The sequence below is a fragment of the Melanerpes formicivorus genome, unplaced genomic scaffold (assembly GCF_026170545.1).
Source record: "Melanerpes formicivorus ecotype bairdi unplaced genomic scaffold, bMelFor1.0.p_v2 SCAF_14, whole genome shotgun sequence".
In the NCBI taxonomy this organism is placed as follows: Eukaryota; Metazoa; Chordata; class Aves; order Piciformes; family Picidae; genus Melanerpes; species Melanerpes formicivorus.
This window is the reverse complement of record NW_027142366.1, coordinates 6,563,300-6,707,478: the sequence shown is the minus strand read 5'-3', so window position 1 is coordinate 6,707,478 and position 144,179 is coordinate 6,563,300.

Here is a 144,179-nt window from a genome sequence, read left to right as displayed (position 1 = left end):
ACATCTTTCCTAAACTGAGTGGCCCAGAACTGGACACAGTCCTCAAGGTGTGACCTAAGCAGTGCTGAGAACAGGGGCAGAATAACCTCCCTGCTCCTGCTGGCCACACTGTTCCTGATCCAGGCCAGGATGCCATTGGCCTTCTTGGCCAACTGGGCACCCTGCTGGCTCATATTCAGCCTAGTATCAACCAGTACCCCCAGGTCCCTTTCTGCCTGGCTGCTCTCCAGCCTCTCTGACCCCAGCCTGTAACACTGCATGGGATTGTCGTGGCCAAGAACTTGTGGTGTGGGAGATTATAGTTTTTTTTTACAGAGGTCTTATTTCACCCTTAAACACAGGGCAGTGATCACAGCTGCTGAGTTTGGGACTTTTCTCTCAATAAAATAGCAATAATTTGTTTTTTTATCTGTGTGGGAAGTACTGTGCACAAACAACACTGTAAAAACAGTAAATGTCACCATTCCTAATAATTAGCCCTGTTGCTAATGCTAGGAACTTATCTCAAGAAGAAGAAGAAGGATAAGTAGAAGAAAGCTTTTGCAAGATGACTTGAGCTCATTTAATCTCAATAATTTATCTCCCCTATAAGGGAAGATATATTAGAAGCAGAAACAGGGGTGGGGGGAAAGCATAAATGATTTATTAATGCAGGTAACAGAGGTAGGAAGGTGAGGGTGCTCTTTGACTTTACAGCAGCCGTGAGCTAGCTGGCTGGTTGCACAGGAGGCTGCAACACTCTGAACAGCTGCAAGGTTATGTGCCTGTGAGTTTGGGCAAGAGACAAGTTTTCAGTTCAGCAACAGCATCCCACACTGTGCTGCAGAGTCTCCAAAGCTTGCAGAAACCAATTTACTGGTGAGAAGTTTTTGACGGTTGGAGGTGCCCCAAATTTCAAGCCTAGCTAAAACCCTCTAGGACTGGTACAGCCCTTTGCATCAGTGGCAGGTCTCTCTTCCCACACTCAGTCTGAAGCTGCCTCACATTTCTCCTGCTCACACAGGTCATTTAGAGAGATCTCTGCTTCTAAAGCACAGAAAGACAGCTGAGAACACAAGTTAGCAAAAGGAAATGAAGGAACAGCAACTACCCGATGATTAATGCTACCAACATGAACCTTGCTGACAGCTCAGAGCCTGGGCACCTTTGCTAGAACAGATTGACTTCATCTCTTGAAACATGGAAACTGAAAAAAAAAGGAAGCTGCCCACTGGGAAATGTCTAAATCCACAGAAGAGTGATGAGCATGTTTGGGCTGGAGAAAATTTCTGGCAATGTTTGCCACTCTTCAGCTGGGTGCTTAACAACCACTCAGCTCAGCATGCAGACTTTGGGCTACCAGTGTCATGTCTATTGCCTGAAAAGTCAAAGGCAGCAGCACGTGAATTGATCTCAATCTTTTTCCCAGGTAGTTTGGAACCATTTACCAAGTTGTATTTTTCCACCCTGACCTATATTTCTGGTGATGATTCATTTTTTCCTGCTTTTTCTCTCTCTCAAAGGACGGCAGACTGCTAGAGCTTTGTCTAGGCTGCATTTCCCTGACTATTGCCACATGGCAAAAAGGCAGCGCCATGTGCCATGATTACATCCAGGGAGCAAAATGCTCCTGGACCACCCAAGCAGAGAGCCAGAAAATCAGTTTCATTGCTTATCAATAGTTCTTTTCCATGTTCCACTCCCATCTCACTCTCCTGAAGAAGTTACAGAACTTTAGTATTGTCTCAAAACACTGGAGATCAGCAGGATTTCAAGTCCTGATTCATAGCTCATAAGAACTTCAAAGGAGAAATCCCAGTTTCTCAAGATTCTGTTTCTCATCTTTACATTTGGGGGCTGGCCACAACTGACTTTCTGATAAGGAAAAATAAGCACAGCCCAAGGAGCCTGACTTTGGGAGCATCCTATTGGGCTGCAGCAGAGAGAAGGCTTGCACAACATCTTCTAATGATTTATCTTTTGGGGCGGAGGAACATCACCTCTAGGAATTCAGCTTTATTGGATACTCTAATCTGGAAGAGATAAAAGCACTTACTAATTACTGCTGGGTTTTGTTTCTTTGAAGAATTGGGTTAAATCTCTTTTGAAAGCAGATGTCTGTGTGTGCTCGTTAGATGCATAATTGAATTTGTTTAGGACTTTCCCCTCTTTTAGGGTTTTGTTCTAATGATATCTGTGCTTTTTGTTGTCTTCTTTCCCCACAGATATGAACTCTTGATTCACTCTAGACTTCTTAATTTAGGATAGGATTGGATAGGATAGGGTAGGATAGGGTAGGGTAGGGTAGGGTAGGGTAGGGTGGGGTAGGGTAGGGTAGGGTAGGGTAGGGTAGGGTAGGGTAGGGTAGGGTGGGGTAGGGTGGGGTGGGGTGGGGTAGGATAGGATACAATAGACTAGAATAGAATAGAATTAACCAGGTTGGAAAAAACCTTCAAGATCATCAAGTCCAACCTATCACCCAACACTAGGATAGGATAGGATAGGATAGGATAGGATAGGAGAGGAGAGGAGAGGAGAGGAGAGGAGAGGAGAGGAGAGGAGAGGAGAGGAGAGGAGAGGATAGGATAGGATAGGATAGGATAGGATAGGATAGGATAGGATAGGATAGGATAGGATAGGATAGGATAGACCAGGTTGGAAAAGACCTTCAAGATCATTGAGTCCAATCTATCACCCAACACTAGGATAGGATAGGATAGGATAGGATAGGATAGGATAGGATAGGATAGGATAGACCAGAGCAGGTTGGAAAAGACCTTCAAGATCATCAAGTCCAACCTATCACCCAACACTAGGATAGGATAGGATAGGATAGGATAGGATAGGATAGGATAGGATAGGATAGGATAGGATAGGATAGGATAGGATAGGATAGGATAGGATAGGATAGACCAGGTTGGGAAAGACCTTCAAGATCATTGAGTCCAACCTATCACCCAACACTTATCAACTAAACCATGGCACCAAGCACCCCATCCAGTCTCTTCTTAAACACCTCCAGTGATGGTGAGTACCCCAGGAAATGAATATCAGTACAGAAGAAAACCACCTGACTTCTGAATCCAGTTCCATTGTATAGTAAATACACTATCATTTAAATAGTGAATGATTATTGGATGGCTTTTAAAGAAACACCTTTTGAAAGCAAGCACTTAACAATTTTTCTCATGCCATCAACAAAATAGTATGTGACAAATAGTTTCTGAGTCCTTTCATGCTATGAATGACATAAACAATGAGGGTTACTTCATGCAGCAACACAGAACCACCATCACAAGTCTGGATACATTTATTTCTGCATTCTGGAGTTTGCCCCAATGAACATCCCCAGGTTGAAGCATCTTCTTTGGGAGCCTTATTTCTAACTCTTTTTGGTTTTCCCCTCTTGAAAATTCACTCCCCTAAAAAAAGCCCCAAACCCCACAACAAACCCCAGGTGCTCCTCTTGCTTTCCTGTTTAATAATGATGAGATTCTTTTTGGGTTTACTCATGGACATTTCCTGACTGAAAGCTCTATTCATGCTACATGGGTGAGAGAACTCAAAACATCTACTTTGACAATAAACTATCATCCTTTACTTGCCAAGCACAACCATACACCTTTGCAGAAGCAGAGGAAATTGGACTGAAAGGGAACTTGGGAGGTCGTTCATTTCATACTTCTTTTCCAAGTCAGGACCAACTCTGCCTACATCATTCCTGACATCTGTTTTTCTAACCTCCAGTGACACTAGGTGCACAACCTCCCATGGCAATTTCTATTAATATTCAACAGTTCTCACTTGTAGAAAATGTTTTCTTAATGCTTAACCTACATTTCCTGAGAGGCAGTTTCAGCCCTGTGACTTCTCCTCCCGTTCACATGTATTTGATCTCGTTAAGTCTATCCAGCTGAACTGCCAAGAGCTTTCTGCACTTGTGTCCCTCGAGTTCCTCTGCAAGTACAGACCAGTTCTGAAAAACCCACCCACTGAGAGCTAGGCCTAAAAGTCAAACAGAGATCAGCTCTTTGTCCTGCCCATGCCTGGCATCTACTGAGGTTTTGCTATGTCCAAGGCAGGGGCACAAGATACACTTAAAAGTGCCACACACTGCACTTAACTGCACAACTCCCTTCCACCTCACCATGCAGCACAACAATGTTCTTTTCTTCTGCTCTAGGTTACACATTGATGTATTTCAGTACTGGCTATTTACTTCTGCACTAAGCAGGATAATATGTGGGTGATGTACTACAGATGGACTCTTCCCTCTGCTGCACCCTGAAAATACCACCCCCAAATAAGCAATACCTCTAGTTTGCTGTACAAACAAAGAAAAACTTTGAGTGACTGACCTGTTTCTTATCTAGAGGATGAGGATATATACATTGCTATTGACTCATACATGCTACCATGAAATGAAGACTAATAGCACCCTGGCAGCTGGCCTGGCAGGTTTATTCGAGTCCCTATGCTAAAGACAATGATTAAAAAATAAAGGAGAACGATATTTTTGCAAAGTGCTCTGAGATGCATGTCTGAGGTGTGCTCTGTTTTAGCATTCTCAGGTCTAGGCATCATCTTGTGAGTCTATAAAAACACTGCATGAGTGGAAGCAGCTCAAGTCTTCATGGCCAAGTAGCCCAAAGAGTTTCTTACCTCCCTAAGGCAAGGGGGTAAAAGATCACACTTCTGGCATCCGCTCAGATGCCACTTCTGGCTCAGCTTCTGCTCTACCTCTCTGAAGTAGCAGCCACAGCAGCATTGGCTTTCCAGGGCTCTTCCACAGGCAAAGCAGCCATCTGTGAAGCAGAGCAGAAAACAGCTGGGTCACAGCTATTTTGATGCTCCCAGCAGTTGCAGTCATTTTGCACGCCCCTAGCACTGGCCCTGCCTGGTTATTAATATCTGTTTTCAGCCTTGTTATTACCACTACAAATATTCTACATAACAAAGGAACTAGTGCCTTCTCAGAAGTGATTTTTTTATTTATTATTATTTTCATTTTCTACAGCTACTACATCCTGCTGTGATGAAAAGACAAATATTCTTAGCGTATTAATGGGTGAGATTTCTTCGTGCTGGGTGATGTGGGTATGAGGAGCTATGGTCAGAACAAATTGGGTGTTGCAGTCAGCACAGGGAATCACTGCCTGAGGCAGTAGGCTGAACATGAGCAGGCAGTGTGCCCAGGTGGCCAAGAAGGCCAATGGCATCCTAGCCTGTATCAGGAATGATGTGGCCAGCAACGAGGAAGTCATTCTGCCCTGTACTCAGCACTGGTTAGGTCACACCTTGAGTACTGTGTCCAGTTCTGGGCCCTCAATTTAAGAGGGATATTGAGACACTTGAACATGTCCAGAGAAGGACAATGAGGCTGGGGAGAGATCTGGAGCACAAGCCCTATGAGGAGAGGCTGAGGGAGCTGGGGTTGCTTAGCCTGGAGAAGAGGAGGTTCAGGGGAGACCTTGCTCTCTACAACTACCTGAAGGGAGGTTGTAGCCAGGTGGGGGTTGGTCTCTTCTCCCAGGCAACCAGCACCAGAACAAGAGGACAGAGTCTGAAGCTGCACCAGATCAGGTTTAGGCTGGATGTTAGGAAGAAGTTCTTCACAGAAATAGAGATTGCCCATTGGAATGTGCTGCCCAGGGAGGTGGTGGAGTCATCACCACTGGAGGTGTTTAAGACGAGACTGGGTGAGGCATTTGGTGCCATGGTTTGGTTGATTAGATGGTGTTGGGTGATAGGTTGGACTTGATAATCTCCAAGGTATGTTCCAACATGGCTAACTCCTATTCTATTCTATTCTATTCTATTCTATTCTATTCTATTCTATTCTATTCTATTCTATTCTATTCTATTCTATTCTATTCTATTCTATTCTATTCTATTCTATTCTATTCTATTCTATTCTACTCTACTCTACTCTACTCTACTCTACTCTACTCTGTTCTACCCTACCCTACACTACCCTACCCTACCCTAATCTACCTACCCTATCCAATCCAATCCAATCCATCTAGAAATGCTGGCTTCTCTAATCCTAAAGCAGTTGTAGCCTTGAAGGCACAAGCCCTGAAAGTGTGGAGGTCCCACAGTGTGACAGAATAAACTGGGAGGAAAGCAGGGAGGATCTATCAGACCACAAATGAGGAAAGGATTGGAAGCTTGCCATTTTTTTTTTTAATTGATTCCAAGTGATTCTGTTTCTGGCCTCAGGCAAATGAAACACTGAACAACAAAACATCATCGTTTGGGGCCACAAAAAGATTTCTTCCTCAGCCCCAAGCTGAAACACTTTTGCTTTCTTTGATCCTCTGGCAGGAAAATAAATAACAATGTTATGGACACATTTGGCTATTTTGAACTGGGGGAAAAAAGATAATAAAAGGCCTAGAATAAGTTGTTTTGTTGTTCCAGGTTCTGACCAACTTTCTTGTGAAATTGTTTCACAAATTTGCCTCAAATTGTAATTATTGATTAGTTTTTTAACTTGGACAACTCCTATCACAACATCTCACCTCAAACTTTTGGTTTTCTTTGGCAGCACCCCAGAAATACATCATAAAGACTGTGTTTCCATCAGACACTTCACTTTTGGTGAAGCAGGCGCTGAGATTGAAAAGTTTCCAAGGTCAGCTTAGCACTCCCTGCACTTGGGACTGGAGTGTTATGACCCTTTAAGGAGGGAACCATCAGGCCTTCTGTTGGAAGATGTTTCTGAGGACAGATAGCAGAAACAACAGTTAAGAGCAGAGCAGACAGAGCTGAGCAGGCATTTGGCATGACTCCATTGACCTCTGGATGAGTCTTGCAGCCCCATGATCCCCTAGTTATTGAGGTGACTCATCAGGTCCCCCAGTGCAGACCAAGGTGTTGCCACTCTAAGTCACAGATAAGTAACAAAATAAATCTTGTTCCTAAGGAGCTCACCTTTTGTTTTCACTGCCAGCTGAAAGGAGCTAATGAATATTGACCTGGGAACCCTGAAACTTTTCTCCAAAAAGATGGTCAGCTTTCACCTTTCTGCAGGAGATGTGACTGCAGCACTCTCAGCCATGCTGAGGTGAGAGAGACAGAAAGATCTTGACTAGTAAGAACAAAAGCTTATCCCTGCTCTCCATGGGGAGTAACCAATAAAAGCTCTTCAAAATTAAGACCTGTAAGTCATATTGCATCAACTCTGTAAGCACAGTCATAACACTCAGTCTCACAAGGTTGGACAATGGCCCCAACGCCACAACACAAAACCTCAGACACAGAGGGCCAAGGGAAAGCAACACAGAACTAGGGAATGCACAGTAATTACCACAGAATTTCATTTTTTATATATAATTATCATTTCTTGTTTTGTTCCTTAGCTTATTTTCCAGCAACATAAATATACTGGCACTGTCTCTCTGACTTACGAATCATCACACTTCGCAGCTTCCACCACCACTCCATTTGTAGCACACCCCTGAAGAAGGAACGTGATGGAACATCTGATTTACAGGTGAAAAACAAAGCCACAGTTTCCAGAAGGCACCAGGTCCTTATCCTTGTCCTGCACTGTCAACAAGTACTCTTCCCCAGGCTGGCTGACAGAGGCAGAGTACAGTGGCAGGGTAAAGGGCAGCTTCAGAAACAAGATACCTTTGCAAACAGAGGACCTCAGGCAGCTGTCCTTGAGTTTTGAATGTGTCAGAGGCCACCTGAACACATTCCAGAGCCTGATTAACTCCCCTGAAGATGGCTAAGAAAATACACACCTGAGTTGGGCTCCTCTCTTCTGCTCATATGGCTGTGCCCTACTCATGGCATCACCCCGAGCGAGCTGGCTCTCCTGGCTCGCTTGAAATTGAAGTGTTTAGCAATTGCTTGTAAATACTGAAACAGATCTAATGATTCACATAATCAGGGAAAAGAATCCCCCCTGCTGCTTCCCAAAGAGCAGGCAAAATGGCCCTTTGCAGCAATGCCAGAGAGAAAGGCATGTGCCACCCCAATCCCATACGGACAACATGCAAAGTCTCTCACTTGCTCTGCAGTCTGTTGCCAGCCCCACACCTCATTGCAGAAAAATCACTGGGTTTAGAGCTGCTCAATAAAACACACAGGCCCAAATCACTGAATTCTCTGAATCCAAATGCTACTCACGCAGAACAACTCAGCCATGACCTCTTCCATCAGCTGCCTTAAAGGAGGGTAAATCACAGCAGTGATGAGGTGTCCTGGAAGCCAGGCTCCCCTGTCTTCTCCCTGTGTTGCTTCACTCCTCTGGAGCTCATGGAGCTGAAAATAGGAGTGATGGCAGCATGAGTGGCATTGCTTTGTGGCTTCCCAGCATCTCACTTACACGGTAATGAATGGGAAGTGAAAGCTTCTTGGGCTGACAACCCCCAAAGAGATCTGGGGAGCTGCAGGTTTCTCAAATACCTATTAGAGGAGAGAGTACAAAAAAAAAAAAGCTCTTAACCACTCTGTGCATCATCAGATCCCATCTAAGGTGCACAAGAAAGATAGTTGTCTTTAGGCTGCCAGCTCCTGAAAGCACTACCTTTTCTCAATTTTTCTATACTTCAGTTTCTTTTCTCCCTGCTGCCATTCTTACCCCAGAGTGTCCTCACCTCCTGCCCCACCAGCATGCAGCAGCACAGGCTCTTTGCTCCCTAGAGGACAGCCCTTTCCCAAGGAAGCAGCATGTCCATGCTCCTAGACAATCCCTTCCAGCCTGCTGGGGGGATTAGGAAAGGCAATTTAGTGATTTTTTTTCTTTACTCTATCCTTCATGAATTCACTTTTCCAGCCCTTGGGTGGTTCAGGCAATTGAACACCCCTTTGCCATTCCCCATTGGGGTTTTCCTTTGTCCATCCTCATGGGTGGCTGAGTGCCATCTCCTCATCGGTGCCTTCATGCCCTCAGGTGCCCCCACACCATGTCTCTGGACCCTGGGCTGCTCCCTGGGTCAGGCAGAGCAAGGAGAGAAGAAAGCACAAAGCCCAAAACATGCCACCTGCCGGGATCACAAGGCAAAAAGGGATTCCCCAAGCAGCTTATGGTGCTGTGCACCAACAGTTAAACCAAGGTGGGAGGCAATCAAGATGTGAAACTCTTTCTTTCCATATAGAGCATGAGTCAGCTTGCTTATACCCAGGAACATGGAACAGTTCCAGCAGCACAAAGCACAGACAATGGATTTGCCTCTCTAGCAATTGCACTGACTCTTTTATAGTTTGTTTTCAAGCCCAGAAATAATCAATAGAAGCCCCAGAATGTACTAAATTACATCTTGCTTATTTGTCTATGTACAACTTTATGACCTCATTGCCAACACCAACTGCCAGAAAGGCAAACTACCCGAGCCGGGAACCTCTGCTTCAAGAATTTGACCATCCCCAAATTCCTTTCAAAGTCATGAAATGTTTGAGATTAACACAGCATGTGGCTCCTTTAATTTGATTCTTTTTAATTAGTATCTCTCAGTTCCTCAGCCACCCACATGGCTCAGTGTCACATTTTCAGACTCTTCTCTGAAACCGCAAGGGTTTGCTCTCGGAAACAGGAGCCTGTTAATTGCACTTTTTATTGCATGTTCCAAGAAATGGGTGCTGTCAGTCAATGTTGGAAGGCTCACTACAGGTTTGTGAGGGAGCAATCCTGCCTCACTTACAATTTGTGCAGGAATTCAGACTGTGTCGAGTTTGCACCCGTGCAGCAAACCCCATGTTGTTATGCCTGTGACCAACCAAAGTCACAGCTGACATGTGAGCCTCTGCATCAATATTTCATAGACTCATAGAATCAATAAGGTTGGAAAAGACCTCAAAGATCATCAAGTCCAACCTAGCACCTAATACCTCATGACTACTAAACCATAGCTTCAAGTGCCACATCCAATCCCTTTTTGAACACCTCCAGGGATGGTGACTCCACCACCTCCCTGGGCAGCACATTCCAATGGCCAACAACTCTTCCTGGGAAGAACTTTCTCCTAACCTCCAGCCTAAACCTTCCCCTGGTGCAGCTTGAGACTGTGTCCTCTTGTTCTGGTGCTGGTTGCCTGAGAGAAGAGACCAACTCCCACCTGGCTACAACGTCCCTTCAAGTAGTTGTAGAGAGCAATAAGGTCTCCCCTGAGCCTCCTGTTCTCCAGGCTAAACAACCCCAGCTCCCTCAGCCTCTCCTCATAGGGCTGTGCTCCAGTCCTCTCCCCAGGCTCATTGCCCTTCCCCAGACATGTTCAAGAGTCTCAATATCCTTCTTAAATTGAGGGGCCCAGAACTGGACACAGGACTCAAGGTGTGATCTAACCAGTGCTGAGTACAGGGGTACAATGACCTCCCTGCTCCTGCTGGCCACACTATTTCTGATGCAGGCCAGGATGCCGTTGGCCTTCTTGGCCACCTGGGCACACTGTTGGCTCATGTTCAGCTGGCTGTCAACCAGGGCTTGACATCTTGCTAGTATTATGGGACCACCCTGAGATCAGCTCCATGCTGTTGCAGTTCCCAGATGTACATATGTCTGTCACCGGTCAGATCAGATTCAAATCTCAGCCAACAGCACTTGCAGGGGAGGCCAAAACCATTTCCTATTGCACAAGGGAACATGCACAGAGAGAGAAGCTGCTGCTGTGGCCCAGACATAAATCAGTGCTGGGAACTTGAAATTAAGTCTTTGCTTTGGGAATGAGTAATCTCTCTGCATAATTCCCTTCTGGATGTTTTGAAGAGAGCAACATGTTTCTCCTGTAGAGAAGCAGATTTTGGAGGGCCTTTCTTTACTAATTCATGTCAGGTCTGGTTGGGCTGCAAGTCTGTCTCAGTAAAATGAAGAAAAAAGATAATTGTTCATGTTTGGAGACTTTCACAAACATAGAAATGTTTGTAGAGGAGTGAGTCTCCCACTTTAAAACATATGTGCTTCCTCCTTTGTATCTGTTTTGTCTTTGTTGTTTGGTTTTTTGTGGGCTTTTGTGTGTGTTTTTTGGGGGTGTGTGTGTGTGTTGCAAACATCTTAGCAAATGTGTTGGCATGAACAATATGTTTCAAGCAAAGAGAGCAAATACTTTCAGAGAACAGTTTTGAAAAGTCATGATGGCTGATTCATCATGGTAAACATCTGATTGGTGTGTTTACTGTCCCTCGAGTGACGGCATCTCAGTATTGCCCAAGCCTGAAGAGCCCAATAAAAACACTTGAACCACAAATGCTGTAAACTGATCTGCACACTCCAGCTACAGCCCTAAACCTGTTAGTAGGAGGGTTTGCTAGATGACTTATTTCCAGGGAAGTTATCATCTGCTCAGTGGACTTTCAGGGGCCAGAGAGGAGAAAAGGTGCTGTCTACAACTAGCTGAAGGGAGGTTGTAGCCAGGTGGGGATTGGTCTCTTCTCCCGGGCAGCCAGCAACAGAACAAGAGGACACAGTCTCAAACTGCACCATGGGAGGTTTAGGCTGGATGTTAGGAAGAAGTTCTTCATAGAAAGAGAGATTTCCCATTGGAATGTGTTGCCCAGGGAGGTGGTGGAGTCACCATTACTGGAGGTAGAACAGAACAGAACAAACCAGGTTGGAAGAGACCTTCAAGATCATCATATCCAACCCATCAACCAATCCAACCCACACTGGATGGGGTGCTTGGTGCCATGGTTTAGTTGATTAGATAGTGTTGGATGATAGGTTGGACTCGATGATCTCAAAGGTCTTTTCCAACCTGGTTAATCCTATCCTATCCTATCCAAACAAACACCTTCTGACATCCACAGAGGTGAACCAGTTGGCTGGATTCAACTCACTTATCCCCTACAGCAAGAAAGAAGACAGGCAAAAGAAGAATAAGGCTTCTCTGTTCCTTCAGAGTAACATTTAGTCATACTTCCTCAAACCATCCACCTGCCAACAGGGTATTAGCATAGGCCACTTATATCCAACCCTTCCCAGCTAAAAGCAAATCCACTTCAGGAAATGGAGACTGAGCAGAGCTGCTCGTTACTACAGGACTGAACAGGAATTTCTCAACCTGCTCAGCACTGAACACGGCTGTACTCCACAGAATCACAGAATGGTTGAGGTTGGAAGGGACCTCAGGGGTCACCCAGTCCATACTTTCTTCTGAAGCAGAGCCATCTAGAGCCAGTTTTCCAGGGCTGTGTTCAGATGACTTCTGGATATCTCCAAGGATGAAGGGTTCACAATCTGCCTGAGCCACCCATGTCTGTGCCCAGTTACCCTCACTGCCTTTAGTTAGCGTTTGAACCAGCTATGAGAAAATGGTGACAGTGACAGAGAAATTAAATTCCTGCCTTCAGAGCCTACAGGAGGGGCTGAAACAGTCTGTGGGCTATGGTCAGTAAATAAGCAATCATGAATTAAGTGATTTCAGTCAACTCCCTTTCTGTAGATTCAAACCCTCTTGAGAGAGTTGTAATTATCCAGGACACGTCTCTGGGAATCCTCTCTTAAAAATCCTTAAAGATTATATCTGACACAGTTTAACAGGCCAACACAGGGCCTCTGCTGTCACAATCCAACAAAACCACTGAACAATAAGGCTCATGCTGTGTCTCAGCCTAAAGTGATCTTTTATATGGGAGGAAATTTCCCTCAAAAGCTGCTTGTGCAAGGCACACCTCAAGGCATAGAATCTTTGCCAGGGAATCCCCCCCACTTCTCCATGCTCTGGGTTGCAGGGCTGGTTGTGGGTTTGGTGAGTCACAGAAATATTCTGCATACATCTTTCCTTTCCTAAGAACACCTCCCATAAGAGTGGTAAGGCACTGGAACAGGATGCCCAGGGAGGAGGTGGAAGCCCCATCCCTGGAGGTTTTTAAGGCCAGGCTGGATGTGGCTCTGGGCAACAACCTGATGTAGTGGAAAGTGTCCCTGCCTATGCCAGGGGGGTTGAAAACAGATGATCTTTGAGGTTCCTTCCAACCCTGACAATTCTGTGACCTCAGTTCCATTAGAAACAACTCTAGCATCATTTGTTTTATCTCCAGTAGCTGTCTGCTCCTGAGCACCTTTATCAGAGACTTTGAGTTAGGAGTGAAGAGTTAATTAATCTGACAGTGCTGCCTTGCTGCAATTCATTGCGGAACAATTGAACTTTCAATGGTCTAATTTCTTGGAATTGCAACCAGGCAGTGCTGGTGAGAGAGGGAGATCTGTAAAACACAGTCATGGGTCAGTGGAGCTACTTCCCCTTGGTATAACCACATGCAAAATGCTGATCACATCAGTAGGCAGGCATGGTGTAGCAGTGCTGGTGAGGGCTGGATGACAGGCAGCACAGGTATGCCTGAGGGTCTGGGATGACTTACAAGTGCAGCACCACTGTGCTACATCAGCACCATGTACATCAGCAAAGGGTCAGGAAAGGTGACGAGAGATAAATGGGGGAATTCACTTGAGACAGAAACACTGACCCAGGAAAATCCTGTTCAAGAGAGCTGTTTGAGCTCTTAATTGGAATCAGGAAGAAAAGCCAGTTTGGCTGTTCACAAGTTGGTTGTGTTGGTTTGGTTTTTAACCAAGTGCTTAGACTCACAGAACTCAACAGTCCTATTTCATGGTTTTTTTTGCTCATGAAAAACAATTAATTCCTTAAATTACATAGCAAGGCATCTGAAAGAGTGACACAGATCCCATGTTCAGGAATGATCCAGTTCCCACAAGCATGGCTATGCTGTTGCTGTTGTAAAAATCACAGGCTGGCTGAGTACTGTGGGCTCACTGCTTACCTCACAGTGTTCATGGCTGTGGCTCTGTGCAGCTTTCTTCTGCAGTGAGCTGGTGTTTAGACTCAGTGGCGAGGCAAGGTGAGCTGACACTTGTTTCTCAAAAGAATGACATGAAAACCTTATCATCATATTGAGATAATAGCCAGGTTCAGGCAGGAGAGAGTTTTGTTGTCAAAGTCATGATGCAATTGTATAATATCAACTCACTTTTGCAAATAAGAAAGCAAATCTGAAAGCAAAACCAAACAAAAGAAACTCTTGGTCCATATTTATCAGGAAATCTGCAGCATAAAATGGTGCTCAATTTGAATTAAATGTGACAAACCCCAACCAAACCAAACCAAAACCCCCAAACCAATGAAAAAAAAATCACTGCCCCTTTCATGCATCTAAAACTTTCTTCAGAAAAAGTTCAAAAGAGAGGAGAGCTTCTCAGGTGGAGAGGTTCAGCAGAGAGCAGCTCACTTTCTCAACACCAAAGGGGCAAGGCAATAAAGTCCTCACAACTACAAGTAATTTCTAACACCAAAAGGATTTTAAAGCCCCAACTACCAGAGTGATGAAACCACAGCTCAAGCAGAGTCTTAGGAAACAATTCTTTGCTCTTTTTGTTAAGCAAAGCACTAGCAACAATCATAGTTCTTATAGAATCATAGAATCGTACGATCAATAAGGTAGGAAGAGACCTCAGAGATCATCAAGTCCAACCTAGCACCCAGCACCTCATGACTAACTAAACCATGGCTTCAAGTGCCACATCCAATCCCTTCTTGAACACCTCCAGGGATGGTGACTCCACCACCTCCCTGGGCAGCACATTTCAATGGCCAATCACTCGTTCAGTGAAGAACTTCCTCCTCACCTTGAGTCTAAACCTCCCCTGGCACAGCTTGAGACTGTGTCCTCTTGTTCTGGTGCTGATTGCCTGGCAGAAGAGACCAACCCCCACCTGGCTACAACCTCCTTTCAGGTAGTTGTAGAGAGCAAGAAGATCTCCCCTGAGCCTCTTCTTCTCCAGGCTAAACAACCCCAGATCCCTCAGCCTCTTCTCATAGGGCTTGTGCTCAAGACCTCTCAGCAGCCTCGTTGTCCTTCTCTGGACTCCATTCTCTTAACTCCATTGAATGAATAGCTGCCCTCCTTCTCCCAGGCCTGGCTACTAACAACACAAACCTTTGCACAGGAAGAGGTGGAGGTTTTTATAGGCACCTGTTAAAATCAGATGTGCCTCAGTTCTTACCAATTAGCTTTTGGATTTCTACCTGCCTTCAGCTGAGAGACTTCAGCCACCAGAGCCTTGTGTCATTTACCATAGCTGCATGGGGTCCACCTTACACTGTCATCTTTGAAACTCAGAGGAGTAACCTACACTGTATTAATCTGTCCACACTTTTTAATGTTGTTTAACATCTTTTGGTCCTAAACACTTGAATAGCCTTTGCTTGTAACAGCTCTCACCACACATTACAGACACATATTCATTCCGCATATATGGAAGCAACCCTAGCGCTATCCTCCCTGTTCCCATGCACTCTGAGATGCTATTTAAGGGTCTTGAGGGAAGGTCTTTCACTTGTTCCATTCCTGAGCAATTTTGGCCATGGCAGCACTTCAGATCAAGGGCTGCAATCTATTCTTCCAATCTTGTAGCAGCTTTAAAACCAAACTATTACAGAGTGCTTAATGCTTTCAACTTCTGTTTTGTTAAGGTCACATTTTTTCCCTAGAGTTTGTTCATGAGAACTTTCCACTGTGCTGTTCAACACTTCTTCTGACTGATTAACATTTTTCCATAGCTAAAGATGAGAGGGGCCAAAAAACCCCACTAAAGTCTGCCTTAGTCTATTGATATAAGATAGCTTAAACAGATAAAGCTCTATTTTTACTCTGCACTGGATCCAAGCCTAATAATCCATAAATGTAGAGGTAAGCTTTATAACTACATTTACTAATACACACAGTTACTAAACAAATAGCTGGAGTCTAAAAAACAGGTGCATAAATAATGACTGGCAAGGCAATAATATCAAGGAATGGTACTCTTCTATCTTTACATTACCATTTCTACCTGACTAGCTCCTCCAATATTATAAATGCTATGCCAGTGTCTTACTGCAAATGGATTTTCAACCATATTGCTCTGTAAACTACATGATTATTTTCTCCCCTTAATATAGCATTCAAGCTGAGTAAACCACCTGTACAATCACTTCAGTAACAGATCACTGCAATGGCAAATTATCAGGTTATAAACAGAGGATTTAGGAAACAAACCAAAGGTTTCAACCTAAACTCTAGACCGTTACATTAAAGGCTCTCCCATGGTTATAATGCTGTAACACAGCCACGTCTCTGAGAGGATGACTCTTAAACCACGTTGCTGTTTGGGTGGAGGGTGCCTCCTCCCTCAGAAATTCTCCAGGTAAAAAGCCCTTTCTTTTTAGAATAGAATAGAATAGAATAGAATAGAATAGAATAGAATAGAATAGACCAGACCAGACCAGACCAGGTTGGAAGAGACCTTCAAGATCACCGTGTCCAACCCATCATCCAACACTATTTAATCAAATAAACCATGGCAACAAGTACCTCATCCAATCTCCTCTTAAACACCTCCAGTGATGATGACTCCACCACCTCCCTGGGCAGCACATTCCAATGGGCAATCACTATTTCTGTGAAGAACTTCTTCCTAACATCCAGCCTAAACCTCCCCTGGTGCAGCTTGAGACTGTGTCCTCTTGTTCTGGTGCTGGTTGTCTGGGAGTAGAGACCAACCCCCACCTGGCTACAACCTCCCTTCAGGTAGTTGTAGACAACAATAAGGTCTCCCCTGAACTTTCTCTTCTCCAGGCTAAGCAACCCCAGCTCCCTCAGCCTCTCCTCATAGGGCTTGTGCTCCAAACCAATTTTGTTTCATCATGACAGCGAATGGAGGCATGTGCCAGAGCTGTGCTCTCGAGATGCCTGTGCTGTAATGGGGATGGGGAAGCTGTCTGGAAGAGGATGATTTCAGCTTTGTTGCTTTGCTGTCTGACTGGTGAAAGTAAGCAATTTGAAAAGCTCATTTTGTATTTCTGCTGACTGGCACAACCCTCTTCCTGATTAATATGGAAACTCATGAGCTGGGGGTGTCTTTCCACCTCTATCTTAAAACCGACAGGGATGGCAATTCTTGTTTAGGAAAGGTGTTGTCTTGCTGGAACATGTCCAGAGGAAGGCAACAAAGCTGGGGAGAGGTCTGGAGCACAAGCCCTGTGAGGAGAGGCTGAGGGAGCTGGGGTTGCTTAGCCTGGAGAAGAGGAGGCTCAGAGGAGACCTTATTGCTGTCTACAACTACCTGAAGGGAGGTTGTAGACAGGTGGGGGTTGGTTTCTTCTTCCAGGCAACCAACACCAGAACAAGAGTACACAGTCTCAAGCTGTGCCATGGGAGGTTTAGGCTGGATGTTAGGAAGGAATTCTTCATAGAGAGAGTGATTGCCCATTGGAATGGGCTGCCCAGGGAGGTGGTGGAGTCGCCATCACTGGAGGTGTTTAGCAGGAGACTTGATGGGGTGCTTGGTGCCATTGTTTAGTTGATTAGATGGTGCTGGATGATAGATTGGACATGATCTTGAAGGTCTCTTCCAACCTGGTTTATTCTACTCTATTCTACTCTCTATGAGCCAGTGGCACTGATTAAGATAATTTTCCACACCCTTTTATACTTCCTCACACAGATTTTCCCTACAAGTGACCTTTTGGAGATGGAAACTCTGAAAGTTGTGGAGAGAACATAATTTCCTGCTTGCTACTGTAAATGAGCCTTGAAATAGCAGTTCTGCACAATAGCCCAGCAAATAAAACACGTGAATAGTAAGATCAAATAAAGGATTACAGTGAAACAAATAAACAGTGATCACAGTAAGCTGCAGAGTCTGATCCTACAGGACAGGAGGGACAGGTGTTCTTTTTCTAACTTAATTTTTACCTTCTGCTGTTGGAAGCAGAATTTCAAGCACCTTGAAGTCGTGAAGCTTAGTAAAAATGAGGAGACATTCTGTCCCAGGCAAGGGAAAAAAAAGTGAAGCTGTGGAAGTATTTACCATTGCAGTAGAAGAGAGAACTTGCAATGTGCAAGATGTATCTTGATAGTTCTCACAAAGCACTCAGGTCCAGATGAGGGAGATCCCAGCATTTTATGAACTACTTATACAGAATAAATGGAGAAACAGGGAGGTCTGTGGGGAAAAGGTTTAATATTTCATTTCAAGGAGGTAAAAAACACTGGAAGGAAGTGTGCCACTTAGAGCAACAGTGAGACTCAGCTGCAAGCATGGATAGAGAAAGCACAGGGAAGGGAAGGAACTGCTACAAAGGATAGGGTCAGGATACAGAGGACAGGATGATTTCATTTCAGGCCACTTCTGACCCAGATGTGTGAAAATATCTGTAGCAGAGAGTAAAAACCTAGGACATTCTCCAGTACATCATCTCCTGCCCAGGGCTCAGGTGTACACCCTCACTTCTGGGCACAAGGGCTGGGATGAAAGTGTGAGCAGAAAGACCGTGCTGCTTTCTTAGTGTGCCACAGCCCAAATGGTCTTTCTCTTGGTCTTTGAGAATGGGGATGGCATAAGAATACAGGAGGCTGAGCTAAAAAGCTTTGAAAAACAAAAGTGGTAAAGGGGGGTCACTAAATCTTTCTTTGTATTAATGGCTTTCTGCCACTGTACTAAAGGAAAAGTAGTCTGTCTTCACAAGAGTGATTAGAGCAACAGTGCAGCCATGGGCACTGCATGAAGGAGGAGGAAATGCTGATGTCTACTGAGATGTCTAGCTGCAGTGGCAGGGTTTTTGCTCCCTCTGCCTTGAAGCCTCTGTCTTTGAGCACCACACAGGGACTTCTCCCCTTTCAAAGACTGCTTTGAAGAGCCATACCTGAGAACAAGGATATCAGCTATGTACCACAGAGAACTGGCTACAAATACATGTTTTCAAAAAGTCTAGGTACCTCCTCTCCTCTCCTCTCCTCTCCTCTCCTCTCCTCTCCTCTCCTCTCCTCTCCTCTCCTCTCCTCTCCTCTCCTCTCCTCTCCTCTCCTCTCCTCTCCTCTCCTCTCCTCTCCTCTCCTCTCCTCTCCTCTCCTCTCCTCTCCTCTCCTCTCCTCTCCTCTCCTCTCCTCTCCTCTCCTCTCCTCTCCTCTCCTCTCCTCTCCTCTCCTCTCCTCTCCTCTCCTCTCCTCTCCTCTCCTCTCCTCTCCTCTCCTCTCCTCTCCTCTCCTCTCCTCTCCTCTCCTCTCCTCTCCTCTCCTCTCCTCTCCTCTCCTCTCCTCTCCTCTCCTCTCCTCTCCCCTCCCCTCCCCTCCCCTCCCCTCCCCTCTCCTCGAGTCTCCTCTCCTCTCCTCGAGTCTCCTCTCCTCTCCTCGAGTCTCCTCTCCTCGAGTCTCCTCTCCTCTCCTCTCCTCGAGTCTCCTCTCCTCTCCTCGAGTCTCCTCTCCTCTCCTCGAGTCTCCTCTCCTCGAGTCTCCTCTCCTCTCCTCGAGTCTCCTCTCCTCTCCTCTCCTCGAGTCTCCTCTCCTCTCCTCGAGTCTCCTCTCCTCTCCTCGAGTCTCCTCTCCTCGAGTCTCCTCTCCTCTCCTCTCCTCGAGTCTCCTCTCCTCGAGTCTCCTCTCCTCTCCTCTCCTCGAGTCTCCTCTCCTCTCCTCGAGTCTCCTCTCCTCGAGTCTCCTCTCCTCGAGTCTCCTCTCCTCGAGTCTCCTCTCCTCTCCTCTCCTCTCCTCGAGTCTCCTCGAGTCTCCTCTCCTCTCCTCGAGTCTCCTCTCCTCTCCTCTCCTCGAGTCTCCTCTCCTCGAGTCTCCTCTCCTCTCCTCTCCTCTCCTCGAGTCTCCTCTCCTCGAGTCTCCCCTCCCCTCCCCTCCCCTCCCCTCCCCTTCTTCTCTCCTACCCTATCCTACCCTATCTCAGCTAAAAAGAATTAATAAATAAGAACTGAAATTGTATTGGTCAGAGGAAAATAAACAAATAACAAAGAATCCTGACTAAGACTACTTAAAAATGTGGAGCTGCTCTAGGAAACGCGAGAAGAAGTGGGGGCTGATGGAGACGAAAGAACTAAGCTTCGAATTTAGTAAACGATGCTTACTTGATTACACCCATGTGCAGTCACTGATGAGCTCTTGAGCAGAACTGATGAAAAATTGGATTGTTTACATGTATTAAGCTAAGCAAATGGGAATCTGAGCTTGATGTGCCAAAAAAAACCCCACCCCACTGCCACCCCAACCTTGAGAATAAAACCGCTAGCAATAATTGCTACGTTTCCTGTGTCGACGGCACGCCGGCAAGGTTTCTGCATCAAATTCTGACCAGTGGAAAAAAGGTTGGGTATGTGAAGCTGTAATATCACTTATCTACCAAGCAGGCCACCTGATGACTGACAACTTTAATTTTAGCGTGAAATTGGCTGACTAGCTGTTGAAACATCCATCCCTTTTGACAGGGAGAGGAGTCTCCGGATATTTACCACTCAAAACTTCCCAAGTCAGCCTCCCTCTCTACTTGTCTTTGTTTCAAGCAGTGAAGAGAGCAGACTTAGCTGAAATTACAGCTCTCCTTTGATGAGCAGGGCAGTACTTTTCTCCTGGTCTCATCAGCACATAATGTTCCTGCCTCTATGGAAATGTCTATACGTTCATGGGAAAAATGTCAGTATCAGAGGGTTGCATAATCAAGGATAAAGTGGGGTCTGTGAGGCAGAGGTGTGACTTACAGAATCACAGAAGCAACTAGGTTAGCAAAGACCTCAGAGATCATCAAGTCCTACCTATTCCCTCTCACCCAACACCTCATGACAACTAAGCCATGGCTTCAAATGCCACATCCAATATTTTTTTGAACACCACCAGGGATGGGGACTCCACCACCCCCCTGGGCAGCACATTCCAATGGTCAGCTACTCTTTCTGGGAAGAACTTTCTCCTCACCTTGAGCCTAAACTTCCCCTGGTGCAGCTTGAGACTATGTCCTCTTGTTCTGGTGCTGGTTGCCTGAGAGAAGAAACCGATCCCCACCTGGCTACAACTTCCCTTCAGGTAGCTGTAGACAGCAATAAGTTCTCCCCTGAGCCTCCTCTTCTCCAGGCTAAGCAACCCCAGCTCCCTCAGCCTCTCCTCATAGGGCTTGTGCTCCAGACCCCTCCCCAGCCTTGTTACCCTTCTCTGGAGAAGTTCAAGAGTCTCAATATCCTTCTTAAAACTGAGGAGCCCAGAACTGGACACAACACTCCAGTGCTGAGTACAGGGACAGAATGATTTCCCTGCTCTTGCTGGCCCCACTATTTCTGATGCAGGCCAGGATGCCATTATGGCCTTCTTGGTCACCTGGGCACACTGCTGGCTCATGTTCAGCTGGCTGTCAACCAGTACCCCCAGGTCACTTTATGCCTGGCTGCTCTCCAGCCACTCTGACCCCAGCCTATAGCTCTGCATGGGGTTGTTGTGGCCAATGTGCAGAACGCGGCACTTGGACTTGTTAAATGTCATCATGTTTGAGTTATCATGGGATGAGGTTGAGATGGTTGCTAGACAGCAAGACTTTAGTTTATATGAAACTAAGATGTGGAACAAGAAGTCAAATTTTTTAACCAGAGGCCTTTCTGTGTGCTTCCCAGCCAAAAGTAGGCCCACCAAAAGAAAAGAGATCAGATTTATTCTTGAGTTGTGTCTATGTGATTTTGCATGAGAAAGCTATCAGTACAATCCAGCAGCGGGGTTATAGCACACACTACCTTATGGCACCTGCATGGAAAGCTCCTATCTGTCTTTTCAAAATAAATATTAAGTGGTAAGCAGAACAGTCAGAACAACCATGACCACTGCACACTTACTGTATTACTAAATGCCCTGAGTATCACAGTGCTGGCCTGCCTGATCACAAGAGGTATCTTAGTCTGAAAGTAGCTGTGCTTTGCTGAGATAGAAAAACAAAACAGTATCTTATTTTTAGCTACAATATCATAGGCCTTCAAACCACATCAGGTTTTCACATCTATTGCATTTGAATGCCTTTACTCATTTAGGAACTTCATTAGTACTCGCAATCATTTCATTATGATTTCAGTCTCTGCCATCCATTCAGGGCTGAAGGAGCATTTACAGCTAAACAACAATTAAAACAGAAGCCAGGCAGCAAATTCTCACATCTTCCAAATCAGCCTTGAACTGGGAGTTGCCTTCCTCCAGGAGTGTTTTCTACCAGAGGATCCACCATAAACTCCAGGGACTTTGCCACAGCACCATGTGCAGATTTTACTTTCCTTCTAATGCTATATTTGTTGTACAAAGAGTGTTCCGGATCAGTCCAACCAGTTCTAAAATCTTTGGCTTCACAAGGAAAAAGGTCCACAGAGAAGATTCCCAGATTCCTTCTATTCACTGCAACAAAGGACTTTCCATCAGGCTATGGCTGAGACCAAGACAGCCATTCTATAGAGAAAGAGATGACATTAAAAACCAACCAACGAAACAAAACCAAACAAAGAACCCAGACCTGAAAAAGTATCTGCCAACAACAACAACAATCTTTCTTATGAATTTTTGGCTATTAAAATCCTATCTGCCATTGTGCTTCTGTTGTTTTGGCTGCCTGGTGCCCCTAGGTAGTTGCAAACTCTACCCACAGCAGCTCTGGAGTGACTTGGCTGTGCCAAAGAAGGGCACAGGGTACTAATGGTGTTTAACTTTCCTTAAAATGCCATCTAAGCAATGGCCTAAGGGAATGGTAAAGTACATAGGAAGCCTGAATGCTGCATTGACTTTTGGATTGCAACAGAAGGTTCCCTCAGAACTGAAGGATTACTGCTAATTTCTATTCAAAAAGGGAAAAACTAGAACTGATGACTTAAACTCTGGACACATGGAGTATGCTGAATGATGCATCAGCCCAGAGACTATTAGCACATAATTAATTAAAATGGCTTGGCACTTAAGCTTATGCTACTGACACAGTGAGAGCTGATGCTGGCCCACTTTCTGCTCTCCTTACAATCCACCTCAGTAGGATGGGCACCTTTGAAACAATTTCCTGCTCTCAGGTACAGTATTTGCCAACAGCAGGAAAAATTGTGGCTGTAAAGGTAAGAAAGCATCTCTAGCATTGCACTGGAGGAACAAACTGCTCTCCAGTGCAGGTTATGATGGCAGTGTAGTTTGGTGAGAAAAAAAAATTGACTACTATTACTTCTGAGATGGCAAAGGGAATTGTTTTGTGCAGCTATGGACCAATGCTTTGATTTGTGGCTTAAGCAATGAAGGACTCCCATGAACACCCTTAGCTATCATAAAGGAATGCTTGGGTAAGCTTGAGCTGCTCCTCAGCCCAAGTTAATGAGTTTACAAGCTTGCTTGTCCTAGGACAGGCACTCAGTGAAGTCATCTTTCAGCAGGACACTGAAAGGGGGGGAAGGAAGAAAGAAAGGAAAGATGTGCAGTGAGCCTCCAAGTGCCGGTTCAACAGCAGAGTGACCACTCACGCAGATCAGTGCCCCAGGCAACTGCCAGAACTTCTTGCCAAAGCATCCCACCAGCCCTGCTCAGAGCCAGGAGCTTTGGGAAACAAAGGTAGATGTGCATAATAATGAAAGAGCTACTGAAATAAAAAATAGTCAGATTTTGTGAATTTCAAGGGGAAAAGGCTCGTCTTGGGAGTTGGGTTTTTGTGTGTGTGTGGGGGGGGGTTGTTCTTGTTTTGGTTTTGGGGATTTTCTGGGGGATGATTTAGCTCCTTTAAAAATCCACTGCTCTGGAATGGGCTATCTTTGCCAGAAATTCTTTTCTTCCTAACTACTGCAGTCAAAGTCTGTAGGAAACCCAAAGGGCTCTTGCTTTCTCAGCTTTAAGGACAAGGACTTGCTCTGACATTGCACACCACGGCTGATCATCAGTGTAGGTAAATCCTCCAAGCCCCTTTGACCTCAGGAGGGTTGTGGTGTTACCCCAGCTCAGGCTCAGGCTCAGGCTCAGTCTGCAGCACAACTGTCACGACAACACAGAAATCTGCATATCTGCACAACGCAATCAAGGCAGCTCTTGAGGATTTATTAATGTTGCAGTGTCACCAAGACCTGATTAATTATCAAGCTTTTCTGCATAGCAGCTAAAGGCAGAGAAATGTGCTTTGAAGAACAGCACCATCCATGCCAGTTGTGTAGCAGAGAGCTAATTATTTCTGCCTGTGTCATTGTTGTTGCCATCAGAGGAGAGAAGCTGGCATTTCTCCAGCTTCTGGTACTTTAAGGTAATAATGAAGAGTGTCTCAGCAAGCCGTGTGTTACAGAAGGAGAGTTAATGTGCTTGCTGAATATTGTATTGAGTTCTTGATTTGTGTCACCAAGACCTGCTACTTCATAAGAAAAAGTGCCATCAGAACTTATTTTATATGCATTTAGGCATGGCTAAATTACACCACAGAAGGTCTGACTGTAGCCATTAGTGCTCACTGCAAATCTTGATTGACTTGGAAAGTTGCTAGGGAATCCAAGGTACAGCTAGAATAGAATAGGAATGGAAATAGAATAGGAATGGGAATAGGAATGGAAATAGGAATGGGATAGAAATAGGAATAGAATAGAAATAGGGATAGAATAGAAGTAGGAATAGAATAGAAATAGGAATAGAAATAGAAAAGAAATAGGAATAGAAATAGAAAATAAATAGGAATAGAATAGAAAATAAATAGGAATAGAATAGGAATAGAATAGGAATAGGAATAGAATAGGAATAGAAATAGTAACAGAATAGGAATAGAAATAGAATAAACCAGGTTGAAAAAGACCTTTGAAATCATCAAGCTAGACCTTGGTGTGCAGCAGCTTGCTCAAACACAACCCTCTAGGATACCCGCTGGTTGTCCCTCAGAAATGCTTGTGTGATTTATTCCTGCTGCTCCTCTCTTTGCAGAGAAATCTCCCAAGACTCCATCCCTGCCAGTCTGTGCTTTACATTTCTGCAGTTTCTTTCCAGGCTCCTGCTCTTCCAGCATCCCATGGACTCTCCAGTGGCTTTGCCGCTCCCCTGGTGTCTCTGAATGAGCTGTCTCAAATGGCTTTGCAACTCCCTTGCCTCTCCTGCTGTGTATATAAACCAAGCCCCACATCTGCCATCTAAAAATTGCTGTCAAAATGCTCAGGAACTCCACTGATGCAAAATGTTCTTTTCCCATTTACCACCGGAAAGAAAAACTACTGCAACCTGATGCGAGGTGGATCAGTGGTTGGGTTCCTTGGGCAACAGAGTGCTTGCTCCTTCACTGGGTGAGCTGGTCTGGCAAAGTTAACGTTGGGGGGAAATCTCAATCCATCACATTGCAACATTTGAAAGGCATAGCCTAAAACTACCACACTGGGGCATGAGGAACCTCTCTCCTCTCCACTGCAACCACGAGGGGCACTGCAGGTCAGACAGAGGGGAGCAAGTGGCTCATACTGGAGTCTCCAAGGCTGGAACATGTATTTTGATACCACGAAATCCCAGAACCTCTCATAAAATATTCATCGCTTTTTTTTTTCATGCTGCATCTCCTAATTTTAAATTTCAGCCCCTAAATAATTTAACAGATTTATGAGGGGGAAAGAAAAAAAAAAGAAAGAAAGGAAAAAAAACAAAACAAAAAACCCAACCAAATCTCCAACAAAGAAAACCCCCAGTGAGGTTTTGGCATAGTTACTAAATTACACTTGTCAAAGATTCCCAACACGTTACTTATTTCTCATGAGAGATTTATAGCTGGGCCCAGCACCTTCAGGCACTGAGCCTTTTTGCCATCTGAAAGCCAGCAGTTAATACCAATGGCCTGATCCTGCCCAGGGCAAGGTGGTGCTTATGGGATATGAAACAGCGCATTTGCAGGTTTAGTGAAAAACCAGCTGGTGGGATGCTGCTGCTGTTTTGCCATCATGCTTTATACTCAAACCCTGCTTCTCAAGCTGCCCCAAGGAGGAGGAATAGGAATAGAATAAACCAGGTTGAAAAAGACCTTTGAGATCATCAAGCTAGACCTTGGTGTGCAGCAGCTTGCTCAAACACAACCCTCTAGGATGCCTGCTGGTTGTCCCTCAGAAATGCTTGTGTGATTTATTCCTGCTGCTCCTCTCTTTGCAGAGAAATCTCCCAAGACTCCATCCCTGCCAGTCTATGCTTTACATTTCTGCAGTTGTAGCCAGGAAGGGGTTGGTCTCAGTTCTCTCTAGCAACCAGCACCAGAACAAGGGGACGCAGTCTCAAGCTGCAACAGGGGAAGTTGAGGCTCGAGGTGAGGAGAAAGTTCTTCACTGAGAGAGTTGTTAGCCATTGGAATGTGCTGCCCAGGGAGGTGGTGGAGTCACCATCCCTGGAGGTGTTCAAGAAGGGATTGGATGTGGCACTTGGTGCCATGGTCTAGTCGTGAGGTCTGTGGTGACAGGTTGGACTCGATGATCTTTGAGGTCTCTTCCAACCTTGGTGATAGTATGTTACTGTGACTATAGCTTTGCACCATGAATCTTAAAATAGTCTTCCTCTCTGGATGCCCCACATCCCTCCCACCCCACACATGTCGTGGTCAACTTCTCTGTAGTCCTGACCACCCAGTCTGGACTCCTGTGTTACAGACATGAAGATACTTGGAGAGTTCAGACCTTTCCTCAGCACTTGGTTGCATAATTAAAGCATTCAATTTGGGGTGCTTGGTGCCATGATTTAGTTGATTAGATAGTCTTGGATGATAGGTTAGACACAATGATCTCAAAGGTCTTTTCCAACCTGGTTAATTCTATGCTATGCTATGCTATCTGGTGTGAGTTTGTGTACTTTCAGCTTACAGTTCTTCAAACTCCTTACAGATTTTCTCTACTAAGCACTCAGTCACCATACCCCAAACTTTCTCTGTTACCTTGTACATAAAAAGCTATCCCACAGAAACTATCCCAAGTGGCCTTCTCATAGCTATTTATCACTATACAAAAAGACTGAGTAGTCTTAAAGACAATAGTAAAATCTAAACCTTTCCAGCCAGTTATCTGTCTTTTTAGGGTGTCAAGTAATGGTAGGACTAGGGGGAATGGAGCAAAAATAGAAATGGATAGATTCAGATTGGATGTTAGAAAGAAGTTCTTCCCCATGAGGGTGGTGAGACACTGGAACAGCTTGCCCAGGGAGGTGGTGGAAGCCTCATCCCTAGAGGTTTTGAAGGCCAGCCTGGATGTGGCTCTGAGCAACCTGATTTAATGTGAGGTCTCCCTGCACATGGCAGGGGAGCTAGAACTAGATGATCCTTGAGGTCCCTTCCAACCCTAACAACTCTATGATTCTATCTATTATTCAGCAACTAATTTTTGCCTCTGTGGTTTGCTGCTGCTCAGGGCTGACGTTGCATAGGTTACTCTTCTGAATGCAAACTCGAGTTACCTCTCACTGCAAAAATACAGTATTGCCCCATGAGATGGTAAATATGCCAGCTAGCTTTCCCACTTTAATTACCTTTTCCCCAGTGGCCTTGCTTAAATAGACCTGAAAGTTCAAAAGACAAAAAAACCCAAACCAAACCAACAACAAAACCAAAAAGAGAAGGAGAAAAGAAAAAAGGGGGGTGGGTGGGGAACAATTATTTCATTTTAATAATGCACTTGGCACAAATGGGGAGAAGAGGAGTGTTCATTATTCAGTGCTGAAGTCATGGGAACTCCTGTGCCTAGCAGCTGTTTTGCCTTTTACAACATCAATAATTTAAAGCTTAATTGTTGTGCATTATTTGGTTAAAGAAGATTATGACTCCAACATTTGCATTTATTTATCAGTAATGGGGAGGTAGCTCTTCCTCAGCAAGAATATGTTTGGAAATTCATTTGCCCTGCAAACAAAAAAAATCACAGAGCAGCTCATCTCTAATGCTACTATTTAACCACTGAGAAATTGAAAGTCTCTGCTGGGGTGTACGATGAGAAATGTCTGTTTATTACCCAGCCACTCTGGTGACTTCTCTGCAGTAGGCTTTCAAACCATTTAAAAAGGCATATTTTGAAGGTAATCTCTGGGAATAAAAATCCCATTATATTGTGCTTAAGCTAAATTACATTTCTTGGTTGCATCTTCAAAGGACAGGAGGCATTTCCTGATGCCTTTCATTTATCAGAAGAAATTAAACCTCCCTGGAGCAGTCTGGGCGCAAAGGACAGCACTGTCAACCTTCAGGACAACAATGCCCACAGTTGTATGCTGTCACTTGTCACATCTTAAAGGACTTTGCTGGCTGCAAGGTTGAGGTATTGCTTTCCCTTTGAATTAAAGACCATGCAGATCCCACAGGCTTCATTTGAGCCTGATGGAGGGCAAGGTAAAAAAAGAGCTACTGAGTACCTTGAGATTGTCTCAAGACTAATACAACTTCCTTCATAACTCTGCAAACCCCAGGGGAAGCTTTTCTTTGCTTCCTGTTTCCCCTGGGACAGGCAGTTTGCTCTGGGGACTTCTATTTTCTCCTCTCCCTTCACACAGGCATGCCTCATGCCAGCCCTTGCAAGAAAGGCAGTATGCAACCAATGAGTAGTCCTGCACCAGGAAAGTCCTCCCTGATCCTCTCAGCTTTTAAGATTATAGATGAAAATCCCATCTACCATTAATTATGGAGCATTTTGATGTATTCAGCTCAGCAAAATAAAGACTACACTTATCTTTCCCAAAAACCCCCACCACTCACAGTCCTGCAAAGCCCCAGTAGTTCCCACCTGATGTTTAGTTCACCATCACAGCAACAGGAACACCACCAGAGATTCAGGAGGCAGAAGGGCTCTTTCAGGATTAGAAAGCAAAATGTGAGCTCAGCTGGCATTAAATGGCAGAGAAAAATCCATGTGTTGTTTTAAATCCAGCAATCTTGTAAAAGAGAGCACTCTTGAGAGCTTAATCAGAGCAAATGACTTTCAACTGTTGATTTCAAAAAGCCCGACAAAATGGACAAGCGCAAAAGGGCCTGTTATGCCTCCTCTCTTCTTCTAAGACACAGAGAAATAAACCCAGAGGTGGTGAGAGGTAGAAGTATCAAAGAAAGTAATTTCATAGAATCAGAGAATAAGTAAGGTTGGAAAAGACCTCAAAGATCATCAAGTCCAACCTGTCACCCAACACCTCATGACTACTAAACCATGGCACCAAGTGCCACATCCAATCCCTTCTTGAACACCTCCAGGGATGGTGACTCCACCACCTCCCTGGGCAGCACATTCCAATGGCTAACAACTCTCTCTGTGAAGAACTTTCTAGTCAGCTTGAGCCTGAACTTCCCCTGGTGCAGCTTGAGACTGTGTCCTCTTGTTCTGGTGCCGGTTGCCTGAGAGAAGAGACCAACACCCTCCTGGCTACAGCCTCCCTTCAGGTAGTTGTAGAGAGCAGTAAGGTCTACCCCTGAGCCTCCTCTTCTCCAGGCTAAACCACCCCAGCTCCCTCAGCCTCTCCTCATAGGGTTCATGCAGGAGGCCTCTCCCCAGCCTTGTTGCCCTTCTCTGGACATGTTCAAGAGTCTTAATGTCGTTCTTAAATTGAGGGGCCCAGAACTGGACACAGTACTCAAGGTGTGGCCTAACCAGTCCTGAGTATAGGGGCAGAATGACTTCCCTGCTCCTGCTGGCCGCACTATTTCTGTTGCAGACCTGGATGCCATTGGCCTTCTTGGCCACCTGGGCACACTGCTGGCTCATGTTCAGTGCACAAATCCTATGGAGCACTCCTATAATTACACCCTTTTGAACACAGCACTGATGCAGCGAGGTGAGCACTAGGGACCATGACCTCGGTGTAAAGATATGTGCCTGTGGAAAAAAAATTAATAGCTCAGAGAAGTTTCCAGGCTCAAGAGGATGACCATTCCTGTGGCACATTTGTTGAGACTTGAATCTGCAAGCATCTCCACGCAGAGTGTAACATTTGCTACCGCTGCACGACACACAAATCTGTGTTCTGCAGGGCTCTGATGAAGTCAGCTCTGACAGCAATTAGTCTCACCACCTTATCGTGCGCCACAAAAAGTCAAGGCACACCAAGTACAAAACTAAAGGTTGGATTTCCTCAGCTTCCTAAATGCCTGTGCAGGCATCTGTGCAGGTTTTCAAAATGTGCATTAATGAGACTCCACGGAACACTGAAGATACTGCAAGGCAGGGGGAGAAAAAGATGACTTCCTGAGCTGCAGGTTATGATCCTCCAGGGAATGAGTTGTTTGTGTGTTTGGGGTGGCAGCTACACTGTCTGCTTTCTGAAAATAGGCAGCCTGAGCAAACTCTGCTAGTTACTGAGCTAGGAGATAGCAGGCAGGTTGATTACAAGCATCCATAATAAAAGCTAGCGGTCCTCAAGAACAATAAATGCCTGCAATAAAGCTCCAATCCCCTTCCTGGAAAAGAATAAGCGATGACCTTCTAAACACCTCCTGTTAGAAATACGTGAAAGGTGGCAATCAGTCTGCATGCAGATGGGTGAACTGTGATTAATAACAGGGACTCTCTGTCAGGCTGCAAACTCCATTTTGAATGAGAATCTCTCCTGCTGTCTTTTACCTCTGCATAGCATTAATACCTTCAGAGGTGTCAGGGGACAATCTTGCCCCTGGCGCAGAGCTAACAAGGATCATTAAACACTGATGAACATCCATTTAAATTGATCTTTCTTAGTCAAAAAGTTGGCTACTGTCCAAGGCAACTGTTTCTGAACGCTTGACCTGCTGCACTGGTCAGAGGAGGCTGGGCAGACAAGGCAAGACAAGCTATAAACAGACTGTATGCAAAACGAAAAAGGGGACCTGTGTCTAAGAGGTATTGAGGATAAAAGGCAGTGCCACCATCACTGCAACCAGCACAGGCCCAATGGTCCCCCGGCACAGCATGGCAGGACCAAAACTCAGCCATCTGGATATTCCTCCCCTAGGAAAAGGCTCCTGCTGTGTAACACTCAGAGGGGATAAACTGGTGAGTAGAGATACAGACTATTAAGAGAAGCTGTTGTGTTAGAAACAGAGGAATTGGCAGACATCCACAGCTTTGACCTCAGACTAAGGCAGAAGCACAGAGAGTGTGATTCCATCTGTAAAAGTCCATAGAAGGTGTTTCTGAGGGCCTCGTGGAGTGCAAAACCACATTTCCCTCAACCCTTGCTAGGTTTTTTCACACGCCTGCTTGGTAGCAGCGCTGTGGGTCATGAGCGTTAGCATTCAGCAGATCTCAAGGAAGTGCAACAAAGCAGCTCTGTTAAGACACTTCAACCCAGAAGCCAGGAAATACTAAATAAAAATCCACTAAGTCAGGTGGCATTCCCCTGAATATTTAGCCTCTCTAAAAGTACTTGCATGTGTTTGGCAAAGCATTTAATTAAGTGGAGCTGGGTGGTAATATTTACTCAGTTAATGTGTCTTTATTGGCAATTGCTTTCACTTGTGCAATGCTCCTGTCCTTTGTTTTTTTGATGCCTGTAGCTTTTTATCACCACAAGAAGGAAGAAAGGATCCAAAGTTAGCAGAAACTGACTGATATTCCAAAAGCTGGGGGGTGGAAATGACCTCCTTTCTAGATAACCAGTATCGTACTCCTGCTTGTAAAGAATATAGGCTGCCCTAAAATCATAGCCAGTCTGTAATCAGCTGTGCTTCATCGTGTATTTAGATGCTGTATTTTCACTTCAGCAGATATGTCATCAGTCTCATTTGGTCATTCACAGAGGGACACTTCACCATTCATTACCTACCATCACAAATTACAATTGCAAGTGAAGCATTACCTGGTTATTGTTTTAGGGACAGCAAACCAGTAAAAAAACAACCACGACACCTTTAAATCCCCAAAGGTTATTTGGAGGCAAATTTAAAGGGAGAACATGCTTCAAGGTGTCTATTATTTGTGCTCAGCTATGCTGACCTTTGAAAAATAATCTTAAGTCACATCCAAAGAGCATAGAAAGACCTGAACCAAACATCACTGAAAAAGCTTACACTGCGTTTTAATGGGATCTACATCACACTCAGCACTAATTTCTGGGCTGTTATATTCTTTATCCTTGACTATCTTTCGTGTTGTACCATATGGTTATGAAAATGTATTGCATTTTCATGTAGCTACATTAACTCTCAAAACAGAACCTTCATTATGAGGAGAATGAACTGTTTGTAATGGCTGACATGGTCTAAAGGTACAGCTCCACCATGTAGCAGTGCTACAAGCTGGCATATGTTTTATAAATGGGTGTGCTGCTTGATTTTTCTTCTTGTTTTAGTTCTTGTCTAGTACTGCTGCATAATGTTTACTCTGTGCCACTTTACAAGCCTGTGAAACAGAGGGATAGTTCAGCTGGCAGAAAAAGAAACAAAACCCCAAACTGTCACACACCCCCACCACCCCAAAGCACCCTCCTGTTCCTATCGCTTGCACTGAAAGCGTTTGGCTGCAGGTTGCAGAGCTAATGGAGGGGATTAGCATTTCTCCCTCAACAGGTACTAATTTGGGAGGCACTTCTTTCCCTTTTGCAGAGTTTCCTGTGCCAATGACACCCTCTGTTCAGAGGGAAGATCTAAGCTACAAGAAAGGTCTTGTTATGCTCTGGCTTCATAAACAGGAGCTTCAAAAAAATCAACAGAGCCTTATTATATATGGAATAAACAGAAACACCATGAAGGAAGCCACTGTCTGTTGTAGATTCATGAAGTGAGAATGGGCACGATTTTCCAGCAGATAGGAGGTCATTCACTGCCTTCAAAGTCTCTGGCTCCATAAAAATCAGAGTTCCAGATGCCCAGTGCTATTGCCTGCAAGTACAGCCCGGGAATTGTAGAACTGGAAGAAATCTCTTCACGCAGGAGTCAAGAGTCCTCCCTCTGTCAACCCCTGGAGCACACAGTCCTCAGTGCTTTAGATTTTTCTGACTAGAGGGTTGGAAGAGAAGAGAGAGAGCCTACAATGTGCAATAAATTACATTTATTTATAATTCTGCCTTAGCTTAGAATCCACTCCATTTATACCAAAAGCCCTTGGCTCAGAAACCACTGTGTGTTTTGCATAACACACAAGTACTCAAAGAAAATGTAATATAGGCGAAGCAGCCAAGGTTTTTTTAAGTGACTAATGATTTTTGAGTGTTTAAATATAAATAACTTTAGAGGGAACAAAGTTTTCATAACCCTCAAATAAACCTTTTTTGGCTCTTCTCAGAGTAGATGCTGCACTGCAGGGTAGAAGGACCCTTAGCAATCTGGGCCAGCTTCTCAGTTTTCAACTCCACCTTTCAAAATGAAGAGCATTTTTTGTCTTCTCCACGAGGCCTGTCAAGCTACTGTCCTCTACAATGTAAGTCCCTTTGAGATTTCTCCAAGCATCCTTACAAGGGCATGGTATTTTCTTAACATAATGTCCCAAGCATTCTGTTAAGCAGCCATGAGATTTTAAACATTGGTGGATTTTTTTTTCCCCATTTTACTTTGTTTTTCTCAAAAATGCGTTCTGTGGTGAGCTCCTTGCCCCTTTTACCAAGTGCATCTTCTATTGATAAAAATCTTCTCTTGTTAGATGCTTCAAGCTTCAGCCTACATTTTCTACCATCCACATTTTAGAATAGAATAGACCAGACCTTCGAGATCATCAAGTCCAACCTATCACCCAACACCATCTAATCAACTAAACCATGGCACCAAGCGCTCCATCCAGCCTCTTTTTAAACACCTCCAGTGATGGTGACTCCACCACCAACTTGGGCAGCACATTCCAACAGACAATGTCTCTTACCGTGAAGAACTTCTTCCTAACATCCAGCCCAAACTTGCCCTGGCACAGCTTGACACTGTGTCTTTTTCTGGTGCTGGATGCCTGGGAGAAGAGACTTCAGGGAGTTGTAGACAGCAACAGGTCTCCCCTGAGCCTCCTCCTCTCCAGGCTAAGCAATCCCAGCTCCCTCAGCCTCTCCTCACAGGGCTTGTGCTCCAAACCCCTCCCCAGCTTTGTTGCCCTTCTCTGGACATGTTCCAGCAAATCAACATCTTTCCTAAACTGAGGGTCCCAGAACTGGACACAGTTTTCAGACCAGTTCACACACTTACCATTTTTCCTTCTTCCATCTATAATTGTTTCATCCATTACTGTTGTGGTTCTTTTCCCCAAATACTTTTTTTTGTCTTGGTTGTCTAACTGTGCTGATCCCATACCTCTGATACCTTCTTCTTACAACACCTCCTGGCATTTTTTCTCCCTTCCCAACCCTATTAATTCAATTTATGCATCTATTGCTCAGGCAGGTTCTGACACTCAGTATCTTCCACCCCAATTTCTCCTTTTCTCCAGCCCTCTCTAATCAATTATTCCCCCATAGTCTATCATCTTCCCTCACGATTTCCCATAATAATACATTGACTGATAAATATTTCCACGCTCTATCCATCTTGTGTTTGTGACAACCCCAAAATGAGCTGTCTTGCTCAGCCATTAATCCAATTTCTCAATGGCCTTCTATTATCACTTTGCTCTGTGCCATTCTCTTTGATGTCAATCAGGTTTTCTGGATGTAAGCAGCCTGAATTTCCTCTTCAGCTTCCTTTGCACCACTATCTTCACTCAGCTACTTCAACATCTCCTTGCTTCTCACTGCTTCCCCCCCCCCCCCCCAGACAAGCTCCCAACCCACCTTTCCCCCTCAACATTCCCAACATACAGTGCAGCTCATGCTGTTATCACTCTGTTTCAATATTCATATGAGGGGTAGGGAGTAACCAACCCAAGACATACCGAGAACATAAATTTAAGGGATGGCTTGTGAAGCGTGCAGCTTTTAGCAATCATGGGCAATGACATTTTGAGGCTGCTCTGCTCAACCAAAAGGCTGGAGGCATCTCCCCTGGGATGGTAATTGAGGAACTGATGCTGTCTTGCCAACAGACTCTCTTTCTTGGTCTCTGCCCAACAGACATGACTTGGATGTTATCCTTCCTCAGCGGCTTGAAATCTGGACATACTAAGCAGTCATTTTCCCTGTTGTTCAGGTTTTAATTCAACCTCCCTGACCACAACAGGTGGTGATGTTGGAATCACATACTGAAGAGGTGCACATTGCTGTTCTCCCAGGACATTGTATTTATAATAGAGGAGCAGCTGTTTAGTAATACTTATATTTTTCCCCCACTTGTTTTAAATTCCTCTTTAGCATGAGGGCTGGCTCCCCTTTCAGTCTGCCCTTTTGCATTTGTTCATTTTAAAACCTGCTTAATCCTGCACTGCTGCATTTGCCATTCCTCTCTGTCCTACCCAACTCATACCTCCATTCACACATGCCTATGCCTTATTACCCCTCCAACCACTGACCCTTGCATAAAGACAACACTGATGTGAGAGAAGCATGGGGAGAGCACAGGGACAAGGAAAAAAATAAGGAGAAAGTTTCTCTGTCTCATTTATCTTTTGCTTTTAAGCAAGCAGGTGGTGATGGGTCACAGGTTCAGTTGCATTGCTGAAGTTATTGGCTGGATGCATAAAGAGTGAATGAGGAGAGGAACAAAAATAAATTGGAATGGTGCCTGATGGCAAATCTGTGTAATGGGAAATCTTTCCAAATCAATTTCTACAGCCATATTTCACCAAGGGATCTTCAAATACTTACTCCAGGAATAATCAGTTTATTTCTTGCTTAAAAGGCTGGAGCTCTCTCTTCCCCATCTCCCTCTCTGTAACAGCTTCCCAGGGCTGCAGCTCTACTAAGAATCATAGAACCAATAAGGTTGGAAAATACCTCAAAGATCATCAAGTCCAACCTATCACCTAACACCTCATGACTCCTAAACCATGGCACCAAGTGCCACATCCAATCCCTTTTTGAACACCTCCAGGGATGTTGACTCCACCACCTCCCTGGGCAGCACATTCCAATGCCTAACAACTCTCTCTGTGAAGAACTTTCTCCTCACCTCCAACCTAAACTTCCCCTGGTGCAGCTTGAGACTGTGTCCTCTTGTTCTGTAGGAGCTGCCCCTGCAAATCCCATGCACAGTAGGAATCAGAGGACTGGACTGGAGTGTCTGCACAGGCCAGGAGAGTTGATATGGCTGATAACAAGAGGGTTCAAACCCATGCTGTGGTTGTGTGGAGTATCCATCCCACACTGCCATTTGTGGGAGACAGGCACCTCTTAAAACAGAGAATAGCAGCTGCCTCTTCTGAAGTGTGATTAAGGCCATGAAAAAGGTGTAACAGTGCTCCTCTCTTACTTTGTAGATCTGTTCCTTGAGCAGTTGGTTTTTTTCTGACACTGGCTTATCTATTCAAACTTAACGAATGGAACTCTTGTGTTTAGTTGTTCCTCTTGCATTTTTGTAGTGTATTTATCATTTCCTAGGCTGGTTTTTGCAGCGAGCAGAGAAACAATGTGAGGCAATTCAATCATTTTTCTTCCAGAGTAACTGGAAAATTGGATTTGTTCTTTCTTTACTGATGTGGAATTCTGAGGTCTTGACTGTATATATACACATGTATGCTGTGTGCTTCCAGAGTGTAAGACTGGAACAGAATTATCTGATATTCCTGGCAGGAGGAAGATTTTTACGTCTTTCACCTTTGCCAGGTCAACCTAGTAGAAGGAGAGGGATTTTGCTGTGCCTTTCTCAGCCATGAGTACCAATGTCAGGTCCATTAGCTTGATCTTAATATTTCCCAATTCAATTAGAAGTGCTGGCAGCTGGGGAAAAAAGTGTCCTTGAACTAATAAACAGCAAATTTGTTAAGGGAGCAGCAGAAAGACACTTGCTGCACAGCCTCCCAAGTAGCCCTTTCAGAGATGATTCTATACTTTGTTTCAGTCTCCATAACCGTAGGTGGAATGTGATTAATATTTAGACCTTCATGATGATGCTGAGAACCTGGACTGTTGTCTAGAATAGCTCAGTCTCTGAAGCACGCACATTCATTTGTTTTGGCTTGTATGGCTTGGGTTTGTTTTGATTGGTTAGTATTATTTGGGTAGGATAGGATAGGATAGGATAGGATAGGATAGGATAGGATAGGATAGGATAGGATAGGATAGGATAGGATAGGATAGGATAGGATAGGATAGGATAGGATAGGATAGGATAGAATAGAATAGAACAGAACCGAACCGAACCAGGTTGGAAGAGACCTTCAAGATCATCGCATCCAACCCATCATCCAACACCACCTAATCAACTAAACCGTGCAACCAAACACCCTCCAGGAGCTGATCTGCTGGGAGGTAGAGGGGCTTTGAAGAGGGACCTCTGCAGGCTGGACAGATAAGCAGAGTCCAATGGCATGAGATTTAACACATCCAAGTGCCAGGTTCTACACACTGGCCACAACAACCCCATGCGGTGCTACAGGCTGGGGTCAGAGTGGCTGAGAGCAGCCAGGCAGAGAGGCACCTGGGGGTACTGGTCAATGGTAGGCTGAACATGAGCCTGCAGTGTGCCCAGGTGGCCAAGAAGGCCAATGGCATCCTGGCCTGGATCAGGAACAGTGTGGCCAGCAGGAGCAGGGAGGACATTCTGCCCCTGTACACTGCACTGGTTAGGCCACACCTTGAGTCCTGTGTCTAGTTCTGGGACCCTCAGTTTTGGAAAGATGTTGAGTTGCTGGAACGTGTCCAGAGGAGGGCAACAAAGCTGAGGATGGGTCTGGAGCACAGCCCTATGAGGAGAGGCTGAGGGAGCTGGGATTGTTTAGCCTGGAGAAGAGGAGACTCAGGGGAGACCTTATTGCTCTCTACAACTAGCTGAAGGGAGGTTGTAGCCAGGTGCGGGTTGGTCTCATCTCCCAGGCAACCAGCATCAGAATAAGAGGACACAGTCTCAAGCTGCACCAGGGGAGGTTCAGACTGGAGGTTAGGAAGAAATTCTTCACAGAAAGAGAGATTTGCCATTAGAATGTGCTGCCCAGGGAGGTGGTGGAGTCACCATCATTGGAGATGTTTAGCAGGAGACTGGATGGGGTGCTTGGTGCCATGGTTTAGTTGATTAGATGGTGTTGGATGATGGGTTGGACGTGATGATCTTGAAGGTCTCTTCCAACCTGATTTATTCTATACTCTATATATTTTTTTTTTTTACCTCTGCTTTATTTCACCCTGTTGAAACAAAAGAAAAAAATGAAACCAGCCCCAAATGCACACCTAGCATTTAATTCCATCTGTGAAAATCAAACCCCATGGCTGGATAACACATTAAAAAACAACCCAAAAACTCTATTGAAACACACTAAGCTGAATTGTATGCAAATGAAGGTTTCATTGTCTTTCACCTCATAGAGGCTAATAACATCACAGATGACAACCTCCTTAGCAAAAATAGTTTCTAATATAAACTGCCTTTGACTGTATTTACAGTGTCACTTTTAATCAAGCAAATTGTCAGGCTACTGCACTTCTGCAATCTACATCCTACAGAAAAACCAGAAATGAAGAGGGAAATGGGTACAAGTGCTCTCAGCTTTAGCTGGCTGCCCGTTTCATACCAATTGCAACCTATTTAGTAAGCTTAGCCTTCTGTTCTTAGGGAAAAAAAAAACCCACCAGCTACAAATGTACAGGTTCCTCTGAAGGAGACACTGTGCAGGAAAAGCTTATTCCACTCACCAAGAACATTTGTCTTTGTAATTACACTTACTTGCCTTACTCCTATACAGCTAGCAAATACAAGCTAAAAGTAGCCACTTGAATGCCGATACGGTCCCCGACTGTTTCTTTATTATGTCACTTTTAGGTTAGTTCAATGTTTCCACTTATTTGTAAGTTAACAGCTTCATTCAGAAGTGTTTATCCCTGCAGGTGCATTTCCATGCAGTGCACACACACTGGTCCACATGAGCACCTCCTACAAAGGCACAGGTAGCACCAGCTGTGCTCTGCTCTGTTCTCAGCATTCAGTGACCATCCTGCAGCTCAGCCACACACCCTGGCTTCTCCCTGGGCACATTGAGACAAAGGTTTCTAACTGCAGATGCAAATGCTTCCAAAGCTTGTGCTTTTTTTTTGTTGATGGTGCTGATTGGGGTTTTGGTTTTGTTTTGTTTTGAGCTTCTGTATAGAAGCAGCAAGCAAATTAGGACAGGACAGGACAGGACAGGACTGGACAGGACTGGACAGGATTAACCAGGTTGGAAAAAACCTTTGAGATCATCAAGTCCAACCTATCACCCAATACCATCTAATCAACTACACCATGGCACCACTTAAAAGCAGAGCACTATCATTGAGGCTGAGCCTATCAAGGGCAGGCAATGGCCACAGTCTCACAGACTTACCTCAGCTGCCTGGTCTAGCTCACGGTGTCTTTAGGAGATCACACCACCCAAACCCTTCATCTGCAGATGCTGCTATTTCAGGCCTGCATAGCACATCAAGGGCACGAGCTCTGTAGAATGCCAAAATGGGAGGAGTTCCACTTCCAGCCACAAGGAGAAACCTTTATTAGAATAAACCTTTATTAGAATAAACCAAACCAGGTTGGAAGAGACCTTCAAGATCATCGTGTCCAACCCATCAACCAATCCAACCCACCCAAACAGCTAACCCATGGCACCAAGCACCCTGTCAAGTCTCCTTCTGAACACCTTCAATGACGGCGACTCCACCACCTCCCCAGGCAACCCATTCCAATGGGCAATCACTCTTTCTGTATAGAACTTCTTCCTAACATCCAACCTGAACCTCCCCTGGCGCAGCCTGAGACTGTGTCCTCTTGTTCTGGTACTGGGTGCCTGGGAGAAGAGACCATCATCCGCCTAGAAGAGACCATCATCCGCTGGGGCAAAAGCTGCTGGGCAAGCTGCATCACTATATAGCCTGGTGAGGCCCCAGATGGGGAGATCCTCACAGTGTTCTCCCTCAACATTAACTTTGGAAGTAGAGGGGTAGAACTATAATATTTTCTGAGCACCAGAATGGTATGGCTGGCTCCTCAGCTGTGTGGACATCAGTGTAGTTTCACTGGCAGAAAAGGAGATGGGCTGATTTACACAAGCTGTGGAAGAGGAAACTTGGGAATGATGAGTCCAGACCTCCACTGGCATTGTTTAAATAGTTCTGACAGCAAGAGAGCTAAAGTAATCTAGTTTCCATGTGTGGATGCTCTGATAGCTGGAGAAAGTGAACTTATTAACCATTCCCTCTGTTCAGAGTTAACAGTTTCTTCCCTAAGGCCAGCTGTCTGGTGTCTCAAAAGGTGTAGGAACTTAACACAATTCTCTTGCCAAATGTAGCTGGAGTCAGCTGTTTGGTTTAAGTGGATTATTAAGAGACTGATAGACAGATAGAGAGACAATGTGGCTGCATGCATCTTTGAAGCTAGTCTAAAAAGCAGCAAAATTGCTAAAATATTTCAAGTCATAAAAAGTATTATTCTTTCCTCCCTGTTCATTCTTTTCTTTTGCTCAGAAGACAGGTTACTGCCACCAGAACTGATTTCAGCTGGAGAACTAATATGCTTAAATTTAGCCTCATTCTTGAAGTTGCTCAAAGCCTGATGAATTATTAGCCTGTGGAAAAGTGCACAACAAAAATGCAAGGAACAAAGGGAAGAGTCTAAACCTGAGGAAATTAGGGCCAAACCTCAAATGGTTCAAATGGAATAGAGGACTCATTCCCAGGGTTTGACCCTCTAGCCTATTTTTCAGAGGTATCTATTAAAAGCTCTAGTCCCTTCTGACTTCTCAAAGCCAAGCATATTAGAATAGAATAGAATAGAATAGAATAGAATAGAATAGAATAGAATAGAATAGAATAGAATAGAATAGAATAGAATAGAATAGAATAGAATAGAATAGAATAGACCAGACCAGACCAGACCAGACCAGACCAGACCAGGTTGGAAAAGACCTTCAAGATCATCAAGTCTAACCTATCATCCAAAACCATCTAATCAACGAAACCATGGCACCAAGCACACAATCCAGTCGCTTCCTAAACACCTCCAGCAATGGTGACTCCCTGGGCAGCACATTCCAATGGCCAGTTACTCTCTCTGTGAAGAACTTCGTCCTAATATCCGGCCTAAACCTCCCCTGGTGATGGTTGCCTGGGAGAAGAGACCAGCCCCCACCTGGCTACAACTTCCCATCAGCTAGTTGTAGACAGCAATAAGGTTTGCCTTGAGCCTCTTCTCCAGGCTAAGCAACCCCAGTTCCCTCAGCCTCTCCTCATAGGGCTTGTGCTCCAAACCCCTCCCCAGCTTTGTTGCCCTTCTCTGGACACGTTCCAGCAAATCAACATCTTTCCTAAAGTGAGGAGCTCAGAACTGGACACAGGACTCAAGGTGTGGCCTAACCAGTGCTGAGTACAGGGCAGAATGACCTCCCTGTTCCTGCCGGCCACACTGTTCCTGATACAGGCCAGGATGCTATTGGAGCAGTTGGCTTTAACCTGTAACTTTGTCCTTGAAATTAGGACAGCTTCTGTCCTTTTATGTTCTTCTGTCCTTGCCTTTTGTCCTTGTACCCTGTGCTTTTAGACCTGCTCGGGTTTGTGCTAATGGCAGTTAGCAGAATGCAAGTGACCAAAGGCTGCCACCAGCCCTTGAAATGCGAAGAGTCTCATGAAGACTCTTGCAAAGGGCCTAGTTCGTGACCCTTGGAAACAAGCCTGGATGTCAGTTTGAAATAGGTATCTTTAGGTATTTTTTTTGCATGCAAACAAGTGGACTTGAAAGGAACCAGTGGAAGGCCTTTCACTAAGGGTTGAACAATGTCACTAGCTGGTTTCACAATTCAGGGCAGCCTGTTCCTGTGCTGCAGCATCCTCAAAGTGAACAAAGTTTTCCTTAAGTTCAAATGAAACCTCCTGTGGTCTAGTTTGTACCCACTGCCTCATGAAGGAGAGTAGCCTCCTGACAAAATTCTACTCATCAGAGAGCATCTTTTCCTCCTTCCAAAGACTGGAAAAGGGGAATTTCTTCCATACCCTCTAAAGGCAAACTTTCAAAGTCAGGTATGCAAAGGTCACTTCACATGCAGAGTTACTGTCCTCTTCCCAGCAGATCTGGTCATAAATCGAGAGCTCCAAAATGAGGAAATAAAAGTTTTGATTATATGCACTAAATTTCTATGATAGTTTTCATCTCTTTCCTATCATTTGGGCTATGTTTCCTGCAAACTGCCTCATAAAACCACCAGGCCTATCTAGTCTTGGGTATTATCTGGCCCTGGACACCTTCCTGGTGACAGGATGAGCAGAAACACCCAACCCAATATTCTGGCCCCATCCTGTCTTGGACCACCCCTGTCTTGTCCTATCAAACAGCCAAGCTCTTCTCTAGCAGGTCATTCCTTTTTCATTTAGGTTCCAGTTGTCCTCCAATAGCATTCCCTCTGTCATTGGGGTGCCACCAGTCACTATAAGGTCCTTCAGCAGTCATAATGTGGAGGTCATCCACAAAAAGCTCTCAGGGCTTGCATATGGGACTGGGAAGAGAGACATGTCACCTTCTTTGTGTTCTGCCTGAAGTGGCTTTTCTGTTATTCTCTTATTTTATTAAGATCAGTAACTCTCCTGCCCCCTTTAACACCTCTACCAATATCTGATGCAACCAGTTAACTTTTAATCTTCCTCACTCCTCCTCACCTTCCAGAAGTCCCAGAAACACAAAATAATGCAGCTTAGGGTCCTTAATGAGGAAGGTCTCCCCTTCCTCAGGTCCAGTTCTCTGAGAAGGTGACCACCAAGACTTATTTACACCTCCTGCTAGTCCCTGACGGCTGCTGATATTCCCTGTGGCAGAGACAGCAGTTCTGGCCTCAGGAAAACTGTCTTCTAGCTTCAGTTTTTCTACAAATTTCCTTTGGGTAAGTTCTTTAATTTATCAATGTCTTGGGTTGCTGACAGCTGAGCAAGGATAACAATTGCTTTTCACACTCCCTTGTACATGCAGATTTAAGCTCCCTGGGATGGTTGCATGCAGAGCTGTGTGAGCCAGAGGCAGCAGCAGCAGCCCTGATGGTTCAGGAGCGCTAGCAGCCCACTCTTGTACAGCCAAATGTTGTATTCCCATATTCTCTACACAATAAACAATAAAATTTGACTGAATTAAGGAGCTAGAAAACATACAAGGAAGAGGAATAAAAAATATTAAACCCCACAATCCTCTAATTCCCTTGTGTGTTTAACCACCAAAGCACTCAGGGAGCTGAACTTACCACCCTTGTCAGGGACTAGTTTTCCATTTTTATCCACCAACAATACCTGGGAAAAAGAAAAGTTTGCAACTACAACTATTAAGTATTAGCTTGATTAGAATGTTAAAATGTGCCTCATATGAAAGCACACCCACATGCACACCTCGCCTCTCACACACCTGCAGGCTTTTCACACAGGTCTGTTGTGTGTGTTACTTCTGCTTTTTATAGAACAATTATTTTTATCTACAAGAAACTTGCTTTGCTTATTGAGAAAAGTATCCTGCAGAACAAATCCAATGCACACTGAAATATTGGAAAATGAAATCAGAAATGGAGTATCAGCTCAAGAGTTGGATAGTGCTTTTTTTCCCCCTAAACACAAACAATCTAAAACATTAAAGATTAAAGAACAAGAGAGTTCACAGAATCACCAAGGTTGGAAGAGACCTCAAAGGTCATCAAGTCCAAGCTGTCACCACAGACCTCATGACTAAACCATGGCACCAAGTGCCACGTCCAATCCCTTCTTGAACACCTCCAGGGATCGTTAAGTTAATGCAGCTAACATTCCTTTTCATCAGGAAAACAATACTGCAAGACTAGTGAATGGAATGGAATGGAATGGAATGGAATGGAATGGAATGGAATGGAATGGAATGGAATGGAATGGAATGGAATGGAATGGAATGGAATGGAATAGAATGGAATGGAATAGAATGGAATAGAATAGAATGGAATAGAATAGAATAGACCAGACCAGACCAGACCAGACCAGAAAAGACCTTTGAGATCATCGAGTCCAACCTGTCATCCAACACCATCTAAACAACTAAACCATGGCACCAATTTTTCTCAAATCACAGTATCACATAATGTAAGGGGCTGGAAGGGACCACAAAAGATCATCTAGTTCAACCCCACTGCCAGAGCAGAGTCATTTAGAGTAGGTCATACAGGAGAACTCCCCAAAGAATCAAAACTCTTCCCTCCCCACCCCCCTTTTCTCAATGCAATTGTAATTCTATTGATAAATTAGTAAGACTTCAATATCTTTTGTCATTATGATCTGAATTCTAAGCACAGGCATATGCTTCTCAGGATTACACATGAAACAGAAAGCCACAGAGACTGTGTGTGGCAATTCCAAACTGTTAATGCAGAGAGAGGGGACAGCACTGCTGACGCAGAGGTCAGCCAGCAGCCTCGACGCGGCTGGTTGCTTCCTCTCCTCCCCCTTGGCTCACTGGACTCTGCAAATCCTTCACTTACAATTTCTTGAAGTGGAAAACAAGTAACTTTGCCTCCTTTCAGAGAGCCTTGCCACTGCCATTCCTTTGCAGAGTTCTGCCTCTATGAGCTATCTGATGTTTATCCAATGTCTCAAACCCTGACAGCTGGAAACCTGCCCGTGCCACGCTCTGCTTTCTGTCGCTGCACTGAGTTCACCATCCTGGTGCTTGTACTGTAAAAGAGTTTCTCCCTCTTGAAGAGATTAGACTTTTTCATCTCCAAATGTTTCTAAAGGCTGGAAACCAGTCCCTGGACCACCATGCTATGGAGTTTCTTTTTCTCAAATTATAACTGCTGGCTATAATACTGAGCCTGACCTCCATCATATCAAACTCTCATTATTTTAGTAATACACCACAAAAAAAACCATTAGAAATAACACTAGAAATGTGCTGGCTCCTTCAGGGGCAAAGCCAATAGCTTTCTAATGAGTTAGATACTCTGTTTGGATTTAAATCTGAAATCTGACTTAAAATAGAATAGGATAGACTGGACTAGAACAGACTAGAATAAACCAGGTTGGAAGAGACCTTCAAGATCATCATGTCCAACCCGTCATCCAACACCATCTAATCAACTAAACCATGGCACCAAGCACTCCATCAAGTCTTCTCCTAAACAACTCCAATGATGGCGACTCCACCACCTCCCTGGGCAGCACATTCCAAGGGGCAATCACTCTCTCTATAAAGAATTTCTTCCTAACGTGCAGCCTAAACCTCCCCTGGTGCAGCGTGAGACTGTGTCCTCTTGTTCTGGTGCTGGTTGCCTGGGAGAAGAGACCAGCCCCTGCCTGTCTACAACCTCCCTTCAGGTAGTTGTAGACAGCAATAAGGACTCCCCTGAACCTCTCCTCTTCTCCAGGCTTGCTCCAGGACTTGTAGGTCCTTTTGGAAAAGGACAAGCCTCAAGGAACTCAGCAGCGCATTACCAGTCCCTGTTAAAGAGTAGAGAGATGATCTTAAAGAACTGATAGCTTGGGAAAATTCATGAGAGAAAGGTGACAGACTCTCCAACATTGTGAGATCTGCCTGCTTTCACACAGGAACTGCATGAGGGTGAAGGAAACCTTCTCAAGCATCTTCACTGACATGCATCGCTGGCCAGATTTGCCCTCTCTAAAGAGACTCTAGACATCATGCATTTCCAAATGGCACTAAGCAAGAAAACACCTATTTTTAGCCCTGAAAATGGTACTGTTTCAAATATTCTTTCCATATTTGCAAGCAAGCAGATCAATTTGTTTCACAGGCCTTCTCCTGTCTCCATACAGCTGCCAGAAGGATGATCTCAGGATCGAGCGTGCCAAGCAAGAGAGAATATTTGGAGGGGGAGGGGGAGCAATGTGAGTATAGAAATAGTCATGCTTGCTTGCCCCCCTTGAGCTTTTTAATCTACAAAAGTCTAATTAGGGAAGACAATGTATAGCACACATAAAGGAGCCAAAACTTCTAACAAAATGCATGCTGTACTATATTTTCTCCATGCTTCATTAATAAAGAACAAAATGTCTCTCGACTTTCTGCAACATATGCACGGAGTGATTTCAAACCAGACAGATTCTTTTCAAATGAGGGTTATAATATACTCAGGCAATAACAATGCATTTCTTTTTATTGCTTTGCTTGTAAAGTTGTTTCCATGTTCTGCTAGGACAAAGTTGTTTGTCTTTTCTGAAAAGTCTAACTTGTTATTTTGATGGGTTTTAGGACCTTGCTGTTTTAGCTATTGACTCAAGGTTGAGTGTAGCCTACAGCAGAGCTGAGCCTGGGGAATTGAGGGCAAGAGAAAGACTTGTATTTTTCTACAGAAAGGATATCTTTTTGTACAAATTAGGGAAACAGGAAAATAAAGGTTTGATTCATCTTCTAAATCATATACAATGCGTAGGGCTTTGTGCCATCAGATCACAGGCAAGCAAAGGAGATTTCCAGCTCTTCTACATTTGCTCATCTAGGCTACAAACAAAGCTGTTCATTAATTGGATAAACCTGAAACAAAGATCCTCCAAGACAAAGTCAACCTTTAGGATTTCTACCAAGGACTGTACCAACAAAACCCATTGAGTGTCTTGTTTTGTCTTTGGATGCAAAAATGGCCAAAAATGGCACTGCTTTACGGAATCACAGAATCAACCAGGTTGGAAAAGACCTCAGAGTTCAAGTCCAACCCATTACCTAACACTTAACACCTCCTGACAACTAAACCACTGCTCCAAGTGCCACATCCAACCTTGTTTTGAACACCTCCAGGGATGGAGACTCCACCACCTCCCTGGGCAGCACATGCCACTGGCCAATTATTCTTTGGCTCCCTGCATTGAAGAGCCATGCTCTAGCAGTCTGAGCAATAGAAACACCTGCCCCAAGCCTGATAAATGGGGCAAGCACATCTGCAGACCTGAAGGTTTTTCATATCCATTTCTAGAAGGAATCAGACAGATGCAATTCCCCGGGTGGTCTTTCACGGAAGACGATCTTTCCCTGTGTGGGCAAAGGGAAATGAAAACAATCTCATGAGTATAAAATATTTGACAGTAAGACAATCTAGGGGGGAACATTTGCCCAGGAGATTAAAAACCAAGTTCAACTAGCTTTAAAAAGGTGCTCCTGCTCCTACAGTGAGGTGTTAAATTGCATTGTAAGTATTGAGACATCAGCGCTCACCGACGTTTGCAATTCAAATATAAGCATAGGGTGGCAAGCTGTGAAGCTGTTTAAAGGTGTCAGTGTATGGGTTTGTAAGCAGAGGTTTGTATGTAATTTGATAGCTATTTATTTCTTGTTAATGCTTATGGTGGCCTGCCTTTCCATGTGATGCAGATTGTATCTGATGGGTACATGGCACCAAATCAGCGCTTCACGATAACAGAATATTTTCATATTTGGTCAGTGAAACAAAAAGACTTCCTAGAGTGAGCACACTATTAAAATGCTAATAGGCTGTGTTTGAGAAAGCTTATTCATATATACCATTTACTAAGATCTAGCCTGTGGTTTTAACATGAAAGGGGCTCCCTTCCCTGCATTCAGGGCTGGAGCCTTCAATACAGGAAGGACAAGGACCTGATGGAATGGGTCCAGAGGAGGGCCACGAAAATGGTCAGGGGGTTGGAGCACCTCTGCTATGAAGCCAGGCTGAAGGAGCTGGGGGTGTTCAGCCTTGAAAAGAGAAGGCTCCAGGGAGACCTAATAGCAACCTTCCAGTACCTGAAGGGAGCTATGAGATGGATGGAGAGAGACTGTTTACAAATGCCTGTGGTGATAGGACAAGGGGCAATGGCTTTGAACTAGAGAAGAGTAGATTTAGATTGGACGTTTGGAACAAGTTCCACACCATGAAGAGTAGCAGAACACTGGAACAGGTTGCTCAGGGAGGTGGTTGGGGCCCCATCCCCAGAGATATTCAAAGTGAGGCTCAACAGGGCTCTGGGCAACCTGAGCTAATTGAGGATGTCCCTGCTGACTGCAGAGGAGGTTGGACTAGATGACCTTTGGAGGTTCTATCCAACCCAGACCATTCTATGAACTGTAAGAACCTTTAGAAGAGAGTCAGGATAATGTGATAAGCCCCATGAAAATGAAGAAAGAAGGAATTTCTATGGAGTACTAGTGAAGTTAATTGTGCTGAAATACAGATATAACTGTGAGCAAGAAGTATGTGCATATAACATGATAGCAACCTTTTATGACTCCTTTGATGATGGTTTTATCCTTCCTAAAAGGAAATTAGTCCAGTGAACTGCTGCTGAAAAATACCACAGGTACTCCTATAATGTTTCTTCCCATCAAAGATTTTAATCTAAAGCTGTCTGACTTTGATTTTATTTTATTTGCTTCTGTGTATTTCTGCAAGTCAGTCTTCCACATTATTCAATACTGAGGGATTGATCAGGTGGCAGTTGTGATTTTGCCCATGACAAGAGAAGCAAACAGTAATAAAAAGAAAGGACACCACAGCTCTTATTGATATGGGGTGGGTCTGTATATGCTGACCTGCCACCACCAAACATGAGAGCTGTCAGGGCACTGAGCAGAGCTGAGATCAGGTGAAGTCACAAATGGAGGTGCTCACTATATCCTGCAGGGCACTCAGCAGTGAGTACCACATTCCAGACAGAGTTTGTGTTCAGGAGCTGCTGTGAGCTCCAATGCAAAGCTCAGAGTGAGAAAATAAAGAGGAAAATCTTGATGTGCCACTCAGTCCCTGGTGTATTTGTGAGCAAAGCTGGCACTTGCTTCAGCTTCCTATCAAATAACTGAATTGAATTGAAGACTGCAGGGTCAAAGAAAGCTGAGAATTTGAGAAGCCTATTAAAAAGAGAGTCTAGATTTGCTGGAGAGCTCTAACCTTCCAGAGATGTAATTAAACAGGCAAGGAGTGTTTAGGATTGAAATCTCTGTTTAAACATCTGCTGTTATTTTATTTGAAAAGCAGAGTGGAAGATAAAGTTCATATGTTGAAAAAGGCCAGAAGATTCCTTTTGTCTTCTTTTTGTCTCATTTAAATGGGGTTTTTTGTTTGTTTGTGGTGGGGTTTTTTTCCCCCCACTCATTCTGAACACTGAATAAACATAACATTAATTGGACCGTGTCTGATGGTCAGGAGGGTAACAGGATTTGAACTCTTACATAAGGAAACAAATTCCTTGATGAAAACAAATTCTTTTGCTCTGCCTCATATATCTCCAGCTCAATACAAATGAAATACACAAACTCAGCTCACTGACAAACAGCCTGGCTATTAAAAAATGTCTATGCCTTAGAAACAGCTAATAAGCAGCTGGTAAATATTTTATGTCTTGGCTCCACTTTTACCTACAAATGCATGTACATAAATTAATCTATGCAAATACAGACCACTGCCATCAGCTTAACACACTTCCTCCAACTGATTGAACTCCCTTCCACTGTAGGAAGCACAGAAGGTTTAAGGCTTCCAGTCACTTTAGAAAAAATAAATAAATAAATGAAGGAGAAAATTAGAGACTGTTTAGTTCATGCATTTGTTTTGCCTTTCCACAACAAAATCATTCTGGATTCTATTTACTGGAAATCTGCTCGGTGAAGAAAGATTTCACTGAAAAGAGCTTTGCTGGCTTTTTGTTTAGGATGTTTTGGAAAGGTTTACAGTGGAATTATAAAAACAAAATTCAACAGTAGTTTAGCATTTTGCAGAATCACACAGAAGAAACAAGGCATTTTGATTAAGAAGGCTAAATCCCACAAACAGAGTGCATCAGGAATTTTCTGATGAATAATTTATTGCCAGCAAATGCCAGTGAGCCAGAAAACTCTCTTTTTCTAGATGTATGTAAGGTAACCATCGATGCTTGTAAGAAGTGTCCTCCCACATAACCATCCTAACTACAGCTTCCTTGGCTTTGGGGTCTGAAGGACTTCCAGGACTGATGGCTGAAGACCTGTTGCCACCCAGTCACAGGCTTAGATGAAGAGGTACATCCCCATTTAGTTCTTGGCTCTGCAGCATTCCTTCTGCAGCCTCACCAAATCTCCACACACCCTCACTGAAACCACAATCCTTGGAGACACCAGGTTCCTTCTGGGAGCCCACAAAGACAGGACTCAGCTCTTGGTTTTCACAAAAAGGAAACATCAATCGTGTGAATCCTAAGTGGAGTTAAGGACATGGGAAAGACTACATTGGCCAGCAGCGTTGGCTCAGAGCACAGCTCCAGATTAGCTTCCCTGGTGCAGAGCTGGGGAGCTGGCAAAGCAGCTAACCACAGAATCACAGAATCAACAAGGTTGGAAGAGACCTCAAAGATCATCAAGTCCAACCTGTCACCACAGACCTCATGACTAAACCACGTCCAATCCCTTTTTGAACACCTCCAGTGATGTTGACTCCACCACCTCCCTGGGCAGCACATTCCAATAGCTAACAACTTTCTCAGTGAAGAACGTTCTCCTTACCTCGAGCCTAAACTTCCCCTGGCACAACTTGAGACTGTGTCAAGCCCAGCACAGCCATGTTCACAAGCTTCCACAACTCTTATGGTCATGACATTTCTTTGGTGTGCTGGTGGCAAGAGTGGCCATCCCATGATCTCCACTCCTGATTCTGCCTCATCCCTACAGGAAGGTTTGATCATCTCTTTATATTTACTTTTTCCCTCCTGCCATTTTGGTATGACTATTTACCCTGGGGAGCATAATAGCAGTAAGAAAAAAACCCAAATGGCTGTTTCTCTTGTGTGGGCACCTGCAGAGACTAGCACAACAGAGCCCTGATCTCATTGGAGCCCTCAAGGCATATGTTCATGTAATGTAACTATCTCTTAGAAAATACATAACAAACAGACCTGAGAAAAACTAATTTTCTGCTTTCTTTCTATTTAAATATACTGCCAGTTCAAAAGACAGAATCCTTTCATCATCTGAATGTCTTTCCCATGTACAGTGTTCCAGCAATTACAGGTTAAAAAAAAAAAGCTGAAGATGTGTAGCACTTTCCCCCCCAGAAGTGCATGCCCTCAGAGAGCCAGTGTCTCCAGCAGCTGCCTGAAATCAAAGTGAATGGGTAGAAAATTTTCCCAGAGCCTGGAAACCACACAGCTTCCAGTATTCAGGTGTATGTGCTGCTGATTGGCACATTTAGCTCACACACTGAGAGCCAGCATCTCCAGCAGCTGCCTAAAACCAAAGGGAATGGCTAGGAAACCTTCCCAGAGGCTGGAAGCCACACAGCTTCCAGGATTCAGGTGTATGTGTTGGCATATTTAGCTCATACACTGAGAGCCAATGTCTCCAGCAGCTGCCTAAAAACAAAGGGAATGGCTAGGAAACCCTCCCAGAGCCTGGAAGCCACACACCTTCCAGGATTCAGATGTATGTGCTGCTGATTGGTACATTTAGCTCATGCACTGAGAGCCAGTGTCTCCAGCATCTGCCTAAAAACAAAGGGAATGGCTAGGAAACCTTCCCAGAGGCTGGAAGCCACACAGCTTCCAGGATTCAGGTGTATGTGTCAGCACATTTAGCTCAGACACAGACTATGCACTGCCATGGGAAATTTGTAAGCCTAAATGAGAGTAAATGTGTAGAATCATAGAATTGTCAGGGCTGGAAGGGACCTCAAGGATCATCTAGTTCCAACCCCCCTGACATGGGCACCTCACTAGATCAGGTTGCTCAGAGCCACATCCAGCCTGGCCTTCAAAACCTCTAGGGATGAGGCTTCTACCACCTCCCTGGGCAACCTATTCCAGTGTCTCATGGGGAAGAACTTCTTCCTAACATTCAATCTGAATCTACCCATTCCTATTCTTGCTCCATTCCCCCTAGTTCTATCACTCCCTAACACCCTAAAAGATTTCCTAGGAATCTAGGGAAGACCCTAGAATGATTTTCTCAACCTGCACAATCATTTAATATCTTAAATTCCTGCACTTGAATACTCTAGAAACCTTGATTGGCAAAAAGAAAACAACACCCCACACGATGGAATATTGATTTGAGTTATTATTTTGCAAGAGGTTAGCTAATTCATCTTTTGTTTTTCTTCAGCAGGCTTAAATTATAGTGGTAAAACAGCAATAAGGAGGTGCTCATTCCACTTCTATCAGTATCACGTTATCTTGGATGTGATTTCTGCCAATAATAGCAATCCTGCAGACAGAAGGCATCAAGTACATCACATTAACCAGAAGGCATTCCCCTAATTCAGATCTTCCTTCTACTGTGCAAGAAAAAAAACCCGCTTCAGAAATAGATTCAAATTAATTGTGTTGCTAAGATGTCAGCGCAATCTGCCATCTACACATGGCAAAAGTGAGCAAGTCTCAGTTTATCCCTTCTAGGCTTTTTTTTGGAATGTGGAGAATTGCACCAATTGATTGCTGCTCTTCAAGGAAGATGGGGAAAACCGTCTCGAGATCGACACTGGGTAGCTGGGAGTTAGATATGTAGAAGAGAGTAAGCGGTGGGAGTTTCAGGTGACTGGTAAAGAGCAGGAGGGTAGTGATGTGCAGTCTTTCACAAATCAGAGGATAAATTATTGGCTTGCATAAGAGATGACAAGGGGGAAAGAAAAATGAGCCTAGTGCTGCAAGACATGGTCAATTAAGAGGTGATTTACTAAAATAATGCTGATGTTTTGTAGCTAAGTGAGTCTCATCACATTCAAATGACAATAATAAATAAATAAGCTGATTTCCCTGCTACTTTTGTGTAACTCTCTTACATGCAGCCTTTTTTACCCCCCTTTCAGAGCACAGTCTATCAGTGAAAAAAAGATTAGCCTTTTGTGGGATCCAAATGCTGCCTAGAAGAGGCCACCATCACAAGCAGCACACATACAACCATAGAATGGCTCAAGTTGGAAGGGACCTTAGAGATCATCTACTCCAACCTCCCCACCATGGGCAGGGACACCTCTCAACTAGACTCAGGAGCTCAATGCCTCATCCAACCTGGCCTTGAACACCCCCAGGCAGGAGGCATCTACAACCTCCCCTAAAGTTCTGTCAGTGATACCAGGATCAGAGCCAGATATTGGTCTGCTGGCTCTTCCTATTTCTTCCTTCATTATTCCCTGAAACTGGAAGGATAGAAGACGACACCACTTGTGCTCCTAATTCCTTAACCAGTCATTCCCAGGCCCTGACTTCTCTCTTGATTGCCCTTGGACATCTTTTTGCAACATCATCACTGTCCACCTGTAAAATCAATAACAGATATTAATCTGAGGGCCGTATCAATGTGCTGGAAGATGAGCCGCTGGGGCAGACGGCCAGCCTGGATGGGGAAAGAACTTCTGAAACAACTAAGGGAAAAAACTTTCACTTGGTGCTGCTGAGGACATAAAACTCAAATGGTCTGTTCCTCCCATGGTTCTTGTGGGATGTCTAAGGCAAATTGTTTCGTACTCCTGCTCAGAAATACAGGAAACCAAAGCTGCATACATAACCTGGGTGCTCTCAGTGAGCTAATACCTCACTAACAACTTCAAGTCCACTGTTTGGAAAACATCTTAGGTTTGGGGTTCTATTTTTTTTTTGGTTTTCAGTTCATGATGGCATTATCCTTTAGAGAGAACTCACTTTTTATGTTTCATCTCACACATTTCTCATTCAAGAAGCCACACAGTCCAAGAGAAGAAATATGTTATCTCCGTCATAACTGGCCCCAGTTTACAAGAAACAGTAATTCAAGTATCACCACCAAGTATTGTGCAGATCATAGAAGAAGCCATTTGCTAACACAGTTCAACTTTTAACCTTCATTTTATAAAGGATGACAGAGAAGAGTTTCAGAGCCTTCTACAAGTCACACCAGACAAATTATGTACTTGAGACAAGAACTGTACAATTTCTCCCTGGTGCTAAAAGCAGTTCTTGCCTGGCCTGCTCCTTTCTAGCAGGGGCCAGATGTCTTTGGCCTTTATCAAAACAGGGATAACCCAAAAGTATTGATTTCAGCAAACTAATTTTTCAGCAGTTTACTAGTGATCATCATCTCTGCTGTTGCACAGAGGAGCCTGCCAACATTCCTCTGCCAGGCTCAGATTATGGTAGAATAGGATAGAATAGGGTAGAATAGAATTAACCAAGTTGGAAAAGATCTTTGTGATCAAGTCCATCCTATCACCCAATACCATCTGATCAACTAAACCATCACACCAAGCACCCCATCAAGTCTCTTTTCAAACACTTCCAGTGATGGTGACTCTACCACCTCCCTGGCCAGCCCATTCCAGTCTAAGGGCTGGGTGTCAGGAGGGAGAATATAGCTCACTTGCTCCCTGTGATAGGACAAGGAGCAATGAATGTAAGCTACAGCACCTCAGCAAAAGGGGGAACTTTACTGTAAGGGTCACAGAGCACTGGAACAGGCTCCCCAGAGGGGTTGTGGAATCTCCTTCTCTGGAGACTCTCAAGGCCTGTCTGGATGTGTTCCTTTGTGACCTGAGCTAGATTGTACAATCCTGCTTTGGCAGGGGGGTTGGACTCGATGATCTCTTTGTGACCCTTCCAACCCCTGACATCTTGTGATCCTGTGATATCTGTTTTCTTCAAATGTGATTCAAAGAGAAAGTAATGCAAATCTCAGTGGATTTTAATTAAGCCATGCACAGCAGTGTTCATGAAGAGTTCTACTTAATTCATACTGTAAACAGAAAGGTGAGAAATTGAAATGGTTCCTTCACATGCATTTTGCCTTTCATCTACCAAAACTGTGTTCCAGCTGCCTTTTTACCTATCACTGTAAAATCATCTCTGACATCAAGCCATCTTCTTTTTTTTTGCATGAAGTCACAAAGATCTCAATGCAAATGTAAATGTCTTGTCCATTCTCTCCTAAATCTAGGCAATGGCTATAGAAAAAACCACTATTGTATTGCTGTGAAAAGTTACCCCACGAAGACACCAATGAGTCCATGCAATGTACTGCCACAAGTGGCCTCAGAAAGTAGCATTCAGACAGGTTAGTGCTTTGTTTTCTGAACATGAATTTATGGAGAGAAATACCAAAAAAAAGAGACTTTGCTGGAGAAAAGGAGTCAGTGCACTTCACACCAAGACAACACTGCATGGTGGAGACTTGGAAAGAAATTGAGAAGGAAGGATGGAGTCATGAGAGTCCACTGCAAGCTTTTTCCTATTTCAAAACATTTCCCCCCAAGCCTTTGCTATCTCTTGGATGGATTAGATGGTTGGTTGCTCTGCACAAACAGAGCAATCTCCAGATCCATAGAGCATCTTATTGTTCCCCATCAACTCTTGGCACAGTACATCTGGCATGTCTGCAGTTGGATAGCACTCTATAAACAGGTGAGCCAGACACATGAAAAGTTAACATTCTGCTGTTGTGACAGTGTAATTATCCCTAATAATAAAGGAAAGCAGCTGTTTCAAATAGTCTTCCACTTCCAAAGTGTTTGCATCATTATACTTTGACTTTTATCATCTGTTTCCTGGATAAACTCCCAAAGTGCTTTATGGTTCTGCAAAATGGTAACATCTCATTTTATGAATGACAGACAGATGGGGTTTGAGCAAGACTTATTTATAGTAGAGGACATAAGACTCTTCAAGATACTTAACTGCAAGAAATACTGAAGATAACAAAATACTGCCTTCACTCATTTCTTTAGCACTCCTGGTGTTTATTGCCAATGGTTTCAAGTTTGGTGGCTTCCCCCCCCCCCCCCCCTTTCTTTTTTGTTGGTGGGTTGGGTTTTTTTTTGAGTATTCAATATCATCACCTGGAAATCCTAAAACTTTGTTAGTGTCTTTGTTTCAGTACACACAGAGGGAAGAACAGCTGTTTTACCATTAATTGAAAGCCAGCAGAGATACAGCCCAGACTTCAGAATAAGGTCTGTTGGCAGGAGATTCCTATGCCATTCATCTCTTCCTTTCCCTGTCTCCCTCCCACCCCCAGAAACCATCTAATTGGATTTTCATGTCCAAATCCTGTTCTCTTAATCAAAAGGCAAACAAAATCAATCTTTTGGATTCCCAGAATCCGAGTGAAGCATTTAGTCCTGAAGAATCGAGAGACTTATTCCACGAAGCTCTGTCAGTCCCAGCTTACTAAATTGGTTAACCCTTGTCACGAAAACCACAGTAACCATCCATGAGATCTGCTGCAGTAATGGCAGCCTTTGTTATATTAGCAAGGGTTTATACTTTCCCAAACCTTTGCAAAAGTTCCAGTTCTGGGTCCCTCAATTTAAGAAGGATATTGAGATACTTGAACATGTCCAGAGAAGGGCAATGAGGCTGGGGAGAGGCCTTGAGCACAGCCCTACGAGGAGAGGCTGAGTGAGCTTGGATTGTTTATCCTGGAGAAGAGGAGGCTCAGGGGAGACCTTATTGCTCTCTACAACTACCTGAAGGGTGGTTGTAGCCAGGTGGGGGTTGGTCTCTTCTCCCAGGCAACCAGCACCAGAACAAGAGGACACAGTCTCAAGCTGTGCCAGGGGAAGTTTAGGCTCAAGGTGAGGAGAAAGTTAACTGAGTTGTTAGCCATTGGAATGTGCTGCCCAGGGAGGTGGTGGAGTCACCATCCCTGGAGGTGTTCAAGAGGGGATTGGATGTGGCATTTGGTGCCATGATTTAGTAGTCATGAGGTCTTGGGGTGACAGGTTGGACTTGATGATCTTTGAGGTCTTTTCCAACCTTGTTGATTCTATGATTCTATAATCCATGCAATTTACACAGGACAAATGGTTCAGGTTTGTTCTGTGGGGTTGCTTGTTTGTTTTGTTGTGGTTTTTAATTATTTGTTACCAAAACTTAAGCTTTTGGAGGGAGGAATTTCACATATGAGGTGATGTTATGCGACACTTGATCTAGAAGGCAAAAGTATCTAAACCACATTTTTGTGAATTGCTAGATACTTGCTCTGACAGACCTAACCCTTGAAATCAGACATTTAGCTCTGCTACCTGTCTTCTTCTTCAGTAATTTAAAGCAAGGGCTGTTGGATGCTTCCCCATACTGCTTTTTTTCAGGGGCACTCTTCCAGAAGTGCAGAGATGCTTCAACCCTGCTCCAGGACCCTCCAAGAGTGATGCAGCAGAAGCTGAGCATAGATATGTTCCACCATTGCCAGACTGGAAAGCCTGGGACAATAACTGAAACTCGATCTCCCAGCTGCCAGACGAGCTTTCCAAGGTGCTGGGAATCAGTCTGGAGAAGATTATGGTCCCAAATCCATCAGCCACAAAGCAAAGACAAAAAGGAAATTCATCTTGCTCAGCTTTTGTACTGACAAATCTATACAGATCCTTGTGAGATAGACAAAACTACAGCACTTCATGAGCAAAGGCAGTTTTGAAGGCTGCACAATTTCCTGCAGAGCACTGTTTAAATCATCTCTGTGGAGACTGAAGTAAATAGTTTGAGACCATTTTCCAGGTAGGAAACAGAAACTTCTGTCAGTTAACCAACAATGGTGAGCACAAAGCACAAAGCTATTTGGTAAAGATATTTAGTGATGGTTTACTGGGTAAATTCACAGCTTCCAGATCCATCATTTTCTCTGCATGCAGCTGTGCTTTCCAGGACGGTCTGCGCACTGGCCTGTGACATCCACACTGACTGGCCAGCAAGCTGCAGAGTACCCTGGGAATCTCTCTCTCTTTTTCTCTGTCTTCACCAGAGAAAGAAAATATCTTGCTTTTAGCAACAGAAATACTTACTTGCAAAAATCTCTGGGAGTTTCTGGCATCCCAAAGCAACGGACTCACGCTGGACACAGGGGAAGGAGCACAATCACTAGCAGCAGCCCAGGTGAATGCAGTCCTTGATGTTCTGTGCATTCAAACCACAGTCAGTATCCCTCAGTACTTCTAAATGGCCTAAAACACATGCCTTTAACTGGGGCTGTACCATACACACATGGGTACACATTAAACAGCACTTTGCTCTGCTCCAGCCCTCTCTTCATCTAGTGATAAGCACAGCTGAGCAGATCTCATTTTAGGTCCTACCCAAACCACAGTTACCAAGCCCACTAAAGGAATATTGCAAGGGAGAAAGCAATGACACTGTCAGACAGGAGTAACTCCTGCACATCACCTGCTATGATTTAGGGCAGCCCAGGGATCCAAGCCAGCGTTTGGAGGGGTTACAGGGAGGTTAAACATTGCTAATCCATATTTATCTACAGCTTCCTCTTCCTTCATGCCCTCTGTACTGCCAGGTAGCGAATACGGTGCCAAGTGTTTGCCCCATAACAGAGGCAGTTTTAAAGCTTAAATCTGCAAAGCAAAGCTTTGGGCTGGTGGACACAATTTTTCATAGGAATGCTTCCCAGTGTCTCACATTTGACAAAAGATATGAGCTGGCAGAGGACATAATTCACTGGGTCTGCTAAATTCTGCAATAGCTGAAAAATTGCTCTCTTTTACAATTCCATTGCTGCATTTAAAAATCTGCATATCCACACTATGAGCTATGACTGTGCTGAAAAGGGAATAATGATAGCTTGCACTATCCTCAGTGTTGCTTAGGAAAGAAGTATGTTGCATTTTAATACCAACAGTTCGACAGAGATTATACTGTGGGCACAAATTCAGGCATATATACCATTGATGTTTGACTGAAATATGTCCTAGCAGCATGGAAGGCATGTTTTAGCTTCCCCTTTTGTTCTCACCTGGAAAGAAACAAGCTGCTGCTTCTGCTCTTCCAAATCTTTGAATATTCAAGTTGCTTAGCTGAAAAGCTCTTGGAAGGAACAGAGAGCAAAAGAAAATTATGAGGTTTGGACCTTTAAATAGGGGGACATTAGAATCATAGAATCAATAAGGTTGGAAAAGACCTCAGAGGTCATCAAGTCCAACCTGTCACCCAACACCTCATGACAACTAAACCATGGCTTCAAGTGCCACATTCAATCCTTTTTTGACCACCTCTAGTGATGGTGACTCCACCACCTCCCTGGGCAGCACATTCCAATGGCCAATTACTCTTTCTCTGAAGAACTTTCTCTTCACCTTGAGCCTAAACTTCCCCTGGTGCAGCTTGAGACTGTGTTCTCTTGTTCTGGTGCTGGTTGCCTGGGAGAAGAGACCAACCCTCACTTGGCTACAACCTCCCTTCAGGTAGTTGTAGAATGCAAAGGGAAATTTTCGACACACTACCAGCATCTCTTTTAGAGAGCAGGAGTTATCTGCAGCAACATCAGTGCTTCTCTTCTCCTCCAAGGGACGTCATAAACACTGTCAAGGAGCACAAACAGCAGCAGCTACAATTTTATTTGTCTCCTGCCATCAACATACAGCCCAAACTCTGTCCCATACTACCCACATTATTTTTTGCAGGCTGGAATTGGAAAATTGCACAGTTCAGAGGGTGGAGCTGAGGTGGACACAAACAATACAACAGAGAGATGCAGACTGCAAAGCTTGGTTTAACAAAACCAGAGAACCTTGACAGAGTTTTCTGCAAACCTGCAGTTTCTCACAGCTGCTCCAACATGGACATCCATCAACAAAAATTAAAATAACATTTAAAAAAAAGCTTAAAAATATTAAAAGTTAACCTTTATATGGCTATCTTATAACAGGGTCACCTTGAGGTTCACCTATGTCACAGATCCTAGTTTGGGTTTGAGGGAGTTTTGCTTCCCTTTGAAGGTCTGACTCATCCTGAGGCCCTACTGCCATCTGAGCAACAAAGAAAATCATCTCCTCACACAGAGGTTTTGTTACTTTTTAAAAGCTGATGCCAACATGCTGTCCTTCTGAGCTTTCTCACTGAAAGAATCACCAATTCCTCTATTATTCTCTCCATCTCTATGGAATGGACACTTGACATTCCACCTCTCCAATGTTCAGTCTCTCTCAGACCAATACTCAAATCAGAGCTCCACTACACTTCCTAAGCTGAAGTTTCCTTTTTGCAGCTATAGATTACATCCAGCTCCAGACATTCGAGCCCGGGTTCACCACCACAAAAAGCCCTTTAACTCTTAGCTGCCCCACAAAAGTGTTTTTAAAGACATCACAGTGGTTCTTGCTTCTGCACTCCAGCTGCAATGAGGTCCACTCACTACAAGAACACAGAGGATACCTCTAGTGCTAGAGGGAAGATTCCAACCAGGACCTACCTAAGCAGTCTGTAGCTCCCTGTCTCAAATTTTTCAGTGGGTTGTAGGACAGCCTGCTTGAGCAAAGCCAAAGAAAATGACCTTTAAAGAGAAACAACAAGAAGCATAGACATTGCTTTTGTCTCCTAACAAACAAGTAAGGTAGTTGAGTTTCCTGTTGACTACTGGTTGCAGTTCAACGTTGCAAGATAGAGTCCCAGCTGAAAAAACACAGCTTGATCCCAACACAAATGTTTCACAATGATCTTTGCTGGAAAGTTACTGCATAGCTCTGGGAACCCTGTACAATTCCTCCAGGGAAGAATTTCCCTCATGCTGCAGTGAAGCCAATGTTTTTTCTAGCATCTATCACGCACCTAGCAGCTTTATAACCTTTTAAAATGTGCAATAGCTGGGCTTGTGACAAACTTCCTGATCTTTCTTCTCCAGGAGATGTGTAATGTTTTGCATCCATTATGCAAATTCAGATGGCAAAATGATTTCTTCAGAAACTGCCTGAATAAATCCAGTCAAACAAGTTCTGAAGCACTCACAGCCAACAGACCAGGTCAATAAGGGCAGGATTAGCTCAATCTGTAAGACTGCCTCTGCAGTTCAAGGCAGATGTGTAATTAAAGACACAAGGAGAAGATTTAAACACTTATTTATACAGTTATGTTAGGGACTCCTTGAACAGAGAGGGATGCTGAGTTGGACCTGAAGGAGGAAAAGAAAAACCCCAATAAAAAAATGAATCAGCAGAGACACAAAGGTTTTGGTCTATTGCATCGTATCTCACAGGCTATTTCTAATGACCACAGCACACAGGTCTGCAGATTGCCTTTTCTTTTTGCTACCTGCATGTGTCAAGCATACCATTGACTGGGTGGCTCTTGCTCCCTGGGGTAAGGGGGACTGCAAAGCACAGGACAGCAAGACCAGAGCATGGGTGGGAAGCTGCAGGAAATATTTCAGTTCAGAAGAAAGGAAGGCAGAACATGCAACAGCTTGTGATAGTGGGAAATGAAGAGGTTTGGTATACAGAGCAACTGAAAAACCACATCTCTACTGGAGCCAGTAGCTTGTGGCTTTTCCTCTTTGGCAATTCCTTTGCATATATTAGAGTGGGAAAACATTAACTACACTACAGAAATAAACACCTTCCAAAGAAAGTCTGTGCTGTTTTCCCATGCCTTTACCCATGCAGGCATTATTGGATCCAACCTAACATTTCAGATGCAGCTGATGGAAACAACCACCTCAGGTCGAATACAGTCCAGCAGCTCACTAAGGGGGACAGCTCCAGGGCTCTGCTTAATCTTCCTATTCCCACCAGGTCCTCCTCACTTCCAGCCTCTCACCCCAACCACAAGATAAAATAAGCAGATATCATATCCTAGGTTTCTACCAGGCTCTGTGTGAGCCTTATGGTTTTGCAATATAAACTGAGCCCTTCACATCCTGAATGTGAAACCAAGCCCCCCTCCAAATATTATTCAGAGTTCAATGAGCCATATCCTCATAAGAGCAATCATCTGCTTTCTGCTCCTGCCAGCATCTGCCCTGAAAATGTCACCATACCAAATTTCATCCAAACAAAATTGCTTAAATGGAAAAAAAAAAACACCAACCACCACCTTGAGTAAAATAGAAGCCTTAAAAACCATCATACAAACTGCTGCTGAACATTAGAATCTAACTTTGAACCAGTGGAAGAGAAGTAGAAGAGGAAGAAACAAGTTCAAAAGCCCAGAGGTAGAAGGAGAACCTTTTAAGAACAGGTTATCTAAATCCTAATGGAAATACATTTATGGGACTCCTGGAGAATTTGTATTTTAACAAGGTAATATGCAAAAGAAAATGCAAAGCGCTGGCTCAGGGACACATCCATTCAACCGCCCAACAGTTTTAGGGTCTGCCATCTAGAGAACGAGCCCTGCTATAACCCAGACATAAACAAGATGTGAAAATTGACAGCTGTGTTATAAGTCTTCCCCTAAAACAAACAAACAAAAAACCCCATTCAAGGCTCTTGTTGGCTCTCCACTCACAGCACATCCAGCTTCATTAGTGTGAACATTTGTGGCTGTTTTTTTTTGTTTCACATAAACATCTGCCTGCTGAGAAGATGCACTGGAATGCACATTTGGAAATGTTTACTTCCACAAACTGATCTATGGGAACTTAATATACTGGCCTTGTCTTTCATCAGTCTTGACCTGGTTTACAGGGGTAGAAATCAGAACAAGTTGGATTTAGGTGGTAGTAAAACCAGAACGATTTCAGTAGGCATTAACTTTTAAAGCCTTTGCAGTTTACAATAGAGCAAATAAGAATAGCTCAAGTTCTTTGATGTCTGATACAGCACTGAAAACTTTACTGGACCTTTAAACTGACACACAAGCACAACAAAAGATTAAATGAAACACCCCTTACTTCAATTCTATATGAGCTCATCTTCTGTTTCAAAGCCATGGTTTAGTTGTCAGGAGGTGTGAGATATTAGGTAATAGGTTGGACTTGATGATCTCTGAGGTCTTTTCCAACTTGGTTGATTCTATGATTCTATGAAATGCAGTCTAAATACATGTGTAAAACCAGGCCACAGTCAAACCATCCTTTCAATGACATATTTGGACTCAATGATCTCAAAGGTCTTTCCCAACCTGGTGAATTCTATCCTACTCTACTCTACCCTACCCTACTCTACCCTACCCTACCCTATTGCTTTGTTCCCATCTTGGTCACACATTAGGATGGTTTGAAATGTTGCCTTGTTATTATATTTGAACATCCCACACACACTTCAGAAATACAGAATCAGAGGGTAACAGAATTATTGAGGCTGGAATAGACCTCTGAGATCATCAAGCCCAGCCTATGACCTAGCACCATCACATCGAGCAGATCATGTCACTAAGTCCCACATCCAAGCTCTCCTTAAACACCTCCTGGGATGGCGACTCCACCACCCTCTGTAGCATTTGCTACAGTAAAAGTTTCCAGTTTGGACAAAAACATTGGATGAATTCAAAAGAGAGAGAAAAGGAAGATTAATGGAGTTGGCAAAAACTATAAAAGCAACTATTCTTCTCGGTTGCCACTGGGGGAGTGGGGGGGGAAATACTGCAAAGTTATTCTAATATTCATTTCCAGGAATCAAAGACCCTTTTAGTAAATTGTATCAACTAGTTGTCAAACTATGACTTCATAGCTCCCCACCTTCATCATTTGGTGATGTCTTTGCATGCAGTCCATAAGATCTGGGGTTTAGTTTAAAAAAAAAATAAGATAAAAAATTAAAACAGTGTATTTTGTGCCTTGTACATGCAGTTGCCTCCCTGGCTGCAAGGCAAAGAAGGAACAAAAGTCCCTTGTGGGCTGGAAAGTGGAGAACAAACTGGGCAAAAACCAGGTCACAGGAGTACAGGATGTCAGGGGTTGGAAGGGATGCAAAGAGATCATTGAGTCCAACCCCACTGCCAGAGCAGCATCATACAATCTAGCTCAGGTCACAAAGGAACACATCCAGACAGGCCTTGAAAGTCTCCAAAGAAGGAGACTCTACAGCCTCTCTGAGGAGCCTGCTCTGTGACCCTTACAGTAAAGACATTGCCCCTTGTGTTGAGGTGGAACCTCCTGTGCTGCAGCTTACATCCATTGCTCCTTGTCCTATCACAGGGAGCAAGTGAGCAGAACCTGTCCCCTCTCTCCTGACACCCAGCCCTCAGATAGTTATAAACATTTATTAAATCCCCTCTAAGTCTTCTCTTCTCCAGACTAAAAAGCCCCAGGTCCCTCAGCTTCTCCTCATCAGGCAGTGCTCCAGTCCCCTAATCATCCTCCTAAGCCCTCCACTGGACCCTCACCAGCAGATCCCTGTCCCAGTTGAACTGGGGAACCCAAAACTGAATGCAGTACTCAAGATGAGGTCTCCCTAGGGTAGATTAGAGGGGGAGGAGAACCTCCCTGGATCTGCTGGACACACTCTTCTTAACACACCCCAGGATCCCATTGGCCTTCTTGGCCACTGGGGCACATTGCTGTCCCACGGATAACTTGTTATCCACCAGGACTCCCAGCGTGGCTTGAGAAGCAGGTTTAAAAGCAGCTGAGGGAAAAGGTGGTGCAGCACAAACTTAATGAAGAGCTCAATACAATAGAGGCCTTTGAAAAAACAGAAGCAGCCAGGATGTGAGATTAGAGGCTGAGAGGAACACATACAAATTTTATGACAGTTAAAAATCACATCTAGCAGGAGGGAGGGGTAGCACTGAAACATGCAGCAATATATATTTTACAGTTTATTTATTAAAAATCATATCTCAGGAACAACCATCTGCCTACACAGCTACTGCTCTTCTCCAGAGAATAAATGCAGCCCCATTAGCTTCTTGCTACGCTGCGCCGCCGTAATATTGAGCAACGCTTGAATCTAATTCTTCTGACACACGGTTATGAAAAACGTAATTTTTAAGCCCTAAAATATTTACACAGCCAGTGAAACTTCCCCCAATTAAAGGCTGAATCCCATTGTCATTTATCTGGGGCACCCAACAACGGATGCGTTACATTCGATCCGTTCAAATAAAAGTGGCAATAAAGCATCGGCAGACGAGAGGAACCCATTTTTGTCTGCATCCAGCTGTTTGTTTATTGATGTATTCATCTGCTTAATGAATTCCCACCAGCCTTGCAAACTTGCTCAACTCAAAGGCAGTTCTGAAGAGTGGGACAGGGTGGGGACACAAGGTTTTTTTTTCCTCAGCCATGCAAATGGTGTACTTTGTAGAATCATGGAATGGTTAGGGTTGGAAAGGACCTCAAGGATCATCTAGTACCAACCACACTGCCATGGGCAGGGACACCTTATGCTACATCAGGTTGCTCAGAGCCACATCCAGCCTGGCCTTCAAAACCTCCAGGGATGAGGCTTCCACCACCTCCCTGAGCAACCTGTTGCAGTGTATCACCACCCTCATATGGAAGAACTTCTTCCTAACATCCAATCTGAATCTACCCATTTCTATTTTTGTTCCATTCCCTCTAGTCCTATCACTCTCTGACACCCTAAAAAGTCCCTCCCCAGCATTCTTAAGATACTGGAAGGTCACAATTAGGTCACCTCGGAGCCTTCTCTTCTCCAGACTGAACAGCCCCAACTCCCTCAAGTCTGTCCTCACAGGAGAGATGCTCCAGCCCTCTGATCCTCACGGCCCATCTCAAGATGTGCTCCAGCATGTCCACTTTGCATATGCAGCAAATTCATTTACTTCAGTTGTAGCTTTGATTATAACATTATATGGCTGCTGAAATACCCTTTTGGGACTTGAGCATTCAGGTCAGTATCTTGAAACCCACTACAAGGAGCACTTTACTGCTATAAACCAGCTCAACAACAGCCATTTGCATCAACATCCAGGTCCTTGCTGCACAAGCAGCTGTGAAGTTTATATGTATTCAGGAGGTTAAAATTCTTTCCTGCCTAAGCATAGAATCAATAAAGTTGGAAAAGACCTCAAACATCATCAAGTCCAATCTGCCACCCAACACCTTATGACTACTAAACCATGGCACCAAGTGCCACGTCCAATCCCCTCTTGAACACTTCCAGGGATGGTGACTCCACCACCTCCCTGGGCAGCACATTCCAATGGCTAACAACTCTCTCTGTGAAGAACTTTCTCACCTCCAGCCTAAACTTCCTCTGCTAGGTTCAATTTGTACAATGCCTTTAATGAGTGGATTCTGTCCTGGGACTGAAGCTCATAAAGAGTAGGGGAGTAATAATATGAGGACTACAACTGCTTATTACTAGTAATAGTTTGCCAAGCTGCTTAGTTTTTCTCACTTTGATTCCTCTTTACTGTCTGCATGAATCCCTGTGACACACAAATTATGGCAACAGACTCGAGTGCCTACTTGCACCTAATCTTGTTCAACAATTTCTTTTCATTAGTGGGATAAAAGCACACTGCTGCTTTCAGCCCTCCACTATGTGCTCTTTGAATCCTTGGCTTAACCCTTTTAACATGATTGAAATAAACAAAGATCGATGGGGCCTGCATTCCTCAGCATGCCAGAGACAAGCCTAATTGCTCTTGAAACTTCACAAAAGAAACAAAAAAAGCTAAAAGTTTCCCTTTCCCCTCCCTCCCCTTCTTTATTTTTAACTTAGTGGGAGAAAAAAAGAAGAAATGTCTAATTGATTGTGATTCGCAAAGCCAATACTTTGAGATGTTGTCTAGGTTACCAGATTTATTGCCCCTTTTCAGCACTTTTGGCCCTTATTTAACTATTGGATGAATTGTATGCAGAACAAATCATCTGCCATTTCATTCTATGGCTCATTAAGCAAGGATAGCAGCTAACCATTACTGCTTTTGGTGTAAGAAGATTTCAAGACTCAGGCGCTGCTAATGATGCCAGAATTAGGCACAGAGAATACTTTGCTGTGTGTAAAGGTTGGAGTAAGCACTAATGGAATACTTATCTCCCCCAAAAAAAGTAAATTAAACCTATTTCCTGCACCTTGTAAGAGGTAAGAAGCTGAGACAGGAGGCTGCAGGATGAAGACATTGCAGTTCCCTTGTGTGTGGCTCTCAGTGATACCAGTGAAGAGCTAACTGTACAGCCCAGCAGAGATCCTCTAAGTCCCACCAATTTAGGAGAAACCTGGGGGGGCTGAGGGGGAAGGGGTATGTCCCATAGTTTGAAGTCTAGGAAAGGGGAAAGGAGACCTTAAGTGTTCACTAAGAAAAATCAAAGTGTCTCTATGGAGACTGCAAATGATGGCCTGTAGCAGCAAAGAAACCCATGTTACAAAGGTGCTACAAATTCTCGGGAGCATGGGAAGGTCTCTTCTAGACTGGGTGCAAAAATGGGCACTTCATGACTGTTTCTAGCACATCTCTCTGCCTGTACAGATGCAATGTTTTGTTGCCAACTGTGCAATCCACAGCATCGGAGCAAAAAGAAAGTTGAAAGGCCGAGATCCTCCTCTTTAAAAATGAATCTTGTTTCTTCTCTCCTCTCTGCCTAGAGTTGTCCTTTCTCATGTAAAATTTCAGCCAAAGAACAACAAGGAGATGTTTGGCTTGAGTGTCATCAAGGCAACCCTAGGATTAAACAGAGGAAGTCTTTGAAATGACTTAGGGTTGGTGTTACAGCACATTTTAATGACTTGCATGTTGTTCTTGAGCCATTTGGCTTAATCCTCTCCCTGATAAATGAGTTTTCCCAGACAAACTCCTCATTTTTCTTTTCCTTTTTTTAGAACTCAACTGTGTGGCTCCACTGGAGCTGGCACTTTTTAAGGGCTGTTTTGTCATTAGTTAAGTTGCTGCAAGAGTCATCTTTGAATAAATCTTCAAGGGTTTTTATGCCACTTTCAATACACTTTTGTCCCACGATCCTGGATAACTGCATTAGATGGGAAGCACGGCTGAGGTGGTGGGAAGCATGGCTGAGGTGGTGGGAAGCATGGCTGAGGTGGTGGGAAGCATGGCTCAGAATAGAATAGAATAGAATAGAATAGAATAGAATAGAATAGAATAGACCAGACAAGGTTGGAAGAGACCGTTGAGATCATCATGTCCAACCCATCATCCAACACTATCTAATCACAGAATCAATTAAACCATGGCACCAAGCACCCCATCAAGTCTCCTCCTAAACACCTCCAGTGATGGTGACTCCACCACCTCCCTGGGCAGCACATTCCAATGGGCAATCACTCTCTCTATGAAGAATTTCTTCTTAACATCCAGTCTAAATCTCCCCTGGTACAGGCTTGAGACTGTGTCCTCTTGTTCTGGTGCTGGTTGCCTGGGAGAAGAGACCAGCCCCCACCTGGCTACAATCTTCCTTCAGGTAGTTGTAGACAGCAATAAGGCTTGCCCTGAGCCTCCTCTTCTCTAGGCTAAGCAACTCCAGCTCCCTCAGTTGGGCTCATCCAACCAGCCCTTCTTGTGGATGGGCACCACGTTGGCCAGCTTCCAGTCATCTGGGACCTCTCCAGTGAGCCAGGACTGTTGAAAAATGATGGAGAGCAGCTTGTCCAGCTCATCTGCCAGCTCTCTCAGCACCCTAGGAGGGATCCCATCTGGTCCCATGGACTTGTGAGGATCCAAGCAGCTTAGGAGATCTCTCTCTACTTCCTCCTGGATCACAGGTGAACTATACTGCTCCCCACCCCCATCTGCCAGCTCAGAAGGCCAGTTGTCTGGAATACAACCTGTCCTGCTATTATGGCTCAGATGTTTACAGAGAGAAAGGACTGGTTTATTGTGCTTAAGAATAGAAACAATTCCTTGGTCTGACAGCTTTCCTCAGTTAAAACTAGGAATATACAGAACCTGAGAAAGGGGCCCATCTTTTGGAGACAGAGCATATTTGGGGGCTACCAAATAGAGGGCAGAGATCATTAGTACTTTCTCATTAATTTCTATGGCTAGATAAAAGAAAGCAAAAAGAAAACTGTAGACTCTCTGAAGGTCTCAGAACAAGTTCCACCCTCCTCCCTTCAGAGCAGAACAAACCATTACAGTTTAGTTGGTCAGTGGTTACAAATTGTTCTACACTGACAAAATTCCTGAAACTGATCTCATTATTTTGAATATTACATGCATATTTGTTCATGAATTACTGGTCTCTGCCTTAAGGCCACAGAAAAGCTAATCCATCACATCACAACTCGTCCTTCTTTTGCTTGATACTACCCAAACTGTACCATGGAGGGTACTGTTACTTTCCCAGATGTATTTTTTTACCCCCCTTTTCTATTTCACCTCATTTAACACACCAAGTACATGCTAGGACTACTAAAAGAAGAACTTCCATACACTGCCATCTGAATGCAATGAGAATCCATTTCATGCTGCCTTTACTTTGGATTTCTAGTGCTTTGAGTGCAACAGGGGAAAGCATTTTGCTTAACAATGAGATGCTATCATTAAGAAAATAACAGTTAATGGCCATATCTTGTTGCTCTAAGAACACTCAACTGTGCTGAAACACGAGGCAAATCCACTATTTTGCTGTTCTAAATGAAAGCACTACTGTAGGTGAGAGATGTTTTGATGGTGCTGCCAAGCCCTCTCCTTCACTCAGAATGTAACCTCCTCAAATAATTTAAGTAGAATTTAGAATTTAATAGAATAAACCAGGTTGGAAGAGACCTTCAAGATCATCATGTCCAACCCACCAACCAATCCAACCCACCTAAATAACTAACCCATGGCACCAAGCACCCCATCAAGTCTCCTCCTGAACACCTCCAATGATGGTGACTCCACCACCTCCCTGGGCAGCCCATTCCAATGGGCAATCACTCTCTCTGTATAGAACTTCTTCCTAACATCCAACCTGAACCTCCCCTGGCGCAGCCTGAGACTGTGTCCTCTTGTTCTGGTGCTGGTTGCCTGGGAGAAGAGACCAACATGCACCTGTCTACAACCTCCCTTCAGGTAGTTGTAGAGAGCAATAAGATCACCCCTGAGTCTCCTCTTCTCCAGGCTAATCAACCCCAGCTCCCTCAGCCTCTCCTCACAGGGCTTGCAAGTGATGCATAAAGTTTGTTTTTGTTGTTTTCCTTAATTATTTGCAGACAATTACAGATTATTACTTCATGCATTTACCAAGCCTTCTGTTTAACTCCCCTGATGTTGCAGGTCATTTTAACTGATCTCTTGAACATCTCAGATTTCCAGTGACACATCTGTTCCTGGAATTAGAGCACTGAAAGGCCTAACTCAAAGCTGGAAATCAGATGAAATAGTTTGAAGTGGAATGGACTGGCTGTAACAGGCAATACAAACTAGAGAGGTTTGCAAGTGCCCTCTCTGCAGGTGAGTGAGCAGAAGGTGCCAATCACTCCATGCTGATAACAAGAGGTGGGGGGGCAGCATGCTGTCACAACCCTAACTTTGGATTTTTACCATTATGACAATCCTGTGACAACTGCAAAGCCTCCCAGGTGGCCAGAGGCTTATAGCAACACATGAGCATTCATAAATACACAAGTGCTTGTGCCTCACTGAATTCATTGACCCTGGCATTTCCACGAGGCAGGGACTTACACACTGAGTCAGTACTCAGTGGAGCAGGGCAAAGGACTCCCAGTGCTCAGCCTAAAAAGATCTGGCATTAAACAGGCCAAATGAGGCTTCTCAGCAGGGACCGAACACAGATTGTCTATCAATCTGTCACGATGGAAACAAGCTCCAAGCAGAGGCATTATTGCTCTTATGGACAAGGATGCACTGACCTGCACAGGAAGCAGGCTGCAAGAAAAGTGCTAAATAAAATGACATGGGAGCAGCAAGAGAGGGGAAAGATGGAAATGAGAGCAGAGATGTTATTAAGGCAGACAACCGAGATAGCCTTGGAGCTACCAGCATATGTGTCAAATAGCTGGTTGGGCAAAGACTTTTACTCACTGCTCTCACAGTTCCACAGCAGCAGACCATGACTGCAGTCACTGAATTAATTCATTTCAACATCTCCATGAGGTACTTTTTGAAATGCAACTCTGGTACTTTTATTATTATTATTTTGTATCCTATTTGCCAGAAGAGTTTAAAACACTCCACAGAAGTTAAGGCCACAAGGATGAACAGAGAGCTCGAGCACCTCTGCTATGAGGACAGGCTGAAAGAGTTGGGGCTGTTCAGTCTGGAGAAAAGGGGGCTCCGAGGTGACCTTATTGTGGCTTTCCAGTATCTGAAGGGGGCCTACAGGAAGGCTGGGGAGGGACTTCTTAGGATATCAGGTAGTGGTAGGACTAGGGGGAATGGAATGAAGCTAGAGGTGAGGAGATTCAGACTGGATGTGAGGAAGAAGTTCTTCACCATGACAGTGGTGAATCCCTGGAATGAGTTGTCCAAGGAGATGGTTGAGGCCCCATCCCTGGAGGTATTTAAGCCCAGGCTGGATGAGGCTCTGGCCAGCCTGATCTAGTGTGGGGTGTCCCTGCCCATGGCAGGTTGGAACTAGATGATCCTTGTGGTCCCTTCCAACCCTGACTGATTCTGATGATTCTAAGTTTCCAAGGGGTTAAAAATCTATTTCTTTGTAATGATGTAGGATAAAGTTTTGTGTTGGTGCCATATTAAGTGAAAATAAGTTGGTATTTTACACTACTTCCACTGCCATCTGGAGCATTTTAGCACTAGATGACTTGCTAGTAACCAGTACAGAAACAAATTAAGTGCTTAGAAGAAAGATACATGGCTACAAGTTGGCCTATTAGTATGCAATGGTTTATTTTGTAACTTTTGAAGACACCAGGCTCTGATCTGCACATAACTCCAATTAATGTTAATGGGAATTGTGTGAACATCCCGAGCAGTTCTATGGCCCTTAAACTCTCGGTACAACAACTCATTGTCTCCTGCTCTGAATTTGCATAAGCAATTAACGTCTCATTAATGTCTCATTAGGAACTCATATGGTGTGAGGGAGGAAAGAGCAGCACTGCCTTTATGGAAAGTGTAGTAGGTCACAGATGAAAAGGACTTTCCCGGTTTCATCTTGGTTTGCAGTTGTAAACACAGCAAAGAGCAAAATTGCAGACAGACACGAGTTGGCAGAGATCACTGCAGCTGCCATGGTGCGAGGCAGACCTGCAATTGCAGATGTTTCCAGTTAGGCACAAGACGTTTAGGGACCTAAAAAGGCCCTCTGAGCTGCTCTGACAGCAGAGCAAGCTCAAACCACGTGCTTTAATGTCTGCAAATTGGTAAATCCCACATTTAAACAATTCAGTAGTCCCATTGAAGTCAATTAAAGACCTACCCTTTGCTGGCCTGCAGCCATCATCTCTTGACACTTGCAGAAATCAAACCCACTTAAGTTTGAGGTGGTTTTGTTACATCCAATGAACCACCAGCCCAAATCCCATAAGGATCCTCCATCCCATAGCCTGAAATTTCTTCCTGCTTCTTTTGCAAGGCTGGAAGCTCCCTTAACATCTGTAACTCCTTGTCCACTGCTGAGCTGTTCATCCCCTGAACACCTCACTGAGAAAGAAGCAACGCATGAAGGACAGCATTTTGATGATTTACATTTCCAAATGCATGCCCTGGATTTAAAACAAATTGTGAGATGAAAGAGTAACACTTGCAGGCACAGCAGAGTACCAAAGTTGACATCAGAAGCTGTCTCCAGATTTCAAAAGTCTCCATGCAAATGAACTCTCCCTTCCCTGGAGGACCTCTGGTTGTTGCTGGAGGAAAAGAGCTTTTCACTGTGCTCTGTAATCACATGAGATTCACAAATCTTACTGAGTGCAATCCAAATCTGAATCAGAGCACTGACACATGAATGGTGGCAGCTGAAGATCAAAATCTTCAGTCTGTCCTACAAATGCCTTCCATGAAAAGCTCAAAACCTCTGCACCACTCTGTGATGCTGCTGGTGGTGTGGTTTCTACACAGTGTATACCAAGGACCAGCATCTGAAAGAGCACATGAACGTTCAAGAAGGTCCACTTCAACAATGCTCAGGGACTGGACAGGGCCTGAATACAACAAACACCACAAACTGAGAAACCTTTCTGTTGCCTGAAAGAACAGATTTCCTTCCCAAGGAAGGACTTTGAGTACTGTGTCCAGTTCTGGGCTCCTCAATTTAAGAAGGACATTGAAATACTTGAAGGTGTCCAGAAGAGGGCAACGAGGCAGGGGAGGGGGCTGGAACACAAGCCTTATGAGGAGAGTCTGAGGGAGCTGGGGTTTAGCCTGGAGGAAAGGAAGCTCAGGGGAGACCTTATTGATCTCTACAGCTTCCTGAAAGGAGGTTGTAGACAGGTGGAGGTTGGTCTCTTCTCCCAGGCAACCAGCAACAGAACACAAGGACACAATTTCAAGCTCACCAGGGGAAGTTTAGGCTTGAGGTGAGAAGAAAGTTCTTCCCAGAAAGAGTAATTGGCCAGTGGAATGTGCTGCCCAGGGAGGTGGTGGAGTCCCTGTCCCTGGAGGTGTTCAAAAAAGAATTGGATGTGGCACTTGAAGCCATGGTTTAGTTGTCAGGAGGTGTTAGTTCTTTGGTAATAGGTTGGACTTGATGATATCTGAGGTCCTTCCCAACCTGGTTGATTGTGTGATATAACAGGATTCCTACTCTGAAGTCAAAGTACATCCTAACCATTAACTGCAAATAGAACTAAATGTTCTTGGTGTGTTTATAAACCCCCTGAAATCGCTTACAGCACTTTCACCTCCTGTTAGCTCTTACTTGTATCTTCAGCATCCTTTTGGGCTACTTCAGCCAAATACAGCTGTAAGGAGCAGCACTTTTATTCTGAAGAATCCCAAAGGGACTCAGTAGCTCCTATCAGGCTGTGCTTTCATATGTGCAGTGCCATTTCTTACATTACTGAAATTCCTCCTGCTTCAGCTGGAATATTAGGGTATCTTTAGTTCAGTGGAGTTAGGCAGCCCATCTGAGTGCTGCCTCCTGTCAGCCAGAGAGCCCTGGGCCAAAGCTTACAGCTGGCATACAAAACAGAACGGCACAAAGTGCTCTAATTTTCAGGGGGAAATTAGATGGGAGAATAAACCAAACAGAGTTCAGTCTAAAAAGGTGAGGCACAAGCAGTTCACCAGAAGAGCAGGCACAATGCTTAAATGTACCTGTGGTAATAGATGGAGAATACTTTGTTTCAGGATAAGCTGTTTGCTATGCAAGTACATGGAGTTAATCCATCACTAATTTGTCAGGATATGGACCATAGCACCTGAAGAATACTCCTGGCAAACATTTCAAATCCAGCTACTCTGAAGTGTACCTCTGATACCTCTTCAAAGCTGCTGCAACTGGCATTAGCTGGTTTGAAGGAGCATATGAAATAAAAAAGACTTTTGCCTGAGAAATGCTGAAGAGGTAGGGAAACACTGCTCCAGAACAACAAATGGCAATGCTGTAGGGTTGTGGGGATGAGGCAGACACAAGCAGGGAAATAACAACAAAATAATCACAGTATCACCAAGGTTGGAAGAAACCTCAAAGATCATCGAGTCCAACTTGTCACTACAGACCTCATGACATGCCAACAAATTGCCAGGCTGCTGAAGTACCTTGCACACAAACCTTGTGAAGGAACTGGGGTTGTTTAGCTCTTCAGAAGAGAAGGCTGAGGGGAGAGGTGGAGGTTGGTTTCTTCTCACATGTAGCAAGCAACATGACAAGAAGAAGGAGCCTTAAGTTTTTCCAGGAGAGGTTCAGATTGGATATTAGGAAAAGTGTCTTCACAGAAAGTATTGTAGGCTGCCCAGGGAGGTGGTGGTGTCTTAAATCCCTGGAGGTGTTAAAAAGATGCGTGGGTGTGGAGCTTAGGGATGTGGTGTGGCCATAGGGATTCAGCAGCAGTTGTGGGATTGCAAGCTCTAGGCAAGAGGTTGGATGTGATGACTTCAAAAGTCTTCCAACCTCTACAGTTCTATGATTCTAATTCTCCATACAAAGTTCTATTCTCTTAGAATAGAATAGAATTAACCAGGTTGGAAAAGACCTTTGAGATCAAGCCCAACCTATCATCCAACACCATCCAATCAACTAAACCATGCAACCAAGCATGCCATCCAGTCTCTTCCTAAACACATCCAGTGATGGTGACTCCACCTCCTCCCTGGGCAGCACATTCCAATAGCCAGTCTCTCTTTCTATGAAGAACTTCTCCCCAACATCCAGCCTAAACCTCCACTGGCAAAGCTTGAGGCTGTGTCCTCTTGTTCTGGTGCTGGTTGCCTTCAGGTAGTTGTAGACAGCACCTTTTCTCCTCTCTGGCCCCTGAAAGTCTACTGAGCAGATGATAACTTCCCTGGATTTAGAACAACCTCCCTTCAGGTAGTTGTAGACAGCAATAAGGTCTCCTCTGAGCCTCTGCTCTCCAGGCTAAGCAACCCCAGCTCCCTCAGCCTCCCCTCATAGGGCTTGTGTTCCAAACCCCTCACCAACTTTGTTGCCCTTCTCTGGACACGTTCCAGCAACTCAGCATCTTTCCTAGTCTCCAGTGTGGTTTTAAAAAGTAACTAAAAGAAGAGAGATAAACACAACACTGAGATACTGATGAACAGGATTGTAGACAACACCTAGTCATTAAAAAATAGGTAAAAAATGGTTGCTATGCAGAGCACAAAGCACAAGCCAGCTCCAAAGTGAACACTGTATAGACCCTTGGCACCTTGATGGGCTCAGACTGCTAATCCCAGGCTTTCAGCAAGTCTCAGATGCTACAACTGCACCAAGACAACATGATTATGTGGCTACTGGGTCAAACCTGTTTTGTGTCAGCAAACCCAGGCAATCCCACATCCCAGTGGCTTTAGCACTGTTATTGCTTGCCCTTCTGCAGTAGCTGAGCTCTGAGTCCCATTGCTAATATTCACATCTAAAGAGCTGCTTCCCAGCTCTCCTGGAGGCAGCAGCAGTTTCAAATGGGACATCAGCTCTGGAGACAGAAGCAGGAAAAGTGGCACCACACCTGCTTTTAGGGCTGAGCACTTTAATTGCCAGCTTGAGCCTAAAGTAGCAATATAAATACATAATTCAACAGGAGGGCTTGCACAAAAGTGCCTGGCAGGGCACACGCAGATACCTCTGCAGCCTGAGCTGTGACACCTAGCATGCAGGCATCAAGAGGGAGCACAAGTCAGAGCCCTCGGTCTTCCCCTTGCACCCCCTAATTGAGATTTCAGGCTGAAAACAGTCCCATAATTCTCACCCTTTGCACTGGGCTTATTTAGCCTGGAGAAGAAGAGGCTCAGGAGAGACCTTATTGCTCTCTACAACTACCTGAAAGGAGGTTGTAGCCAGGAGGGGGTTGGTCTCTTCTCCCAGGCCACCAGCACCAGAACAAGAGGACACAGTCTCAAGCTGTACCAGGGGAAGTGTAGGCTCAAGGTGAGAAGAAAGTTCTTCAGAGAAAGAGTAATTGGCCATTGGAATGTGCTGCAAAGGGAAGTGGTGGAGTCTTGATCCCTGGAGGTGTTCAAAAAAGGACTGGATGTGGCACTTGAAGCCATGGTTTATTGTCAGGAGGTGTTAGATATTAGGTAATAGATTGGACTTGATGATCTCTGAGGTCCTTTCCAACCTGGTTGATTCTATGATTGTCTGCAGTGGGACATGCAAGCACGACTATAGAACAAATAGACGTGCTGCTCACGCTGAAAAACTTGGCTCTGGTACTTGAAAAGTTCACCTTCAAATATGAGAGCTGTCTCTTGCCAAGAGAGAGCATTGTCTGCATAAGCTTATTGGCAAAAGTTTTCTCCCACATTCTCCCTCTCCCTTCTGCTTGCAGATTTATCTGATGTCCAATATCTCCCCCTAAAACAACTCCAGTATCCAGATCCTTGAGTAGCAAACGGCGTAAGTCAGCAACAAAACCTTGTGCCACTGTGTCCTGAGATGCTGATGTTCATAGGCGTGATACAGATTCCTAATATCATGTTTGTTTGCCTGGTATTATGGAAAGTGTGTGTGTAACCCAATTTTTAGTGTTTTCCTTTTTGAATGCCTTGTTAGCAACAATTGCAGCTCCCAGGAGGACTTAGCAGTGTAGAGTCTCATGCTAGCTCTTTACAGAGTGATTCTGTGGGGAATTTCATACTTCACAGTACAAGCTAACAATAAAATAATATAGAAAGAAAAAAAAAAAAGAAATCATAACTGCCTCTGGTTGCAGAAATCTTAATGCAGTTACTGTGCAGGCAGGAATGTTAACTCTTTAAAGCCCCTTCTATCTGATGTTCTCATTTCAAGCCACATTTTTACGAGCAGGTGACCCACCTGGTGGATGTGGGGAGGCCTGTGGATGTAGTTTACCTGGACTTCAGCAAGGCCTTTGACACCGTCATCCATAGCAAACTCCTGGCCAAGCTGTCAGCCCATGGCTTGGACAGCAGCACTCTGAGCTGGGTTAGGAACTGGCTGGATGGCCGAACCCAGAGAGTGGTGGTGAATGGTGTCACATCCAGCTGGTGGCCAGTCAGTAGTGGAGTCCCCCAGGGATCACTGCTAGGCCCCATCCTCTTTAACATCTTTATTGATGATCTGGATGAGGGCATTGAGTCCATCATCAATAAATTTGCTGATGACACCAAGCTGGGGACAGGAGTTGATCTGCTAGAGGGTCAAGAGGCTCTGCAGAGAGACCTCGACAGGCTGGACAGATGGGCAGAATCCAACGGCATGAGATTTAACACATCCAAATGCCGGGTTCTGCACATTGGCCACAACAACCCCATGCAGTGCTACTGGCTGGGGTCAGAGTGGCTGCAGAGCAGCCAGGCAGAGAGGGACCTGGGGGTGCTGGTTGATGGTAGGCTGAACATGAGCCTGCAGTGTGCCCAGGCAGCTAGGAGGGTCAATGGCATCCTGGCCTGCATTAAGAACAGTGTGGCCAGCAGGAGCAGGGAGGTCATTCTGCCCCTGTACACTGCACTAGTTAGGCCACACCTCGAGTACTGTGTCCAGTTCTGGGCCCCTCAGTTGAGGAAGGAGGTTGACTTGCTGGAACGAGTCCAGAGAAGGGCAACGAAGTTGGTGAGGGGTTTGGAACACAAGCCCTATGAGGAAAGACTGAGGGAGCTGGGGCTGCTTAGCCTGGAGAGGAGGAGACTCAGGGGTGACCTTATTGCTCTCTACAACTACCTGAAGTGGGGTTGTAAACAGGCAGAGGTTGGTCTCTTCTCCCAGGCAGCCAGTACCAGAACAAGAGGACACAGTCTCAGGCTGCGCCAGGGGAGGTTCAGGCTGGAGGTCAGGAGGAAGTTTTACACAGAGAGAGAGATTGCCCATTGGAATGGGCTGCCCAGGGAGGTGGTGGAGTCGCCGTCACTGGAGGTGTTCAGGAGAAGACTTGACAGGGTGCTTGGTTACATGGGTTAGCTGATTAGGTGGTGTTGGATGATAGGTTGGACGCGATGATCTTGAAGGTCTCTTCCAACCTGGTTTATTCTATTCTATTCTATTTATCTCCCAGTACCTCTGAGGTTCAGCAAGCCTTGGCTGAAGTGGTATAGTGTAATTACTTTCCTTCCACCTTCCTCCCCAGTACACATAAAGGCTTTTTACATCTTACCTCCCAAGCTCCTGTGAAATGCCTTTGTTTTCTGAACACAGCAGAACAAAAAACAATGTTGTATTATTCAGTAGCCGTGGGAAATAGTTCTTTATTTGGATGCAATTAACTTAAATGGTTAGTTCTGCTTGCTTTTTTTTTTTTTTGGTAAATCAAAAGCCTCTATGAAATATGTATAAACACAGCAATCTTTCCCTGCTCATTTATTCACTTTGAATAAACTATGCAGAATTAAATTGAGCTTTATTTCATTCTTGCTGTTAATAAGGGGGGGGGGGGGATAACTAGCTGGTAAGTTCTGAGGATGTGTTGCATCCTGTGTTAATCTTATTTCTTTAATTTGGCTGCAGGAGAAGGGAAAAAAAAGTGGGCAAGACTCTTGATGCATCAGCTGGCAGTATTAGAATAAACCTCTTCCAAACCAGGTTGGAAGAGACCTTCAAGGTCATCGTGTCCAACCTATCAACCAATCCAACCCACCCAAACAGCTAACCCATGGCACCAAGCACCCCATCAAGTCTCCTCCTGAACACCTTCAATGACGGCGACTCCACCACCTCCCCAGGCAGCCCATTCCAATGGGCAATCACTCTCTCTGTAGAGAACTTCTTCCTAACATCCAACCTGAACCTCCCCTGGCGCAGCCTGAGACTGTGTCCTCTTGTTCTGGTACTGGCTGCCTGGGAGAAGAGACCAACCTCTGCCTGTCTACAACCTCCCTTCAGGTAGTTGTAGAGAGTGATAAGGTCACCCCTGAGTCTCCTCTTCTCCAGGCTGAGCAACCCCAGCTCCCTCAGCCTCTCCTCATAGGGCTTGTGTTCCAAACCCCTCACCAACTTTGTTGCTCTTCTCTGGACTCGTTCCAGCAAGTCAACCTCCTTCCTAAACTGAGGGGCCCAGAACTGGACACAGGACTCGAGGTGTGGCCTAACCAGTGCAGTGTACAGGGGCAGAATGACCTCCCTGCTCCTGCTGGCCACACTGTTCCTGATGCAGGCCAGGATGCCATTGGCCCTCTTGGCTGCCTGGGCACACTGCAGGCTCATGTTCAGCCTACCATTGACCAGTACTTCCCCTTACTAAAAGTGTTGCTCTGTACATCAGCTGAAATCGGTGGATTTTGGCCCCTCCAGTTCTGGAATGAGCTGCCTGGGGAGGTGGTGGAGTCACCATCACTGGAGGTGCTTAGGAGGAGACTTGATGGGGTGCTTGGTTGCATGGTTTAGTTGATTAGGTGGGTTGGATGATAGGTTGAACTGGATGATCTCTAAGGTCTCTTCCAACCTGGTCTATTCTATTCAGTTCATTAAGTCAATGGATATTTCTGTGGGGGCACCCTCATGGTGTAGTGCTTTGGAAATCACAATTTCATCTGCAACATTTCTTAAGGATTTTATTTTTTCCCCCCACATTTTTTGAGAGTGGAAAGAGATCTAAGTGGAGTTTTCCAAGAAGTGTTACTGCAAGGAAGGAAACTGGAGGAAGGCTCCTGTAGGAAACAGCCTGAGAAATCACTGCCAGTTTGCTACCAAAATCATCACCCCTGTGCACATAGCTTAGGCTGCTCCAAGATGGAAGAAGAGCTTGCATAGTCCAGCCCCACAGCTCCAAGTGTTTCAGGGCTCCCCTTTGCATAGAAAAAAATCCTGACACTCCCCACCCATCCACTTAAAGATCACTTCCATCTTCATACAATCATAGAATTAATCAGGTTGGAAAAGACCTCAGAGATCATCAAGTCCAACTTATTACGTTATACCTAACATTACCTGACAACTAAACCGTTGCTTCAAGTGCCACATCAAATCCCCTCTTGAACACCTCCACGGATGGTGACTCCACCACTTCCCTGGGCAGTACATTCCAATGGCCAACAACTCCTTCTGTGAAGAAGTTTCTCCTCACCTCGACCCTAAACTTCCCCTGGTGCAACTTGAGACTGTGTCCTCTTGTTCTGGTGCTGGTTGCCTGGGAGAAGAGACCAACCCCTACCTGGCTACAACCTCCCTTCAGGTAGTTGTAGACAGCAATAAGGTCTCCCCTGAGCCTCCTCTCTTCTCCAGGCTAAACAACCCCAGCTCCCTCAGCCTCTCCTCATAGGGCTTGTGCTCAAGACCTGTCAAGATGTTCTATAAACAGACACCAAAAGTTTCCTTTTTTTCCACTCACAAAACAGAACTTGAACCCTTTTCCCCCAAAGGAAATCCAGGCTCCTTCCCAGCATGATTCTGAATGAAAACTAGTTCACAATGAGGGGAGTTCCTGTATGATGGAAGTGTTAAAGATTCTGTGGTTTTACCTATTAGAACCATCAGATGGCTGAAGACACAAAGTTATGAAAAAGATTAGGTTGCCTGGGCAACAATTCTTTTTCCCCACAGTCAGCAGATCAGTCTTACAATTTATTTTTAGCTTTTGTCAGAGAGAAATACCATTGCAGAGGAATGCTGGCAACAAACAAAAAAAAATGCACTGTTCCTAGAAGTAGTAAAAAAAAGTATTAGTTTGATTACACTGGGATGAAAGCAAACAGAATCATAGAATCAATAAGGTTGGAAGAGACCTCAAAGATCATCAAGTCCAACCTGTCACCCAACACCTCATGATCACTAAACCATGGCACCAAGTGCCAAGTCCAATCCCCTCTTGAACACCTCCAGGGATGGTGACTTCACCACCTCCCTGGGCAGCACATTCCAATGGTTAACAACTCTCTCTGTGAAGAACTTTCTCCTCACCTGCAGCCTAAACTTTCCCTGGCAGAGCTTGAAATGGTGTCCTCTTGTTCTGGTGCTGCTTGCCTGGGAGAAGAGAGCAACCCCCTCCTGGCTACAACCTCCCTTCAGGTAGTAGTACTTGCCTTGCCTTCATGGATTGAGCCATACTGAGAAGTACACCTGAAACTCTTGGGTTTTTTTTATGAAGAGAGATTCTCTCTGACACTTTCCAATCAGATGTAACTGCTATCTCTCTAACCAACAGAAGCTTTATTTCCTAGCTCAGTGCAGAATTTGCAAGTGGAGAGGACACACAGTAAGATATTCTGGTCCTCATTAAGCTGCTGAGGTTAGTTTTAAAAAGATTTCTGGTAAATACAGGTCCAGGTGCCCTCTCAGAAAAGCACATCTGCTTTACACAATGAAATGGTCTTGCTCCTTCAGGGCAGCTGCCAAAGCCACCTGCCTTCCTGGACTTCTTTTGACTTGCTCATGCTCAAGGCTCTGCAGAGAAGAGATACAGGAGGACAGCAGGAACAGCATTCCAGTTACAACCCATGTTTTGAGGGTTTTGTGTCTTTGGAGGGCCCAAGCTAGGATGCTCTGCATTTGGGTGACTACTGGTGCCAGCACAGCCCTGGACCAAACATGCTAGTCTCTGCCCATCAGATGGGTCTTAAAAGGTGCTACAAAAAGCCCATAGGAGGAGCCATCACTAGGAGCTGAAGCCCTTTATCCTTCACTTGTGAGCCAAATGAGGCACTGTACAGCTCACCATATAGCTCTCATTCCTGTGCAACATGTGCATCTAAAGTTGGCAGATAGTTGGGAGGAGAAGAAAGGAAAGACCAAAGTCAAGTATCAGCCAGCCCTTGGCCAAAACACATTACATCACTAGTAGCATCTGTGCAAATTGCCCTACTTTGGGAGCCTTCCTGAGCTCTGTTGCATAATTCTACTATAACATTAATTAATAACATGCACTAATCTTCACTTAAGCTCCCTCTGCACCCAGATGCTGATATGACCCCTAGCTAGTCATTCATGTCTAGGTTGATATATCATCTGGTAAACTCAGGCAGCTTCCTTCCACTCAAACTAAAATTCTCAGGAGCATAAAGCACCCAGTGCTTCAAATCATGAGTCCTTGTGTGCTTTCTTGCATCCAACTGCTGTTATTACTCCATAACTGGGACACACTCTGACTTCTACCCCCTTAACTGTCACCCTTTATTTTGGTCCGGACACGGGAGACTCAGCTGTGTATTTCAGATGCTACCAGCATTTCAAAACCTGGTGCAATAAGAAGGGTTTCCTTAGCAACTGTCACCATAGGAAGCCCTTTAAAAATGCCTTTTTCTGACTCTTGCAGTTCTGCTTTTCAGAGATTTATACAGGGAAATCAGATAGAAAGTTTTGACCTGAACTTACAAAACAGCAGCAGCAGAATAAGTGCAGTGAGTTGGAATGCAAAATAACTTCTTTCTGAATACACTATGAAAACATCTCACATTTTAGGACACAGCAGCCTAGCCAACAAGGTACACAAAAGATAGCTGAAGGGAACATCTTTTTTTTCCTTTTACAGAGAGTAGCCAAAACACAATAAATTCCTCTCTCCTGAGAAGGTTGGTTTGTATCATCACCTTTGATAAGAATGAGCCACTCTCTCTATATTTATTATCTGTCATGGTAAAACAATTAAACAGCTGCTTTATGAACCATTGAACTGGTGTGCTGGTTGATGGTGCTGTGGGTTCAGTTGCAATTCATGCTCTAGACCATCTTTCATAATAATCTAATAACGAGGCATCAATTATCCCAGCTTTGAAAGGAGAGTGTGGAAAATGCCATTGCTTCAGTAATGTCTCCAGTAATATTTTATTCTCTCTGTAATTACATCCCAAAAGCAAAGCCAGCCAGTAGAGCTGCAGCAAAGTCACTACTTGGAAATGGCATGCTAGCAGACCATTAATCAATAGGCTCACTGCAAGGAGATACCTCCTCTATGCTGAGCAAAACATGAGTTTGATTTTACAGAAGGCATAAGCAATAAAATACCTACTGCTAATACCTAATGTGATGATTCCCTTTTACTTGTGTACCTGCCACTGTGAAATATTACTGAAATAAGCTGTTTTCAAGCCTGATGCTTTCAGCATCAGTAAATCAGCATTTACACTGGCAAGGGGAAAAAAAAGCAACACACCCTTATTTATCCAAGGCCCCTTAGAGAAATGTGCTATTTCTGGAAGAGGCAGCCATCATAACAATGTTTTTATCAGAGAACACAGCAGTTATCCATGATAAAGATTTGTCCAGATCTTAAAGTGACACTCTGGACAGTGTCCAGAGAAAGGCAACAAGGCTGGGGAGGGGGTCTGGAGCACAGCCCTATGAGGAGAGACTGAGGGAGTTGGGGTTGTTTAGCCTGGAGAGGAGGAGGCTCAGAGGAGACCTCATTGCCATCTACAACTACCTGAAGGGAGGTTGTAGCCAGGTGGGAGTTGGTCTCTTCTCTCAGGCAACCTGTGATGGAACAAGAGGACACAATCTCAAGCTGTGCCAGGGAAGGTTTCAGCTGGGTGTTAGGAATAAATTCTTCCCAGAGAGATTTGCCATTGGAATGTGCTGCCCAGGGAGGAGGTGGAGTCACCATCACTGAAAATGTTTAAAAAGAGACTGGATGAGGCACTTAGTGCCATGGTTGAGTTGATTAGATGGTATTGGGTTGGACTTGATGTTGTTCAAGGTCTTTTCCAACCTGGTTAACTCCTTCCAGTATCTGAAGGGGGCCTACAGGAAGGCAGGGGAAGGACTTCTCAGGATATCAGGTAGTGATAGGACTAGGGGGAATGGAATGAAGCTGGAGGTGGGGAGATTCAGGCTGGATGTGAGGAGGAGGTTCTTCACCATGAGAGTGGTGAAACCCTGGAATGGGTTGTCCAGGGAGGTGGTCGAGGCCCCGTCCCTGGAGGTGTTTAAGAGCAGGCTGGATGAGGCTCTGGCCAGCCTGATCTAGTGTGGGGTGTCCCTGCCCATGGCAGGGGGGTTGGAACTAGACGATCCTTGTGGTCCCTTCCAACCCTGAATGAAACTATGAAACTATGAAACTATGTATTCTGTACCCCATCAATATGTAACCAATCTCCCCCAAGACAAGATGCAGTTCAAGGGTATGGATAGTATCCCTTCAGGAGAAACCTAAGCAGCATTCACACAGAAGCAGGGACAGTAAAATGAAGACTATTATAAAAAGGAAAAAAAGCCTACAAAGCTTTTACATTATATTTGTATTATGGCTCTGTTCCCTTTGCTTGGGAGGCTGGCAAGCTTTTCCTGCTGCTGCTCAGAAAGGTTTATTTTCCCTAGCAGCCTATGGATAGTGCTCTCTCCCAGCCCTTAGCACACATGTGCATGTGAACTATTTAATAGATAAAAAATTTCTAGGTGATAAGAGCACAAACCAATGGCAAAGCCAAGGCTGCAGAGAGGAGGAAGCATAGATTGAGAGCCCTTTTCTGGGAGCAAGGTAGATAAGGGCAGTAGAAACGCTGGTGCAGAAGGAAGATAGTTTATCAAAGGGCTGTTGGGGGAATTTGGTAGCACGATCAGAGGAGCTGTTAATATTTTCAGCTGGGCAGTTGCAGTCCTCTGTGATTGCTGCCCATTTGTCCAGCAGAAACAAAATTTGGTCCTGTAAAGCTTGTATGACTGACTGAAGCAAAAATACAAGTTAAGATTGCAGGACCTGGGAGAAGCTCCTTTTGGAGGAATTTGGTTTTCTACACTCTTTGTCTGTGCCCCTGCAGATCTTCCTGAACTTTCATGAGTCTTTCTGAAGCATCTCCATTCCTTCCATAAGTCCTGATCTCTGCTCTGCCTTCCCAACACCTCTTCCCATCCCTTTCTGGGGAAAGGGAGAGCATTCAGCCAAGGCTGACACCTAGACCACATGCCCTGTAGATGGTCAGCTCAGACAATGTATTCTCTTTACAGCTGCTGTGAGGCACCAACAACTGCTTGGGTAACAGAAAACGCTTGAATTCCTCCCAGTGCCTTAAAGAATTCTTCAGGTGTAATCAAAGCAAAATATTCCAGGAATGGTCAGAGATTTTCAAAGCTGCTTAGCAAACCAAGTTTTCAGACTAGAGTTGTTATTTAAGAGGGGGAGCATGGGTCTAGGAGTGACAGAAGCAAGGCTTTGCCATGCTTCCACCATCTGTGCTAATAAACATCAGCTTCTGCATAGGACAACCATGCTACTCACAAATGGAAGCTGCCCATTTGACACTGGAGGCTCTACCAAAAGGCCAACTCTCTGCTGCTGTGTACATCCACTTTTTAAAGCCACTTATCAAGAAACAAGTAGATTATATAGGTTCACTTTTGCGAAGCGGCTGGAGCAAAGGCCTGTGAGTTTTGAAAGGTCAGTCATGGTTATTGACTGCTTCATGACAGTACTAAAAGCCTTTTCATAGCAAAAGCACTTGATCACTGAGAAAAATATCGATTCAGGCACCAGAAAATACCACTATGTAGGACATGAAGAATATTACAGAGCAGAAGAACTTAAACTCACACAGAACAGTTCACAAAGTTTTCCCACAGTTGGCTTTAAAGGCTTCTTAGATTTTTATTTCAGTTGTGCCCTTATGAGGATGAGATCAGTGCATAAGAAATGAACTGTGCTGACAGCTGTGTACACCTAGAGTCAGCTCCTTCCACGGCTTCAGTGGTAGAAAAACCATTAGAAAAAACCCAAACCATAAGAACTATAATTAGGACTCTGAAAAGTCTAACTTATGACACCAACTACAGCATGAATTTGGCTGGTGTTTGCTTTGAAGCTCAAATAACACCTTATGTTTTAGCATTTGCTACACAAGATGTACTATGATCAGTATCAAAATAAGATGTCCTCTCCAGCTTTGTACTACTCCTGCCGTGCTGCTCATGCCCATCAACAAATGCTGTTAGAAAGCTTCTCACTAATCAAACAACTTGGATTGGGGAATGTGTTTTACAGTGCTCAGAATTCAAGTGTACTTGCCAGAAAAAGTCTTGGTTTTATTCCCTAATCAAAATGACAGCTTCCACAGTCTGACAGGCAGTGGAACAGTTGTTTACTATCCATTGAAAATTCACTCAGTGTTGCTCAAAAACAATCTCCAGGAATGCAGCTCACAACTCCTCTTGCTTTGCTGCAAGAGGCCGTTCAGATTTCAACCGGGCCACAATTCCCCAAGAGACAGAGGCTACCCTTGCAGCCCACCTCTATTAACTGCTACCAGCACACACAATCCCTCATTTCCTGGAGCTGAGTTGTCCCTTTGCCCAGCCACAATTGCATCTATAGGAATGGATACTTCTGCAAATGCACAAGCCCTCTCAGAGCATCACTACAAAAGGAAAACACTGCTGATGGGAACAGGAACAAAAGAACCTTCACATCTCATATTATCATCAGACCATCCTGGAATCTTAAAGATCCCTTAAATCAACATCTAAACCCTAGTGTATCTGGTGCTATAGTGGCACATAAATTAGCACAATCTTTAAGGCTTGACAATCTAAGATTTTTATTTCTCTGGGATTTTTGGCACTCTCTCAAGCCAGCCTCACAAATTGGGACAATAAAGACCACTACAAAATGCTTTTACACTGTCAGAGTTCCATCTCTGAAGGCAATGATACTGAATTTTAATGCACTTAGGGAGAGACCAACTTCTCCATAAATTTTCACCTTTGCTGGTGATGGAGAAAGAGGAGTCTGAAGTTATTTACCTCTGGCCAAAATGCTCTTGCTGTGCAAGGGAGATCTGAATTTACTACTTTTTTTCTCCTTCCAGAGGCAGGTGACCCACCTAGCACACATGCTTCTAGATACTATCTAGTCATAAACATGTAATAAAGATGTTTTACTCCAAGCCTCTGGGTAAAGAGGTACATAAAGAGAACCACTTTAGAGGGATTTTGGAGAGGAATGAAACCTGGGCTTTTACAGACACCCTTGACAGTTATTCCCATTTATATAAAGAGACCCAAAGATTTAAGTCCCAGTAAACAGGCTTTTCACCAGATAGCCACAGCAACTCCTCATAGAATCAGTCAGGGTTGGAAGGGACCACAAGGATCATCTAGTTCCAACCCCCCTGCCATGGGCAAGGACATCTCACACAGGGACATCTAGTGATCAGGTTGGCCAGAGCCTCATCCAGCATGGTCTTAAACACTTCCAGGGATGGGGCCTCAACCACCTCCCTGGACAACACATTCCAGTGCTTCACCACTCTCATGGTGAAGAACTTCCTCCTCATGTCCAGACTGAATCTCCCCACCTCCAGCTTCATTCCATTCCCCCTAGTCCTATCACTACCTGAGATCCTAAGAAGTCCCTCCCCAGCCTTCTTGTAGGCCCCCTTCAGATACTGGAAATCCACAATAAGGCCACCTCAGAGCTTTCTTTTCTCCAGACTGAACAGCCCCAACTCTTTCAGTCTGTCCTCATAGGAGAGGTGCTCCAGCCCTCTGATGATGTCCTGTCTCGTGCACAGAAACCACTTGTAGACTGCTTATGTATGGAGAACAATTTTCACACCAGATAACAAGTGTGTTCTCCTGAAAACAAAGCTCACACTCTGTGGCAATGTTTTCCATATCTCCATTAGTGAAGTATTAATCATACAGGGCGAGCTTTCGAAGACAAAGTGTGCAGCACTTGATTTGCATGATATTGTTACTGAGCATATGTTGTCAGCTGCAGCTGGCAGGTGCTACTGGTATTTTATTGGAAACAATTAACACCAGGGTCAGAATGGTTGGATATTTTATAACTGTAGTTAAAAATTACCCATGTTATAAGCAGGTGCTTACTTTTTGTTTTAACTGTGTGCATGCCTAGTTGTGTCTGTAAACAGCACTTAAACTGGAAGCATGTGGCACTACTCACACCTCAAAAAAGCAACTCCACTCACCAGAGTTAAAAACCACTTTTCCCTCTGAAGTGACACAAGACAACACATATAGAAGTTTAGTGGCATGGCAGGGGCTGACTTGACTTACAGACAGATGAACCTCTTTTAAGAGGTGTCTAGCAAAAGCTTCCCCTCTGGTAACTCCTGCATTTATGCAGCTGATATTTGACCACTCAGTGACAAGGAAGATTATAAATCCAAATTCTGCCTAAGCTTGGAGGTTTTATTTTTCTCACCCAGCAAATACTTAACAACTAAGGACAGAACTATACTTCCCTCCCCCCCCCCCCCCCCCCCCCCCCCGCCATTTCTGAAGACTCTCCAAAATTCACAGAATATCTCAAGCTGGAAAGGACCCATAAGGATCATCTAGTCCAACTCCCTGCTCCTTAGAGGGCTACCTAAAATTAAATCATGCGACTAAGAGCATCCTCCCTGTATTCTTCCACCTTCAGATAACTTGTTATATCTTCTAACTTAATTCTGTCTTCTAACTGACTTCTAACTAACAACAACAAAAAAAATACTTTCCCTTCATTTCATAGAATCATAGGGATAGTCACTCCACCACCTCCCTGGGCAGCACATTCCAATGGCTAATGACTCAGTGAAGAACTTTCTCCTCACCTCGAGCCTAAACTTCCCCTGGCGCAGTATGATACTGTGTCCTCTTGTTCTGGTGCTGGTTGCCTGGGAGAAGAGACCAACCCCCACCTGGCTACAACCTCCCTTCAGGTAGTTGCAGACAGCAATAAGGTCTCCCCTGAGCCTCCTCTTCTCCAGGCTAAACAACCCCAGCTCCCTCAGCCTCTCCTCATGGGGCTGTGCTCGAGGTCTCTCCCCAGCCTCGTTGCCCTTCCCTGGACACATTCAAGTGTCTCAATGTCCTTCTTAAACTGAGGGTCCCAGATAGATACATCTAGATGTATTACATTAAAGTAATAATAAAGAGATATATGCAATACTTTTGAAAATTTTCAAGTTTTAGGTGGTTTTAGAAGCTGCAATCTTTTGGTCTACTTTCTGCTTGAAGTCTGGATTGAGATTTTTACTTTTTTCCTGCAGTCAACAAGGATTAAGAGAAGCAGGAATTTGCTAGATGTTGAGATCAGAAGGAGAAAGCCCCAAACAAAGCAGTAATGGTAGAATAATATTGTAACTGGGGGTTTTATTGACAAGGATCTTTACAGTCTTTGGTTTGTGAAAAAGACTCTTTTGAGCTAATGGCTAAGGAGAAAGCTAATAAAATACTGAGTTAATTACAGATTATCCTCCAGTCTCACCAACGAGAAGCTAAATTGCACCAGCATTTTCAGCCCACCAGTATCATGTGGTGCCATCAAAAACATGATTAAAATCCCCAGACTAAAAGCAAATCCAGTTTAAGGTCATTCACCCCATTGTGAAAAAATTGCTACCAGCTACAGACAAATCAATTGCAGAAAACTAATCCCTGAGCAAAGCTGATCATTGACCTGCCATATGATGATCCTTTCCAACAGGAAATTCAAAGAGGAGTGCTGACTTATATGTTGGACTATCTAAAAACAAGAATAATGACTGGTGCCTTGATGAAACACACTGCCAGAGAGGTGAGAATATAAACTGTAATGTTTAGCATGAAACCAGTATTAATGTACCTATTAAAACCATTAATTATGCCCACAGCCCTTTCTTAACCAGTTTCAATACAGTATTACCATTGCCAAGATTTATTTCCTGCATTATTGTCCTATTTTAAGTTTCAATTTCAAGCCATTCTAAACCCAGTTTATAAGATGTCACTTCAGAAAGGGTGTTCATTAAATTATAGAAGTGGGCACAAAGTTTCCGGTTGTGAGCAAGAATCCAGCTTCGAAACTACACAAGGAGCTTCCCATTATTCAAGAACAATATGGACATGGGTAAAAAAACCAAACAAAAACCCTCCACTGAAACATAGTTTTCCTTCCATTCAGCAACTCAGGAGTCTTGGAGTCTTCTATATTCTGGTTTCTGGCCTTATATGTACTGAATGAGCCTTTTCCCTGAAGTGGTCAAGATGGTTGTGAGGGCAGCAAACTCCACTTCTAAAGCTTGTCACACAAGCAGGCCTTTTATTTCTATGAATTAGCTAACAATGTTAGAACATTTCAGCCCTTGAATAATACTTTGATGCAGAAGCATCTCCACTATTATTCCTTCATTTAAACCCTGATTTGTGCCCTGCCAGCTACACCAAAACCAGAGCTCCTTAGTGGGGGAAAAAAAAGCCCTAAAAATAAAAATTAGGAACTGTGGAAAAGATCTCGAAGAAACTTATCCTGACTATCTACAGCAGTACAAGTAATTGAACTATTTCCTCCCCAGAATCTCCCAAGGTAAATAGTCTGTATCATAAGATAATGATCCACATCTCAGACTAGAATGAAACAGAGATGAGAGCAAAAAGAGAGAAAATTGATGTAGTCCATTTATTGTAGCTCTAGAGCAGAGGAACACGTAACCATGATACTGTGTTTACACCATTGAATATGCTTTAATGTAGACAGTCACATTTTAAAGAGGATCCTCTGGTCAGACCTGTGTTATATGGGCCATCAAACTTCACTTTGAATTCCTACTCATGAGCCTAATGAAGCGTTCTGGCTTAAGGTCACAACCTGTGCTAGGATAAAACCTTTTTGAGGTAGCCTTGACTGTAAGCCACAAAAGCCTGTTTCACCTGAAAGATTGTTACCAGGGATATTCCACCTCAGATTACAAGTACATCTTATTTCCTGGTGTTTGCCTGGCTCAATTTTGCAGCTACTGCAATCTGCTAGACTCTACTGCTTAGCTGTAGCACAGAATAAATGCACGCCAAAATAAATCCACCCCACAAACAAAAGCAACCAAACAACACAGTTTAGGTGTAGGAAATGTAAATGCACTGATAACCTCTGAAGCTCTCCCTCAGTACATGTCCCCCAGTCTGAAAATCATCACTTCAATCTTCAAAGTCCTGAACAGCTAAACACCAGCTATTTCCTCTCCAGCAAGCAAGGCAGACTTTGTTGCCCCTGCAACCCACCTGCCCCTGCAAAGTGGCATCATGATGACATTAATTTTATCCACACAGAATTGAAGCCCTTGGTTAACTCTGTCATTATGTGAGAAGCAATTTTCAAGCGTCTTGGAGAGAACAAGCACATCTAAGAGGAGGACTGGGGGAAGTGAGACACACTGGTGAGGCTGCCTAAAGGGTGCTCTGAGCTCAAACCCCAGTTTTCCATGTAACATGCCACAGACCCAGCTCCACATGGAGTGGTAGATGGTTCAATGCCTCCTGCAGCCAGCACATCATTACATCCCAGGCCAGCACAAAGCAAGTGCAAATCCATACAGTTCCAAGCTTTGGCAGGGAGGAATCAGACTGTGCTTCTTTGCTGCCCTTCCTCACACAAGGAAGCAAAACACTAGGGTTTTATGCAAGCAGAAAGCATTTCTCTTGCTTCATGCCAGCTCTAATCCCATTTGATCACAGGCCCTATCAGCTTCCTCACTGTGCCATCCTGAGCTGCCTGTCTCCTTTGACAGCCCTGATTGGAGATGCAGGCATAACCAAGCATTCTTCTGCCCTTCCTCCTGTTTTTCTCTGATAATCTTTCCTCCTCTTACCACACACTGCAAGCGCTGTTGTAAATAACTCAAACCCACCCCCAACCCCACTGCAACTCTTCCTCTACCATCTCAACACAAAAGATGCTCCCGGGCCCAAGGGGGTCACAAATCAATATGCAGAATATTGAGCTGAATATCTCCGGTGCTCCAACGTAGCAACTTCAAACTGTAAGGAACGAGCTGCGGCCGTTTTGTCACCATTTATTTTGTTGATTGCGTATTTATTCCTTGAAGCAGGATTCTGCTTAATGTTCTGTGCTTGGGAAAAAAAGAAAAAGAAGCAGCAGCCTGGCAGCTGGAGTAAATGAGTTATAGACCCATTTGCCACCAAATCAAAGCCCAGAGTCAGATCAAAGCCAGCTTGCTTTATTTATTTATTTCCCTTTTAAAAAAATCAAAAATCATTCTTTTTTCTGCCACAGGCTGGACGGCTCCTTCTCTGCCCTGTAAATAAAATTGATATCATTTCATCCAACTTCTATTTTCTCCTGATCAAGATATGATTATGTCTAATGCTATCCCTGTCCAGGGCGCTGAAGTTATACGAGATGTGAAAGCTTATTGATGTATTCAATTACTGGATGCTGCTCCATTGTCTGCTGAGCAGGGGCGCTCAGTTATCGGTTCTTTAGAGCTGTACATTCCTGCCTAACAAAGTCATAACTCCCACAATTACCTGCCTGATGGATGGAAAACAGGAATATCTCACGAGCCCAATGCTGTTATCGGCTCTTCTCCATCTCTAAAGCTGCTTTCTATTAATGAGATTAGGGCTGTGAAAGAGGTATCACAAGGTTTAATTATTTATATGTATATACCTATATTTCCCTCCACCCCCACCCCGGTAGCAGCACGCTCCTCTTTCTTGATCTGCATAATGGTTTTTCTGTGGTGCAGCACTTCCACAACAAGAGCTGGATGAAATGTGAAAGGCTATGAAATCTAACCTTTCTAAAGGCTTATGTAACTAGGGCTTACATATCTATTTTCCCCATCATCTAGACATCTAACCTAGACTCCACAGGAGCTGTCACAGAGAGTCCTTAGCAGAACCTGCACCGAAGATAAGACACCCGTGCATTTAATTAGGCAGAGACACACGGGGCTGAGCGCGCAGGACCTAGGCAGAGACACACGGGGCTGAGCGCGCAGGACCTAGGCAGAGACACACGGGGCTGAGCTCACAGGACCTAGGCAGAGACACACGGGGCTGAGCTCGCAGGACCTAGGCAGAGACACACGGGGCTGAGCGCGCAGGACCTAGGCAGAGACACACGGGGCTGAGCTCGCAGGACCTAGGCAGAGACACACGGGGCTGAGCTCGCAGGACCTAGGCAGAGACACACGGGGCTGAGCGCGCAGGACCTAGGCAGAGACACACGGGGCTGAGCGCGCAGGACCTAGGCAGAGACACACGGGGCTGAGCTCACAGGACCTAGGCAGAGACACACGGGGCTGAGCTCGCAGGACCTAGGCAGAGACACACGGGGCTGAGCTCGCAGGACCTAGGCAGAGACACACGGGGCTGAGCTCGCAGAACCTAGGCAGAGACACACGGGGCTGAGCTCGCAGAACCTAGGCAGAGACACACGGGGCTGAGCTCGCAGGACCTAGGCAGAGACACACGGGGCTGAGCTCGCAGAACCTAGGCAGAGACACACGGGGCTGAGCTCGCAGAACCTAGGCAGAGACACACGGGGCTGAGCGCGCAGGACCATCTTGGCTCAGCCTAGGCTGTTTAGAAATCACAGAATCAATAAGGTTGGAAAAGACCTCAAAGATCATCAAGTCCAACCTGTCACCCAAGACCTCATGACTACTAAACCATAGCTTCAACGCTGCTCCCTAAAATGTGCAAACAAGATATTTAACCAACTAAAAGATTACATTTTCTCTACTTAATAGTAATAGGTGATCTTGGCTTGGTCCAGCATGGGGTGTAGTTTGATGCTGAGGCTCCTTTGGCCCCCTGGGAGTGATTAAATCATTTAGCAGCTCTTTTTGCCACTCCTGACTGTATAGTGCATGCAGTTGGTGACATTTAATTCATCATCCTCAGCTCTCAGGAGGTGGAATTACGGAGCCCTTCAGAAGTGACCGCACAGCCCCACATGCTGCTGCTCCTCCCACCTGCTTGTCTCCATCTCTGACTGACTGTCCTTCAGACAAAAAGGGTTAAAGTGTCACTGCCACACAGATTATTTTCAGCACTATTTCCCCCTCTCAGCTCATCATTCTGCAGCAGCTCGACTGCTGTCACCCTCCTTTATTATATCTAGCAGATGACAGGAGTAATCTTTAGTTCAGAGATGACAGTTTGTTTTACAAAGCCTTAGCATGGTATCACTGGCACAGAGCTTGTGGTACTCACACCAGTGCCATTGATAACCACATCTTCCCTTTAGACCCCAGAGTTATTTTTGGGTGCATTAATACAGCAATTTTGCCAGAGTTCAGTCGGTTGTAACATTTAAAGGAGAGAGATCTGTTACACTTAATCTCTGTGCTGCATTTCATACAGAAAAGAAAAACAGTCATTTTTCAGATTAAACCAGTACAGGTAAAACCCTGGATCAACAGCTTTGAAGTCTAAATTACTGCATTTCTTTGATGATGAATCTCTTTGGACTTGTACATTCACACACACCCCCCCCCCCCCCAGCTCAAACACTATTTCCTCCTTTACTCAGGAGCTTGTAACTCTACTGTAAAGAGGTTGTAAATCAAGACAGTTCATGGGTATTTGTTTAGAAAGCATATGTTATCATGTGAAGTGGAACTACTTGTGACATTTTCAGAAAGCTATGAATAATCACACATCATTAAAACTGTTGATTGAAACACTGCTTTACCATGACATTTTTAATCCGTGGCATAAATAACTGCAAAGGTTCCCTAGCAAAAGGGGGAAAAACACCCCCAAACACCCAAAGCTCAAAGTATTAAGACCCCAAAGCATTCTATCTACCGTGGCCTAGGTGTAAAATAAAGAAAAAGGAAGGAATTGCTAGCAAAACCAACAGCAAAACTTCCACTGATTTCAGTGGGATCACATTTAGTGCAGTTCTGACAATTTCTTGAGTAAGAAAGAGCATAAATTATCTTTGGAAGGGAGCTTGAAACTCCTTCCTGTTGCACATGGAATCAGCATTGTGCCCAGAGGGCCATGAAGGCCAGTGGCATCCTGGCCAGTATCAGGAATAGTGAGGCCAGCAGGAGCAGGGGAATCATTCTGACCTGTACTCAGCACTGGTTAGGTGCTTGAATACCTTGAATACTGTGTCCAGTTCTGGGCTCCCTAGTTTAAGAAAGATGTTGAGTTGCTTAAATGTGTCCAGAGAGAAAGGCAACAAAGCTGGTAAGGGGTTTGGAACACAAGCCCTATGAGGAGTGGCTGAGGGAGCTGGGGTTGCTTAGCCTGGAGAAGAGGAGGCTCAGGGGAGACCTTATTGCTGTCTACAACTACCTGAAAGGAGGTTGTAGCCAGGTGGGGACTGGTCTCTTCTCCCAGGCAACCAGCACCAGAACAAGAGGACACAGTCTCAAGCTGTGCCAGGGGAGGTCTCAGCTGGATGTTAGGAAGAAATTCTTCCCAGAAAGAGAGGTTTGCCATTGGAATGGGCTGCCCAGGGAGGTGGTGGATTCAGCATCACTGGAAGTGTTTCAAAAGAGACTGCATGAGGCACTTAGTGCCATGGTTTAGTTGATGGTGTTGGGTGCTAGGTTGGACTTGGTGATCTTGAAGGTCTTTTCCAACCTGCTTAATTCTGTAAAACATCATCTGTAAATTTTGATGCTATAGATTGTTTGCATTAAAAAGCTGCTCTATTCTGAATTCAGAATACCAGCCCACTCTGTGCTAAAAACCCCAACCAGTAGTTTCGTGTAATGTACATGCTGAGAGCAAATCTGTTTGTTTATAGAAATTGTTAAGACTCAGGAGTGAGAGAAATTGAAAGAATAAAACTTCTCCAGCACATAGCAGAGGAGAACTGGCACGCTGGAATACGAAGCAAGTTGTCCTCATACCCCATGTGGTGGGAGTTGATAGATTTATCACATCTGCAGGCAATACCTACTGCCTATGAACTCAGAACATCTGACACAAGCTGCCTTTTCAAACAGCACAGGGAACAGTGCTCATGAACACCAAGATTCCAAACATGTCTACTCCAAATAGGAAGCCACTAGCTAGGAAGATGCAGCTATTTCCAAGCTAGTTTCTCAGTGACCAAGAGGAATGAACCCAAGCGCATCATACAGAATAGTGTTTCATAGCCTGCATGCCAGGCAGAAGTACTTTAAGGCAGTTGTGCTCCTCTGAAACTGAAGAGACTTTGTTTTTAAATAGAAGCTGCTAACAAGGAAGCTGTACAGGCAGATAACACTTCAAAATAACAACAATCATTTTAAAAGTAATCAGTTAGGAACATGGTCCAAATTATAGTGGGAAGAAAGGCATCTTCATATAGGAGCTATCCAGAGAGAGCACTCGCCACCCTGTGTCTAAAACCCCTACCATCTGCTAAAAGCATTTTCAGCCAGCATCCAAAACATTCTGCAGCCCAGATGTCAGACAGAATACCTCCAGCCAGGTTGGTTTTCTCTTGTTTCCCAGTCCTATTTTGTTAGCAAAATGACATGCACTGCTGTTTCCCTGTGGCTCTACTTCCACTGAAGTTTAATAAAGAGGGGAGGTTACACTGGTGCAGCAAATAGCTGGTCCAAAGTTTTGGAATTTGCAACAAGTTCAACAATCCTCCTGGACCTACCCATTTCCCTGTATCCCAGCTCCTGGTCTTGTTTGCTTTTTGCCCTCAATTGCTCTTCCCATCAGTCTCCATCCTGCTAACCTCCCTACAGCCACGCTCGACCACAGCTTTGAGACCAAAAATGACTGCCTGCACGCACATACATTTGATGGGAACTTGCCAAAGGCAGAATTTATGCCCTTAACACCTTTGTCTGGAAACCACCAAACCCAAATGTTCCTTTAAACAGCAGAACTAAGAAAAATCCTGTTCAACTCTGAACTAAAGCATACTCAGCTAGAATGCAATCAAGCCGGAGGACTTTAGGGCTGGACGGTATTGCTGAAGCTCATTTGCTCCACCACCGCTCCCAAAGCATGGCCAAAAAGCCCTGCCCTATCTTCCTAAGCCTGCAAATATTTATTGTATTTATCTCACCAACACACACCTACTCCCCATGAGACAACAACAGTACATCACTGGAACAAGGCCACAGTATCTGCCAAATTTCAAAGGACTATGCTAGACCTTCATAGGAGCATTCAGTGTTGACCTTAAAGAAAACACAGCAGGCTTTCTAGGTGACTTTCACAGGTAACTTTGGTCCAGAACAGATAACTCCTGAACTTCCTCTCAAGCTGGTAAAAGTCTGCCAAAAGTCACAAGCAACTGAAAACGGGGTGCACGTTACTCCTTGAGGCTGACTGATGTGTCCCAGTATTGCTGCTCTCATCTTGTGCAATAGAGCAGCTTATATTTTCCAAGAAGAAACCCTCCCTAAATATTTCTCATCACCTATTCACCTACCTGATGGCTCAGACAAAAATTGCCCCAAGAGAGGCAGCACTGTTTGGGAGCAGCCTTTTCAGCTGGATCATACTGAATTCTGTGCTCTGTAAGGCTTTTTTTTGGAGAGTCATTCAAGTTCTCAGTTATTTCTGAAAGCCAGCAGTGAAGTTTACAGGTGTGGCTGGTCCCTGTGTCTAAGAAGGTGCAAGATGTGAGAGTATCTCGAGGCAAAGGGAATAGTATCACAGTATCACTTGGGTTGGAAAGGACCTCAAGGATCATCGAGTCCAACCTACCAACGCAGACCCCATGACTAGACCATGGCACCAAGTGCCACGTCCAATCTCCTCTTGAACACCTCCAGGGTCGATGACTCAACCACCTCCCCGGGCAACCCGTTCCAATGCCGAATTACTCGCTCGGTGAAGAACTTCCTCCTCACCTCGAGTCTAAACCTCCCCTGGCGCAGCTTGAGACTGTGTCCCCTTGTTCCGGTTTGAAATAGAAAAGGGAAGAAGAAACAAAACAAGGAGGAAAAAAAAAAAGGAATGCACACAGTTAAATAAATCCTCACTGATGGTTTCTATATGCCATTCATTTGGGGCCTAATCCAAAACCCCACTGAATTCAGGAGAAACACAGCCATTATATTTGGATAAAGCCATTACTCATGAAAAATAATTCCGTTCCCAAGCATGCTCTGATTAAACATAATAATGCATCCCCATCTCACAAGCAGCAAATAGTCAAAGCAAACAATTTGCAGGCTTTATTTGCAAGATCTGTGCAGTGAATACCTAGGAATAAATAACCCTTTCTGCTGAAACCCCGGTCAGATCACACAGCAGAGGGACAGAAAAACCCAAGACTAAATCAGGAATGAATTAATTTTCATTGCGTGGTTCAGCCAGCTCGTGGTGGAAACTAGCTGGACAGAAGTTGAGTTGGCACTGAATTTCATGTGATTTGGATTATATTGCAGCACGGCAGGAAAGCTGTGGGGTTTGGATAGACAAATTTGAGCTTTAAAACCCCCATATCCCTCTCTTTTGCCGGCCCCTGCCCAGAAATGCTTTTTCTCGACACACACTTGGAGCTTCCGCTTTGACACCTCAAAGCAGATGGGCAATAGGAAGAAACACAAACCCCAAATAAACAGCCACTGCATACAAAACAGCATCCATCTGCACTGTGGCCAGGGAACTGCTGCACTGTCCTCTACAACAATTCCTCCTGGCTTCACTCCTGCAGCACAAGGACGACAGGCAGCAAGCGACTAGTGCTCAATGCTGGCAGCAAACTGCCACGCTGGCTTGTCCAGCCATGCCCCAAATTGCTGATAATTGCCTCGTATAAAAGCATAAAAATTCCACAGAAACGTTGCCCAAGATGCTGAGGAGACACAGGATGCATGGCTGCCCAGGACCCATCAGCTGGAGCCCTGCACATTGACGCTCTCCTTTCTTTGCGCGCTTCTCTGGTGGTGCTCTTTGTTGGCAACTGCCTTTCAGAGCTGCTGGCTTCAGTGCATTTTTAGCATACTCATTTAAAAACTTGGACTAAAGCTACTGCTTCTCTGCCAAGAAGGTCTGCTTGTGAAGGTGGTGTCATTGGTGGAGATATTTATTTTGAAAATAAATAAATAGATGGATAACTAACCTTTCAAGCTTGTGTTATCTAGTGAATTGTTCAAACAACCTCAGACAGCAAACAGAATAGGTGAAGTCTTACTGCCATTTCCATTAGCACTATTTCTCTGGTACTTTAAGCCAGAGGTGAAGCTGAAGCCTTCTGGATTTGTTTGCTGCCTGAAAGAAAAGTTTGAATGCTTATTTTTCTCCCTAGAAAAGAGTCTGGTAAAAGGGTGAAAGACATCTCCCTTATAGCTCCACTTTGCAGACAGCAGCAGGAATTCTTGGCATATTCAGGTTAATTTTTTTGAGTGTGTCACTTTATTTCTGTGATAATACTCTTTAATGCTGTGAAACAGCATTCCCACAATGGAGAATTGCTATCAAATGGACCTTTGGCAAGTTTAACCTAACTTACTCTACAAAAGGCATCAGTGGGAGGAAAAAAAATACCTCTTTAGCAATTTTGTCCCAGAAGCAATTAAAGATATTAATGATACTAAAGGAGAATGCAGTTATGACCTCTAGATGTCCAGTTTAAGGCAGTAAAAATGTGTCATCATCCCCCCTCCCCCAAATCTCAGTTATAACCTCTAGATGTCCAGTCTGAGGCAGTAAAAATGTCATAGAAATTAGAACCTGGCAAGTAGCTGAATTTCAGACACAGAAGGTATTTATTAACACAAGAGATTTCTTATAAACTGATAGAAATATCAATTCCTTGAACAGAAAGTGAAAGCTGCAGCACTTTCCAAAAGCCCAGTGCTCAACAGCATCACCCCCTTATGGACGTCACTTCTGTATACCAAATCCATAAGCAGGAAATCTTTAAACTCATTTGACTTCACAGTTTCACCAAAAATCAGACCTGGCATGAGTTCAGTTCTTTTAAAACCTCAACATGTAGTTCAGGTTTACTGAAACAGTCACATCTGATTCGTTTGCCCTGAAATATTGCCTTTGCCTCAACTCTTTTGTGGGCTAGGTGGTCATGAATTTTAAGCCTTAAGAGGTTTATAGTGGTCATCCTTTTCAAACACTGAGATTCTGCTTTGCAATACTTCTCCCTCCCCCCCCAAAAAAAGTCTCAGAAGCCATAACATTCCTAACCATGAAGCCAGTTTGAGGGGATGCAGCACTTAAAATGAGCCTCCATTAAAAGTCCTTGCAACTGGATCACATTATTGAACAGTATTACTACTGATCGTTAAAACCAGCCAACCCCTCCCCCAACATTTGACAAAAATCCAGGGGTTTGACCAGAGATAGTATTTATGAAAAGCATGTGGTTTCATTTTAGAGCAGCCTTCCTTGGAGAAAGAGCTTGTTCTGCTGGCTTTTGGGTTACAAAAACAAGAAGTTGACATTTTCTGCAGGAAGTACAGCATTTTCTGATTAGCTCTAATAGCCACTTTTGGGAGATGCTGCAATTTATCCCAGCATTTGAAGCAGTTGAGTGTCATTAATTGCTATTCACTGGGGTATTCGAGACACTTGGTACCTGGGAAAGATGGCAGCTAGAAATCAGACTCCAGGCCAGGACTGAACAAAACACTTCAGCACACGAAGGCTGAGCTGAACCCTAACCCTCCTGAGCTTTGTTGACTTGAAATGGTGCTTTATTAAGCCCAGCAGATGTGCCAGCCCAAGTGCTAGGTTAAGCACCTGATAAGAAAATGTGTTGATTAGCCTCAAAGCACTGCTAGAAAGTTTTCCAGATTCTGGTCCATCACTCTCTTCTCACCTCAGGCTTGTCAAAAATAGTCCCTCCAAATGAAAGACCTCTCAGCCTGATATTAAAACACCTAATTCTGTTACCCTGATAAACCAGATCTTGATAATGCCAAAGCTACAGCAATATGTAATTCTTGCCAAGAGAGTCACTTATTTCATTTCCCATCCTCAGAGATGTGCTCTCTAAGTCTGTTTCTGATGGAAACAAATGAAAGAGATGATTTGTCTTGAATAATAAAGCACCTGCAGCTGTTTGCAGCATTTAGAATGATGGCTTATCATTAGCAGAAATGCTTATCTATTCCAAGCACCCTACATGCCTTGCAGGTAGGACACTGGGGTCTGTGTCATTTACCTTAGTTTCTCATCATTTTCCAATAACAAGAACATCAAGGATGCAGCACATACATCACCTGCCTAGGAGTCTGGATTTGCTCTAGATAGCGACCTTTGAATAAGTCCCTTCTGTCCCCTAAAATGTCAATAGGAAAGATTTCCTTAGAGCTGAACCATGTAGAATCTATAGAGCAGAACTTCCTTCTGGGTCTGGGAGGCAAAGAGCATGACAGGAGCCTGGTCTGTGGCTGAGCAGTGGTAAATGCTAAATAACCTCAGCAAGGATTTTTAAAGGCATTTGTACATGTAGGTATTTCCCAAGCTGGCAAAGCTTTGAAGGCCACCTGTTATGTTTCTCTTTGTTCTTACCAATCCCAAGGAGGCAAGACCTGTTCAGACCAGAGCACGAAACAGCAGTGATACAGGGGAAGTGGATGTGGGGGTCAAGGCAACCAGCTAGCACAGGAACTAGAAGCAGCTTTTACTGTGCAGTCATACAGCGAGCGGAGCGACTTCATTCCAAACAGATTAACTCATTACAGAGAACAGGAGAGCAAATTGCACAGAACATGTGAGGGATTTTCAGGGGAGTTAATGCACTCTCAAATGCCACAAAGCCCTGGCACAACTAGAAAGGATGGATCTGTAGCAGCATCATTTACAATTTAGAAAGTTCAAATAATCACACATGAATTGCTAAAATATTCATTAAGGGAACATAAGTTCCCTTTGCTTTACAGAAATAAGCTTTATGGTTTTTTTTTCAGCAGCTGCATAAACACAGCCAGGTTGAATCACCTACTTGTCATCATCATTCAAAGCCTTGGTGATCTATTGAGAAATAAAACCTCCATCCAGTTGGTGTTTCACGTGGTTGCATCTTTGAGTCAGCATTATCTCCAGCTGCAAGTTACAGCTCCAGTGCAAAGTTAATACTAGATCAATTCCTACAATTAACAAGATCAATAATAATAGGTGAACAACAATGCATTTTTATACCCCTTAGGATTCACAGAGCCCTAAGCTCAAACATGTCCACAGCTGAGCACAACAACATTAACATCAAGAAGATTCAGGGCACCAGGGCAAACACAGGAAAGCTTTCTGCCAATACTTCTACAAGTCCCTTCCCCATTCTCAGTCTGACATCCTGGCTTTACCTAGGACAGACAGCAATCAAAGTACAAAAACTATCAGGGACAGATTTCACAGCTTTCCCTGTTGTCCTGTGCAGCCATAGCATGGTCTTTGAAATACCACCAGCCTGACTCAGCAGCACACATCCAGAAGCAGCTGTACCCACTGCTATTTCCAGCACGATGGTAACTACATTTGGTTGTCATCTCTGGATATCCTGCACAGCTTTTCCTTCTCCTAGTCTCACTTTAAATTCATCTTGGCCACCACTGCCTTTAATTCCCTCCCACTCATGGAAGAATACTCTTAATTCCTCTGCTCCCACTCTTTTGCCCTCCCAAGCCTCTGCTCCTTCCAAGAAGTAATACACTCAAAGACATCTTATTGAACTACCAGTCCAAGAGACCTATCTCCACCCATCTGGAAGGATACTGAAGCACACCCCTCAAGCCAATTTATATTTGCTGCATGCCATATACTATGCATCACCACCCTAGCCCACAACTGCTCTCTCCCAGAAGACCTGAGGAATGAAGGAGAACAACTGCCTAACCTCCTCTTTTGCAGTATGAGGCTTCGTGCTGCAGAGGAGGAGAGTAGGTTTGGACAAACACAACCAGTTTTCCCAGACAGCTCAGGGAGACTGTGGAAGAGCCACTAGACAGGAGTAGCAATCTGCAGTGTCTTGCTGGAGGTTGCCTGCCTGTATCGACACTTTCAGTCAGGGCATGGGAGAAAAGCTGTGAGCTATGCCAGTAGCCTGGGCAGTCCAATGACAGCCTTTCTCCTGCTTTCTCTGCCTTCCCCTCACAAGGTTTGGGGCTCTGGAGGTACCTGCTGGTCTTGTAGACCCTGAGCACTGGACACTCCAACCTTCAGATGCATCATCAGGGCTCCTGCAGCAGAGGCCAGCAGTGCAGCATGCTGCTGGATCAGTACCGGATTCCTGTTGGCTTTCTGGGCAAATTACTGTGCCACTTGGTACAAGCCACAGTCTCTGATCTTCTGCCTGTTTCCACAGAGATGATGTGACCACTGGTTGTCTCCATCACCTTTACAGCAGCTCCCAGAAATGGGCAAGAGGGCAAGGGTGAGGGACAGGCTCCTGGCATGGGATGAGGCCTGTGTACATCTCCAGGATGTTTTATGGAAACCAGTCTCCCTGCTGGGAAAAGGGTAGAACCTCATGGGCAAGCCTTTTGGGCCACATCCAGGAGTTGAGGGAATGGTTCCTCTCCCTTGCACAGTGCTTGGAAAGAGCTGCACATATATGGAGTTCAGTGAGAGAAATACATTTACACCACCACCAGCAAATGACAGAGCAAACTCTCCTCCTTTTGCTCCCCTCTGAAGAAAGATGAAATTCTAAAACACTAGCATTTGAGAAGTCACCTAATCCACCCTCAGCCCCAAACCAGCATCAGATCTATTCTTAGCAGATGTTTATCTAAACTAGCTGTAAAAAACCTCTGAGGATGGAGGTATTTTTTATTTCCCCCCACCCCTGCTTGGTTAGGCTATGCAAAAAAAGGTTAAGATTTTAGGTAACAGCAGGCAAGCTGCTCCAGCAAATTGTGCAAGCCTGTGCACAGGGCTATTATCATATTCCAATATTATTGGCCTTTACTTCAGCTGTGGATTGCTGAACTAATATGAAATTCTGATTGAATTTGTGCTGCCAGTGGAAAAGCTGGAAATCAGTGAACATGCTAAGAGCAGACTGTGTCTGCAAGAGCAGGACTGCCACAGGGAAAGAAAAGCAGGCCTTGAGAACTGCTTCAGAGAGAACAAGCTTTGCTAAGCCCTCCAAGACTGCTGTGGCAATGTCTGTCCTTCGTCACAGGGACCCCTGGAGTGGTTTGAAGCCAGTGGATAACATATCATCTAATGGCCATTGAAGTGAGAGCAGAAAAGGGATGAAAAGCAGAGAGGAAGAGATTATTGCTCACACCAGCAAGGGTTTTAGTTTACAGTAGGCATCATATTACCTTGGGTTTCTTATACAAGTGGAGCTTCCCACACCCAACCTGTCAGGTTACAGTTTGGGTTTATTTCCATGAAGTCTCACATGTCTTTGGCATGACCTTGAAAGCTGTCATTCTGCAACAGCTGAGTTTCAGGGAATCAGCCTGGTTGAATCATCCCACCTGCAAGGCATTTCTTATTTTCCTTCCACAAGCCTCCATCAGCCTGGCTGTCAAGGTTAGTTACTGAACACATGCAAGTTTTACAAGGCCCACATAGCTGCTTTGGCCCTCCAAAGGCTTTTTCTCTTGCTCTAAACCTCTCTCAAGAACTTATTCTGTGGGCTGAGATGCACAAGTACTACTTCCTTCAAGAAAAAGGAATGGATAGTGCCCAGAGACCCTGCTACTCCATCCCTGGACAGGCACACCAGCTCATTGTGCCAAGCAAATCAGCACTACAAGTCTCACAACAGCAACAGCTTCATCCTTGCTCTCAACCACTGCAAGGAACCTCAATCTGTGTTTAGTTTCTCCTGAAAAAGTGCAGGCTTCAAAGCAGTGCTGCAGACAGGCATGAATGCATACAATTTCTTCAGTCCTTCACCAATGCCTTCAAATGGCTGTTTCATCCTGGCTGAGACATATCCCATAGGATTGTCTGTTAAAACCCACACTTCTGAACCAATATAGCAACAAGACAGAAAGAGCAGGGAAAAGGACAGCCCTTTACTTGTCTCGCTGCATTCATGACACAGCAGGCAGAATTCTGTCCTTTAAAGGCAAAACAACTATTGTGTATGAGCAGCTCAGGGTATGCCAGAAAACAACCACGTGGAGAAAGCACCATTCTAGGACTACACTTGTGAAGCTTTGCAGGCATCTAGAACACAGACAACCCTCATCACAACTCATGCAGTCAGCCCAGAAACCAATCATCACCCGAGTTATTCTTTCCACTTGCTCCCGAGGGATGGCTGTGCGTGAGCAACATAGAAATGAATTTCTGAGTTATTTACAGGACCCCAAACACCTCCACCAAAATGCTAGCTCTTCCTCTCTTCATGCTGGCTCTTGGTTTAGAAGTAGAGTGGAAATTAGGGTTAGGAGCAGAGTCAGGACAGAGATTAGGCTTTGATTTTTATTTCTTTAAGCCACCCACTTGGCCTGGAGTCCCATTATTTTTCATGTAATAAACCTCACTTCAAGAGCGGCTGGAAAGCAGCCCTGAGGAGAGAGACTTGGGGGTGCTGGTAGACAAGAAGCTCACCATGAGCTCTCAGTGTGCACTTGCAGCCCAGAAAGCCAATCAGATCCTGGGCTACATCAAGAGAAGTGTGGCCAGCAGGTCAAGGAGGGTGATTCTCCCCCTCTACTCAGCCCTCGTGAGACCCCACCTGGAGTACTGCCTCCAGTTCTGGAGCCCCTATTATGAGAGGGATGTGGATGTGTTGCAATGTGTCCAGAGAAGGGCCACGAGGATGATCAGGGGGCTGGAGCACCTCTCCTATGAGGACAGACTGAAAGAGTTGGGGCTGTTCAGTCTGGAGAAAAGGAGGCTCCGAGGTGACCTTATTGTGGCTTTCCAGTATCTGAAGGGGGCCTACAAGAAGGCTGGGGAGGGACTTCTTAGGATATCAGGCAGTGATAGGACTAGGGGGAATGGAATGAAGCTGGAGGTGGGGAGATTCAGACTGGATGTGAGGAAGAAGTTCATCACCGTGAGAGTGGTGAAGCCTTGGAATGGGTTGTCCAGGGAGGTGGTCGAGGCCCCCTCCCTGGAGGTGTTTAAGATCAGGCTGGACAAGGCTCTGGCCAGCCTGATCTACTGTGGGGTGTCCCTGCCCATGGCAGGGGGGTTGGAACTAGATGATCCTTGTGGTCCCTTCCAACCCTAACTGATACTGTGATACTAAGAGACCTGCACTCAAGGCCCAGATCTAGCACAGTTGTGACTAGGCTATTTTATTTCTCCTGGACTCAGTTTCCCACACACAATTTTCAAAACAGCTCATTAAGGTTAAAAAAATGAAGGCATTTGAATCGTTCAGCTGTTATTGTGATGGTCTATGTGAGCAGAAAAACAGCTCAAGGCACTGTTCCTTCATAAGAGGGTGTAGGGCAAACCAGCTTCCCAGATCAAAACAAGCAAATCTAATTTCAAATACAAAAATATCTTTCTGATTTAATTACCTTGCCATTAATGCCTCCACTTTTTTTGTTTGTGGTTTTTTTTTTTTTTTTAAAGGAAGGATGTTCAGTTTCCTGAAGTGATTCTACAGCTGCCTCTTTTAAACCTTAATTTCTCTGAATGAACCAGCCAATTTCAGGCCTAAATAATGATTACGACTGCCATTCATTCAGAAAAGCAATTTAATTTTGATCAGGACCTACCTCTCAGCTTTGAATTCCAATTAAGGTTCTATAGGCCACAATTTTCAAATGGAGTTAACTCCTGAAATAGGAGAGATCTTGCTGCCTGCAAGAGACACACGTGAACTCTTATCATCATCATCAGAATTCATGTTGGATAGTTGGTACTCGAAACACAATGCTCATTGAAATGGATTGTAGCATTCACATCCTGGAAGCACGAAGAATAGAGACTAATGGATTAATCCACCAAGAGTGTCACAATGATCTTTACCTTGTCCTTGCTAGAATAGCCCTCCCACAATCCTGCCTTGATTCAACTTCCAAACAAATAAGGATGCTCTAGCTGAAAGGAATTCACCAAAGTCAAAGAGGCCGAGAATCCTAAAGCGTGCCTTGCGCCAGCTGTACGGTGAGACGTGGGTAATGGTGCATTTGACTTTGCTCCAGTGATTCCTTCAGCTCATTATAGCTGTATGTAAGGATAAAAAAACCCAAACAACTCCATCTGACAATAAAACCCCACACTTCCAATATTTACATCAGATGCATTTTAATGAAAGCACACCATTAAAGCAACAAAAAAAAAATAACAGAGGCATGAGAAATAAAGGAGGCTGCACCCAGGAAAAGCCACAGCTTGCAGAATATTAAACCTCTGAGATGAGGTGGAATCAAACTTCATTCTTTTCAACTGCAGGGATTTTTTTTATTTTTTTTTCCTTAAAGAAATAATTTCAAATGATAGCATTTATCATCATGTGCTTTTCTGAGAGGAGAATACATTGGCTGGCTCACTGTATTTTAAAGCTCCCGTGATAAAGCCAAGAATTAGCCATTTGCATGTGAAAAGTTCTGCAGAGGAATGCTGCTCTTACTAATGCCAGTAATTCTGCTAGCCTCAGCAGAGTGACCAGTGAATAGAGGACTTGACACTACACACATTTCTTTTCTACTGCCTCACTAATCACCTGTCTCAAATATATCCATCAGAGATGCTAACCACATTTAGATACCCGCTCCATCAAGATCACAAAAGTGATCTTTCAATAGCCCAGCGTTTCAGCAGCAAGTCTAGCCACTTTTGGTCCAGTGATCCCTATTTCATCACCCATGACCTTGGAGAGAAAAGTCAATATCTGTGCTGCACTAGGACTTGTATTTCATCCATATTTCTGCTTTGCAGTCAGAACGCAGAATTATAGGACCATAAGGGACCTGGAGAGGTCATACAGATACAGCAATGGAGCATGAATCACAATTATGTCATCTGTGATCTAATGTTAGCTACTTCCAGGGAAAGAGTCTCTACATCTTCTCTTAGGCAGGACATCCCTTGGTAACCCTTCCTACAAAGAATGCTTTTCTTACTGTTTCACTTGAAGTTTTCCTTGTTTTAATCACTTGTATTCTTTCTGTATTTATTCACTGTGGACATGAACAAGTAGCCACTTTTCTCCTTAATAACAAATTTCATAGTATCACAGAATGCCAGGGGTTGGAAGGGACCCAAAGAGATCATTGAGTCCACCCTCCCCACCCCCCTGACAGAGCAGCACCATACAATCTAGCTAGGTCATAGAGGAACGCATCCAGACAGGCCTTGAGAGTCTCCAGAGAAGGAGACTCCACAGCCCCTCTGGGGAACCTGTTCCAGTGCTCTGTGATCCTTACAGTAAAGAAGTTCCCCCTTGTGTTGAGGTGGAACCTCCTGTGCTGCAGTTTACATCCATTTCTCCTTGTCCTATCACAGGGAGCAAGTGAGCAGAGCCTGTCCCCTCCCTCCTGACACCCAATTTATGCAACTAGAATCTCTCCTCATTTTCCCTCTAGGCAAAAAGACCTCTCTCTGTCTTTTCTTGGAGGTCATGTTTTGCAGACCCCTCAACATACTCATTGCATCCCCGTGGATCCTTTCCAGATAATCACAGAATCAATAAGGTTGGAAATGACCTCAAGGATCATCAAGTCCAACCTGTCACCCAAGACCTTATGACTACTAAACCATGGCACCAAGTGCCACATCCAATCCCCTCTTGAACACCTCCAGGGATGGTGACTCCACCACCTCCCTGGGCAGCACATTCCAACAGCTAACAACTCTCTCTGGGAAGAACTTTCTCCTCACCTCTAAGCTAAACATCCCCTGGCACAGCTGGAGACTGTGTCCTCTTGTTCTGGTGCTGCTTGCCTGGGAGAAGAGACCAATACCCTCCTGGCTACAACCACCCTTCAGGTAGCTGTAGATAGCAATAAGGTCTCCCTGGAACCTCCTCTTCTCCAGGTTACAGAGGATGCACATCATTGTTGCAACACTGTGCCCATGCCCTTAAGCCAGCATCTCCCACATGCTACCTCTTGAGACCCAACTTTTCAGCAAGTTGTTCAGTTGGCCACAGCCCTGAAACTAACCTGTCCCTTCTTTTGCCAAATGTGATACCATTTGGTATCAAACATGTAGGATTTCAATTCATGAGCCACTGCATAAATGAGATACACTTTCAATATTCAAGTATACTACTAGTGCAACTGAGGTCTTCATTTCACTTCTCCCAGATTTTGGCCCTCCAGCCAGACTGAAAGATGAAGGTCAACTTTAAGGGGAAAAAAAAAGAACAAAAAAAATCAAACACAAACATTATTTTGATTACAATTTGCTGCAGAAACTTTAGATCATTCTCAATTTAATTTCAATCCACTGTCTTTCTTGTAACACCAGTATTGAATACTGGGGTAAAGTAGTGCCTGTACTGTAAGGGAATTGCCATTTTCAGACAGAGAATATTACTTTCAAGCCAGCAAACAGCAAGTTACAGCAGTCCACTTTCAAAGCATTAAGAGCAATGAAAAACTCTTTAAAGACTGCAGGCCTACAAAGCAGTGGAGCCTTCCCATGCCTTGCCTTGCAGGAGGAGTACCAAATTTAACAACTGAGCAAAGCAGCTTCAAAAGAAGAAATAAATCCATAAAGTCCCCTTGACTTTTCTACAGAGGTGGAATTAATTTAATTGCATCAAAAGGAAACGCTGTTCCTACTGCACTTCCCTTGCCTGTAGAGACTTCTCAGAAGGAGCAGAAAGGAGGAGAGAGAGAGTCCTGTAACGCCAGAAAGGGCACATGACAGGACTGGCACATTTTGCTTTTGTATTACTCTCATGTAGCAGCATTTATATCAGGGTGGTTTCATCTGTACATATCAGTAGCCCCTCTCCTCCAGTGTTTTACTCCCTGTGCCACTCAAGAGGTATTGTGACAGTTTAGCCTAGGTGCCTCCTGCTGCTGCCATATCACTTACACCTCTGGTGCTCCAAGTGTCCAGCCTAGTGAGCTCTAAGGGACTCTGTATGCTTTGGGACCCTTTTGCTCACTATGCTTGTAGTTCTCTGTAAAACACCTTACTGCTTTTCCAGTTAAATTTTCCATCACTTCTGCAATCCATTTGTCTGAGTCTCATTTTTTTCTGCCCCAGTGGGAGGCAAGGGAGGATCTGCCTCAAACCTGGCACATGTATATTGCACTCTCCCACACCAACCCATTGCAACATTTGGTATTTTCAAAGCTAATAGAGTTTGAAACTCTTCAGCCAAAGGATGGAGTGGTTGGTAGAACACTGCTCCACACAGTACAGGGAACTGCTGCCAGCTTTCTAGAAGCTGGAACTGAGTGCAGGTCGGGGTACAGACAGGCAGGAATAGGATGAGATAGCTATAAAGCTACATAAATCCTTCCAACCTTTTCCTCACTGCTGTTACCATCAATAAGTAGTGCAATGCTGAAGCATTTCACCAGTTAGATTTAAAGACATAGTTGTAGGGGAAGAGGGCCCTGCTCACACTCCTCTGCATAAAGTAGAAAGGAATCTTATTTCTTAACCTAAAGATTGAAGAGCCATCCAAACTACTCTACAAGGTTTTGCCAGTAGGCTTTTATTCTCTATAGATGGTAATCAAGATGTCACCATGTGAAGTAGTTAAAAATACATCATCACTCAAAGGCAGATGCTGGCTTTAAAGGAAATATTCTGCCCAGCGTTCTATATTCATTTTTTGAGAGAGGGATTTTTAATTGAAGACACTCCTGTGTGCAGCACAAGACAAAGAATCACAGTCCAGAAAGGGGATTTCATAGTTCAGAAGTGTTCCACATGGCTGCCCATTCAATACATGCAATTCATTACTAAATCCCAACCCTGCTTGCTCATTGTCATGTACCATGTGTGGGTTGGATTTAATTTGAAATGCTATTTAAATCATCACTAGCAGCAGTTAACTATGAGTCTACAGAAATTTAGTTACACAAAGTCCAATTAATAGTCCACATGTCAGTGAAATCTGAAGTCCTAAGATCATTCCAACACCTGTTATGTAAATAACAGCAGGTCACAGCTACAAGAGTTGATGGAATAGCAGAACAAAAAATCCTGTGTGAATGTTCTCTCTCCACTGAGCTACTAGCTTAAGTCAGAGGCAAGTTCTTGCCTCTGTCTGTTCATCAGTGGAATTCACTACAGGCAAAAATACCTCAGTTATTCTATGCATGATAAAGTGAGGAAAAGGTTCTGTACCAAGAGCTCCTTCAAAAGTCTTCATCCCTGAATCATAAATTAAAGTCAGTTTAGATTGAAGATGTCCCTTTTATTTGGGCACACCTGGAAAGACAGGAATCACCTTGGAAAAGAAATCTCCACATATTCCCATCTACTGAAATAAAACTCCAGCATCATGTTTCTATAACACCTGATAGAACAGGAGGCAGCGCTGCCTTCAGAGATGTAAAGCGTCAGAGCAACAGAAACTCAGGCTGACAATTGGCTGAGAGCTTTTCAGGGTTTGGAAGAATCTCATGGAAACAAAGGAAATGCAGACCCTGGAATTGTTTGATTGTTATTTTTCCAACTACAGCATGGGAAAAAAAATAACACAAAAGAGAAGAATCCATTTGGAAAGAGGCAAGACTATCAGTTTTGGATGAAAATCCTTGTCTGGTTAAAATGGAATATATTATTTCAAAATCAGGGTCACAGAATCACCAAGGTTGGAAGAGACCTCAAAGATCATCAAGTCCAACCTGTCACCACAGACCTCATGACTAAACCATGGCACCAAGTACCACGTCCAATCCCCTCTTGAACACCTCCAGGGATGGTGACTCCACCACCTCCCTGGGCAGCACATTCCAATGGCTAACAACTCTCTCAGTGAAGAACTTTCTCCTCACCTCAAGCCTAAACTTCCTCTGGCACAGCTTGACACCATGCCCTCATGCCCACCAAGTGCCACGGTTTAGTCATGCGGTCTGTGGTGACAGGTTGGACTTGATGATCTTTGAGGTCTCTTCCAACCTTGGTGAATCTGTGATTCTTTCCACCTACAAACCCTCTTTTCTACCATAATGACACTCTAATGCATCTAGACAGGGAGAAAAATCACTTGGAAAGCAGGATCTCAAGAACATTGCTCACACCCTCTAAGTTTTTCCAATTAGAGAGCTTGGCAGGCACCTGGAATGTAAATACCTAATCATGGAAGCCCAATAAGTTAGTCCCTGACTGTCTCAGTGAGTAGATGTGCAACACTACAGCTGCAAGTACATAAAGGCACTTCTCGTTGTCAGGCACACACTTCGCTGATCTTGTTATCACAAAATGAGGGTCAGGCCTTTGAGTGTTACCACACACTTCCATCACTCTAATTTTACCCAAATCTGGTGGCAAGGGGCACTTCTGAGTTGGAGGATCTAGAATTGCCAAAATCCTTTTTGCCCTAACTTGCCACCACAGGATCTACAGTGCCACATGAAGAGGTCAACCCAAATCAGTAAGGGGCACATATTCCCAGAGAACACAATTGAAGGCTATTACAACTGCTGACTCAAAACCAGTGCCCAGCTTCTGTAGGAATATTCAGTTTGTCCCTTCAGCCCACTGCATGATTGTCCCAAAGTCTCTGTAGCAGTAGTGGTTCAGAGAGGAAAGCGGTATTGCTCTGCCCGTACTCCTCAATACAAGGTAATAAAAGCCTGCGCTCTCTCTCACACAAGCACAAAAAACCCATCCCAAACCAACCAACCAACCAAAAATCAACCCCAAACAAAAAGAAGAGGAAAAGGGAAAAAATGGGGGGAAAAAAAAAGGAAGGAAAAAAGTATTAAGGAAACAGAGTCTTTCATTGCAACACAGAAGATAAGCTTCTGGTTACAGCCTGGGTCAGCAAAGAGAAATCGCAGCGCTAGATCAGAACAAAGAGATGAACATGAGAGTTATTGTCTCAACCACACAAGGTCATAAAAGCCAGCTGCCCTTTCCATCCCTCCATAAATAAAAGCAACAAATATTTCAGCTTTTTTAAAAAATTAGGAAGTGCCTAGCAGGAAAACAAAATGCAGTATCATAGAGGTCAATGTGATGAGTCAGAGATGATACAGCTGCACCACTTCATTATCAGTTGCTTTCTCATTCGTGCAAACTTCTCAGGTCACATTGGGCATCACACGTGGATGGGGTGGGGAGATAAAGCTCTTTACAGCACTTAGCTAACTTAGATTTCAGACACCAATATTTAAGGCAGAGAGAGCATAACCAAAGAACAGGAAGACATCAAGTATTTGAACTTTCAGTTGTCAGAATCAGAGTTATTGAGGCTGGAAAAAAACCTCTGAGATCATCAAGTCCAACCTGTGACCTAACACCATGACATCAGCTAAACCATGCCACCAAGTGCCCATATCTAATCTTAAAGACCTCCAGTGATGGCAACTCCACCACCTCCCTGGACAGTCCATTCCAGTCCCTGATCAGCCTTTCTGTGAGGGCTTCCTAATCATAGAATCAACAAGGTTGGAAGAGACCTCAAAGATCATCAAATCCAACCTGTCACCCAGGACGTCATGACTACTAGACCATGGCACCAAGTACCACGTCCACTCCCCTCTTGAATATCTCCAGGGTGGCAACTCCACCACCTCCCTGGGCAGTACATTCCAGTGGCTAACAACTCTCTCAGTGAAGAACTTTCTCCTCACCTTGAGCCTAAACCTCCCCTGGTGCAGCTTCATACCCTGCCCTTTGGTCCTCCTTCCTCATGCCATCGAGGAAGCTTAGAAGTGATAAAACTCCACGGCAACAGCACAGCTGATCACGTTCTTTATAGCTACCCACTTATGAATCTGCAAACTGCACTATATTCTGACATTCTTTACCAAAGACAACACTGAGCTGCCAAATTATCCTAATGCAGTGTGGTTTCGAGGTGCAGCCACGTTTGCACCACGTGTAGGTTTCTCAAATAGAATCCGATGTTTGCTAATATGGTGCCATCTGAGTTAATAAGATCAAATTATGTCTGATCATACTACATTAGTAAATGTCACATCAAATTAGTCATTTTCAGAATTATAATGAAGCACAGAAAGCAACCAAAAATAACTTTTCCAACACAAGTAAGCAGCGCTGAATCTGAAAAGTGAGCTAAATACCAAGCCACTAGAGAATGCTTTTGAAAAATCAAGGTTAGCTGAATATTCTTCTCAGTCTCGTTTCAAAGAGCTCTCATACATGATTTAAACCATGGGCTTCAGTCACAGTAGAGTCTTGACCAAAGGCTACTAACACCTTGTGTGGCCAGCAGGAGCAGGGAGGTCATTCTGCCCCTGTACACTGCATTGGTTGGGTGACATCTTGAGTACTGTGCCCAGTTCTGGGCCCCTCAGTTTAGCAAAGATGTTGACTCGCTGGAAGGTGTCCAGAGAAGGGCAACATAGCTGGGGAGGGGTTTGGAGCACAGCCCTATGAGGAGAGGCTGAGGGAGCTGGGGTTGCTTAGCCTGGAGAAGAGGAGGCTCAGGGGAGATCTTCTTGCTCTCTACAACTACGTGAAGGGAGATTGTCGGCAGGCAGAGGTTGGTCTCTTCTCCCAGGCAACCAGCACCAGAACAAGAGGACACAGTCTCAAGCTGCACCAGGGGAGGTTCAGACTAGATGTGAGGAAGAAATTCTACACAGAGAGTGATTGCCTATTGAGATGTGCTGCCCAGGAAGGTGGTGGAGTCACCATCATCAGAGGTGTTCAGAAGGAGGCTTGATAGAGTGCTTGGTGCCATGGTTTAGTTGATTAGGTGGTGTTGGATGATAGGTTGGACGCTGATGCTCTTGAAGGTCTCTTCCAGTCTGGTCTAGTGTATTCTAACAGGGGCTGGAGAAAAAGTCAAAGTAGAGGGTGGCCAAGCCTCCACTGAAAGGTTCTTAGTTCAAGCCATCTTCCTGCATAATTTTGCCCCCTGCAATAGTTCCAAGTAGGAAAATTCATGAAAATCCACTGCAATAGAAGTTTCGAGAGAGAAAGCCCTTTAAATAGGAAGTTATGAGGTCTGTGGTGACAGATTGGACTTGATGATCTTTGAGGTCTCTTCCAACCTTGGTGATTCTGTGTTATTTAAATAGTCATTAAACTCTCTCTTTCAAGAGTATTCTCTGAACTGTTGTAATTAGCCAGGCCTTGTAAGATTTTATTTTCCTTTTCTGCTACTGACAGCAAGTACCTCTCAGGTGTACATTTGGTGTGATCTCATTTATTTACAGAGTTTGGTTTCTTTGGACACAGCAGAAAAAAACAAAAGCCCAAACAGCTTTTTGACTCAGAAAGCCCAAAATCTGCCCTCAGCAAGTTCCTTAGCCTGACATCCCTGACCACATGCTGGATTTCAGAGGCACGATTATCTTTTTCCATGTACTTCTGCCAACTTGGAAAGCTTCCTACAGGTTTCCTCTGTGTCCCTACATCTAAAGGTAGGGAATATCTTTTTAAATGTCCATGTTAAAGCTGACCTGTCAAAGAGCAGAGGCTATCCAAGTACAGTGCCCAAGGTCTCAAAGCATATCCTAAAATTAGAAGGCTGATGTCAGTCCTGTCAAGCCACAGGGATGTCTCATCATGCACAACCTTTCCCAGAACAGTCCCCACACACAGTGGGAGCACAGGGAGCGCCAGCCTCTCCAAACCTCCCCATCATCTATACTATTCTATCAGGGACAGTGTAGCCAGCAGGAGCAGGGAGGACATTCTGCCCCTGTACTCAGCACTGGTTAGGCCACACCTTGAGTACTGTGTTCAGTTCTGGGCCCCTCAGTTTAGCAAAGATGTTGACTTGCTGGAACATGTCCAGAGAAGGGCAACAAAGCTGGGGAGGGGTCTGGAGCACAGCCCTGTGAGGAGAGGCTGAGGGAGCTGGGGTTGCTTAGCCTGGAGAAGAGGAGGCTCAGGGGAGACCTTCTTGCTGTCTACGACTACCTGAAGGGTGGTTGTAGCCAGGTGGGGGTTGGTCTCTTCTCCCAGGCAACCAGAACAAGAGGACACAGTCTCAGGCTGCACCAGGGGAAGTTTAGGCTGGATATTAGGAAGAAATTCTTCATAGAGAGTGATTTGCCCATTGGAATGGGCTACCCGGGGAGGTGGTGGAGTTGCCGTCACTGGAGATGTTTAGGAAGAGACTGGATGGGGTGCTTGGTGCCATGGTTTAGTTGATTAGATAGTGTTGGATGATAGGTTGGGCACAATGATGTTGAAGGTCTCTTCCAACCTGGTTTATTCTATTCTATTCTGTACCTAGAGGGCAAAGAAAAGCGTTGGGGGGGAGAGGGGGGGAAGGACACCTCAAACAACCCAAGAGTGCCTAGCAAAAGCAACAGAGGATGGAAGAGATTTCTTCCACAAGGATGAACACATTCTCCCCAATGGGGAAGGAATTCCATCCCTGTGCCAGCAGGTAGAGTCTAGGCATTTCCCAAGCCATTTTTGCCCACTCCAAGAGACAAGGCTTTTGTCTCTTTTGTTAAGCTGAGATATTGGAAGGGAACAAATACTTGAATGATTTCAGTTCTATCTTTACCAAGTTAAGACATACCCACATATCTGCAGCTATCTAAGGCTGCTGGATAAATCACCTTTATTCTCAGCTGAATAAATTAGTACCAGCTGAAAGTATTGCAAGATTCAAGCAAGAAGCATTCTCCTCTGCTCAGTGTTCAAGGCAAGTGGAGACCAAAGTGGTGGCAAATACATAAATTAACAGTTCAGGCCTACTTTGGGTTTCCTTAGAGGTGAAAAAACCCACACTAAAGATGATGTCCACCACTGAAAGGAGAATTCCTTGCTACTTTGCCAGAAAGTGGAACATATGTTCATTGTTGTGACCTGTAGTGTTTAATATTAATTTTCTTGAGTTAGTATACACTGGCATATGCTTCAAAGAGTATTCTTTTCCCATGATGGCATCACCAGCCCCTGTTGCTCATGGCTTTCTGTTTATTTGCTTGATATTTGTTTCTTTTTAATCCAAGCTGTCTGCATGAATTTTAACTCAATTATGGGTGTTTATATAAGGCAGTCTGTTCGGGGACAAAGTTGTTGCTCCCTAGAGAAAGCATTGTTCCTATCCTGCCTGTATTTCAGCAGATTAGGTTTAAACCAGACCTGTCAAAACACACAGGCTTTACATGTGTTTTAGTTTGAACAGAGTTGTTACAATAGGCCAGCTTTTTGTGATTAGTAATTATGAATACTTCAGTTGGATTGTGACATGCCAGTGGACTGGGAACCCTTTGTTGTCTTCAAGCTAATGGCTATGCTATTTTGCATTTTCTTCTTCTAATCCTTCCTCCATCCTGGAAGATTTCAGTAACATTTAACTGCCATTCTGTTATGAAACTCATTTTCCCCTGAGCACGTGGCAATTTCATTAGGCACCTGAGGATCGTATGAAAATCAAATAACGACATAAGCTCAGCCAAAGGGAGGGGGGGAAACCAAACCCAAAACATTTCTACTTAGCTCAGGACAAAAATAAAAGCACATGGGAGGAGGAGAGAGAGAAGGAGGAGGGAGGGGCGGGGGGGAAAGGAAGGAATATCTGCTGCTTTTTAACTCCTTTCTGACTATATTTTGTGGTGGATCTCAGATAGGGCTCTATAGAAGCAGCAGCCAGGGAACTCACTGCAAGTGAGGTGGTCTGCTAGCCTTTCTCCAATTTGCAGCCTGGGACAGGACACTCTCAGGCCAGGAGCATCCCCTGGTCACTGGCTCTGCTATAGTGCTGAGAACTGGAAGCACAACTTGAAGGGGACTGCCATTTGTTATTTTTGTATGACAGCCTTCACCTCTTTCACACAAACTCTATCCTACAGTGATGTTGTTCCTCCACTCTGCTATTCTCCCTCCCCTCTGCTCTTCTCCCTCCCCTCAACAAGAAAATAAAAATTAATCTCCTCCTGACTGAACACAGCTTGAAAGAAAAGTGTTGGAGAAAGTTAAGTGAAACTACTGACAACCCAGAAGACCTTTCCAATCTTTTCCAGGGAAAATCACCTTAGCTTACCCCAGACAAATACATTAGTCACATGTCACAGACTGTCCCATGAACTCTTATCTCTGACTAAATCAGACCACCTGGGACAGCCAGTTGGATGAGAGAGGGAGAATTTCCAGCACTTTAGAAGGATAAAAATCCCCAATAAATTATCCTTGTCATTAAGTCAAATAAGAGGTCACTTCTGCTTAGGACCTGTTAATCACAGGTTAGGGGTTGGAAAGGACCTCAAAAGATCATCCAGTCCACTGCCCCTGCCAGAGCAGGATTCTATACCAGATCAAAAAAGAACGCATCCAGGCAGGTTTTGAATCTCTCCAGAGAGGGACACTCCACAACCCCCCTGGGCAGTCTGCTCCACTGTTTTCCACTCACAGTGAAAAAGTTTTTCCTCATGTTTCCATGGAACTTCCTATGCCTCAACTTCCACGCATTGCCCCTTGTTCTGTCATTGGGCATCACCAAGCAGAGCCTGGCTCCATCCTCATGGCACTCACCCTTTACATCTTTATAAACATTAATTACATGCTTGAGCATTTTCTGAAATATTATTTGGCTATCCACAGACATGACAGATGAGTATTGTCCTGTTGATCTCTGCTTGTAGGACCCAAGATCCACTCTTATCATTCACATGCATTTGAAGGAGGCATTCAGAAGAATAGAATAGAATAGAGACCAGACCAGACCGGAAGAGACCTTCAAGATCATCGTGTCCAACCTATCATCCAACCTAATCAACTAAACCATGCAACCAAGCACCCGAAGCTCAAGCTCAAGAGCTTGGACACACTAGTGTGTGCATTTACCAGAGAAGTAATCTGAATCTAGCCAACATCATCAAAAAGTGGGTATAAAGCAGGAGCAAATCACTGAAGCCAGCTTTCTGTGTAATGTCACCAGACAATCAAAAGTTTGACTGCATGTACAAGTTCCAGCTAATTAAGCACAGTTCAGGGACACCAATACAGAGAGCAGCGCAGCAAAGCTGGCAGCAAAGAAAACCACTTGGCAGAGAAGGCAACGTGTGCTGCTAACGCAGGACAAACAGCTTTTTAATCAAAGCCAGGTTTCTACAAGTCACAAGCCTCAAGCTCTTGGCTTTGGCTTAAATCTTGGGTCACTTTCCTGTTACACCCAAACCCATCTTTTACAATGTTAATACTGCCATGATTTTACACACACATAACCAACAAAGAGCAACATCAACAAACCAAGTTTTTCCCTATATTAATTCATGTCCCCAGTGGACAGTACCACACAGGCCTCTGCCAGGCACAGAGAGAGGGCACACAAATTGGGTTTGGATTGTGTCAGTACCACAGCTGTGATAGATCACCTCCCACACACCCCCACCCCCCCCTCCAAACAAAAAGAAGATGTTAAAGTTGAAAAGAGCTTAGATAAAATTGGCTTGGAATTAGTGTCAAATTAAACTGGATGCTTTCTAAATGTTCTTAAACAGGGTTAAAAGACAGCAGAAAGAGTTTTTCCTTTAAGGATCTTGACTGGAATTTTCAAAGCAAAAGGGATTTAATTGGCCTCTGCTCATTAGCCCTGAGTGAGAACTGAGCAAACTTGAATGTGCTTTGATAATTGTGGTTCAAGATTTAGGAGTAGAAAGAAGATTTCGCCTTTTGTTTTAAATTGTGACTCATGTTTATGGGCAGGGAAATTAAAACGAGTCTTTGTTCATCGGGAGAGAGTTAAGATACATTTGAAAAGAGAAACGTGCAAGCCCTTTGCTTTTAATGCCTCCAGGGTTCCCCACCCTGAGAGCTTGCTCTGCCCGACCTTTTTGCAAGGTAGTCCTCCCCTCTATAATTATTCACTCCCCTTGGACATGAGATATGCCTGCATCTAGGAACAGACTAGCACCTAGGAAACAGCAGGACTTCCTGAAGCAAGGTCTCAGTAAAAGGGAAGAGTTTTCTTGATGTGCAAGCACAGCCAGAGCTCTGCGAAGGTTTGTGTGTCCTGGCTAGCCCACGCAGACATTATGAGCTCACAATTTTATTACCTTCAGCATTATTGAACAATCGATTCCAGCCTCATCTAGTGCCCTTGAATTAAGGGACATAACAGCATTTTTAGCTTTGCTTCTTAATGAGCAGTCCTTGGTGACCTTCATGAACTGAGGCTGGCTGCGTGTGCTATTCTTTGTCCGAGCACGCTACACAACCCAACAAGGCAGAAGCTTGGTTCTGCTGCTCCACTTACACTACAGGATCCCAGGCAGCACCCCAGGCTGCTCATTTAAAATCTCTCCAGCCCCTACAGCGTCTTTCCATTTTAGCAGTCAACCAAATGAAGACTTGTGATTAAGGCAGTGGCAGGCAATGGTGGTCTAGGATTTAAAAAGCCATCTAAAGCCTAATTATTCTTTTATTTCATTGCCAAGGCTAATCCACAGCTGGCCTGTGCCTACAGCACAACAGACAGACAGACACAAGGTTCAGCCCAGCCCCGGGCATCCACCCCAGGGTGGGATTAAACAAACACATACAGCATATGTTTTCTTCTGTAGCCTGGTCTGCACAGAGACAATTCTCCCTATTTTCCTCTTACATGTGTGCATTAATAATTAATGAGCCTTACACAGTTAACTGCTCCTTCCAAGAGGCAAAGCTCCCAAGATTACTCACCCTTCATTCATACTGTTCAGGGTGTTTTCGAGGCAGAGGCAGCATCTGGCCAGAAGAGTTAAAATAAAGCCCTTCTCCAAGCCTCGTTTTATGTGTAAGGGAATCCCTTAATTCAGGGCAGCTGGCCCTGCTTTGACACCTCAAGTACTTAGGGTATGCAGCTGTGGTCTCCCTTCTACTAAAGATAAGCACTTAACCCCTTCCTTGCTAATCCCAAACGAAGGCTGCAGACAGCAGAGCAAACAGAAAGTGAATGAGACCCATGACTCTTTTTATGACACGTTGTGCATGTGATTCCTACCAGCTTCACAGCTGAAACAGATGCAACTCCCAATCTGAAACAACTGCCAGACCTTTGCTCTTCCTCTGCAGAGCGACCGAGCCACATGCCATTCTGCTTTCCCTTTTTCAGGCCAAATCTCTTCTTTTCTGGGATTTCATCACCTGTAATGAAACAGGGCCTCTAGAGGTGCCTGAGTGATGCTGAGTTCAGTAGATCTGCAGCATGCAGAAGGGAGGGAGCAGATGGAGCCTTTGCATTAGTGTGATAGTTCAAATCAGAGCGACGCTTTAATGACGACGTCCCAGAGGGCCCCAGATTTGGTTCACCGTATAGAGAGGTGCAGGGGCATGTGAATTGGGCTGCTTGGGTAAATTCAGAAGCATTACTCCACATGCCAGTGGGAAATAGCTCCCTAACTGCAAGGGTATTACCAGTAATTGCAAAATCCAGGTGGCAGAGGAAAAAGGGGGTAGGTATTGATATGGAATGGGCCATGCTTTTCCTTCAGGGTAATGTGTGAGCTCATAGAATGGTCCAGGCTGGAAGTGACCTCCAATGGTCCCTCCAACACCCCCACTCCCCTTGCAGTCAGCAGAGACATCCTTAACTAGACCAGGTTGCCCAGAGCAAGATGAAGATGAGATTTGCCCATGAGTGTGTATTACCCATCTTCTCTGGAGGCATTTTCCTCCCTCAGCCTCACTGTTTCCTACACATAAGATCACTTTCAAGCCTCCTGATCTGCATGTTCTTTAAGGATTGTACCTCATTCTCCACCACACCACTATACCTGGGGGGAATTTATTGTTTAACAGTGATTTTCCTGGGAGGACAGAAAGCCCCATGCTGAATTACAGGAAAAGAATTCTGTTTTAAGAAAAGCAAAAAAAGTTCTTACACAACCATGGAGCCCATCCTGAAGCTTACTGTAGCATGTGGGAATCAGGAGTAACTTGGACAGCTTGTGAACTTACACTGACAGAAGTCAGAGCAGAGAAGAAAGCAGACCTTTTAGCCTTGCGAAAAACACTGTGTATATGAATTTATCCGAAAGCATGAAGGAGGAGGTCTAGTCCCCCATTAGTGCCACCAGCTGCCACACACTCTCACTTCACATGGTACTGTCACATGGCCTCAAGACACCTTCAGTCTCCCCTTAAGACAGAGCTGCATCTGCCATTAGTACTTTTCAGGTCTGACTTTGGACTCTGGTTTGCCCTGCAAGCTCCTGCATGTCATTTGGCAAGGGCTTACGTCATTATAGGCAATTCATCTGTAGCCTTCTCTCTCTGAATTGGGAAGAACAAGCTCCAACCGTACTCAGCACACACCCTCATGGGCTGCAGCTTTTATCCTACATCTGGATCTGCTCATGGAGGAAGTCAAGCACTGTAAAGATTACTTAAAAAACACAGAGACCTGTAAACACTGCAAGAAATGATTACTGTCTCTGAGAGATCAAGAAGAAATATGGCCTTGCAGAAATGTGAACCATCTGACCCTAAGAAAAAAAGACAGCTGAAGGCAAAAAATTTGCTCTTGCTTACAGTTGGCTTAATCCAAACTGCACTGCACAGAGAGCTGAAGCCATCAGGGTTACATCAAGTGTCACTGCATGTTGACTCTACTTACAGGTATAAGAGGTAGATGAAGCCTTCATGTTTTTCTCAACAGCTGGAATTTATAGAATCATAGAATTGTTAGGGTTGGAAGGGACCTCAAGGATCATCTAGTTCCAGCCACACTGCCATGGGCAGGGACACCTCACACTAGATCAGGTTGCTCAGAGCCACATCCAGCCTGGCCTTCAAAACCTCCAGGGATGAGGCTTCCACCACCTTCTTGGGCAACCTGTTCTAGTGTCTCACCACCCTCATGAGGAAGAACTTCTTCCTAATATCCAATCTGAATCTACCCATTTCTATTTCTGTTCCATTCTCCCCAGTCCTATCACTCCCTGACACCCTAAAGAGTCCCTCCCCAGCTTTCTTGTAGGCCCCCTTCAGATACTGGAAGGCCACAATTTGTGGGTTTAAACACTGTAACCAAATAAGTCACAATACTAGAGGCTTCCTGGTCCATGGTTACATAGGAATGATTAGTTTAATTAATTTCTGAGTCATTATAGAGATCAATTCTGGTTTTGTGGCCTGTTAAGCCGCTTTGGTTTGTCCCAGAGCACTCGGTCATTATTAGTTCAGAATCAATAAGCCACATCACACAACTGTAATCAACAGATGAAAAAGAATTTTGAAGGAAAAGAAAGAAAAGGAGGGATTTTGCTCTCACTTAGGTCAATAATTTCCCAGAAATTGGTGGAATTCCCTGATGGAAAATCAATGTGAGCAAGCTCAAAATTGAGTTGTTTTGCTTTGTCAAGGAGAAAAAAATTGAGAGCTTGGGCTGTGTCTTTAAAGAGAGACATTTATGGATTGCCTTTTCTTTCTTGCTTTGCAGAAATTCCCTCCCCATTTATAACCTTGAAATCTCATTGTTCAAGGGGTGACTAGGAAAATTTTGCACATCTGCCTTTGATAATACTTCAGGTTAGCCACTGTACACAAAAACATTTATCCTTTATCTTCACCCAAACCAGAATAACTGATGCTCCTTTTAAAACAGTATTTTCATTTAGGACACACCACTGGAGATGCCTGACATTTTCTCCTCATGGCTTTAGCATTAACCTAATGTTAATGTGTAGCCTGGCCCAAATGTCACCCAGGAGAGCTGGATATCTTCAAGTGAGCAGCCCCATTGTCCCATGTAAGACAGTGTTGAGTTGACAGTTGGACTTGAATAGAATAGAATAAACCAGGTTGGAAGAGACCTTCAAGATCATCATGTCCAACCTATCAACCAATCCAACCCACTTAATCAACTAAACCATGGCACCAAGCACCCCATCAAGTCTCCTCCTGAACACCTCCCATGATGGTGACTCTATCACCTCCCTGGGCAGCACATTCCAAAGGGCAATCACTCTCTCTGTATAGAACTTCTTCCTAACACCCAGCCTAAACCTCCCCTGGTGCAGTCTGAGACTGTGTCCTCTTGTTCTGGTGCTGGTTGCCTGGGAGAAGAGACCAACCTCTGCCTGTCCACAACCTCCCTTCAGGTAGTTGTAGAGAGCAATAAGGTCACCCCTGAGTCTCCTCTTCTTGAGGATCTTGATGATCTTAGAGGTCTTTTCCAACCTTAATTATTCCATGACTCTATGATTTTATGCATTTTCTTCACGAGTTATCACTGTAGGTGTGCTTTTGAGTCCTGCTAGTACCAGACTATCCCACCCTGGGTTACAATATTCCATTGTGAGTGTGGCAAAGCTGGTAGCAGCCTTCAAGGACACCTTAGAGAATAGACAAGCCAAGTCCATACAGTAGATGTTTCCAAATAATAAACCAAAATATGTACATAGCTAAAGCAAATTGGTTTGGGGGTGGGGGGGTGTTGCTGGTGATCCTTTGAAGATATCCCAAGGTGGTTTTAGATTGTTAATTGGCAAGCATTGAGGTCCATTTTACATAGGAGTCCGAAATGTGTGTCAAAGCACACATAGTAGGGGAATTCATGCTCTGCTGAGTTCAGCTACAATTAGTTTGTATGGTACCATTCAAAATAGCCAGCAGCAGGCTGCAAAATCCTGGTTACATGCATTAACTCTCAGGCTATGCACAAGCAAAAGAGGATCCCAATATGCCTGCATGTTAATGAGTTATAGAAAGCTCTTCTTTCAAGCCCAAGCAGGACAGGGGATTAGTGAAACTGGTTTCACTGCTAGAGTTTGAACTTGTGTTTGACCACTCATTCAAGGAAGGTGTGAGTGAGTCATATGGTCTCAGCTTTGTGAATGTAATAAACCCCAGGAGTGCTACAAAGCATTGAAGCACACCTTGATGTAACTAATGATCTGCCTCCACTTCAAACTTCAAAGGAAGCTTTTGGTGAAAGAGTGAGAGGGTGTGCTGACTGCAGCCTCTGAGTGCTCAGTGGATCTCTGAGTCCATGGTATCTGCACAGCAAGTCACAGGCTGCCATCCTCAAAGGGTATGAGCAGAGGTATGAGCAGGGTTACCCTCAGCATAGACCTGTGGACTCTCAATTATTTCACAGTAATTGCCTGTTTCTAGCTGCTACATCACTTTCTGCATCTAACAAAGTTCACTTCTTAACTGAGCTATTGTTGTTTACTGGTAATGAGTAGCTCTTAGGGGTAGTCAGAGAGCTGCCACTCCAACGCCTCATTTTCACTGCAGTGTTCAGCTCCTTGTTCTGTAAGACTGCTACAGTTCCAACAATTTGTCATTACTGGTAGCTGGTAATGGTGGTCCCCTGAGCTTCTCTGAAAATCCTCTCCACAGTGCTTGTCTCCTTGGCTATCCACTATCCTCTTTCCTTGCAATGTAGGCCCAGAAGTTGGACCCACTAAGAAGAGTTGCTCCACACACATGGAGGATTTGTTCTGTAAAATATTACATCTGTGCCTGTAGCAGTTCATTTTAGAGTTCACAGAATCACCCAGGTGGGAAGAGACCCCAAAGATCATCAAGTCCAACCTGTCACCACAGACCTCATGACTAAACCATGGCACCAAGTGCCACATCCAAGCCCCTTTTGAACACCTCCAGGGATGGTGACTCCACCACCTCCCTGGGCAGCACATTCCAATGGCTAACAACCCTCTCAGTGAAGAACTTTCTCCTCACCTCCAGCCTAAACTTCCCCTGATGCAGTTTGAGAGTGTGTGCTCTTGTTCTGGTGCTGGTTGCCTGGGAGAAGAGACCAAACCCCACTGGCTACAAGCACCCTTCAGGGAGTTGTAGACAGCAATAAGGTCTCCCCTGAGCCTCCTCTTCTCCAGGCTAAACAATCCCAGCTCCCTCAGCCTCTCCTCATAGGGCTTGTGCTCGAGGTCTCTCCCCAGCGCTGTTGCCCTTCTCTGGACACATTACAGTGTCTCGATGTCCTTCTTAAACTGAGGGGCCCAGAACTGGACACAGCACTCAAGATGTGGCCTAACCAGTGTTGAGTACAGGGGCACAATGACTTCCCTGCTCCTGCTGGCCACACTACTCTTGATTCGTGCCAGGATGCCATTGGCCTCCTTGCCACCTGGGCACACTGCTGACTCATGTTCAGCTGGCTGTCAAACAGCACCCCCAGGTCCCTTCCTGTTTGGCAGCTCTCCAGCCACTCCAACCCCAGCCTGTAGCTCTGCATGGGGTTATTGTGGGCAGAGTGCAGCACCCGGCACTTGGATTTGTTAAATGTCATCTTGTTGGGCTCTGCCCATCTGTCCAGTCAGACAAGGTCCCTCTGCAGAGCCCAAGAGTTGTGACATCTGGCAAGCCCCCAGACACCCCAAGTGCTCAATAGCAGCACAAGCCACACGCTCAGCAAGGGGACTGACAGTGTGACTCTCTGAACCCACCTCTTCAACATAAATCCTTGCAAAGAAAAGAAATAAAATAACAAGTGGTAGCTTAGAGGAGATGCAGATAGAAACTTCACCCCCATTCTGCCCACCCAACTGAATATCTGCTCCTGTCCCTGTTTCACCTCTTCTCCAATTAATGGTTGCTTTGTAATGAAAGTTGACTTTCAGAATGGAGTATAGGTCATAATTAAGAGCACAGAGTTGCAGGTCATAATTAAGAGCACAGAGTTGTTTCCAAATTATCTGTAAAAAAAAAATATGCTGGAGCATCATTACAAACCTCCAAGGGCTTTAGGCAATTCAACCTGCAACACCATTTATAGGCTGTTTTGCTACAGCTACCCCAAGGATGATGGGGACAGCAAGATGTGATGATAAACTTTGTGCCGTGGGATTCTTCATCCCTAACTTTCACCACCTAAGGAAGGTGAAATTATCACCTTTGTGACATCTATGCAGTTGAGGCTGCAACAGGAAGGCTGAGACTGCATGTGGCTCTGGGAAACCTGATCAAGGGGAAAGTGACCCTGTCTGTGGCAGGGGGGTTGGAACTGGATGATCCTTGAGGTCCCTTCCAACCCTGACAATTCTGTGAGTGAATCCAGCTTTGAAGGTGGAGATAGAGGTTCAGGCCTGAGAACAAGAGGGACTTTTTAACAGACACTACAGAGTAAAAATCCAGTGCATGAAGTGCCACGAGGCAGAGCAACAGCTCTGTGGTCTTGCAGGGATGTCTGTCACTGATGCACTGCATACCAGTGCTTCCAAAAAGTCACATGCGTTTGTTTTGTGTACAGTTGAATGTTTTGCTTGTTTTCCTTTCCTCTGAGAGAATAATTATGGTCTTACCTCCTCTCATTCATTAAATCAAACCTTGTTCTCTGCACAATGAAGAGTGTTCCCTGCTGGATACACTTGCTCTTGTGCTGAGACCTTGTCAGCTCAGTTTCAGCCTTAAGCAAAATTTTCTGGCTAGGTTTATAAGCCCTTCAACAGAAAGGGATGATAATGGAAGTTGCAATTTTGCCTCTACTCTGAGATCCTGCCTGCCCTGCAATGAGACATTCAGTACCCTACCAGACAAGCACACATGCCCTCAGGCAGTACCAAGTGCCCACTTTCCTGTGTGACAGCCAAACCTCATGACTCAATACACCTGTGGTACATTGTTCCATCATTGATCTGTTTTTACAGGAGAATAATTAAATCACAGTGACTGACATCGTTTTGCTTCTACCCCATCACTGACATCTTGTCTAAGTTGCATCATATCCCACAAACTACGTGTCTTTTCTGGCTGCTGATGCACTCTAGTCCTCCTCCTTTAGGAAGATCCTCATCATAATCTGCTGTCTTATACTGAGGCCAAGACTCCTGCTGTGTTTCCAGGTAATGTATTCTTTTACTGAGTGATTCATTGGAGGGGAGAGATAAAAGAGAGAAGGGAAAGCCTGAGAGGAAAAATGTCCAAGTTTCATGATTTTTGAGTCTCTGAAGTAGTACCAAAATTCCTTGGTGTCCTGGAGGTCTTTCCCTGCATGATGAAAGCACTGGGCTCTTGTATTGTTTGGTTTCTTTTGCAATATTTTATGATTCCCATATATTCTGAGCTGTGTTGATTCGTGACTAGTTTTTCATCATTACCCCAGGAGGACTATTTGCTGGAAACACAGGAAAGAAACAACGCCCTGCAGTGAGACACTACAAATAAGTAACTGCCATCAGAGAATGGATTCTGTTATTTACCCACTTCTCGCAGAATACTGCAGCATCTGATCACTTTTCAAAATGATAAAGTGAAAATAAAAGCCTCTTTCTTCCCCTCCCTCCCCTTCCCATGTACCCCCTGCATTAGCTCTGCAGGCTATTACATAGTGAGGCTTCCCTAGGCGGCGAAGTAGGTTCTGTGATTAAAGAGGTAACTGTGGATGCAAAGCATGTCAGCTCAATTCCATTCTCCAGCACATATTTTCTGGAGCAAACTGCCTAGCACAAAGCATCTAAAGTCTTCTGATTTGTAATGAAACCAATAGAAGTTATAGATTTAAACCTTGTTAGGAAGCAAGGCTCAAGGCCCTCTCCCTGTCTCTGAGGTGATCTGTGAAATGGGTTATTAGCATCTCCCCAGCTCACAGGCAATAATTGATCCACGTAGATGTAGAAAGCCAAGATTCTGAGGCCATGGGAGCTGTTGAAATACCTAAGAGTGATGACTCCATCTCCTTGCTCTGGGGTTATTCTTGATTTACAGAAATAGAAGTGAGACCAATTTCTCACCATTTATATATGAGAACACCTTCACAAAACCAGTTACTCATTGAGCACTAGAATTCAGGGACCTCATTTCCTATGGATTTGCATCTCTATGCTAGGAGTCCCTCTGGATCCTCTAAGAAGCACTGAATTCATGATGCAGCCATTCTTTTAACTGGGCACTAATAGGATTTCTCTTCCTTACCCAGCCATCTACATTCATGAAATGTGTTGAGCTCATTCTCCCTACCTGCCTGTCTCACTGGCCACCAAGGTTCATTTCCACTAAGAAATTGCCTTCACTAATTTAAAACATTCATATCCCCAGCTGCTGTAGCAGAAAGGGTATAAAGCCTAACACAATTATTTTCATGCCAGCTTTACTTGCATCAGAAAAAAAATTACACTTGGCTTTCAGTTTTGATCTCCCCAAAGACTTTCATAATTTCAAATTCCATTTCTATATACCTGGTACTATGCTGACATCAAATCAGCATAAGTTAAGTGAGACTCAGTTATATAAACTTAATATATTATCACTTAATATTTTGGTTATCCAAACCTTGGCTTCACTATAGAGCATAAGTAGGAGGTCCATCTACAGCTGGCAGAACTCCCTGTGTGCTGGTATAACTAAAAGCAAGCCTGCAAATAGATCCACATCTAGGAAAAGAGGTGCAAATCCTGGTTTCAACCTTTGTGGTGGAACGTATAAGGCAAGCATTTCACAATTACTTTTCTCTGGAGCAAGGAAGAATGATTCCAGCAGCTTAGAAGGGTGTTTTCATGGCTCATATTAATCCATCCAAGAAAAGAAAAGTAGCAGAAGCCAGTTTCATTGGATTTGGCTTGACTGGGTTTACAAAGGCTTGTAATAAGGAAGCACCAACTTTGAAACAGATATAACAAGCCCAGTACTGGGAAAAAAAAAAATCCAAGATTCTGGTTCAGTCTGCATTTTTTACCATTTCTTTGGCTTCAGAGGCAAATGGGCTTTGGGGTGGGTTGTTGGTTTTTTTTTTTTGGAGCATATATAGAACAATGTCTTTTGGACAGCTTTCCCATTAGGTGTCATTTTATGAAGCTGAGTTTCTTATTCTTGGCAACTGACATTAAAGCTGCCGTTCTCGTGAGCGTGTTTTAATGCACCAATTTATATTCAGAACAAAGAACCTAGGGTTATCCCATCATCAGAAATCCTTATGAGCTTGATTTTTTTTTTTCCTTTTACTGTTTCCATTATGTAGGATTATGGTTTCTATAGAAAAATAAACCAAGATATTCCTCCCCCTCCCCCCTTTTATTTTCTGTCTGTGTTTGTTCTTTTGTTCCCTCCCGCAGTGTATTTTTGGAATAACAAATACTCGTGTTTGGGGTTCTTTTGAAAAGCCAGCAAGCATTTGTTGTGTATTATAAATTGAAATGGAATGTGTCTTCTCCCACAAATGCATTAACCTGCTAGCCAGATGTGCAGCTTGGCATACTGGCTGAATGCTGGTTCTTCTCATGTAAAGACCCACAAGACAGTTTGGGTGTGATCTGTGTTGCCAAGCAGAGCAAAATTCATGTAGTATGAGCCAGTACCAGATAAGAGTTCCTTACTACCAAGTTGGGTTCTTTCCAAAGCACTGAGGAAACCCTATAAGCTCTAAAGAATTTATGTGAAAGTATTCATAGAATCAGCAAGGTTGGAAAAGACCTCAGAGATTATCAAGTCCAACCTATTACCTAATACCTCATGACTATACCATAGCTTCAACTGCCACATCCAATCCTTTTTTTAACACCTCCAGGGACAGGGACTCCACCACCTCTCAGGGCAGCACATTCCAATGGCCAATTACTCTTTCTGGGAAGAACTTTCTCCCAACCTCAAGCCTAAATTTCCCCTGATGCAGCTTGAGACTGTGTCTTCTTGTTCTGCCACTGGTTGCCTGGCGGAAGAGACCAATCCTCACCTGTCTACAACCTATTGAAATGCCTATTAAAGATGCTCAAGTAGGAACATTTTCACTTGCATGAAGTAGCCAAAAAGGAATCATCTGTTTCTTCTCAATGATGCTCAGAGATCTGCTAAATCTTCACAAGACAATGAGATGACATGTCAGCATGGTTCCATTTGCCAGAACGTGTGTGTGTGTGTTTATCAAGGCAGCATGTGTCTATAACTCAGGGTGGTGGTGTTAGTTCCAATGAAAAACTGCAAAATGGCATCAATTCCTCCACCTCACACTGGATCAAGTTGCTCACAGCCACATCCAGCCTGCTCTTAAAAACCTCCAGGGATGAGGCTTCCACCACCTCCCTGGGCAACCTGTTCCAGTCTCTCACCACCCTCATGGGGAAGAACTTCTTCCTAACATCCAATCTGAATCTACCCATTTCTATTTTTCTTTCCCGTTCCCCCTAGTCCTGACACTCCCTGACACCCTAAAAAGTCCCTCCACAGCTTTCTTGTAGGCCCCCTTAAGATGCAAGCCCTGGACATCGCTCTGTTTTCATTATGAACCTACTAAGGAATTACTAGAAGACTCTGGTGTGCTGTGTATCACATAAACCTCCTCAAAGCTGCTATGGCAAAAGGCTGGACACCAGCATTCATTTGTTAGTGCTTTGGGAACAGGCTGATACTTCAGTGAAACTAAAGAAGTTGTGCCAAGCTAAGTTACTTAGAGCACAGAATAATTCCATTTTCCCCTGCAGAGGTGATAACAGGAGCCTAAAGCATATTTTGGGCTTCACATTCAGTAACATCCACTTTCCTGCAAAAACCCAAGCCAGCTTCATTGTTTATCCTCATTCAGGATTATGAGAGATGTTTAGGTTCCTATGCAAGATGATTAATGTCTTCAGCTGCCAGTGAGGCAAAGGGGAGTTGAAGAAGCTCAGGTTCTCACTTTAGTCAAAAGGATTTCTGCCTGGACACAGCCACTGACTGCAACACCCACTCCTGTTGGAGTGCCAATGGTGCTTTGCAATTAAGGGGAAGCTCCAGCAAACAGCCAAGCTGCACCAGAACAAATTACCAGGGCTACCCTTTTGACAGAAATGCTCATCACAAGAGGCTAATAATGAGGCTCCTTATAGACCCACCTTTCCCAGTGTCATGGATTGGGTTGAATCTGCAGCTGTTATTCATACCATGCTGGGGCTTGAAGTTCAGATTGCCTTCCTGTTCCAGTTGCTGCTTCCACCTTCCAGATTCCTGGGTGTTGGTTTTATTTTCCTCTGCAGGCATGGTGGTGGAATGGGTGGGAGTCAGATAGCTGCTAGTTATGGTTTTCTGTTTTATGCTGGTTTGGTTTTTTCCCCCCTGTCCCTGTATTTCACTGTGCTGCTTCTGCAAATAGGTTAAACTAAGGTAATCATGCATTGTGCTATTAGATTAATTAGATTATTAGCTAAGGTAATTACTTATTGTGATTATGATACCTTATATTACATTAAAATCTTATCTCTTTATCCCAACATGGAGTTTTGTGTGTTACTCTTCCCCTCACTTTTGTGTTGGGGGAGCAGGCAGGTAAGCCCTTGCACCAAACCTTTACATCCAGATACAGACTCACAGCTGCCATACACAGCCTTGTTTCTGCTTTAGGAAGGTGATGCTGTGATCTCCAATTTCCTGTCTGTCCCATGTTCTTGAGACACCTCCCTGCAGAAAAAAAGGGTAATGCTCTCCATTTTCAGAGGGGACAGCCTCAAGCTGCACCAGGGGAGGTTTAGACTGGATGTTAGGAAGAAATTCTTCATAGAGAGAGTGGATGGGCTGCCTGGGGGCATGGTGGAGTTGCATCATCAGTGGTGTTTAGGAGGAGACTTGATGGGGTGCTTGGTTGCATGGTTTAGTTGACTAGGTGGTGTTGGACACAATGACCTTGAAGGTCTCTTCCAACCTGATTTATTCTATTCTATTCTAATTCGTCCCCCAAACCTGCACTGCACATTTGAATCTTGCCCCATGTGCTCAAAAAGCAGCAGAGACAAAGAGTATTTCCAGTCTTCCAAGAGGAGAAAGGAAATGGAGGACAAAATTGTCCTTTCATTTGTCTTTTGCCAGGCTGGCTTTTGCTGCAGATTTATTAATGTCTGGACAAAATCATTAGCATTCTTTCAAAAGTCGAATGCTCCAGCCAAAACTAAAATTAATTTGATAGATTCCCCTTGACTCTCAGTTATTAGGTGAGTGCAGACAATGTCCATAAACATGAAGGGCCTTGATACTGTAATCTAAAAATTGCCCTCATAATAAATTAAATACTTTTTTTCTTTGGTGACAATATGATTCCTCATTGCATGTTTTGTTCTGCTCCTTCTTCCAAAGAAGGATTTTGTGTAAGCTCCCTCCCTTTCTCACAGCTACAAGAACTGTTCTGTGACTGAGTGGTGTGTTTTGAAATGTTATCTTTGCCAAGCAGTTCTAAGAGCAAACATGAAATAAAAATCTGAGCAGTACTGCTCAGCATCACTTCAAGACTTCATGGCATGCTGCAGTGGGGCCAGCAGGAGCAGGGAGGTCATTCTGCCCCTGTACACTGCGCTGGTTAGGCCACACCTTGAGTACTGTGTCCAGTTCTGGGCCCCTCAGTTTAGAAAGGATGTTATCTTGCTGGAATGTGTGCAGAGAAGGGCAACAAAGTTGGTGAGGGGTTTGAAGCACAGCCTATGAGGAGAGGCTGAGGGAGCTGGGGTTGCTTAGCCTGGAGAGGAGGAGGCTCAGGGGAGGCCTTATTCCTGTCTACAACTACCTGAAGGGAGGTTGTAGACAGGCAGAGGTTGCTCTCTTCTCCCAGGCAACTAGCACCAGAACAAGAGGACACAGTCTCAAGCTGTACCAGGGGAGGTTTAGGCTGGAGGTTAGGAAGAAATTCTATACAGAAATAGTGATTGCCCATGGGAATGGGCTGCCTGGGGAGGTGGTGGAGTCACCATCATTGGAGGTGTTTAGGAGGAGACTTGATAGGGTGCTTGGTGCCATGGTTAGTTGATTAGGTGGTGTTGGATGATAAGTTGGATGCAATGATCTTGAAGGTCTCTTCCAACCTGGTTTATTCTATTCTATTCTAAAATGTTCCTCAAGATATTCTTATTAAATACCCCTGGATCTGCTTTCTAAGAAATCTGTCACTTACAAGGTAATGTTTTATGTCTTGTAGGGACACTGCAAACAGGCACTGAAAAGAGAAAGAAAAGGAAAATGCCTGTGCTTCAAGGACATTTATATATGAAAAGTGGGTCAGAAATCACTTACAAAGACTCCAGCTATCCAGAACACTGGGTTGGGCAGGCAAATTTGGTTTATCAAACTGCTTTTTAATTCTGATGATCTGATTGAAAACCTGACATTGTAACCTGTGGATGATATCCTTCAGTCTTCCCATTTCCATGTAAATGGGAAGAGAATTTAACCCACTGAGTGTGATGGGAGTTCACCATAATAAGCAATGAAAGTTTGAATGCAACAGATCTGATTAGAGGGGAAAGCAGTATCTTGCTGGGCACAGGTATAAGATGTTATGCTAACATAATCCTGACCTATATTTTCCTGAATTCCAAAATGCAGACCCAAATTGTGCTATAACCATATGCATTTGATGACTTACTGCTGTCTACAACTACCTGAAGGGAGGTTGTAGTAAGGTGGGGGTTGGTCTCTTCTGCCAGGCGGCCAGCACCAGAGCAAGAGGACAGAGTCTCAAGCTGCACCAGGGGAAGTTTAGGCTGAATGTTAGGAAGAAGTATAGAAAGAGAGATTGGCCATTGGAATGTGCTGCCCAGGGAGGTGGTGGAGTCACCATCACTGGAGGTGTTTAGGAAGAGTCTGGATGGGGCGCTTGGTGCCCTGGTTTAGTTGATTAGATGGTGTTGGGTGATACGTTGGACTCAATGATCTCAAAGGTCTTTTCCAACCTGGTTAATTCTATTCTATTTCAAAATCCCTGAAAGTGGAATTTAACTATTTATTTTCCCCCTTCCTTCTCTCTTTAGAATAGAATAAACCAGGTTGGAAGAGACCTTCAAGATCATCTTATATTATCCTTTGTGATAGTATCCATATGTCTCAAATGTAAGATAATCTTACAGGCTCTATTTTTGTCCTTTTATAAATATTTACATTGTCTCCTAGTGCAGTTTCTTTTGTATAAATCACACTGTCTCTATCTCACTGTCAGTCACACTTGTTGCTTGTAAAACCCTACAACATGTTCACACACAGGGTGAAAGCGACAAAATTCCTCTATGGCTGGTGTCAAGAGCATGTTGAGTTAATTTATGTCAGTCTGGGGTGGGGGTGGGGGGTTGGCTGTTTTTGCTGGGGTTAGGTTTTTTTTCTTCAGATTTTAACAGTTAATCCATTGCTATTTTGCCCTAGAGAAAATAAACATTTAGCTTTCTCTACCAGAGCATTGGAGACTCAGTGCCACCCTTAATTACCGCAAACCATTGGAGATCTATTGACTTAAATGGAGCTACATCGCTCTCTAACAACCAAAGACCTGGTCTCTAACGTGCTGTGAAAATCAAGTTTCCCTGCAAACATAGCACAATGAGCTTACAAGTTAAACAGGGAACATGCAATTCTTCACTGCCTTTTTTACTGTACACTCCATCATAAGGCATCCAGTATTATGGCAACGCTTTATGTGCCTGGTTTAGCAAATGAAAAGGACTCTCCGAGCAATAGGGCTTAAACTTTCAACTTGGTTCTCTCTCAACTTTCTCTACATTTTCAGTATATTTTTTTCCACAGTGAGGACTCATAAAGCTTTTCTCTCATGCCATTTTAGCACAAGCCCTCTAAAACAAAACTGAAAACCTATATAGACAGAAGTTCAGCCTGCATACATATATCTATAGATATATAGATGCATGTATAGGAAAGTTATTCATTCTCCAGCTGCTGCAGCTTTCAAAGTGGCTGAACTAGTTTAGTTCAAGTTGCCCAAAATAGCCCTTTCAAACACACAGAGAGCTCATAAAATGGTAGGTGAGGTTTTGAGTGATGGCAGCAGGGGCGTGGGACAAAAGCTCTTAAGCCACCTTGGCTGTTTTATGCGCTTGTGCTCCCACTGCGATTAACTAGTCAGCCACAGTGAGCTGGGATCCCAAACCCCACATCATCTTGTTTGCTCCAGTAGTGCTTTTAAATCTGTGCAGAAACACAGACACAAAACAGAAAAACTGATCTGGTGACTTATTGGAGGGAGACAACAAATTGTTCTGCGATTGCACTTGCGATGACAGAGCTTTCGTCTCAGCTGACATTAAGCAAATTTTTCATTCTTCTGCGTGCACACTTGCCAGAGAGCAAATCCACAGCAACAGCACTGGAGAGGCCATGTGCAAAGCCCCCCACCATCAACCAACCAGTCTCAAAAGCTACTCATCACATAGATGGTTTAGTGAAATAAGGCACCGCCTCAGCCTATGCAGTGTTTAAAGCCCAAGGCCTCTGCTCAGGACAATTTGCTCTTTGGGTTTAGGAGGACAGTTTAACCAGTCACCTGTGGTAAAGAGATACCCAGGAAGACCAGCCCACACTGAAGCCACTCCTCCAGCTACAGACCAGACCGACAGACAAGAGATAATCTGATATGTACTCAGCCAACACAGAGTAAACATCACTTTTCTTATCAGTGTTTGGGTGAAGCTCAAAGAGAAAAGCCACAGGAGACATTCACTTCTTCCTGCTCCCAATGAGGTTGCAAAGGTCCTGGACTAGGTTTGTAGGGGATCCAGAGAAGCAGACACTTAATGCCATATAGTCTGGGATCCACCAGCCTCAAAATGCCTGGTGGGGGTGGAGTGGGCAGTCCTTGCCCCAACTTGCAAATTCAAGTACAGTCAGAGGGAGTTGTAGAGGAGCTGCATGCCCTAACGGGGACTGGGATAGGTCTGCTCTCTGCCTGCACACACAGAGGTCTGGAGAGCGCAGAGAGTTAAGCTGGTTACGCCAGTGATGTGGAATCAGCCTGCTAATGCAGGAAAACCAGGAGGAGGGATGAGGGCAGAGCGAAGCATGGGAAAGCACATGGGAAATCTGGGAGGAAAGAAAATTAAACGTGCTATAACTGCTTAGTAAACATAATTTTTTTCTTGCCCTGGGAGAACCCTGGTTTTGTGAATGTATCATACATCATAATGGCACATGGAACAAATTAACTTGCAGCCATGACCTACATTAAGATCAGAAAAAGACCGTTCTTGCTAAAACAAAGTTGTGAGCCGATGTTGTCTAAACACGGAGCTGTTGTTTTCTTGCAGCCTTTAGGACGATCCCCTGCAGCAAAAGGCTTCAGTGTATTCAACAGCAAGAGCATGTCTGCTAATAGCTTTCAAGCATTTAAGTCCTCAAATCCCTGGGAAGCACGGCTATCCCCCGGTCATTAGCCTCATTTGATCTAATGGGACAAGCACAAACAAGAGCAGACCCAAGGAATTCCAGGAGTGGAAACAACATTTCCCAGAAACACACAGTAGGTGTGAAATGTCTGGAGTCCCCGACAGAACCACATCAAACTGTGGAGAGGGAGATGCTCTTGGCACATCCGTACTAGTTTTGAAATTGCTTTAACCCTTTTGGATTATATCTGTGGTATCAACAAAGAGGAAAATCTCCTCTTCTGCAGAAGGGGCAAAGCAATATTTGTTTATTCCGGTAGCCCATGCACATAAACGAGCACTGCATACAAAACTTGCTTGCAGAGTGCCTGAATCCTATTTTTTAAGCCATATTTTTGCAACCAAAGATGCAATCCTAAGAAGGCAGAGATGGCTCTCAGCTAGGACACCGAGTCCTAAGCCCAGGAGCAGAATCTTCCCCTTTTCTTCACCTGGTTTTACTCTTGGTACATTTTCAGCAGCTGGCTCCTGCATTCGCTTACATTTCCCCGTGCTCCAAATCCAGCCTACACCCTGTATGTGGAAATTAGGCTCTGGGGAAAGGATTCACAGTGCTCTGCCATAACAAAAAGCTGCAGTGTGCTCTCTCTGTCCCTCTGTTCTCGGAGGCTGTTGAAGGGGATATAACAACCCATAAGCAAACAACCTTTGCCGATGAACTTTAACATCAAGTCGCAATTAGGTGGCTGCAGTCAACAATGCATAACACAGGGAAGAATGACAAGACTGAAGGAGTGCCACAGAATGTCATCAGGCATTATCAACTGCCACTGGGGCCTGCAGCTTTCCTGGAGAAGCCTGCCAAGGGAGCAAGAGCACAAAGCCTGTGACACAAGGCCAAGAAGCTTCAGACAGCATAAGAGACCCAGAGATGTTGTAAATAGATCTCTGAAGGCTGGTGGAAACCAGGTAGCATAAGAAGGTGAAGCAGTAAGAGGACAACTCTGGAGGCTAATGTTTGAGCATTGCCAAACCATATGCAGACCTAATAAAAGAAATGAATAGAATAGAATAGACCAGAAAAGATCTTTAAGATCATAGAGTCCAATCTACCATCCAACACTATCTAATCAACTAAACCATGGCACCAAGCTCCCCATCCAGTCTCTTCCTAAACACCTCCAGTGATGGTGAATCCACCACCTCCCTGGGCAGCACATTCCAATGGCAAATCACACTTTCAGTGAGGAACTCCTTCCTAACATCCAGCCTAAACACCCCCTGGTGCAGTTTGAGACTGTGACCTCTTGTTCTGGTGCTGGCTGACTGGGAGAAGAGACCAACCCCCTCCTGGCTACAACCTCCCTTCAGGCAGTTGTAGACAGCAATAAGGTCTCCTCTGAGCCTCCTCTTCTCCAAGCTGCTAGTAAGAAACTGTAGCACCTACATTAAAACAATTTGGAAACGGATTTAAATGTTCACTAATATCAAAGCTCATTGTTAATCCTACTAGTTCTCAATCACCTCTCACTTGCACTGGCTCATCAAGAATTTGATAAACTCTACTGGTGCCACTGGAAGCCTATTCAGAGAGGGAAGTGGACTCTGCATCAGGCCCTAGGACTGGAAAAATATATTAGGTGATAAAGTACACTATTACATATTTTATAAGGGAGCAGCTATCAACATCTGCTCCACCCAGAGAACGTACAGAAACCAGCTGGAAGTGAGAACAGCTGTGTACATCCCAGCCTCTCCTTAGCTGCAGCTTCTTCCAGCTACTCCTGAGCTCATGTTAGAAAGACATTTCTATGGCTCCATACCTGTGGGAGGAATCTTAAAACACTGAAAAACTCAATGATGTTCAATGACATATGTGAACAAAATCATTACAGCATAAACAAGGTATGCTTGACACTAATCTCTATTATTCCAGATAACCTCTGAGTACGCAAACGTGGGTGATGAGAGATGTGTTTGCAGCTATCCTTACTAAGTGCATCACAACTTTTCAGCCAGGATTCTTGGTAGACAGATTTGAAAGTAGTCTATGCAGGCAGCCCAAATCAGAGCACCCATTGCTTATACATAAGAGTCATCTGTTAAGATCTTCACAGAACAATGGGTAACAGGGATAGGGAGTAGGTTGAGATAGATAGCAGGTTGAGATAGGTAGCATGCAGAGATTTTTAGACCTACACTAAACTATCTGCTTATACAGCTGATTTTGATCACACATTCTGTGCTGGATACATTTGCAAGTTTACCACAATGCCATCTACATTTCCAAGAAACAAAAAGAGAGAGTTTAATCTGTAGGTGGATGGATTCATGGTGCAATCTGGACAACTTTGCATTCAACTTCTTTTCCATCCTATCTAGGAGCTGGACACAAATGGTGTTCCTTCATTATGATTTTCCTTCTCCTTCAGTCACATAAAGCAGACTATTTGTTGCACTGAGCTGGCTGCTTGATCATTGAGTCAAAATATTTTCAACAATTGATAAAGAAATTGGTTTATTTTGTTGGCATATAACCCACATAACCCCATCTCCCTGGGAACAGCAGAAAGGTATTTAATTGTTACAAGGACTTCTTCTCCTTCTCCCAAAGATAAATTCTGGAAAAAAAATACAGAATGCTGTGCTTTGCAGAGTGTCCCTGTGAAATGCAATGTATTTGAGTGGAGAAGTTGCCCAGAGTTCTCTATAACACACCAAATTAAATAGGAGCTCTGTTTGGAACAGCCTTACAATGTGCCTGGGGCTGTTTCCAGCGCTGCTCGCATGGAAACGTCACACCAGGCAAGCCTCCGATGTAACCCACGCAAAACTGATACTGCTCCCCAGGAATGCAAGTCTCATGGTCTGTGCTGGGGGAGTAATGGATGTCAGCCTGCATGGATAATTGGGAGATTCCTGGGGGTTTAGCTCTCTGCAGCAATGCTAGCCTCAAGTTGCATACAGGACACATTCTAGTAATTCACAGTCTGACTGTGGAAGAACGCAGAATTCTACACACAAGAGATGATTTTTGGAGTCCAGTGTTGCAAATGCACATATATTAAACATACCTCTTGCAAAGTTTTAGGTGAAATGCTTCTTCCATCTGATTATATGCATATGAGAAGAAGTAGAACTCCAACAAATTGCCCAATCATGAAAAAAAAAAAAAAAAGCCCAAAGGTGATAATACAGAATGCAGAATTAAGCAGGTTGGAAAAGACCTTCAAGATCATCAAGTTCAACCCATCACCCAACACCATCTAATTAACTAAACCATGGCACTAAGTGCCTCATCCAATCTCTTTTTAAACACCTCCAGTGATGGTGACTCCACTACCTCCCTGGGCAGCACATCCCAATGGCCAGTTACTCTTTCTGTGAAGAATTTCTTCCTAACATCCAGCCCAAACCTGCCCTGGCACAGCTTGTGACTGTGTCCTCTTGTTTAGTCACTGCTTGCCTGGGAGAAGAGATCAACTCCCTCCTGGCTACAGCCACCCTTCAGATAGCTGTAAAAAGCAATAAGGTCTGTCCTGAGCCTCCTCTTCTCCAGGCTAAGCAACCCCAGCTCCCTCAGCCTCTCCTCATAGGGCTTGTGCTCCAAGCCTCTCCCCAGCAAAGGGCACAGAGAATACCACTTGGCAGTGTTGCCAAGTCCCTGGGCCACAAAGACTGAGGCTGTTGGAATTAGTTGTTCATTAAAAAGCTGACACAAGAGAAATTCCTCAACACTGGTGCCAAGATTCAAAAGTGGAGCTGAAGTGTGAGCCAGCTGTCCAGCATCAATGCCAAGGAAGGCAATGAAAAGCTGATAAAAACTTTAATTAATAAAGATAATTAATTAAAACAGTCAAGTATAAATTGCTGCCACTAACCATGGCAAACAGGACTCATCATCTAAGTCTGATGCCATCCTTTGATGAGGTTACAAGTTTGGTTGATAAAGGTAACTGCAACACACAGAGTCTGGTGAGTCACAGAACTCAGCAGAACACCACAGGCTGATTATATAAACACTATGAAACATCTGCAGAAGAGAGGTTGCTTGCAGCATGATATAGTTGTGGGACAACCACAGCCAATGGTTGCAAAGCTGCAGCAGTCTGACATGCAGGAATCAACACCAGAAAATAAGAGGGTAATCTTGGAGAGCATTGTGCATTATTCAGCAATCTGGGGCACTTAAGCTGAATTTTAATCCAGCCAGAAGCAAAGTTTCACAGCTCTCAATGAGGAGCACAAGCCACACTTGCAGCAAGGGCTAGATGAAAAGCAGTGAGCTGTGGCAGAGTTAAGCAAGTGAGTATGAGCCCTCATTCTAGGAAAAGAAAATAAAAGATCAAGATTACTCTTGGATACACAAAAAGGAGAGAACTGGGGGGGTAGGTTTTCACCTCTGCACACAGTGCCAACAAAAGTGTCCTGGTTTAGCACTTCAGCTGTTTTGAAAGCTGCTGAAAACTGGAGTCAAGGCAGACTCTCAAATCATTTAGCAAAAGGCTTTCCATATTATGTATGGGAGTCAATCAGTTTAATTAACTAGCAAAACAATGGAAAGGTGACTTGATTGCAGTGCATCTGTACATGCAAAAGGAGGAAACACTGAGTATCAAAAAACCCTTTCATCTAAAGGAGCAAAGCATAACAAGAAGCAAGGTTTGAAATGTGAAGCCATGCAATTTTAAGTGAGCAATTAAGGGCACATTGAATAGGGAAAGTTACAGATGGCTTGTAGGAAAAGCTGAGGAAATGATGGGTTCTGCAGTTCTCAGGATATACAAATCATAACTCTAATGCACTCCTACATTTCTCCCCCACTACTCTGCTCTAGTGAGATGCCACCTGGAGCACTGTGTCCAGTTCTGGAGCCCCTGTTACAGCAAGGGTCTGAACGTGCTGGCACGGGTCCAGTGAAGGGCCATGAAGATGAGCAGAGGGCTGGATCTGCTGTGCTATGGAGACAGACTGAGAGAGTTGGGGTTGTTCAGCCTGGAGAACAGAAGGCTCTAAGGAGACCTTACTGTAGCCTTCCAGTGTCTGAAGGGGGCTACAAGAAAGCTGGGGAGGGACTTTTTAGGGTGTTAGGGTGTGATAGGACTGGGGGGAATAGAGCAAAATCAGAAATGGGGAGGTTTGGATTGGATGTTAGGAAGTAGTTCTTCCCCATGAGGAACAGGTTGCCCAGGGAGGTGATGGAAATCTCATCCCTGAAGGTTTATAAGGCCAAGCTGGATGTGGCTCTGAGCAACCTGATGTGGTGTGAGGTGTCACTGCCCATGGCAGGGGGTTTGGAACTAGATGATCCTTGAGGGCCCCTCCAACCCTAACAATTCTATGACTCTATGATAACTACATGTTAGTTGCTTTTCTAGAAGAACAGAACAATAGTGTGGGGTGTCCCTGCCCATGGCAGGGGGGTTGGAAATAGATGATCCTTGTGGTCCCTTCCAACCCTGACTATGATACTATGAATAACATCCAAATATAAGTTTGGAGGCTAAATGTAGGGGTAACTGATGTTCTGTTTAATGAAGGGCAAAGTAAATGATCTAGTGGTCCTTCCTGGCCTTAAACCAAACAAATCTCTGAAGAAACAGAGGCTGCTCTTCCTTTAAAAAACAAAAAATGCCTGATGGCTTCTGGTTTTCAGCCAGCTGAAAACAGGCTTTAAATTTTTGCCAGAGTTTTATCTCATTTTCCCATTCTGCCTCAGAGTCTTTCAAGCGGATCAGTGTAAATATTGATAAAACATATTTCCCACCCAAAAGAAGATTGTTCAGTCAATAACTTCCATTGGCATTCATATGTTTTATATCTTTATGACTGCCTTTAGGGAGTGCTGGGCTCCTCTCAGCGTTTCCTGGTGAAGGCATTTTGTCACCGAAGTGTCCATAAAATTTGGGGTTGTATTTTCCCCCTCCCCCTTACCTGTGTTTAATACTTTGTGAGAGATCAATGAAGGGAATGATTTTGACTTGAAAAGTTGTTCTTAGTTCCTGTCCTTGCAACCAAGAAGAGTTACATCAGTGCCATCAGCTAAAGGTTTGCGTTTCCATAGCAGGTGATGGGCTGATGGCAGCGTGGAGCAGTTTCTTGCTGCAGGAGTGTGTGTGGGGCCATAGTTTTTGCATGCCTTCATGGTTATAGGATGCATTCCCTTCAGAGACATCTGCATGGATTTGTGCACATCATGGATCCAAATAATTATAGAATCATAAAGGTTGGAAAAGACCTCAGAGATCATCAAGGCCAACCTGTTACCTAAGATCCAGAGGAGGGCAACAAAGCTGGTGAGGGGTTTGGAGCACAAGTCCTATGGGGAGAGGCTGAGGGAGGTGGGGTTGCTTAGCCTGGGGAAAAGGAGGCTCAGGGGAGACCTTATTGCTCTCTACAACTACCTGAAGGGAGGTTGTAGCCAGGTGGGGGCTGGTCTCTTTTCCCAGGCAGCCAGCACCAGAACAAGAGGGCACAGTCTCAAGCTGTACCAGGGGAGGTTTAGGCTGGATGTTAGGAAGAAGTTCTTCACAGAAAGAGAGATTGCCCATTGGAATGTGCTGCCCAGGGAGGTGGTGGATTCATCATCACTGGAGATGTTTAGGATGGGGTGCTTGGTGCCATGGTTTAGTTGATTAGAAGTGTTGGGTGATAGGTCAGACTTGATGATCTCAAAGGTCTTTTCCAACCTGGTTAATTCTATTCTATTCTGTCTACCATCTCCTTTCAGGTAGTTGTAGAGAGCAATAAGGTCTCTCCTGAGCTTCCTTGTCTCCAGGCTGAACAACCCCAACTCATCCCAAGGGTGAGAGGCCTTGAGCACAAGCCCTATGAGGAGAGGCTGAGGGAGCTGGGATTGTTTAGCCTGGAAAAGAGGAGGCTCAGGGGTGACCTCATTGCCCTCTACAACTACCTGAAGGGTGGTTATAGCCAGGAAGGGGTTGGCCTCTTCTCCCAGGCAACCAGCACCAGAACAAGAGGACACAGTCTCAAGCTGCGCCAGGGGAGGTTTAGACTCGAGGTGAGGAGGAAGTTCTTCACCGAGCGAGTCATTCGGCATTGGAACGGGTTGCCCAGGGAGGTGGTTGAGTCATCGACCCTGGAGGCGTTCAAGGGGAGATTGGACGTGGCACTTGGTGCCATGGTCTAGTCATGGGGTCTGTGTTGATAGGTTGGACTCAATGATCCTCGAGGTCCTTTCCAACCTAAGTGATACTGTGATACTGTGAACTCCCTCAGCCTCTCCTCACAGGGCTGTGCTCGAGACCTCTCCCCAGCCTCGTTGCCCTTCTCTGGACACGTTCAAGAATCTCAATGTCCTTCTTAAACTGAGGGGCCCAGAACTGGACACAGTACTCAAGGTGTGGCCTAACCAGTGCTAAGTACAGGGGCAGAATGAGTTCCCTGCTCAGCAAGGTCAAGGCTGTTATTTTTTTTTTAGTGATAGGGCCAAGTATAAGTTGGTTTATCTCACTGGGGAATTCCACTTTGGGAAAACAAAGGCTCAAGCAGCATTTCCTACCCAAAAGCACACACTCTGCTGCGACCTACAGGCCACAGCCGGTATCTGTCTGCCAAAAAAATGCCCTTTTTTTTTTGGTAAGTGTTTTTTTCACTGGAGTTTCCTCTCAGTGCTCTACTGCTTGCAATGGAGTTATTCCCAAATAGTTCAATAGCAATGAAAGCAGAGCTCCGATCCCAAAACACTTCCTTAACAAGTACCAAAGCGTTGTCCTCCATCCACCTCCCACCCACACTGGGCATTTACAGCTACTCTCTCTGTTTTTCTAGCACTGTATTCACAAAGTAATATAATAATAATCATTTTGTGAAATATCCTGCTTCATATATTCCCTTAAGGTATATTTGAAATGAGTACACAGCAGTTGCAGCCAGAGCTGCACACACTTCCCATCATAGAATCATAGAATCAATAAGGTTGGAAAAGACCTCAAAGCTCATCAAGTCCAACTTATCACCCAAGACCTCATGACTACTAAACCATGACTTCA